Genomic DNA, 144,179 nt, shown 5'->3' with positions numbered 1-144,179 from the left:
TCAGCAGTCATAGCTATTGTTCTTTTAGACTTGTTAGGGCAATTGATGGCATAATGCCCTGCACTACCACAATACAGGCATAAATTGTGAGTGCGTCGCCACTGTTTTTCTTCATTGGATAATGACCCTCTTATTAGATCTACCTGCATAGCCTCAGGTTCAGATTCTGTAGGTGTTTGTGGGGTCGGAGTAGAAATTCTTGAATAGAAAGTAGGAGTAGCACTTGGTTTAAAAGAGCCCTGTCTTTCCAATCTTCTTTCTGAAAGTCTCCGATCAATACGGATAGCCAACCGCACAAATGCATCAAACTCAACAGGAAGATCAACACGAGCTAACTCATCTTTTATAGCTTCTGAGAGACCCCTTCTGAAGTGGAACCTCTGGGCTGATTGGTTCCAAGTAGTATCAGCAACCCACTGTCTGAATTCAGCAGCATATTCAGCCACAGAGCGCCTCCCTTGATGTAAATGAAGGAGAGTGGCTTCTGCTGTAGCACAGCGATTGGGGTCATCAAAAACTAGGCACATGGCCTCAAGAAAGTCTTTTAAATTTCCCAAGACTGGACTGTCCTGTTCCAGAAAAGGGGAGCCCCAAGCCAGGGCTTCATCTTTGAATAGGGAGAAAATAAATCCCACCTTCTCTCTTTCAGATGGAAAACGGTTAGGTAACATCATATAATGCAAACGGCATTGATTTAGGAAACCCCTAAATTTTTTGCGGTCTCCTCCAAATTTTTCTGGTAGAGGCAAGCGGGCATCTTGTGCAGGTGTAACAGTAGTAGCAGCAGCAGCCGCAACATCATGTGCCCTGTAGCTGGTAAGCTCACCATGCATTGATCGAACTTCATTTTGCAGTTCAGCTACCTGATCCTGCAGCACTTGAATGGTCTGTGCATTAAAAGCAACCTGCTGGGCCAATGCAGAATCTGATCCGACGGTCTCCATGAATGGGCCAGATTATTCTGTAATGATATTGATGTTACAAAGTTTTGGAGTCCAGTAGCCAGATCAGCAATGTTTTCTGCCAGAGGTAGCCACTCGTTACCCAGGTGGTTGAGCCCCTGAGCCTTGAGTGGCCTTCTGGTCTTAAGCAGAGATGGGAGACTGGAACAGAGAGATGATAATCGTAGTGAGGCAAGCCGAGGTCAGTGGGAAGGAGAAGCAGCAAAGTCAAAACGGTCCAAAATCAGCAACAGGTAGGAGAAACAGGAACAAGCTTGATTAGAGAGTACAGGAACCACAATAATCTGGCAAAGGTACAGAGACAGGAAGTGGCTTTTATAGGCCAAGAACCAGACACATGACCAGACACAGCTGAAGAGACTTGTCACTGATACCAATGCTTATAGAGTCAAGGTTACCAGATCTCAGATACATTTGCAAAAGGCAGGGTGGTGTAGTGGTAAGGAAGAGGTTTAGCAGCATGTAAACCAGCGTTCGAAACCCAGCAGAGTCAGTTCCTCACAGTTAGTGACAATAGGCTGAGCTACATTCTGGCATACTACACTGGAAGGGTGTTGGCACAACTTGTGGAATGGGACATGGAATCCCGTGGTCCTGTATTTTACAGACATACATACAGGAGTCAGATAAATCTGAGTGGGGGAGGTAGAGACCATGTCACTGCTTTCATATGTTAGTAGCCTGTCTAGCCTACATGTCTATTAAGCAAATAAGTCCACTGCGACATAGTAATACAGTATGGTAGAAGTAAATAATAATATTACATTATTTAATTAGGAGGGATACATGCATGGATACCTGAGGTTCAGTCTGCTCAGGATTAGTGACCTTAATTATGCTGCACATCAGGATTCAGAATGGGGGAAATTAAATTGTTAAGAGTAGGCCTTAGTAGCACCTGCACAATTTTTTGTTTTACCCTCTTCCACCAGGTATATATGTAGAACAGGGAAGAGTGAATGTTGCTCAATTGGTCCAAGCTTTTATAGTGCTTGTTAGCACAGAGGAAGTTTGATAGGTATTTGACATGGCTGAATTAATGTAGTCTGAACTCTCTATAAGAACTTGTTGTGAGAAGAGCTGACAGATGGGTCACCCTAGCTGAAAAACGTTTGGTCTTGTATACGCAAGCAAAGAGAAATGGGTAAAAAATAAATACATATTGAATGAGGTTAATTTCAATAAGCCTTTTTCTCAGTTCCCATTCTGGCAAAATATATCAATACAGTAGTTTATTTATCTTCATTAACTTTTGTTTGCCAAGTCTTCTGTTTTTTGGCATCCCCATTTGGGAGATCCAGCTATCTGTTTTATGTGTAGGAACTGAGAATGTGGTTTGGTACACACTACTAGCAGAAGATTACACTTAGTAGTAAGAGTAAGGTGACATTGATGTAGCAGAGTTCTGGAGTCCTAATCTCGAATTCCTTTCCTAGGTCCCCGTCAATTGTGGACCTTCCAGGTGTATTTCAACATTACCTGACTGTCTTGTGTAAACACAGGATTTAAGAAAAGCAAGGCTAGGTACATAGTGATATACAGGCCTGCGACTTCACCAATACATGTTAGTATGTCTTTAGAATGACTCCTTTGTAGTTGATCAGTTGGTCTTATTTTGTTGTTCTGTTTCTGTGCATGACCCGTCTGTTAAAGCAAATCTGTCACTTTGCTAGTTTTGTTTTTAAATAAAAAAATTGTATCTCTATTTCTCCATATTTATTTTTTGAAATTCACCATAGTTTTATTTTATTTTTTTTATCACAGTTCCATTTCAGTTAAAGGGACACTGTAGGCACCCAGACCACTTCAGCTCATTGAAGTGGTCTGGGTGCAAACTCCCATCACCTTTAACCCTGCAGTCGTAATTATTGCAGTTTTTCTAAACTGCAATAATTACTTCTGAGGGATAACTCCTCTGAGGGTTAACTCCTCCTCTAGTGGCTGTCTACCGGAATTGAAACAGACTTTTGGTTCGTTATCTGATGCTGGACGTCTTCACGCTCTGCATGAGGACCCCCAGCGTCAGATTTTCCCCAAAGGAAAGCATTGTCACGCGTGCTCTATATAGGTCTCCCCCATCGGTGGACAAGGAGCGTGGGCAAAGCTTGACAGAGGGGGAAGCTATAGTGCCAGGAAAACGAGTGTTTTCCTGGCACTATAGTTTCCCTTTAAGCAAATTTATCCATAATCCAGCATTCAAAAGCATCCCACTGATGGGTAAACTGCAGACTTTATGGATAGAGAAGAACCAAATGGCAGCACCCAGGCCTTGAGGCGCAAGAAAGAAAAGATAATAAATATAAAAGGCAAGTAGCAAGGAAGAGACTATAATCATTCCAAATACAAGGGGCATAAGGGAACGAAAAATGAATAAATAAATAAATAAAAACATAACTGTGCCATTTTAAGTTCATCTTGCCCTAGCAAATTGTCCTAGCAAATCTATTTCAGTCATGTTCTAATGTATAAAGTCCAGAGTACTGCACACAAGTGAAATGTACTTTGTAGCTCTGTGCAGGGTGGTCTGCCACCCATACATGATTAAGGTCTAAAGCCCGTATCGTTTTGATCTTCAATAAATATCTTTACCTTCACCCTACTTTGTGACGCCAGTGGATCTATAACTTTATGTTCTAATGTATATCCATGTGAAGTGTGTCCTGTCAAAGTACAGTATACATGTGTATGACCAAGCATGGCTAATTCCAACTTATTTTGTAATGTTACAGTGTCTATGTGACTTAGTCCTCTGTCTTAGCTGCTTCACTATATTATCCAATTCACTGTTCTAGTCCTTCTGAATCTTTTTTATTGTACACAGGGAAAGGTTTCCCATAAGGCCACCGATGCAGTGGCCTTGGGGCGCACGGCTGAAGGGAAGACCAAAGATCTCCTTCACCGGCCAGCCCATTCTCATGCTGAGGGAGCCGATCACTGCAGCAGTGTGTGTAGCGGCCAACCGACGTGAGAATGAGACAACTGAACAGTTTTTTCTCCTTCACAACGGGCTGCTGAGCCGCTGCACCAAATCGGAGGAGAGCAGGCGGGGCAATGACATCACTGTCAATACCCCAGCACAACCTCCTAATCACATGGGTCAGGCGTGTGTGTGTGTCTGCATGGATCAGCGTGTGTGTGTGTCTGCATGGATCAGCGTGTGTGTGTCTGCATGAGTCAGCGTGTGTGTGTGTCTGCATGAGTCAGCGTGTGTGTGTCTGCATGAGTCAGCGTGTGTGTGTCTGCATGAGTCAGCGTGTGTGTCTGCATGAGTCAGCGTGTGTGTGTCTGCATGAGTCAGCGTGTGTGTGTCTGCATGAGTCAGCATGTGTGTCTTATTTAAAATAAATACATTAATTAATTAATACGTTTAAATTGAGCCCATCATGCATATAATTATATATATATATATATATATATATATATATATATATATATATATATATAAAGAATATAACATTACTATAACACACATGCATTAATATACAAAAATTGTCAATTTAAGAAAATAGTGAAGGTTCTAAATTCTGTATTTGCAATAATAATTTGATAGGAGCAGGATTCCATAAGCCGCAAGCCAGAGTCAAAGACTAATTTGCGCATATGACTTATTGCGGTTTCTCAAATTAAAAGCTTTCAAATTAAAAGCAACAGAAGAAGACAGAAATCGTTTGAGAGCGAGAGAGAGAGGGATGCTGTGTAAAAAGCTTTGTTTTTATTGCTCTCGAAGGAGTCTTTGCTTTGGCCAAGCAAAACTCATACTGGCCAGTGCTAAGATGAAAAAAAACGACTTTGTGTCCACTCTTAACTATAGCAGACCACCCACTAACTGGTGGATGGAAAGCACATGTAATCAGATAACTGCTAATCAGGCTTGTGGTTGGGTTTTCTGTTAACTGCCGAGTTTTCCGCCTGACATGAGCAACTTGGCTTTCCTTTGTAAAACAGCCTCACAGCTCTGCTGGTGGTTTGGATCATGTGCTAAGCTGTAAAAATAGTTTTCATTTTGGAAACAAGAAAAGCTAGAGAAAGAAATACAGAGATGGAGCATAATCGCATTGAGAATAATGAAATCTCTTTACTCTCTTCTTTACCTTCACTGACAAAATCTTTTCATAAAAAAGTAAAACGCATAACACATTTGAGAAATATATTACATAGCTAGTATGTAAACACATATAAAAAAGCCATTTCATGTAAAGACTAACGCAGGACTCAACCAACAACAGGACACAATTCCTAGTTGCCATGGTGACTTGGGTATTTGTTAGCCCATTCCCTCCAAGGCGGGCGGGAAGCTGGAATGTAAACGGGCAGCAAGAGAGCTATAATATTCAAGCTCTACTTGCACTGCTCCCTTGTGTGCCCTACTGTGATGCCAGTAGCTGGAATATGGTGTCACTCAGGCCCTGGCATCACTAAGCGACGTAGGCCGACTCATCAAGTGGTTCTTAGTCTGACCAGTAGACCTGTTCACAGATCATCATACACTAGAACAGCCAACCAGTGGAAATTAAATACTAGCAGGTGGCAGAGATTTCCTCAGTAAAATCAAACTGCCTAAACTCAACTTCTATCAAACCCTCACGCTGCCCAGCACTTATCTCCACTGCTCCTCTCCACTGAGCACAGGACCTTGCCGCACCGATGGAAAGAGCTCCGTTAGCGTATTCCAATGTGGAGGCTGCATAGAAGGAGGAGTATTCGCTGGAGCGCATCTAGTGATTCAACCCGGCCGGATGCTCCTGCATAATGGTTGTCCAAGACGCACGACTGCTGAACCGAGTGCTTGTTAAAGGGAAAGTAGACATCACTTAAAGCAGTAGTACCAAAGAGGTAGCTATGATACCTAACGGGGTGTGCTCCTTATCTCCTATTTAAATCTGCAGTCTGTGTTCCTTGCTTGTATCAGTTACTTCCTTGCTCCTGTTCCGATTATCCAATTTCTGACCTTTGGCTTGAGTCTCATTTACGAATCTGTGCTGCCTGAAATGACCTATTGCCATCTGAATTAACTTCTGCCTCATCCTTACCTGTACCTTCTCAGTTTACACCCTGTTCCAAATTATTATACAAATTATATTTTTCTCATTTACCTAAATAATTGATGTAAATATCAGTCAGCATAATTCTCATGTTCTCAATAGTGATGTCCCGAACAGTTCGCCAGGAACCGTTCGCCAGCGAACATAGCGTGTTCGTGGTCGCGAACACGCGCGCTGTTAGGTCCGCCCCTATTCGTCATCATTGAGTAAACTTTTACCCTGTACCTCACAGTCAGCAGACACATTCCAGTCAATCAGCAGCAGACCCTCCCTCCCAGACCCTCCCACCTCCATGACGAATAGGGGGCGACCGCAAACACGCTATGTTCGCCGGCGAACGGTTCCCGGCGAACTGTTCGGGACATCACTAGTTATCAACTATTAAGAGTACAATTCAAATTTTATTGAACAAACCTCCTAATGATAACAGTATTTTTTTAAACATAAACTTACAATGCACTGTTCCAAATTATTACGCACAGTAGGTTTCAAAACACTTAATAGGTTGTAAAGAACAGAAAATTGTCATTTGTTGTGTTTGCAGCATATTTACTGAAATCAAAAGCTATTTCAATCAAACTTATAACAACATTTTATCTTTTTAAACATTTTAACAGGTCATGTTACATTTTAACATAGGACCCCTTATTTGATAGCAGCTTCACAAGTCTTGCATCCATTGAACTTGTGAGTTTTTGGACAGTTTCTTCTTAAATTTGTTTGCAAGATGTCAGAATAGCCTCCCAGAGCTGCTGTTTGGATGTAAACTGCCTCCCACCCTCATAGATCTTTTGCTTGAGGATGCTCCAAAGGTTCCTATCAGGGTGGCGGTCCGGTGTACGGAACCCAGACACAGTGTCCAGGCGGCGGAGCAGGACCGGGACCCAATATGCCTGATGTTCAGAGTAGGAGTCACAGTGTGGAGGTGGATTAGCAGGGTCTGGTGCAGGGTAACTGCACGCCCCCTGGTGTTGAGCACCAGCGTTTGTGCAGCCACATACCAAGACACCTTAGACACACCCAGGTAATCCCTGAATCCTGGACTGGTAGGGGGTCCTTGAGGACTGGGTTGAGAATCCCTGCTCTAGACCCACATTCATTCACATTTCACAAGAACCAATTGATAAGTAAAATATTGTTCAGAGGCACGTAGAGCTTTGGTTGAAAGCTAGAAGAACATCGATACCCCGCCTAGGCGCTTGGTCCTTTGTAAAATTAAAAAAGCTAATTTGATTAACAACCTGTCCGTCATGATTCATAGCTCAATCCAGTCCTACCAGAAGATTTGGAGCCCTTATATAGACCATAATTATCAATTAGTCCAGTTTTCTCTACAGGCATGTGGGTTCCTTCTTTTAACTCTCCCTTCCCCTGCCTCTTGTATCTCTCCTCTCTTATTCCGTAGGTCTCTCCCCCTTTGGTTGGTTTAAATGTATAAAATTCTACAGCAAGGTATTCGTTTTGTATCTTTGATCTGTAATACTAGTTTGTATGTATGACCTGTCATCTGAATAAAACTGGGAAAAAAAAAAAACCTGACAAGGAAGTATATTACACAGATTAAACGATATGTGTATAAAATGTTAAGCACATAGAATTTGCATGCTCCTGGGTGGAAATTAATTTGATAGTTAAGGAGGTTCCCCTAAGGTACTACTTTGATTAGGCCATTGATTTCCCTTCTATAAACATATTGATTGTTGTAGTCTGCAGGGCAGCACCTTTAATACTCTGCCCATCCAAATAAAAAAGTGATACGTGTAAAAAATGACGGCCATGTCGGCCATGCTGAACTGGATAGCCCAACACATTTCAGGCAGAAACATGCCTGGGATTTACTTGAACGCAACAATTCTATTTTAATGGTATTCATCTAAAGGATTTTCATTTTGTTACATATCCCTCAGGGGGAGCCTGTGGAAGCCCTCGATCTTTGTCATTTCTAATTGCCATGGTGGGAACTCCAGAGGGACACTGTATGAAAATGACTAGGCAAATGCGCTTATTCTAATTACCCTTCGTTTTGTCCTCTGAAAGCTGCTGTGTTTTGTATGTATTATTTTTTTTTTTTAAGAACAAGATGATGGAGAGAATGAGCAGTCCTGCTTTGCTTCCGTATTACGAATTCCACTGGCAGCTAATCTAAATACTTTTGAGTATTGTGTCGTGATGTTGAGAAGGATAAAAACGACCAACACTGCAGCTCCATTAGCTTGTCACTTCAAATTCCTATTTTTGTTCTGTAAAAAGTCACACTTGTCTAAAGAGCCCATTACATCATGGTTGCTACAGTTACAGAATCTTCACAGATGCATCCTGGGTGTTGTTGGCTTACTGAAGTGTACATGTGAATGCTAACGCTTCTCTGTGTGCTTTTATGTGCTCAAAACCCGATCCTGCTTGGGAAGGACTCATTGTTTCGAAGTACAAAATGTCAGTTTTGTCCCTTGCCGTGTAGGTTTGCATCAATGCATGTCTGTACAAATAACAATCTGTTCTAGTTAGGATTATTTACAAAACGGGGAATTGTGGACGACTGACAAAGAATTTTCAGATTTTAGGCCAAAATGAGCAATGCTGAAAAAAACGAGATACGTTGTAGAAATGTTCAAGGTTGCAGGAAATCTTTGTTTTACTGTTTCGTTCAACATAGCATGCATATAAGGTGTAAATAAACTGGCCAGAATTGCAACAGTTTGTAAAGGTCAAATAAGGAAGAGCAATGAAGGAAACAATCCATCCCCCCCGAAAAATGATCTGCCGTTGTAGATGGAACCTCACCATTCAAGTCACTGGGCTACGTGGCATTTCCTTTGGCAGGTAAGGAATATACTAACAGGGTTATTCACTAAAGTGAGAATTTTATGTGAATTTCAAATTTTAAGTTAAAATAGTCACACTAGAAAAATTCTCTAAGCTACCTATAATTTCCAATCAGCTACTCTACCTTCAAAATTTGAAATTCACTTTGGTAAATAACCCTGTAAAAATAGTTGGTCACGGCCATTTGAGGACAAGGAAAAGAGAGCTGGCTTGGGTGCCATCTTTCTCAACATAACCATCTCTTAACTATTAAGATACCGGTGATTCCTATTCCTACGAGCAGTTAGTTCTGCTTAGGGGGTGTAAGGAGCTGCATATATGGTAAGTTGCCCCAGATTGTCCAATTTTGAAAAGAAAAATTGACAGATTCAATGCTCTACTTATCTTGAGAGCTGTTGCCCATAAATTCAATTCCGCTAGGGTACCTTGCGTATAGAATCTGAGGTTTGTAAGACCCTGTAAAGTGTAGACTTATTAGGGATATACCGACATTTTGGCTGCCGAAATTTTTGGCTGAAAATGGGCTTTATCCGTTTTGGCCAAAAACGAGTCAAATTTGCCGAAATTAAAAATAAAAAAAAATATTATTTTTTATATTTTTGTAGTGCATAGTTTAATAGACATGCATTTCGGTGCATCCCTAAGAATTATTATTTACATTAGGCAATCCACATAATGCAGAGCGACAAGGCATCCATTCATTCTGAGCACTAGTTTTATCCCCAACTAGAATTTTTCAGATTCTTCTCTATCAGTCTAAAGTTAGCAATTCTCTTGTTAGATCCCAGAATAGAAAATAACCCGGACAGGTACCTTACAGGAATGCTATTGACAAAGATGTATGATGTAATACAAAAACTATGCAATCATGAAAACAAGAAAAGAGACTAGACTGAAACTATATAAAAAAAAAAAATGGGATTTGCTAATAGAATGGAAATGTAGAAAAGGAGGGACCCATCATAACAATATGATAACGGATGTATAGGGAGTTTCCTCAGTTGCCAAATCTGAAGATGTCTGGACCTGTAGGTGAGATTAACTATAATGCTTTCCATTGCATAAATAATTACATTTTTCAAAAAGTTATTATGAGGTGAAGGAAGTTTTTTTTTTTCCGCTAAACATTTAGCAATCAGCATGAGCATGCCAGTGCAAATAAGGTAAATTAATCTCAGAGGATGCTTCAACAACTTGTATATTGAATAGTTAGATTAAGCAGGACCTCTTTCAGTGGTTTCCTGTCCATATGAAGACGGTTCAAAAGGAGTTTAAAATATGTATTGTCATTAATTCCTTTGTGGGCACATATACCACATTTGGTGATAAAGAGCTGCACTGCCATCTTTTGGGGATTTTGCACTGGGGGTCCGGTGGCGCAGGTAAAGGTCAGTTTACATACCTAAACTTGTCCCTCACGTGTACCACCATCTTGATCCAGCATGGTCCTCATTGGCGCAAACGTCACTGCTGTATTATTGCGCATGCGAGGCTGTAGCATTCAGGTCTGCAAGATCCTCCATAGACAGAGCCAATTCCCTGCAGCCATCATGAATTACGGCTGCAGGGATTGACTCTTAGGCTCTGCCTTGTGTCAAAGAAAGTCAGGCGGAGGAGAAATACAGTATATTTATTCAGTGGGACCTCGGTTTACAAACTACTCTGTTATAACAATTTTCGGTTTACAAATGAAAATCCATAGAAAATACTGCCTCGGTTTACAAAAAAGATTTGCAATACAAAGCAAATTTCCCCAGGATGCATTGCACCTGGGAGGTTTATAGCACTGCCTCCTGCATGCTGGAGCCTGTGGGTCGCATGTGGCGTCGAGTGTGGAGGTGTTGGAGGGGCTTTTGCATTGAGCTTTGGAGCCATTCTGGAAATTGTTTGTAGTTGTTTTGGGACTCTTTGGTGCATTTCTCAAGCTGTGGAACGGTAGGGAGCTGAGCTTCGTCGTTTGCATGCCTTTTATTGTGTGTTCTGCATTGTGGGTTGGTTTCCATACCAGCTCATTTTGACTTTTTTCTGACCTCCAGAACGGATTAATTGGTTTTCAATGCATTCCTATGGGAAACCGTGTTTCTGTTTACAAATTTTTCGCAATAAGAAATGTCCCGGAGAACGCATTAAATTCGTAAACTAAGGTCCCACTATATATAATATATATATATATTGTGATCCTTGTCCGCAGGTAGCACGGTCCTCTTTTGTAAACAACAGGCACATTCCTTTTAATTGCAAATAATCCAGGCACTTTATTTGTAAATCCACACAGTAGACAGCAGTAAATGAAAACATAAAATATAACACAAATCCCTATAAACAAAAACCTAGCTCGTCTGAACACTAACTAACATTAGGTTCCCTATCTCTCAGGGGTTAAACTAGAACAAAATTATTGGTTTCACCAACCTAGTGTCTTTGTCCGCACCAACTCCAGTGCTCCAAGCCAGCCTTGACTGCTTCCCTTTCTGCACTCCCAGTGCTCCAAGCCAGCCTTAACTGCTTCCCTTTCTGCACTCCCAGTGCCTAGTCTCCTTGACTCTCTCTCTGGAGAGAACAGCTTCTCTCCTACCTGCTTCCTGGGAGGAAGCCAGAAATCCCCCTTTTACCTGCCTAGCAGGGAGTGGTTTATTCCCACTGCTACAGCTGATTATCTGCAGCTGAGCAGTGGGTTGGAGACAGTCCAAAAAACCCTGGCCTGGATCTATGTCTCCCCCAAAAAAACACTAAACTGTGGAGTGGAGCATTGGCCCACCCTGCTCTCCAAATACTCCACCCCATGGGCCCATAACTAAACTTAGCTTTGTGTTGTCTACAACACAAACTACACATACTCCCCCTGGGGTTAAATGGCCTCTCTGCCTTCACTTTATCACAATATATATATATACACATAATGAGTTTAGGGCAATTTCTTTGGTTTACAGCAAGATTAGCCATAAGTTTACCGCCTAGGGCTTAATAGGGGCCCTCCATCTTTAACCCCTTAAGGATGGTGGGCGTTCTATGCCGTCCTTTTTAGGGTGGCTCTAAACGATGGTGGGCGCCATAGAACATCCCCACCATCCTTCTTACTTACCTTGATCAGCGTTGCTCCCGGTCTGGGGGGACTGCCTGACAGCCCAGACAGTCCCCTCTCAGCAAATTAGGCCCCCGCGGGCTATGTGATCGCTCTGAAAGAGCGGACACATGGCCGCAATAGGCGTCCATAGTGCTGCCTGTAGGGGGACTGCCTAAACTGTCAGGCAGTCTCCCTGCTTCTGTAAAATAAAATAAAATATATATGTATATACAGTAAAGTTAAAAAAAGTATTTGATCCCCTGCTGATTTTGAACGTTTGCCCACTGACAAAGAAATAATCAGTCTATAATTTTAATGGTAGGTGTATTTTTTTATTTCTTTTATTAATTCTTTATTTTGGCTGTGCACAGATAAACGATACATGCTTGCAATGCCTCAAGAGCAGATGCAAGTGAGATAAGGTTCAACATTTTGAAGCATTTAAAGGAGTTTGCACATTTTTAAAACAAATTAAAACTTATAATAATACTGTTGTGACATACATGCGTAAACAGTTGCGAGGTGAACTAAGGAAACATATGTTGGTTAACCGTCATATGGTATGCTTAATATTGTAGTATGCTCAAGCTAGGTATGTCTGTGATTTAACAGCTTTTCGTGTAGGAGGGTACAGGGAGGGTACCTGTCAGTAGGATTAAGCAAAAATCAGAAGACTAGACATGGGTGAAGTTTCCTATCTCAACAGTGGTGTGTATCTAGTGTAGTCCGTTAGTGTAATTAGTTACCCACAGGCAATCCCCCAATGGTAACTCCTGATGGCAGTCCCAGTGTATCTTATAGGTAGGCTCAGTCACCAAAAAGAAGTTAGGAGCTGGGAGCCATGTGGTAGCAGGACAGGTACCTCGAGTCGCCAGCCTACTTCCTGTCAGGGTACCTGGAGTCTCTACCTTTGAGAGAGGTAGAGACTTAGAAGGTTATCCGTCCGGACGCCATGTCTCCTCGGTCTCCCGCGGTTCACTCGGTCTTGCTAACGCCGGCCGCGAGGGAGTCACTTCCTTTTATAACAGAAGGACCGGAGGTAGACGTCATGACGCTAACCCGAAACATCCTGCCACTCAAATCGCGGGAGACGAATCAGGACTCGCCGGAGGCGTGTCCCCTCTCCCTAGCCAGGATACTTAACGGGGGTTCTCTCATTCACTCATTGCCCTGTCGTGGTTCTAGTCCGCCTAGTCACACAGTGCTTTGTGATTCACTTGTCTTTTGGTTCTGACCCGGCTTTGTTGTTTACTCTCCTGCCTTTCTGTTATCCTTGACCCGGCTTGTCTCTCGCTTACCTGTCCTCTGTTATCCTCGACCTCGGCTTGTCTCTGACCATTCTATTGTAGTTCTACGTTAGTCCGGCCATTCTAAGGACCGGTATACGTATCAGCTACTCTTTGTACTCTGCGTGTTGGATCCCTGACCCGATCCTGACATTACGACAGGGCCATGGATCCTGCAGGTACAAATTGTCAGCTTGGTTCTCCTGATCCTAGGTTTGACGCCATGGATCATAGGATGGATCAGATGGCTCTAGCACTACAGGCGCTGCTGTCTCGCCCTATTAATCCACCTGAGGAGAGGCGTAACACTTCTGCTTCTTCTGTGGGTTCGGGGTTAGAGGTAGCTACTGTAGGTGCTTCTTCCCAAGTTACTCCACCTGTACGTTATGCTGGTTCTCCTGAGAGGTGTCGTGGCTTTTTGAACCAGATCAGTATTCATTTCGAGCTACAGCCCCGTTCATACCCTACTGATAGGGCAAAGGTGGGATTTATTATTACCTTACTCATTGAGAAAGCTCTGAGATGGGCGAATCCATTGTGGGAGAATGATAATCCATTAGTCTATAACTATAATTCCTTTGTAGCTGCTTTTAAAAGAACTTTTGACCCTCCTGGCAGGAAGGCCAATGCAGCCAAATTACTTTTGCGCCTTAGACAAGACAACCAAACACTTGTGGATTATGCACTAGAGTTCAGGTCTTTGGCGGCAGACGTAAAATGGAATGAACAGGCCTATATAGACGTATTCTTAAATGGATTATCTGATGTAATACTTGATGAGGTAGCGACAAGAGAACTTCCCGAGAATCTGGAGGACTTAATTTCCTTTATCTCTCGTATTGACGAACGTCTAAGGGAGAGACAGAATACTCGAGATAGAACCGCTAAATCTTTCTCTAGACTAGTACCATCATTTCAAGTTTCTGAAACCAAAGATCCACAGGTTTCAGAACCTATGCAGTTAGGCCTTACTCGTCTCTCAGAGGAGGAAAGACAGTACAGGAGAAGAGAGGGACTGTGTATGTATTGTGGGTTCAGAGGTCATGTACGTTTGAGCTGTCCCAGCCGTCCGGGAAACGCTCGCACCTAAGTTTCTCTAGAGGACAGACCTTGGGTGTTTCGATTTTGTCCTCTACTCATAACTACAAAGAACATAGACTCCTATTACCGGTCTCTTTAACTTGGGAGAAGGGAACTTTAGAAACTATGGCATTGATAGACTCCGGCGCTGCTGAGAGTTTTATCGACCAAAAGTTTCTCACCAAACACACTATCCCATCCCAGTTAAGGAAGACACCCTTGGCTGTTGAGGCCATTGATGGTAGACCTTTAGTTGAGCCTGTGATTTCCCGGGAGACCACACCTCTTTACTTAACTACTGGTATTCTACACAAGGAGGAAATATCCCTACTACTCATTTCATCCCCTTCTGTTCCCATAGTCCTGGGATACTCCTGGCTTAAGAAACATAACCCCGTTATAGATTGGAGATCAGGGGAAATAGTTTCATGGGGCCAGAATTGTCAAGAGAATTGTTTAAAGAAAGTGTCACCGCTTTGTAGTGTCAACTCAATTAATGACGCTACTGACTCTACCAAAGTACAGATACCGTCCTTGTATCAAGATTTAAAGGCAGTATTTGACAAAAGAAAGGCTGATACCTTACCACCACATAGGCCTTTTGATTGCAAAATTAATTTACTTTCTGGTACCATGCCCCCCAGGGGTCATGTATACCCTTTGTCCACGAATGAAAACTTAGTTCTAGAAGAGTATATTCGTGAAAACCTAGACAAGGGGTTCATTAGAAGATCCTCCTCTCCTGCTGGGGCTGGATTCTTTTTTGTTAAAAAGAAGGATGGTTCTTTAAGACCTTGCATTGACTACCGAGGTCTTAACAAGATAACCATCAGAAATGTTTATCCGATTCCCTTGATCACCGAGCTTTTTGACCGATTAAAAAGTTCTAAAATTTTCACCAAGTTAGACCTTAGAGGTGCTTATAATTTGGTGAGAATCCACGACGGTGACGAGTGGAAAACTGCATTCAATACTCGATATGGGCACTATGAGTATACTGTAATGCCTTTTGGTCTCTGCAATGCTCCGGCAGTATTTCAGGACCTTATTAATGAGGTTCTTAGGGAGTTTCAAGATGACTGTGTAATTGTATACCTTGATGATATTCTTATACATTCCAGGGATATTGAGACTCACCACAGACAAGTCAGGAGGGTTTTACACAAACTTCTTCAGCATGGCTTGTACTGCAAACTAGAGAAATGCAGCTTTGACCAATCCCAAACTACGTTTCTTGGTTATGTGATTTCTGGGGAGGGGTTTGAAATGGATCCGGAGAAGCTCCAATCCATATTAGAGTGGCCTTTACCTCAGGGTCTCAAGGCTATCCAGAGATTCATTGGTTTCTCTAATTACTACAGACGTTTCATTAAGGGATACTCCTCTATCATTGCTCCCATCACCAACATGACCAAACAAGGGGCTGAGACTAAGAATTGGTCTACTGAAGCTCTTCGGGCTTTTGAGACACTCAAAGAGCTGTTTGCTTCCGCACCAATTTTAGTTCACCCTGATACTACTCTACCTTTCCTACTCGAAGTAGACGCTTCTGAGACAGGTATAGGTGCTGTTCTGTCCCAAAGGTTGGGTGTAGATAAACCATTACATCCTTGTGGATACTTTTCCAAAAAATTGTCCGGTACTGAAAGCAGATATGACATTGGTGACAGGGAACTACTAGCGGTTATAATGGCCTTGAAGGAGTGGAGACATTTATTGGAGGGTACTTTGCATCCTGTTACTATTTTGACAGATCATAAAAACGTATCCTATATTGGGGAGGCTAAACGACTATCATCTAGACAGGTTCGTTGGTCCATATTTCTCACTCACTTCAACTACGTGCTCACATATAGGCCAGGTTCTAAGAATTCTAAAGCCGACGCCTTATCTCGCCAATATGAACCTGCTGCCGTATCTGAGCCGGTTTTGTCCTCTATAGTACCCAAGTGTAACATTATCGCTAACACTACTCTCAAAGTTCATTCCCCGCTACTTGATCAGATAAGGAACTTGCAGCATCTGGCACCTAGACTGACTCCGGCTTCCAGACTTTTCGTTCCCCCTGAACTTCAATTGGAGCTCTTACAGTGTCTTCACGAGAGTAAGGTGGCTGGTCATCCGGGTGTCCGCAAGACGTATTCTTTGATCTCCAAGGATTTCTGGTGGCCGTCGTTACGGAAGGATATTAAGGATTTTATCGGGGTTTGTGTGGTCTGTACCAAAACCAAACTACCGCATACGCTTCCTTGTGGTCTTCTACAACCGCTGGAAATTCCTGACAAACCTTGGTCCTGTGTGGCAATGGACTTTATTGTGGATCTGCCGGTTTCTAAAAAGCACACTGTTATCCTCACCGTAGTCGATAGGTTTACCAAGATGGCACATTTCGTACCTTTGCCTAAACTCCCGACTTCTCCTGAATTGGCGGAGGTCTTTGCTAAAGAGATTTTTCGTTTGCATGGGATTCCTTCGGAGATTACTTCTGATAGAGGCTCCCAATTTGTTTCACGTTTTTGGAGGTCGTTCTGTTCTCAATTAGGCATCAAATTGAATTTTTCGTCCGCCTATCATCCTCAGTCTAACGGAGCTGCTGAACGAACTAACCAGAAGATTGAGCAATACTTACGTTGTTTTGTTTCCGAACACCAGGACGATTGGGTCGGTTTGATTCCTTGGGCAGAGTTTGCGCACAACAATCTCGTTTGTGACCCCACGCATTCAAGTCCCTTCTTCATGAACTATGGCTTTCATCCATCCATTCTTCCCCCGGTTTCTCCTTCCCAAGGAGTGCCGTCGGTTGATGTCCATGTGGCCAATTTGAGGAAGTTGTGGGATCAGACTCGACAGATTCTTCTACACAATTCTGTACTGGTAAAGAAACATGCTGACAAACGTAGAAGGGCGGCTCCGAATTTTGTTCCGGGCGATAGAGTGTGGTTGAGCACTAGGAATATTCGTCTTAAAGTTCCTTCCATGAAATTCGCTCCTCGTTATATTGGTCCCTACAGGATCTTGACTCGAATTAACCCAGTGGCATATCGTCTAGCTCTTCCAGCTACTTTACGCATCCCGAACTCCTTTCACGTGTCATTGTTGAAACCTCTAATCTGTAACAGATTCTCCTCCACAATCGCCCCTCCGCGCCCTGTTCAGGTGGAGGGTCAGGAGGAATATGAGGTTAACTCCATTATTGATTCTCGTGTCTCCCGGGGACGAGTACAATATTTAGTTGACTGGAAGGGATATGGTCCTGAGGAGAGGAGTTGGGTACCACAAGAGGATGTTCATGCTCCTCGTCTTCGCAGGGCATTTCACTCCCGCTTTCCATCTCGCCCCGGCTCCTTCCGCCCGGTGGGCGTATCTGAGGGGGGGGGTACTGTCAGGGTACCTGGAGTCTCTACCTTTGAGAGAGGTAGAGACTTAGAAGGTTATCCGTCCGGACGCCATGTCTCCTCGGTCTCCCGCGGTTCACTCGGTCTTGCTAACGCCGGCCGCGAGGGAGTCACTTCCTTTTATAACAGAAGGACCGGAGGTAGACGTCATGACGCTAACCCGAAACATCCTGCCACTCAAATCGCGGGAGACGAATCAGGACTCGCCGGAGGCGTGTCCCCTCTCCCTAGCCAGGATACTTAACGGGGGTTCTCTCATTCACTCATTGCCCTGTCGTGGTTCTAGTCCGCCTAGTCACACAGTGCTTTGTGATTCACTTGTCTTTTGGTTCTGACCCGGCTTTGTTGTTTACTCTCCTGCCTTTCTGTTATCCTTGACCCGGCTTGTCTCTCGCTTACCTGTCCTCTGTTATCCTCGACCTCGGCTTGTCTCTGACCATTCTATTGTAGTTCTACGTTAGTCCGGCCATTCTAAGGACCGGTATACGTATCAGCTACTCTTTGTACTCTGCGTGTTGGATCCCTGACCCGATCCTGACACTTCCCACTTTGTAGCTTGGGTGTCGAGTTGAGTAGCTCAGATCAAGCATTAGTGAGATGTAAAGTGCCTTTTTTGGCATGTTGGTGGAGGCGCTCCTCATAGATGCGTCCTGCCGCCATGCTGGTTAGGCCCCGCCCCCCGGTAAGTGTATTTTAACAGTGAGAGACAGAATAGCAAAAAAAAAAATCCAGAAAAATGCATGTCAAAATTATAAATTGATTTGCATGTCAATGAGTGAAATAAGTATTTGACCCTTTCGACTTGTACTTGGTGGCAAAACCCTTGTTGGCAATCACAGAGGTCAGATGTTTCTTGTAGTTGGCCATCAGGTTTGCAAAAATGTCAGAAGGGATTTTGTCCCACTCCTCTTTGCAGATCCTCTCCAAGTCATTAAGGTTTCGAGGCTGACGTTTGGCAACTCGAATCTTCAGCCTCCTCCACAGATTTTCTGGGGGATTAAGGTCTGTAAACTGGCTAGGCTAGGCTTGGACATTAATGTGCTTCTTCTTGAGCCACTCTTTTGTTGCCTTGGCTGTGTGTTGGGTCATTGAATGATCCATTTCCAATGCCCTAGCTGAGTGAAGGAGCTTCTCAGTCATGATTTGACAGTGCATGGCACTGTCCATTGTCACTTTGATGCGGTGCAGTTGTCCTGTCCCCTTAGCAGAAAAACACCCCCAAAGCATAATGTTTTCACCTCCATGGTTTTTCTTTTCAGTGTCTGATTTTTATTGAGTTTTTGTCAAATTCTTATCGAACAAAGTATAAAATAAATATGAGCAAAGGGGTACAGAAAGAAGAAAAGGAAGGGGGGTGAGCAATAAATATCAGCTTAAGTGCTACGCAGAGCACTGGATTAGTACATCATATCTCATAACTGTTATTGAGCTATAGTAATAACATTGACAGAGTTATGCAGGATACATTGACAGAGTTATGCATGATACATTTTGAGGAGTATATGTCCTTGTGAGTTTATAGTAACCGTTGGCCTGGATTCGTCAAGAACGTGTGGGTTATGTGTGTATGGCCTTCAAGTTCAGTCGGGCAACGTCCAACTGGCCCACTCTTTCGCATGCAATTCCTCCCTGCCCCTAATTCTATTCGCCATGTGCTCGTACTTGTATGTGGAGTCCACCCTGTTCCAAATTTCTAGTATAGTTGGTGCATTTGTTGCCTTCCAGTGGCTCACTATACTAATTTTAGCTGCCATTAATAAGTGTATGGCCACTACTCTTTGGTTGGACGAGAAAATGGCCGGGGAGAGGTGTATTAGAAAGCATTCTGCTGTAAACGGGATGGGAGTAAGTGTGAGCCTCTGGAGAATTTTCTCTACCTGCCGCCAGTACGGTACCAAGATGGAGCATCCCCAAAAGATGTGCTTAAATGATCCCACATGTGTTCCACACCTCCAACACAGAGGGGAGACTGATTGGTACATGTGAGCCAGTCTCGCTGGGACCAGGTACCACCTCATCAAAATCTTGCAGTATGCCTCCCAATGTGACAGGCTTTGTGATGATGCTCTAGTGAGTTGTATGGCTTGAAGCCAAGTAGGTAGAGGTATGGAAGTGTTCAATTCTTTTTCCCATTGATCTATATAGCCGTAGCGTGATAGTGGGTCTGCCTCATTGATGGAGTTGTAGCACAGGGAGAGTGATTTGGCTTTTGTGCCTTTGCCAAGGCTGTGAAGTCCAAATTTGGTTAACTGGGATTCTTCACAGTATTGTATATTATATGTTTGTAAGATGTGCTTCACTCGGATGTATGCGAATATGTCTCTAGAGGGTAGGTTAAATTCTGCTTGCAATTCAGGGAATTGTTTAAGGTTTTGTGCAGCATATAATTGGTGAACCCGTTCTATCCCCTTGGATACCCAGGTTTTGACAGGAATGTTTTCTGATATGGAGTTGAGAACTTCAAAAGAGACGGTTTGCTGTTCCAGTAAGTGGGCCAGCCCATCGTGCCCAACCCCGTAACATTAGTTTTGTGCTAGGCAGGTAGCCCATCTGTTTTGGGTCCCCCTCTGTGCCCATCCAAATCATCTGATCTATTGAGGCTGGGTGAATGCAAGCATCCTCCAATGGTTTCCATATTGGGGGAGTACCACCAGTCAGAACTCCCAGGCCCTGCGCTAAAATTGTTTCCCTTTAATAAGCCTTTATATTAGGGATCCCCAAGCCTCCTTTCATCGGTCTTTGCCAAGTTAGGCGTCTTGCAATTCTTGTTTTTTTTTTTATTCCATATATAGTTGTTAAATACGTTTTGGAATCTCTTTATAAGTTTGTCTGGTAGTGCCACCGGTATTGTGCAGAATAGGTACAGCACATAGGGCAATGCCATCATCTTGGTGGTGTGGATCCTGTCCATCCATGACACCTCCAGACCCTACCATGAGTCTAATTGGGCTTGCAGTTTGTGGATTACTGGCTTGTGATTTTCTTGTACAAGTTGGGCGTCGGATTTAGTTAGGTTGATGCCCAGGTATTTGATGTAAGTGGATCTCCAATCAAATGGGTGCGTCAGTGCTAGTGTTTGTATTGCAGAGGCGGGAAGACCTATGGGCAATGCCTGGGTTTTTGTCAGGTTATTTTTATAGTAGGACATTTACCATATTGTTGTAGTTTGGAATCTAATTCAATGATTGCTTCTGTGGACAGGTGTCTTTTATACAAGTAACAAATGGAGATTAGGAGCACTCCCTTTAAGAGAGTGCTCCTAATCTCAGCTCGTTAAAGGATCACTATAGGGTCAGGAACACAAACATGTATTCCTGACCCTATAATGTTAACACCACCATCTAGCCCCCCTGGGCCCCTCATGCCTCCATAAATATAGCAAAATCTTACTGTATTCAAGCAAGAAGCTGTAACTCTGCATGCTGTTTGCTTAAAAAAAAAAAAAAGCAGTCTGCTGACATCATCAGAAGTGGTGGCCTGATCCAATCACAGTGCTTCCCCATAGGATTGGCTGAGACTGACAAAGAGGCAGATCAGGGGCAGAGCCAGCATGATTCAAACACAGCCCTGGCCAATCAGCATCTCCTCATAGAGATTAATTGAATCAATGAATCTCTATGAGGAAAGTTCAGTGTCTGCATGCAGAGGGAGGAGACACTGAATGTTTGGATGCATTTTAGGCAGCCATGAACCAGGAAGGATCTCTAACAGCCATCTGAGGAGTGGCCAGTGAAGTTATCACTAGGCTGTTATGTAAACAATTAATTTTCTCTGAAAAGACAGTGTTTACAGCAAAAAGCCTGAAGGGAATGATTCTACTCACCAGAACAAATTCAATAAGCTGTAATTGTTCTGGTGACTATAGTGTCCCTTTAACTTTATAAAAGACACCTGGGAGCCAGAAATCTTGCAGATTGATCGGGGATCAAATACTAATTTCACTCATTGACATGCAAATCAATTTATAACTTTTTTGACATGCGTTTTTCTGGATTTTTTTGTTTTGTTATTCTTTCTCTCACTGTTAAAATACACCTACCATTAAAATTATAGACTGATCATTTCTTTGTCAGTGGACAAAACGTTCAAAATCAGCAGGGGATCAACTACTTTTTTCCCTCACTGTATATGATATATATATATATATATATATATATATATATATATATAATATTATACTAAGTGTATTTTTACAATAATATATACATATATTAATATAAAAATACACTTAGAATTTAATTACACACCTATATATTATTATAAAATATAAACAAGTAAATAATTTTTTTTTTCAATTCTATATATATGTAATTTTATTCTAACTGTATTTTGATTATATATATATATATATCAAAATACACTTGGAATAAAATTATATATATCTATGTATATATAAATAAAAATACGAAATATACACTGCTCAAAAAAATAAAGGGAACACTTAAACAACACAATGTAACTCCAAGTCAATCACACTTCTGTGAAATCAAACTGTCCACTTAGGATTAAAATGAAATATGGGCGTATAAGTAATCTCTCAGGCTTGACGGATAACTGCAAACTTCTTTTGGACCTTATTAGAAAAGGAGAGACACACAAACCATAGTGCACCAGTCAAATATAAAGTTATGTGGTTTTATTAGATTGCACTCACACAAAATCGGTTGAAATCCAGCATATCAGTCACTCAGGGAGTCACAGTGTCGACATCCTTCTTCCCAAAGTATGATGTAAAAAGAGAGCCGGATAAAAAACCATAAAAACAATAAAATTACACGAAATAAAAAATAAACAATAAAGTTCAATAAAGTGCTGTTGTGGTCCCTCCGCCCTACGCGTTTTGTCCGAAACCGAACTTCCTCAGGGGCAAAAAATGAAGGTCTATAGTTGCAGTGTTCTCCGTCCGTCTTTTAAACCAGATATTGTAGTTCCCGCTTTCTGGGTAGCCAATCACCTCCAATCACGTTGCGTCATGTCATTTGCGTTCCATTAGTGAGTTTCAAGCCTCTTTCTCGTGTCCGTTATGTATGCAAGCACTTCCGGTATTGCGTGGAACGCAAAAATGCGTTCCACGATCGAAAAACCAGGAAGTGTCCAAAATTGTAAACGGAGCAAAGAAATAAAGTAAAATAAGAAAAGAGGCAGTGAGTTCTTAATAGAAGATAGATTTTTTCAAATATAAAATTCATTAAAAGTGATCAATCACAAAGATAAAGTGCAGATTCGCCTTATTAACATTCAAAACATATATTAAGAATCCGTTATAAATAATTGACAGTAAAGTACATATATGTAATTCATAGATGGTACATAGTAGAAAAGGGGACAAGATTGGATGACATAAGGGGGTATTTCCACTTATATCTATTAATATACATTTAAATAAATAAATAGGTGAAATATATATTCATAAAAAAGTGAAATATATATTCATAAAAAGCATATCATGTCAAAATCGACATTCAATCCTTTCGGGCTAAGGGTCTTTAAGTTAAAAATCCAATAGCCTTCCCTTTGCCTTAATTTCTTAATTAAATCTCCTCCCCTGTCATCCAAAATCACCTTTTCCAAACCCGTGCATAAAAAAGTTTCTAATTTAAAATCAGGACAATTGTTACAGTGGACCGGTACTGAATGGGTGATCAAATTTTTCTTAATATTATTACAATGTTCCATGAATCTAACCTTCAGGGCCCTGCTTGTTCTCCCTACATATTGCATACCACATCAACATGTTAAAAGATAAATTACATTTGTGGTATTACAATCAATATGTCCTTTTATTTGAAAAGATTCTCCTGTTATATGACTACTAAAAGATAATGTTTTTCGGGGGAGAAATTTACACCCTTTACATCTCCCGCATTTATAGAAGCCTTTAGAGATTATTTTATCAATTTATTTAGCTCTAAAAGTGCTAGGTGCTAGTGTGTTTTTGAAATTTTTTCCTTTTTTAAAAATTATTTTGGGTATTGGTGGAATTTGTTTCTTTAGGAGATCGTCTTCTAAAAGGAGAGGCCAGTGTCTCTGTAAAATCTTTTTAATTTTAAAAGCTTGGGCATTATATTGAGTGACAAATGACAAAGTAAAATCATTATTAGAATCCTTATTTTTAACTTTATTAGAAGATCATTTCTGACTGTATTTTTGCATCTCAATATTTCTTCATCCAAAAATTCAGAGGAATATCCCTTTTCCATAAATTTCTTTTTTAGTAATCTGGATTGATTTAAAAAACACCTTTCTTCTGTACAATTTCTTTTGATTCTAGTGAATTGGCTCCTTGGGACTCCTCTGAGCCAATTTGGGTGATGTGCACTTTTAGTGTTTATAAAAGAATTTGAGTCAGTGGGTTTAAAAAAAAGTTTTTGTTTTAATAGTCGAATCTTCTATGTATAGGGTAAGATCTAAAAAGTTGATGCTCAGGGAATCTACGTGAGGAGTAAAAACTAATGATAGGCTATTGACATTAATATAATTAAAAAACTCTTGCAATAAAATGGGTGGCCCTTTCCATATAATTAAAATGTCATCAATATACCTCCGCCATAGTACCAAATTCGCGCCAAAGGGGTTGTTGTTCCAAATATTGGAAGTTTCCCAACAATCCATAAAAATATTAGCGTAACTTGGCGCGAATTTGGTACCCATCGCTGTACCTTTAGTCTGTAAATAAAAATTCCCATTAAAACCAAAAAAGTTATGTGTCAGGATAAATTTAATACCATCTAGAATAAAACTTTTTAAAAGGGGAGATAAATCAGTGTCTAAGTCCAGTGCTCGTCTTACGGCCTCTAGTCCTCTATTGTGATCGATAATTGTGTATAGTGAAGTCACATCCAGAGTGGCCCACAGATAATTTTCTTTCCATTCAACATGTTCCAAAATTTGAAATTAGTTATTAGTCATTAGTTTTTACTCCTCACGTAGATTCCCTGAGCATCAACTTTTTAGATCTTACCCTATACATAGAAGATTCGACTATTAAAACAAAAACTTTTTTTAAACCCACTGACTCAAATTCTTTTATAAACACTAAAAGTGCACATCACCCAAATTGGCTCAGAGGAGTCCCAAGGAGCCAATTCACTAGAATCAAAAGAAATTGTACAGAAGAAAGGTGTTTTTTAAATCAATCCAGATTACTAAAAAATAAATTTATGGAAAAGGGATATTCCTCTGAATTTTTGGATGAAGAAATATTGAGATGCAAAAATACAGTCAGAAATGATCTTCTAATAGATAAAGTTAAAAATAAGGATTCTAATAATGATTTTACTTTGTCATTTGTCACTCAATATAATGCCCAAGCTTTTAAAATTAAAAAGATTTTACAGAGACACTGGCTTCTCCTTTTAGAAGACGATCTCCTAAAGAAACAAATTCCACCAATACCCAAAATAATTTTTAAAAAAGGAAAAAATTTCAAAAACACACTAGCACCTAGCACTTTTAGAGCTAAAGAAATTGATAAAATAATCTCTAAAGGCTTCTATAAATGCGGGAGATGTAAAGGGTGTAAATTTCTCCCCCGAAAAACATTATCTTTTAGTAGTCATATAACAGGAGAATCTTTTCAAATAAAAGGACATATTGATTGTAATACCACAAATGTAATTTATCTTTTAACATGTGGATGTGGTATGCAATATGTAGGGAGAACAAGCAGGGCCCTGAAGGTTAGATTCATGGAACATTGTAATAATATTAAGAAAAAATTGATCACCCATTCAGTACCGGTCCACTGTAACAATTGTCCTGATTTTAAATTAGAAACTTTTTTATGCACGGGTTTGGAAAAGGTGATTTTGGATGACAGGGGAGGAGATTTAATTAAGAAATTAAGGCAAAGGGAAGGCTATTGGATTTTTAACTTAAAGACCCTTAGCCCGAAAGGATTGAATGTCGATTTTGACATGATATGCTTTTTATGAATATATATTTCACTTTTTTATGAATATATATTTCACCTATTTATTTATTTAAATGTATATTAATAGATATAAGTGGAAATACCCCCTTATGTCATCCAATCTTGTCCCCTTTTCTACTATGTACCATCTATGAATTACATATATGTACTTTACTGTCAATTATTTATAACGGATTCTTAATATATGTTTTGAATGTTAATAAGGCGAATCTGCACTTTATCTTTGTGATTGATCACTTTTAATGAATTTTATATTTGAAAAAATCTATCTTCTATTAAGAACTCACTGCCTCTTTTCTTATTTTACTTTATTTCTTTGCTCCGTTTACAATTTTGGACACTTCCTGGTTTTTCGATCGTGGAACGCATTTTTGCGTTCCACGCAATACCGGAAGTGCTTGCATACATAACGGACACGAGAAAGAGGCTTGAAACTCACTAATGGAACGCAAATGACATGACGCAACGTGATTGGAGGTGATTGGCTACCCAGAAAGTGGGAACTACAATATCTGGTTTAAAAGACGGACGGAGAACACTGCAACTATAGACCTTCATTTTTTGCCCCTGAGGAAGTTCGGTTTCGGACAAAACGCGTAGGGCGGAGGGACCACAACAGCACTTTATTGAACTTTATTGTTTATTTTTTATTTCGTGTAATTTTATTGTTTTTATGGTTTTTTATCCGGCTCTCTTTTTACATCATACTTTGGGAAGAAGGATGTCGACACTGTGACTCCCTGAGTGACTGATATGCTGGATTTCAACCGATTTTGTGTGAGTGCAATCTAATAAAACCACATAACTTTATATTTGACTGGTGCACTATGGTTTGTGTGTCTCTCCTTTTCTAATAAGGTCCAAAAGAAGTTTGCAGTTATCCGTCAAGCCTGAGAGATTACTTATACGCCCATATTTCATTTTAATCCTGTGAGTGCAATCTTATCAAGCGCATTTATGGTGTTTTAATTTTACTACACTATATTTCTCTATGTTCATTCCTTCCTGTAGATTGTATTTTGTATATTTGTATTAAGAAGATTGAAGGTTCTTCTTACAATCTAACATTTGGTAAATTTATTTTATATATTTTTTACCTACTGGGGAGCACGTGTGTTGTGTGTATACATATATTCTGTCCACTTAGGAAGCAACACTGAGTGACAATCAATTCCACATGCTGTTGTGCAAATGGGATAGACAACAGGTGGAAATTATAGGCAATTAGCAAGACACCCCCAATAAAGGAGTGGTTCTGCATGTAGTGACCACAGACCACTTCTCAGTTCCTATGCTTCCTGGCTGATGTTTTGGTCACTTTTGAATGCTGGCGGTGCTTTCACTCTAGTGGTAGCATGAGACGGAGTCTACAACCCACACAAGTGGCTCAGGTAGTGCAGTTCATCCAGGTTGGCACATCAATGCGAGCTGTGGCAAGAAGGTTTGCTGTGTCTGTCAGCGTAGGGTCCAGAGCATGGAGGCGCTACCAGGAGACAGGCCAGTACATCAGGAGATGTGGAGGAGGCCGTAGGAGGGCAGCAACCCAGCAGCAGGACCGCTACCTCCACCTTTGTGCAAGGAGGAACAGGAGGAGCACTGCCAGAGCCCTGCAAAATGACCTACAGCATGCCACAAATGTGCATGTGTCTGCTCAAACGGTCAGAAACAGACTCCATGAGGGTGGTATGAGGGCCCGACATCCATAGGTGGGGGTTGTGCTTACAGCCCAACACCGTGCAGGAAGTTTGGCATTTGCCAGAGGACACCAAGATTGGCAAATTCGACACTGGCACCCTGTGCTATTCACAGATGAAAGGAGGTTCACACTGAGCACATGTGACAGACGTGACAGAGTCTGGAGACACCGTGGAGAACGTTCTGCTGCCTGCAACATACTCCAGCATGACCGGTTTGGCAGTGGGTCAGTAATGGTGTGGGGTGGCATTTCTTTGGGGGGCCACACAGCCCTCCATGTGCTCACTAGAGGTACAGAAACATAAATATATAACCCCTACTAAAGTAATAGATCAGAAAATGACCTTACTAGCGCACTTAGAGTAAAATAAAACACAATTTATTGTGAAAATTCAATGTAAAAGAAATCACTGATACATAAAGTGATTCTTTTACATCAGAAATCAGTGATTTCTTTTACATTGAATTTTCACAATAAATTGTGTTTTATTTTACTCTAAGTGCGCTAGTAAGGTCATTTTCTGATCTATTACTTTAGTAGGGGTTATATATTTATGTTTCTGTACTATATTTTATAGGTAGTTAGGTACCCTATTTAGCTAACCCCTTGCACATTCATTTAATCAGCGCTCCACTTATTATATATTTTGCTCACTAGAGGTAGCCAGACTGCCATTAGGTGCCGAGATGAGATCCTCAGACCCCTTTTGAGACCATATGCTGGTGCGGTTGGCCCTGGGTTCCTCCTAATGCAAGACAATGCTAGACCTGTGGCTGGAGTGTGTCAGCAGTTCCTGCAAGACGAAGGCATTGATGCTATGGACTGACCTGCCCATTCCCCAGACCTGAATCGAATTGAGCACATCTCGGACATCATGTCTCGCTCCATCCACCAACGTCACGTTGCACCACAGACTGTCCAGGAGTTGGCAGATGCTTTAGTCTAGGTCTGGGAGTAGATCCCTCAGAAGACCATCCGCCACCTCATCAGGAGCATGCACAGGCGTTGTAGGGAGGTCATACAGGCACGTGGAGGCCACATACATACTACTGAGCCTCATTTTGACTTGTTTTAAGGACATTACATCAAAGTTGGATCAGCCTGTAGTGTGTGTTTCCACTTTAATTTTGAGTGTGACTCCAAATCCATACCTCCATGGGTTGAACAATTTGATTTCCATTTTAAAATGTTTGTGTGATTTTGTTGTCAGCACATTCAACTATGTAAAGAACAAAGTATTTCAGAAGAACATTTAATTCATTCAGATCTAGGATGTGTTCTTTTTGTGTTCCCTTTTTTAGCAGTGTATATTCATATACATAATTACATAAATAATTGCATAAATATATTTAAATTCTATGTGCATATTTATGTAATATTTTACATAATTAAGTCATTTTATTGATTGCAATTGACCTGCCTGACAACAAAGGCCGAAAGTTCAGAGAATTTAATTTGCTAGCACTATATTTAACCCTGTAACTTTCCAAGACACCCTAAAACCTGTACATTAGATATACGGTTTTACTCGGGAGACTTTGCTGAACACAAATATTAGTGTTTCAAAACAGTAAAACATATCACAGAGATGATATTGACAGTAAAAGTGAAGTTTTTTAAATTTCCACACACAAACTGCACTTTAACGGATGATACCATTGTTGTGATAAGTTTTACTGTTTTGAAACACTAATATTTGTGCACAGCAAAGTCTCCCGAGTATAACAGAAAACTATAGGTTTTGTAGTGTTTTTGAAAGTTACAGAGTCAAATATAAGGCTTGATTTTCCGTGTTTTCATATTGAAATTTGCCAGATTGGTTATGTTGCCTTTGAGAGTATAGCATAGCCCAGGAATGAGAATTACCCACATGATTGCATACCATTTACAAAAGATGACAACCCAAGGTATTGCAAATGGGGCCACTTAATCACAAACAAGTTAGCGTTCATAATAGTTTTTTGAATTTTTAACACACAGACAAATATAAAGGCTAACTTTGGCCACTAACTTTGGCTGCTAAAAAAGTAGCCAATATTGAGTACCCTGGGTTGTCTACTTTTGCAAATGGTATGCCATCATGGGTGTAATTCTCAATCTGTACATGGGGGGTACTGTTGTACTCATGAGACTTTGCAGTATACAAATATGTGCATTTCATTGCAGTAAAAGCTAACAGTATTATGACATTCACAGTTAAAATGCCACGCAAGCACAGTGTCCACCTTAATAGCGAGAAACTGGAAGACCCCTGCTCTCCCCTCAACCCAAGAAATTACAACCATGATTTCGACAACTGTAGACTACGAACTCCTAATGTGGAACCAAATGAGGATAGGGAAACTGAGCCCGTTCATAGACGAGATGTGGCGTACCTACCTACTAAAACAGCCTACACAAACTCCCAAAGCCTTACGCGAAGGAAGGCTAACATAAGTCAGACTCTAAAGTTAACAGCCACGAGGACTCTATCCATCCCAGACACAACATACCAACACATCACGAGACTATACACTATACCCTAGACAAGTTGCCAGCCCCCCAGTTGACCCCTGCCGGGACTGACTACACCAGGAGCCACTTCAGCTGCCCCCCCCCTTTTTTTATTCTTTTTCAACCTACCTTCCCACCCTCTCCTCTACCCCTCTCCCCATCCATTAAACCTTAGCGACAAAACCTGAAACGTACCATGACAACACGCTCTAAACATCTGCACAATCTCATGAACCAGAACGTTACGACGAAGCTACCTTACACAGGCACCTACGATTGCTCAGACCACATAGACAGAGGAAAATCACAAACCCCATTGGGCATGGGACAGTAGACCATACTAAAAACCCTAATCTGACAGACCCTTTAGACAGTACCACAGACAGAAGGTCAAGAGCAAATTAACACATCTCATGAGCAGCTAACGGACACTTGATCACCAACCTCCCAAAGTTACTATACCACATATCAATGGTTAACCTGACGTACGAGCCTACCACGCACGACCCAAGCGGTCTATACTAATAACAAGTTCCGTCATGTAATGTAATATTATCCCCATAGTACGAACTGTATATTGTGTAATTTGAAAAGTGTGTCATACTGTACAAAATCCTTTTGACTCCGCACCCCTCTTCTCTATCCCTATATTATCTGAAAATAATAAAATCTAAGTTTAAAAAAAAAAATGCCACGCAGAACTAAAAAAATAATTTAAAAAGATCTTAATTTCTCACACTTTTTTTTTATAATTTATTCATAATGAATTATGTTTCATATATTAATAGTTCAAGTGAAATTAAAGCCCTGTTTCTCTTGAACAAAGTGATATATAATAAGTGTGGGTGCACTTAATATGAAAAAGGTGAATTACGGTTGAACAGACATAGCGCAAATTCCAGTTTTTGTTTACGTTTTGTTTTGATTACTACGTGTACAACTGGCTCAGTCCTTAAGGGGTTAAAAGAAACACCTAAATAAAAATAAAAAAAATAAAAAAAACAGCACTCTCTGCCCATTCCGTCATGCTGCATCACCCGTTTCCTGTCTGAGGTACAATTGTTTGTCATATAGAAGCATTGTTGGTCCTTGGGCCCTTTTATGGTAAGGGTCACAACCAGCCAAACAGTTTCTTCTGACAGAGAAGCACTGACTATCAGAAGCAGTAAGTTCTACACAAGCAGTGCCGGCGCCACCGTTAGGCAAACTAGGCATTCGCCTAGAGTGCTGGCTTGCTAGGAGCGCCCACCGGGATATTTCATGTTGGCTGCCCCTGTCTTGGGCCGCAGCGCTTTGCGAGCGGCTCTTGAGCGTCCCCCCCCCCCCCCAGCGCCGGGCTAACCCTCCAGGCGCCTGAAAGTAGGGGGCGCCCATAGGAGCCCTGTCACAGGGGGCCCAGGAAGTGGCCACCTGGCCACCCCTGAAGCTGTCCTTCAGTATGGCAGAGCAGGCACCTGCTTACCTTGATGGCAGGTGCCTGCTCTGACGAGAAATGCCAGAGGAGAGGGAGACAGGCGGCTGTATTGTGGGCGGCGAAGGAGGTTGTTCTTGCAGCTTCTCACTCCTCCCTCCCTCTGTGATGCCGGGAGCCGGAATATGATGTCATTCTGGCCCGGCATGCTAAACAGCACAATGGAGGAGTGAGAAGCTGCCCCACACTGGGCCCCAGAGAGGTAGGGAGGCTGAATTTGCCCCAAAAATACAATTGTGTCAGTCTGTGTGTCAGTGAGTGCATCTGTCTGTCTGTCTGTGAGTATGTGTATACGAGCTCTCCGGTTTCTTTTGATTCTTGTGTATTTTGATCTTGGCATGTTCTTTGAGTATTCGGACTTCTGTGTCCCTTCACTTTTGGCTTGTCTACGGTTTACTTACATTCCGTTTCCCTGACCTCGGCCTGTCCTGTATTATTCTATACCAACATTAAATCTGGCAATTCTAAGGTCCAGTTACATGTTTTAGGGTTTCTTTGTTTATTTAGGTTTGTTACTTAACCCCTTAAGGATACAGCTTCAAAAGCTTGTCTTACCCTTAAGGACACAAATATTTCTTGCTGTTTGTGTTCAACCGCAATTTGCATCTTTCTCATTTATTGCACCAACACATATTATATACTGTTTTTTTAGAGGACAAAAATGGCTTTAATTCTATATCACATATACATATATAAATTCTCATTAATTATAAAAAAAAAATGGCAAAAAAACCCAACAGATTTTATTTACAGTTCATGCAATAATAACGTGTGCATAATATGTCCAGCTTAGAAAAAGTAATTCAAAATAAATTAATGTATGTGTCTTGATTTATAGAGTACATATTATGTATAGGATTTAAACTTATTTTGAAAGTTACAGGTCACAAAATACAAGGACTACAATAAAATTTCAATTTGAAACAATTTTAGAAGTTGGTATGTTTTTCCACAGAAAAGTATATATTTATATAAAGTAGACATCACGGGCTATTTACCTAAGGTTATTTTGACACTTTTAATGTAGCCATTTCATCATGAATTTCTTATAAATATTGGAGTAAAATTTAGTTTTTTCTCTATTTTGGCATATACACATATTACAAGGTTTTTGTAATGTGTATTTCGTAAAACTAGTGTGTGCTATCCCTATACAGAACCCCATATTGTGTTCAGCTACATCTGCTGCGTATAACGATACCCACATTGTATGCCTTTGGCACTATTCTGTGAAACTACAATGCCATATAAGAGACAGGGCTATTTCAGTTTCTATAGTTAGAATTTTCATAGATGAATTTGATGGGGAAATGTCTCATTTGGGGTATTATAGCAGTTTGACTGTTCAAATAATGCCACAAAGGGCTTCCATTTGAGAAAGTAGACACTCCAGGGTATCTTATATGGGGAATATTGTGCCTTAATTTGTCACTATTTTTTCACCAATTTATGTCAATGTCTGTGGTGAGAAAAAAAATTGCATTTCTTACATACATGTTGCATTTTTGCTGGGTATTTCTTACACTTGACATGTACCACGTTCATAAAATACCTCAAATTATGCTCAGTTACATCTTCTGAGTAAAACAGTATGCCCAATGTATGAAGTTGACAATATTTTGTGACGTTATAGTGCTGTAAAAGAGACGTGACAAGTTCAGGTTTTTAAGTGTGAATTTTCATAGATGGTGTTGATGGGTCTGTGTTCCATTTTGGAGCACTTTAGCAGGCAACATATTTCAACTACACTATAAAGGCATACCATTTCTTAAAGAAAACATCCCGGGGTATTTCAAGTGAGTTTGCACGGTATATTTTGCAAACCTTATGTGTGCTACGGTTGTATAACACTTTATAGGTTGCTCAGCTATGCCATCTGAGTACAGGAATATACCCGTATGTGCCTTTGCCAGGTATATGTGGATGTTGAAGGGGAACATTTAAGACACAGCAAACTGAATTTTTACGCTGTGTCCATGTTGCATTTTGGAGTAGTTTAGCTAGTTGATTTTTCAAACTACCCCACAAACGCATAACATTTTTAAAAGAATACACCCTGGGGTATTTCAAAAGGCATATTTTGTACCTTAGCGTGAAATCATTTTTTCGCCAATTTGTTCCAGGTGTAGTAGTAAGGAGCATTTTTAAAAAAAAATTATTTTGTTACTTTTAAAACTTTTATTTTACTCATTACATTTTTTTAAAACATGTTTATGCTTTCTATAAACTTTTGTTTTTTATTGTTAACCCCTAACTAACCTAACAGTAATTTCATCAATTTCCCACTCACTCCCACTCACCCAGCTAGCTAAATATAACATTTTAAAATATTTAAAATAACTAAATAAATTGAACCTCTGAGGGTTAAAAAATAAAAGTAACCTCCAGGGGTAAAAAAAAAAAAAAAATTGATCATAGTATAATACTGCAGGCAATGATCAACTGGCAGAGAAGGGGTTAATTGTTATTAGGACTGGGTAAACTGGGGTGAGATTTGTTTTACTTTTTTAAAAAAGTTATTAAAACTTTTTTTTTTACTTTAAGACTTTTTTTTAAAAAAAAACTTTTTTTTTACTGTTAACCCCTTGCTAGCCCAACATCAAATTCCCCAACTCCGCACTAACTTCCCCCCACCCCAGCTAGCTAAATATGTAATTTTAAAATATTTAAATGAATTAACTACATTGAACCCCTGAGGGTTAAAAAAAATTAAAAAGTTAACCCTCAGGGGTTAAAATAAATAAATAAATAAATCAGATCACAGTAAAATGTAGTCCCTGCCAATCGATCACTGTAGTCTGTGATCAATTGGCAGCGAAGAGGTTAATTTTAATAAAGCAGGGGAAAGAGTTGTGTGATTTAACTTTATTTATTTTTTACAGAGGAAGCAGATTAGCACTGATCCATCTCCCTGCACTTCACACTGAATGCGGAATAGCAGGGAGCCAGATCAGGAGTCCCTGCAGCACATCACTGTTGCAGGGAGAGCGCGATTGGGTGCTCCCGGTCTGCCTCATATACCAAGGCAGACCGGAGGAGTGTTAACCCCACGATTGCCGCTATCTGGGGTTAACTTTATTAAATGATGCAAATTTTCCATCATGCGTCTTTAACGCAAGGACAAGCGTGACGGAAAATTTCTGTCTTGCTTCGGGAGGGGTTAAGTGGTGAGTGTTGGGCGTTAGACTATCCTGACACAGTAGAAAGCTGACAAGTGAAATGCATTTTCCATGAACCTCTGCTGTGCCCACAAATCCCTGAAGTGTACAGGTTGAAGGGGCTTTAATCTTCCCACAAGCAATACCAATAAATATCATTACATTTACAGGAATTTCTCCCTTTCAGACATTAAGTGACAAACTCTCAAACTATGCCATGTCTACTAATGTAAAATACTTGTGATAGATCGATCTCTGGGGATACTTTGATTCCAAGAAAAGAGAACAGATGACAAGAAAACAAACTACAAGTATTTGAGCAGACACATTTAAGTAGTGGTGTTAAAAGATATCTTACAAATAACATAGTTACATAGCTGAAAAGAGACTTGTGTCCAACAAGTTCAGCCTTCCTCACATTTGTTTTTGCTGTTGATCCAAAAGAAGGCAAAACAAACAGTTTGAAGCACTTCCAATTTTGCAACAAACTAGGAAAAAAATTCCTTCTTGACCCCAGAATGGCAGTCAGATTTATCCTTGGATCAAGCAGCTATTACCCTACATTGAAAGATTATATCCTTGAATATTCTGTTTTTGCAAGTATGCATCTAGTTGCTGTTTGAACATCTGTATGGACTCTGATAAAACCACTTCTTCAGGCAGAGAATTCCACATCCATACTATCACAAAATAGTAGCACTTTAAAATATACAAATTATCATTCCCACAATAACACGACCTTAAACACGAGTCCAGATGGTGTTATGGACATGAAAAAAGTCCTAAAAGTCCTACTAACATTTTATCACAATATTTTTGCTTTTACGCCTACATCTGCCACAGTCATTAGCCTCTGAGTTTAACCATTTAACAGGTATTCCCTGGTTAAATGACAGTTTTCAGCACTGAAAGGGTTAATTTCAAACATACAAAAAAAAAAAAAAAAAAACAATTTCGGCGTTCCTGCATGTTTTGTAGGTGTGGTTACATAATTAAGGAGCCAAACTATACTAACTTAGTCAGGGTTTGCTTCTATTTATGCCTTGCTGTGGTACTTAATAGTTCCCAATAGCGCGTTATATCTTCCTATTGATCTTTTTGGTTCTGATATAGCCTATTACGGACTACTCTTCTTTCTGTAATCCCTGACTCAGCTTTTGTCCCTTGATATTTCAGATTTTTGTTTTCCCTGTACCTGGCTAGTCTCATACTATTCTCGGTTTACTTACATGAAGTCGAGCCATTATATTTATGGATACACTCTGTGTGTTGGGTCTCACGATCTTGATACTACAACAGGGCCTTATGGATCCTGCAGGAGTAAATTTCCAATGGACTTCCTAAGATACTAGGTTCAAAGACATGGATCATTGCAGTTTTCCCATGCAATGCAGATATAGCTGAATTGCTCAAGCAACCTTGCAAAATGAGGGACAAACCTCTTCAGCCACAAATACGTTGCTTGTGCTAGAAATGTCCTATAATACTTCTAATACTTCAGTTCACTTGTGGCAAAAGTGTGCTGAAGTAGTCATGAATCCATAGTATCCAGTAGGGACCTCAAAGCAAATTTAGAGGATGTGATCTTTCACTTGATTTGACAAAGGTTTAAGACACAGGCAGAATACCAGGGACAGACCTAGAAGGACTTCTATCAGATAAGCACCTTCATTTAATTCATCTGATTCTATGTTCTTGGCTCTTCCTTAACCCATTAGACGATTTATTACTTGGGAACAGTTGGACTATATTTTGACTATATTATGAGAAAAGGTGCATCTCTCTTTAACTTGTCCCAATAGGCTGGAAAACTTCGGCACCTAAGTTCCTCTGGAGGACAGGCCTTTGGTGTATATATAATGTCCTACTTGTTAACTAATAAAGAACACAGGCTTCAACTTACTATCACCTTGACATGGTTAGATAATGAATCATGCACTAAGGTATTGATAGATTCTGGGGCAGCTGAGCATTGTATTGATCTATCCTTTGCCAATACCCATTCCATTCAATTACACGTCAGACCTACACCCTTGGCCATAAATGGTAGACCACTTCAGGTACCGTGATAACCAACAAAACCACACAATCACACATAATGATGACAGTTTTCATCAAGAATTGATCTTACAATTAAGTTCTTCTCTAGCCTTTCCAGTTGTGTTGGGGTTCTCCTGGTTTAGTAAAAAAAATGCACAATCCTTGATAGATTGTTAAAAAGGAGATGTTAAATATTGGAGTAAAGACTGTCATCAGCATTTGAAAAACCAACCATGCCTTGACACTCCTAATCTTCAAAAGAATGTTGTGTATGGTCCACCAACAGACTGAGGGGTTTTAGACCTCAAAACACGGGAGATATGAGAGATGCAGTATCAGTTAAAACATAACTTCAACATAATTACAGATTCCCATGATTGAGTATAAGGGGAACCTTTGAACTCAGAGTGCAAATGAATTAGACTAACAGGACTCAACCTGCTGGGAGGTGGTATAAGACCCAACTTTTACAAAGGTGGTTACAGTAGTGAAACCCAACCTACTAAAAGATGGTTGCAAATGGACAAAATTTACCCTATATCTAAAAAAGGTGGTCAAACAAATTCTTACAATAAAAAGTCTCCAACAAATTCACTCTGGGAACTTTCAATGTGCTATTACTATATAACCATAATAATCACTAGAAGATGTATCTTCCCTATAATTGTCAGGGTACCTGAGGTCTCTACCTCTGAGAGAGGTAGAGACTTAGAAGTCTATCCGTCCGGACGGCATGTCTCCTCGGTCCCTCGCGGTTCACTCGGTCTTGCTAACGCCGGCCGCGAGGGAGTCACTTCCTTTTATAACAGGAGGACCGGAGGTAGACGTCATGACGCCAACCCGGAACGTCCTGTCACTCAAATCTCGGGAGACGAATCAGGACTCGCCGGAGGCGTGTCTTCTCTCTCTAGCCAGGATACTTAACAGTGGCTCTCTCATTCACTCATTGCCCTGTCGTGGTTCTAGTCCGCCTAGTCACACAGTGCTTTGTTATTCTCTTGTCTTTTGGTTCCGACCCGGCTTTGGTATTTACTCTCCTGTCTTTCTGTTATCCTTGACCCGGCTTGTCTCTCGCTTACCTGTCTTCTCGTTCCCTCGACCTCGGCTTGTCTCTGACCATTCTATCGTAGTTATACGTTAAGTCCGGCCATTCTAAGGACCGGTATACGTATCAGCTACTCTTTGTACTCTGCGTGTTGGATCCCTGACCCGATCCTGACATTACGACAGGGCCATGGATCCTGCAGGTACAAATTGTCAGCTTGGTTCTCCTGATCCTAGGTTTGACGCCATGGATCATAGGATGGATCAGATGGCTCTAGCACTACAGGCGCTGCTGTCTCGTCCTATTAATCCACCTGAGGAGATGCGTAATATGTCTGCTTCTTCTGTGGGTTCAGGGCTAGAGGTAGCTACTGTAGGTGCTTCTTCCCGAGTTACCCCACCTGTACGTTATGCTGGTTCCCCTGAGAGGTGTCGTGGCTTTTTGAACCAGATCAGTATTCATTTCGAGCTACAGCCCCGTTCATACCCTACGGATAGGGCAAAAGTGGGATTTATTATTACCTTACTCATTGAGAAAGCTCTGAGATGGGCTAATCCGTTGTGGGAGAATGATAATCCATTAGTCTATAACTATAATTCCTTTGTAGCTGCTTTTAAAAGAACTTTTGATCCTCCTGGCAGGAGGGTCAATGCAGCCAGATTACTGTTGCGCCTTAGACAAGACAACCAAACACTTGTGGATTACGCACTAGAGTTCAGGTCTTTGGCGGCAGAGGTAAAATGGAATGAACAGGCCTATATAGACGTATTCTTAAATGGTTTATCTGATGTAATACTTGATGAGGTAGCGACAAGAGAGCTTCCCGAGAATCTGGAGGACTTAATTTCTTTTATCTCTCGTATTGACGAACGTCTAAGGGAGAGACAGAATACTCGAGATAGAACCGGTAAATCTTCCTTTAGACTAGCACCATCATTTCAAAGTTCTGAAACCAAAAATCCACAGGTTTCAGAATCTATGCAGCTAGGCCTTACTCGTCTCTCAGAGGAGGAGAGACAGAACAGGAGAAGGGAGGGACTGTGTATGTATTGTGGGTCCAGAGGTCATGTACGTTTGAGCTGTCCCAGTCGTCCGGGAAACGCTCGCACCTAAGTTTCTCTAGAGGGCAGACCTTGGGTGTTTCGATTTTGTCCTCTACTCATAACTACAAAGAACATAGACTCCTATTACCGGTCTCTTTAACTTGGGAGAAGGGAACTTTAGAGACTATGGCATTGATAGACTCCGGCGCTGCTGAGAGTTTTATCGACCAAAAGTTTCTCAACAAACACACTATCCCTTCCCAGTTAAGGAAGACACCCTTAGCTGTTGAAGCCATTGATGGTAGACCTTTAGTTGAGCCTGTGATTTTCCGGGAGACCACACCTCTTTACTTAACTACTGGTATTCTACACAAGGAGGAAATATCCCTACTACTCATTTCATCTCCTTCTGTTCCCATAGTCCTGGGATACTCCTGGCTTAAAAGACACAACCCCGTTATAGATTGGAGATCAGGGGAAATAGTTTCGTGGGGTCAGGATTGTCAAGAGAATTGTTTAAAGAAAGTGTCACCTCTTTGTAGTGTCAACTCACTTAATAACGCTACCGACTCTACCAAAGTACAGATACCGTCTTTTTATCAAGATTTAAAGGCAGTATTTGACAAAGGAAAGGCTGATACCTTGCCACCACATAGGCCTTTTGATTGCAAAATTAATTTACTTTCTGGTACCATGCCCCCCAGGGGTCATGTATACCCTTTGTCTACGAATGAAAACTTAGTTCTAGAGGAGTACATTCGTGAAAACCTAGACAAGGGGTTCATTAGAAGATCCTCCTCGCCTGCTGGGGCTGGATTTTTTTTTGTTAAAAAGAAGGATGGTTCTTTAAGACCCTGCATTGACTACCGAGGTCTTAACAAGATAACCATCAGAAATGTATATCCGATCCCCTTGATCACCGAGCTTTTTGATCGATTAAAAAGTTCTAAAATTTTCACTAAGTTAGACCTTAGAGGTGCTTATAATTTGGTGAGAATCCACGACGGTGACGAGTGGAAAACTGCATTCAATACTCGTTATGGGCACTATGAGTATACTGTAATGCCTTTTGGTCTCTGCAATGCCCCGGCGGTATTTCAGGACCTTATTAATGAGGTTCTTAGGGAGTTTCAAGATGACTGTGTGATTGTATACCTTGATGATATACTTATACATTCCAGGGATATTGAAACTCACCACGGACAAGTCAGAAGGGTTTTACATAAACTTCTTCAGCATGGCTTATACTGCAAACTAGAGAAATGCAGCTTTGACCAATCCCAAACTACCTTTCTTGGTTATGTAATTTCTGGGGAGGGGTTTGAAATGGATCCAGAGAAGCTCCAATCCATTTTGGATTGGCCTTTACCTAAGGGACTCAAGGCTATCCAGAGATTTATTGGTTTCTCCAATTACTACAGACGTTTCATTAAGGGTTACTCCTCTATCATTGCTCCCATCACCAATATGACCAAACAAGGGGCTGATACTAAGAATTGGTCTACTGAAGCACTTCTGGCTTTTAGGACACTCAAGGAGCTGTTTGCTTCCGCACCAATTTTAGTTCACCCTGATACTACACTACCTTTCCTACTCGAAGTTGACGCTTCTGAGACTGGTATAGGTGCTGTTCTGTCCCAAAGGTTGGGTGTAGATAAGCCTTTACATCCTTGTGGATACTTTTCCAAAAAATTGTCAGGTACTGAAAGCAGATATGGCATTGGTGACAGGGAACTACTAGCGGTTATAATGGCCTTGAAAGAGTGGAGACATTTATTGGAGGGTACTTTGCATCCTGTTACTATTTTGACAGATCATAAAAACTTATCCTATATTGGAGAGGCTAAACATCTATCATCTAGACAGGCTCGTTGGTCCATATTCCTCACTCACTTCAACTACGTACTCACATATAGGCCAGGTTCCAAGAATTCTAAAGCCGACGCCTTATCTCGCCAATATGAACCTGCTGCCGTATCTGAGCCGGTTTTGTCCTCTATAGTACCCAGGTGTAACATTATCGCTAACACTACTCTCAAAGTCCATTCTCCGCTTCTTGATCAGATAAGGAGCTTGCAGCATCTGGCACCTAGACTGACTCCGGCTTCCAGACTTTTCGTTCCTCCTGAACTCCAATTGGAGCTCTTACAGTGTCTTCACGAGAGTAAGGTGGCTGGCCATCCGGGTGTTCGCAAGACGTATTCTTTGATCTCCAAGGATTTCTGGTGGCCTTCGTTACGGAGGGATATTAAGGATTTTATCGGAGTTTGTGTGGTCTGTACTAAAACTAAACTACCGCATTCACTTCCGTGTGGCCTTTTACAACCTCTGGAAATTCCTGACAAACCTTGGTCCTGTGTGGCAATGGACTTTATTGTGGATTTGCCTGTTTCTAAAAAGCACACGGTTATCCTCACCGTAGTCGATAGATTTACCAAGATGGCACATTTCGTACCTTTGCCTAAACTCCCGACTTCTCCTGAATTGGCGGAAATCTTTGCTAAAGAGATTTTTCGCTTGCATGGGATTCCCTCGGAGATCACTTCTGATAGAGGCTCCCAATTTGTTTCACGTTTTTGGAGGTCGTTCTGTTCTCAATTAGGCATCAAATTGAATTTTTCGTCCGCCTATCATCCTCAGTCTAACGGAGCTGCCGAACGAACCAACCAGAAGATTGAGCAATACTTACGTTGTTTTGTTTCCGAACACCAGGACGATTGGGTCGGTTTGATTCCTTGGGCGGAGTTTGCGCATAACAATCTCGTTTGTGACTCTACGCATTCAAGCCCCTTCTTCATGAACTATGGCTTTCATCCATCTATTCTTCCCTCGGTTTCTCCTTCCCAAGGAGTGCCGTCGGTTGATGTCCATGTGGCCAATTTGAGGAAGTTGTGGGATCAGACTCGACAGATTCTTCTACACAATTCTGTACTGGTTAAGAAACATGCTGACAAACGTAGAAGGGCGGCTCCGAATTTTGTTCCAGGCGATAGAGTTTGGTTGAGTACTAGGAATATTCGTCTTAAAGTTCCTTCCATGAAATTCGCTCCTCGTTATATTGGTCCCTACAGGATCTTGACTCGAATTAACCCAGTGGCGTATCGTCTAGCCCTCCCTGCTACTTTACGCATCCCGAACTCCTTTCACGTGTCATTGCTGAAACCTCTAATCTGTAACAGATTCTCCTCCACAATCGCCCCTCCGCGCCCTGTTCAGGTGGAGGGTCAGGAGGAGTATGAGGTTAACTCCATTGTTGATTCTCGTGTCTCCCGGGGGAGAGTACAATATTTAGTTGACTGGAAGGGATATGGTCCTGAGGAGAGGAGTTGGGTACCACAAGAGGATGTTCATGCTCCTCGCCTTCGCAGGGCATTTCACTCCCGCTTTCCATCTCGCCCCGGCTCCTTCCGCCCGGTGGGCGTATCTGAGAGGGGGGGTACTGTCAGGGTACCTGAGGTCTCTACCTCTGAGAGAGGTAGAGACTTAGAAGTCTATCCGTCCGGACGGCATGTCTCCTCGGTCCCTCGCGGTTCACTCGGTCTTGCTAACGCCGGCCGCGAGGGAGTCACTTCCTTTTATAACAGGAGGACCGGAGGTAGACGTCATGACGCCAACCCGGAACGTCCTGTCACTCAAATCTCGGGAGACGAATCAGGACTCGCCGGAGGCGTGTCTTCTCTCTCTAGCCAGGATACTTAACAGTGGCTCTCTCATTCACTCATTGCCCTGTCGTGGTTCTAGTCCGCCTAGTCACACAGTGCTTTGTTATTCTCTTGTCTTTTGGTTCCGACCCGGCTTTGGTATTTACTCTCCTGTCTTTCTGTTATCCTTGACCCGGCTTGTCTCTCGCTTACCTGTCTTCTCGTTCCCTCGACCTCGGCTTGTCTCTGACCATTCTATCGTAGTTATACGTTAAGTCCGGCCATTCTAAGGACCGGTATACGTATCAGCTACTCTTTGTACTCTGCGTGTTGGATCCCTGACCCGATCCTGACAATAATGCCCAAACTGTGTGCCTCAAAAAGATCCAGTTTAGGATTAGTTTTAAGTACTATGGTTCCTGTCCATCAGGAGTCACTGACGTTTTTAAATTAACTGCAAACTGGAGAAAAGGCTGGAGAAAAGTGGTAAGTGGTGTCCCTCAGGGTTCTGTTTTGGGACCACTTCTGTTTAACATATTTATAAATGATCTTGAAATAGGCATTGAAAGCCATGTATCAGTGTTTGCAGATGACACAAAACTTTGTAAAGTAATAAAATGTGAGCAGGATATTGCTTTGCTGCAGAGGGATTTGGATAGATTGGGGGACTGGGCACTAAAATGGCAGATGAAATTTAACGTAGAGAAATGCAAAGTTATGCACTTTGGGGTTAAGAATGCACAAGCAACTTACACACTAAATGGTAGTGAATTAGGGATAACCACACACGAGAAGGATTTGGGAATTGTTATAGACAATAAATTAGGCAGCAATATGCAATGTCAATCTGCAGTTGCTAAAGCCAGTAAGGTTTTGTCATGTATAAATAGGGGCATAAATTCTCGGGATGAAAATATAATTTTGCCTCTTTATAAGTCGCTGGTAAGACCACACCTTGAATATGCTGTGCAATTTTGGGCGCCTGTTCTAAAGAAAGATATCATGGCACTAGAAAAAGTCCAGAGACGAGTTACAAAATTGATAAAAGGAATGGAGCATTTTAGTTATGAAGAAAGGTTCAAAAAAATTAAATCTGTTTAGTTTGGGAAAACGGCGCCTGAGAGGGGATATGATAACTTTATACAAATATAGTCGGGGCCAGTACAAACCATTATCTGGAAATCTATTCATAAACAGGACTATACATAGGACACGAGGTCTAACATTTAGGCTGGAAGAAAGGAGATTTCATCTAAGGCAAAGAAAAGGTTTTTATACAGTAAGAGCAATAAGGATATGGAATTCTCTGCCTGAAGAGGTGGTTTTGTCAGAGTCACTACAGATTTTTAAACTGCAATTGGATAAATACTTACAAAAACATACAGGGATATAATTTCTAATTAGTGGGGTAATAGCTGCTTGATCCAAGGAGACATCTGACTGCTATTTTGGGGTCAAGAAGGAATCTTTTCCTAGTTTGTGGTAAAATTGGAAGCGCTTCAGACTAGGTTTTTTGCCTTCTTTTGGATCATCAGCAACAACATATGTGAGGAAGGCTGAACTTGATGGACGCAAGTCTCTTTTCAGCTATGTAACTATGTAAACACCATTAACATGATATAATATAGTGCATGTAGTTAAATCCATCAATCACTAGGGGTCACTAGTGATCCACCCAAAGTAAAAAGAAAAGAGTTGACTCTTGGATGGATTCTTACAGTAATAGTGAAAAATAGTTAAATAAGTAAATAACAGGGATAGGTAAAAATCAAATGAAAGGTTAAACAAAAGGGGGCAATCTGGCTGTTCCCTAATCTAGTCTAATCTAGTATATAGTGTAACTATTTCATACATATTTGCCAGGCACCTGCTATCCTCCAGTTACTGAATTATAATTGACAGAGGAATAATAGTAAGTCAAATAGCACTCACACCCACAGATTAATTGTAATAGTAATGGTAAATGAAAAATATAGAAAATAAATGAAAATAAAAAGACAAAAACAATATAAAACAAAAATGGAACAGTCTAATGAAAGGTAACCAAAAATAATATAAATATATATATATATATATGTGTGTGTAGAAACAATCGCACTCCTGGGACTTGGTTGAAGTAGTCAAATTTAGCTTTTATTTATTCCATATAAAATATCAATGTTTCAGCTCCAACATGGAGCTTTTCATCAGGACAGGATTGTTATAGGGACAGGACCCATCTGTTATAGGTTGGGTTTTTGTCCATCTGTAATAACCTCACAGTAGGCTGGGTCTCACCATTGTAACCACTTTGGTAAAGGTTGGATCTTTTGATCATTAACCACCTCCCAGCAGGTTGAGCCCTATTAGTCCACGTAATTTGCACTCGGAGTTCAAAGGTTCCCCTTATACTCAATCAGGGTGTGACAGAGCTCCTGCACTCCGACCGAGTACTTCCGCCAAGTCCGCTTCCTTGCTTCCACAGGGGACCCTGGAACACATCAGACCCAGTCGCCGAAGCTTGACTGGTGTCTCTCCGGAGCTCTTCCACCTGACCAGGCTGCAGCTTTCTCTTTCCAGATCAGTTGCACCACTTCTGCTGACTGAGTGGCTCAGAAGAAAGTCAATTGATTCCTAAGACACTCGCCTCTAGAATTCCTCCACAGAAAACGGGTGTTAGCTCTATCCCTCACTCTGGGTTCCTGAAGAAGTGGGGTCCCAGAGATATCTCCAAAATAGCTTGGAAGCCATCCCACCACTGCCACCAGATGCGACGGAGCTTCCATACTCTGACTCAGTACCTCCACCCAGTCCACTCCTAGCCGCTTACAGGGACCCTGGAACACTTCAGCCCCAGTTGCCGAAGCTTGACTGGGGTCTCCCAGGAGCTCTTCTCCCCGACCAGGCTGCAGCTCTCTCCTTCCAGACAAATATCATCTCCTCTGCTTTTTCCTCTTCAGCTCCTTTCCCAGGAAGGTAGCTACACCTCTGCCTATATTGTGATCAGTTACTGACTTAACATAGGCACTTGTGTGCTTTTATGCTTAGCTCTTCTTGACTTGCCCTGGGCTACACTGACCAAGCAGCCAGCCAACAGATCAGAAGATTCTGTTACTGGGATCCCTGAACAAATTCACACAGGAACATACTATTTTAACTCAGGACTAGCCTGTATGTGCATACTATAACATTTTCTGTGACAACTCAATATAATATATAACATGCAGAGACTTAGAAGAACATATTTATGAAGGAGTGGGGAAGACAATAATTAAAGGGACACTATAGGCACCCAGGCCACTTCAGCTCACTGTCCCAGGGTGCATTGCCCCAGGTACCTTAACCCTGCAAAGGTAATTATGCAGTTTTTAATAAGCAGAAATGTTGCATGGCAAACTCCACCTCTAGTGGCTCTCGCCTAACAGCCACTAAAGGTACTTTTGGTCGCCTGACTGACGCTGGACATCCTCAGGCTATGCATGAGAACACCCAGTGTCATGTAAAATCCCACAGGAAAGAATGATACATGCTTTCCTATGGAGAAGTACTAATGTGAGTACTGCCATCGATGCGCATTTGCAGACATCAATCAGTTAAGTGACAAAGGGGGCTGCACTCTGCCGCTGTGGACGGAGACCAACTGCCTCTACCTCCACTTGCTGGGTTTCCATCTGCTGCTGGGGAAGAAGGCAGATTTCGTATTTCTCAGCCGGGCTGCTCAGGTGTCTTACGCAACCTTCTCCTTAGTGCTCTCATGGGAGCAAAGTTGGGGCATCATGGACTCTCTCAATGCAAGTGTAGTGGATGGTGATCTATGTGGGACGGGCGACGCGGTCGATCTCCCAGCCTCGGCGTCCTGATTGGCCTTGCAGATGCCCCTCCTGCCCCCCCCCGGATCGGTTGGAGTCATCCCAATCCACCACAGCGATACCGCTCGTCTGGCTGCACACTTATGGACCCCGGTGTTTGGGCATAGGCACGAGTGGCCTTAGAGGAAACTGTGGTTCTGACCAAAACAAAACCTAGAAATTTGAACTATATATGTTTGTTCAACCATGTGCGTTAGTGTAATAAAGTCTCAATATTTTTACTTAGGAATCCTATAGTGCCAGGAAAACAAAGCCATTTTCCTGGCACTATAGTTCCCTACAGTGTCCCCCTCTCTCGCGCTTCCCCACCTGCGGCGCCGCCGAGGGGGTTAAAACTCCTTCCGTCACTTACCTAAATCTAGTGCCGATGTCCCAGCGCTGATATGTCCTCTTTGAGACTGTATGGGAGAACATGAAAGAAAACTACCCCTGATGGCATACCATTTTTAAAAGTAGGCAACCCAGGGTATTCCAAATGACATAATCTAAGTTGTTTGGTCTTGCCACTTTATCACAAATACTGGCCCCATTTAGTGGTCATATTTTCTTTAGTGTTTTTTTTTTACACACATGAATTCCATTTTCACAGGAAATTCCACAAACCTGATACGAGTTGGTGCAATAAAGCCTCTGTATTTTTATTACACATGGCCTCACGAAAATAACACCATGTACCATATTTCTTTCCCCAGATTTTTTTCGGTAAGTCACAGGGCTTTGAGAGAACATGACACCCTAAGAAGAAAAAATGCCCCAAAGAAGACACCCCATTTTAACAAGTATTCTAAATGTATCTTGAGTTGTTTGGTGTAGCCACTTTTTAATGGTTGGGCTTAACATAAACAAGGACAGACCAAGATCAGTGAAATCCAGAAGTCAGAGTAATCAGTATAACAAGCCAATAGGTCGGTACAGGTGTAATCAGCTCAAGCTGAGGTCAGAAATCCAGAAAAATTAAAAAACCTGACAAAGTAAGTGAATAGTTCAGTTTTCTATGGTAGTCTCTCAAACAGTCTGTTATGCAGCAGGCAGGTAGAGAGAGTTCTTCTACACTTTTTTTTTTTATCAGCAAACATGACAATTTCTTTGGGTGAGTTTTTACAGGGTGTGAGGGGAATTCGGGAAGAATTATTTGGACATCGGATTCCAAAGAGGGAGGATTGGAGGACTGGGTAACTAAAATATCAGACAAACGTTTAAGTTTCAACATAAAAATCAAGAAATGGGTATTGCTTCCCAATGGCTGCTATTTTATACAGCACGGAATTCAAAATTGCAACCTGGTTTAAATTGATTGCAATTTTCTTGTACCAGGACCTATTTTTTCATTTCACCAGATAAGGATGTACACGTTGATCAGCCAACTCTACTTCCCCCATATACTTGCTATAGAGTCAGGAATACTGAGAGACCCAACAAACAGTGTTTAAATATATAACCAAGTATAAACTATACCGGACTTTAGAGCAGCCAGTCTTAATGTGTAAAACGAGAGAGAGTAGTCAGAGACAAGCCACAATCATGGAATAGCTGCGTACACTAGTCAAGTCAAGGAGTATAGATGGGAGAATAGTCAGTAAAAGCTAAGATTAAAAACCAGAAATACAAAACCAGAGTTACAATGTAACTCTATAGTCACATTCCCAAAAAGGTCACATTTGCCAGGTTGTGAAGTCATCGGCGTAATGATGTTGGCACGCACACACGTGTCATAAAAGGGGGCGGAGTCACATCGCCTGCCGTTTAAACTACAGGAGAGAGGAGGATCCCTATGGGGAAGGTCCCCAACCACATGCAGGCATCCCCAGGCTGTGCTTCCCTATGATAAACACAAGGAACCCGAACAACATACGAGGTGATTGCGCACACAGTGGTATATTTATCTCACAATATACAATGTTAAAGAGACCCACGCAATACAAATTGATAAAGGATCCTATAATACAAAAGGTAAAAAGTAGGGATGCACCGAAATGGGCCGAAACCGAAAATTCAGGATGCCCATGGACGAATACCGAAAATGACTTATCCCCCCCCCCCCCCCCCCCAAATTTAAAATAGGTTTTTTCTATAATTTTATTATTAGACTTTTCAATTCATTTATATATATTTTATATTTTACAAATATGTAAACTTTATGTTAAAAAAAAGTCCCCTCAAGGCACCATTAGAGACTACAATGGAGTCTAATGGGCCCTGGAGAGGATTTTCTCTAAAATACTGGCCCCTATTCACAATATAGTGATATAACAAAGGTCTGTGATACCCAGTTCAAGCTGTCTCTTCTCACCTTAATTACTGTTGCTGGCTGGCTGCTGTGACTGGCAGGCTGCTTTGGCCAGCTGGCTGATTGGCAGGCAGGCTGGCTACTGTGGCTAGTCGGCTGGCTGCTGCTGGCAACTGTGGCTGGCTGGCCTTTTTTCTCCACCAGCAGACATCTATTTCTACCACCAGTCCCTTTGTGTGTCTCTTTTCCCCCCTCCCTTCTGTGTGTCTCACCCCCAGACCTTCTGTGTGTCTTTTTCTCCCCCAGCCAATTTGTGCATCTGTTTCTCCACCAACTCCTTTGTTTTTCTCTTTTTCCCCTTTCCCAGCCCCTCTGTGTCTCTCTGCTCCTAAGTGCTTCTATGTTCTGCTTTGTTCCACCAACCCTTCTGTGTGTCTATGTGCCCCCAAGCCCATCTGTGTGTGTGTCTCTGTCTCCCCTTAGCCCCTCTTTGTGTCTCTTTAGCCCCCTTCCCTCCTGTGTCCTATTTAGCCCCTCTCCCCTCCTGTGTCCTCTTTAGCCCCTCTCCCCTCCTGTGTCCTCTTTAGCTCCTCTCCCCTCCTGTCTCCTCTTTAGCTCCTCTCCCCTCCTGTCTCCTCTTTAGCTCCTCTCCCCTCCTGTCCTCTTATATAGCCCCCCTTCCCTTCTGTGCCCTCTTTAGCCCCTCTCATCTTCTGTCCCCTCTGTAGTCCCTCTCCCCTTCTGTGCCCTCTCTAGCCCATCTCTCTTCATGTTCCCTTATGTAGCCCCCTCCTCTCCTGAGCACTCTTTACCCCCCTCCCCTCCTGGGTTCTTATGTAGCCCACCTTCCCTCCTGTGCCCTCCTTAGCCCCCTCCAGCCACCATCCCTCCGGTGCCCTCTTTAGCCCCTCTTCCCCCCTGTCCCCTTATGTAACCCCCCTTTTGTGCCCGCTTAGCCCTCTACTCTCCTGTGCCCTTATGTAACCCCCCTTTTGTGCCCGCTTAGCCCTCTACTCTCCTGTGCCATCTTTAGCCCCTTCCCTTCCTGTGCCCTTATGTAGTCCCCCTCCCACCCTTACCTGTGTGTGCTCACCTTCCAGCTTTACCTTCCATCCCAGCCTTCCAGGAGCTCTGATGGCCTTAAGGCAGGGGGTGGAGCTTAAACCAAAGGGAGGGGCTTAGCAAGAGGGGCAAAGCCTACCGCAACAATGCGCCTCTACTCAGAGAGTGCCTGGGCGCAGTGCACCTTTCCAGGATCGAGTTTGCATGGCAGAGTTGAATAAGGGGTGAGTTGACTACCCGGCACAGCTGTGGATAAAGCTTGAAGCTTCCTCAACCAAAACCTCTGAGAATGTATGGAGAATTAGCTGGGGAGCATTTAATGTGCATCCGTGCTGTGTAGAAATGTACAGTTTATACTGTTATTATCTTGGCAGGCCAGCTGCAAGGCAAGCATCCTGGCTTCCACTCCACTGGTCTGCATAAAACGGCTACTCTCTGCCTGGCTCAGAGAGACACATTCTACTGCTCCCCTGCCTTTATTTCCCTGTACTTAATTTTGTTACTTTTCTCACGTGTGCTTGATTAAGACAAGTGTCCGGGGCAGGGACCTCTGCCTGGGAATCCAATCCACTGTTTTCTACTATAATGGTGAGAAACAGCACAGCCCCGAGCAAGATGGGGTGAGTTGAGGTAACTGGACTCCAGTACTCCAGAGGTTGAGAGTATTGAGTGCTATAGAATGACAAAAAGACCGCATGCAACGCCTTCTTCTGCGTTCCGTTTCCACCACATAGGAAATATCACAGCAACAGTTACTCAGAGTTGTGTTAACTCTTCAAGGCTTTCATTAGATTTATGCACTTTCCCTTTTTTTGTTTACCTGTTTAATGTACCGCACGCAGGGGAATGGAGGGGAGGTGTAATTTTTGGCAGATTTTACCCGTTTTCAGCCAAAATTTTGGTGCATCCCTAGTAAAAAAAAGACATCTAGTGTAGCATACAGGTGATACTCGAAAAATTAGTATATCGTGCAAAAGTTAATTTATTTCAGTAATGCAACGTAAAAGGGGAAACTAATATATGAGATAGACGCATTACAGACAGTTCAAGCTGTGATTTGTCATAAGGGCAATGATTATGACTTACAGCTCATGAAAACCCCAAATCCACAATCTCAGTAAATGAGAATATTGTGAAAAGGTGCAATATTCTAGGCTCACAGTGTCCCACTCTAATCAGCTAAGTAGGCCATAACACCTGCAAAGGGTTTCTGAGCCTTTAAATGGTCTCTCAGTCTGGTTCAGTAGTAATCACAATCATGGGGAAGACTGCTGACCTGACAGTTGTGCAGAAAACCATCATTGACACCCTCCATAAGGAGGGAAAGCCTCAAAAGGTAATTGTGAAGGAAGTTGGATGTTTCCAAAGTGCTGTATCAAAGCACATTAATAGAAAGTTATGTGGAAGGGAAAAGTGTGGAAGAAAAAGGTGAACAAGCAGTAGGGGTGATCGCAGCCTGGAGAGGATTGTCAGGAAAAGGCCATTCAAATGTGTTGGGGACTTTCACAAGGAGTGGACTGAGGCTGGAGTCAGTGCATCAAGAGCCACCACACAGACAGATCCTGGACATGGGCTTCAGATGTCGGATTCCTCTTGTCAAGCTGCTCCTGAACAACAAACAACGTCTGAAGCGTCTTACCTGGGCTAAAGAAAAACAGACCTACTCAGTGGTCCAAAGTCCTCTTTTCTGATGAGAGCAACTTTTGCATCTCATTTGGAAACCAAGGACCCAGAGTCTGGAGGAAGAATGGAGAGGCACACACTGCAAGATGCTTAAAGTCCAGTGTGAAGTTTCCACAGTCTGTGTTGATTTGAGGAGCCATGTCATCTGCTGGTGTTGGTCCACTGTGCTTCATTAAGTCCAGGGTCAACGCAGCTATCTACCAGGAGATTTTGGAGCACTTCATGCTTCCTTCCGCAGACGAGCTTTATGGGGATGCTGACTTCATTTTCCAGCAGGACTTGGCCCCTGCCCACACTGCCAAAAGCACCAAAGCCTGGTTCAGTGACCGTGGAATTACTGTGCTTGATTGGCCAGCAAACTCGCCTGACCTGAACCCCATACAGAATCTATGGGGCATTGCCAAGAGAAAGATGAGAGACATGAGACCGAACAATACAGAAGAGCTGAAGGCCGCTATTTAAGAATCCTGGTCTTCCATAACACCTCAGCAGTGCCACAGGCTGATAGCTTCCATGCCACGCCGCATTGAGGCAGTAATAGCTGCAAAAGGGGCCCCAACCAAGTACTGAGTCCATATGCATGCTTATGCTTTTCAGAGGTCCAATATTATTCTATGTACACTCCTTGTTTTATTGATTGCATGTAATATTCTAATTAACTGAGATTTTGGATTTGGGGTTTTCATGAGCTGTAAGCTATAATCATCGCACTTATGACAAATCACGGCTTCAACTACCTTGCTTTGCATGTAATGCGTCTATCTCATAAAGTAGTTTCCCCTTTTACGTTGCATTACTGAAATAAATGAACTTTTGCACGATATTCTAATTTTTCGAGTATCACCAGTATAAAGTGCAATGTTGATGTAGTGAGAATAATTGTGTGGGAAAACTCACACTTTTCAGAGCTGATTGGTAGTCGGCTCTGAGCTACTTAGGCACATCAACAATTATCCAATAATGCAGGATAGCTGGAATCAACAGCAGGAACCAAGGACCCACCGTGGAATAAATATCTTTACTACCTTCAATAGAGGTAGCCATTTTATTGACATGTTTCCTGGCTATCATCTTGAATGTTTTTTGTTTTTTTTAATTTTGGTTATGTTATAAATGTATAGTTGATAATAAACTTGGGTGATGATTTCTAGCTGCACTGGGTTTTATATGTATTATTTTAGCGTCAGTTTCCCTTAAAGTTTTATTTTAGTGTTTAATCTAGTCTACATGGCGCTTGAATTTTTCCAGCAGCTCAGTTTGTCCTGATAGACACGGGCACTGTATTTTCGTAGTACATTGTAGACAGCATGTATACATCTTTCCTATATGTGAATTGAAGGGCCAGCTTCACATCCTGGTGTAGAGCTGAATAGGAGCCTCTACTGTTTCTGCCGCTTGTCAGAATTTGGCGAAAACCTCAGTTTTACACACTGTGACACATGCTAGGGCTTTAAAACAAAATAAATCAATACTGGTATGCTTAATGTTTGTCTTATATTTAATTTGTAATTACTGGTATAATGCAATAGTGTACATTAAAATAGCTTGTTTTGTCAATGTATGTTATATGTATTTTTTAACAATTAAATTAATAAAAAGGATATATATATAAAAAAAAAAAAAAATACTGGTAAAATAATTATCAAACCCTGATAACCCTTATTTAACAAAGGAAGGATCAGATCCCACACAATCTTGCTATTTGTGCGCACAGAATCAGGGTATCCTGGTGGGTGGAGAGGACTATCCTTCCCTTGATAAATCCAAAACGCCTGTGTATAGCCAGTAGTGGATTCACATAATTTACAAAATTTGATGCCATATCGTGACTGCTTCGATGGGATATTTTGTTTGAAAAGCAGTCTACCTTTAAATTTCACAAGTGATTCGTCAATACAAATGGTATGGTCTGGTATACACATTTTTGGAAAAATGTATCAGGCAGGAGTTGAATAAGGTACAGAATTTTCTGAAGCCTGTCAAACAATCACTGTGTTTACTCGTAGCGATCCCTCATCATAACTCCTGGGAAAAGAGGGGTAGCCAGGATGGGGTGCTTGTGCCAGTAGGACCCGTTACTTGACTTTTTCACAATACCCTATACTAGGGTTGAAGTCCAAAATAAAAAAATAAAAAAATTCTGCTACATCAGTTAAGTACCACATGGTTTTTCTACTGTAATGTGACCATGGATTCACAGAAAGATACTGGCTGGCAAACAAGTGGGTTTGCTCACCCATCAGCTTAAATATGTTATCCAACTTAACAAGGCTAAAATTCAAAAGATCACAAACATCTACCGTTATAGTGATACCAGGTGTAGCCATGAACAGGGGTATTTCTGGGGCAGTAAAGTTTGGGGATACCCAGTTTTGCTCTGGCACTGCCTTCTTTTAGATAGTTGTGGGGCACCACTCACTGGAGGGTTAAATGTCACTTAAGGGTTTAATGTCGCAGCGTCACTTTCTGTGACAGAGCCTGCCAGAACGGCATATGTCTCCTCTGCTGTAAAAAAAACATGCCATTTTAGAGGGATTACTTTAAACTATGTGATTAAGGGGGTAATTTCATTATCAGGGTTAATGCTGTGATCAGCACTGAAAGGGTTAAAAAAAAAAGGTTTGTTTTTGTAAACACATTTTTTGACATTTGACATCGATTTCTCTGTCTCTCTTGCCTCAGATTAAAAAGAGGGATAGAGACAGTGTCACATTGTAACAGTGATCACGGTATCAGGCTATGCAGCCATAATGGAGTTTAAGCCTTCCACCTACAGTAAACCTAATGGCGTTTGGAGTATCACTTGACTTCAAATCAGGTTCACTATAAAGGCATATCCTGGACCCTTTTCCATCCTTTCTAAATAATGTATATCCATTTAAATTAATAGCCCAATTAAGTGATTCGTCTCAGTAATCCCAATTATGTAATACTTCTGCTTGTATGCCAATAAATATATCAAGCTCCCTCATTTTCTTACACAAGCTTCTTGCATTACCAGACATTTAAAGTTACCATTTGTTCATTGAACTTTATTTGAACATGTATTTAATACCTTCTTACTGTGTCTGCTAATCTTTCCACTTCCCCCATCTCAACCTTCCTGGACTTCAGCTGTTTTCCATCTCCTTTCTATACTATCTACCACAATTAAACCCCCCGGGCAAATAAAGGGTTAAATCAAACTTTATTCGCTTACCTGATTTTCAGCGCTGGATTACTCTCCGCCTTCTCCAATGTCACGTCCGTCCGGAGACAACCACCAGAGACAGTCTTAACCCCGCAATGCAGACATTGCAGTTTCTCTGCTGTTAAATGTCCCTTTAATGAGTTATGTTTTCCAACAATTTGTCTGCACACACCAAGCAGAGGCATGTTCCAATGGTTCCTACCAGACTTGGGTGGCTACATACACGTTAATACAATATATAGAACTGAAAGCTGTCCAGGCATTCAAAGGGTTAAATCCAAAGGCAGACTTCTATTGAAACAGAGGCAACGTTTTGGCCCCAGTGAGAGCCTTTCTGAAGTCACAAGGGTCTCTGTCTGTGAGGAGGGCCTCTCTGAACCATAGGGAGGCTCAAAAGCATGTTGAAGTTTAGTTAGGAGTTTTCTCTACCTCTGTTGCATTATGGGGAGGGAGGTGGGGATAGGATCTTACATCATAGCCCTGCCACTCCACACACTGACCCTGCTAGGGAGCTGCTAAGGCTGTGCCCAGACCATGAGGATCCAGAAACATGTCAGCCAGCATGCATCACACTGCAGGGATATCAGGCAAGAATAAAGATGGAGGGAGAGACACAAGTGTGGGTTAAAGGGAGAAACAAGCTGAAGATAAAGAACTGAGCTACTTTACCAGGGGTAGGCAACCTTTGGCTCTCCAGTGTGGACTACATCTACCATAATGCTCTTACAGCTATAATGCTGGCAAAGCATCATGGGAGGTGTAGTCCAAAACATCTGATACTAGACCACTATTTTACACACATACACTGATGCTTTGTATTTACACAAAACACACATCTACAAATACATTCAGGAACTGGCCAGTGGCTTGCATGTTGGTGGCCAATATAGCTGAATTGGAAAATCCAGATTATTTTTCAACTCAATTATTTTGCTAAATTTGTCAGCTCTCCATTATGTGTTGCTGTAGAGTTTGTTCACTATATAGTTATTTTAAATGGACACTCTAGGCACCAAAACAACCTAATATAAATTAAGTTGTTATGGTGCCAAGAGGCAACTTTGTGGGAACAGTGCCTCCTTGAACCATAACAACTTAATTTAGATTACGTTGTTTTGGTGCGTTGAGTGTCCCATTAACGACACATGATGGAAATATTTCGTCATGATTCCCTTTTATTCCAGAAGTTGTGTCCTTAAGGGGTTAATAAATTCAATTATAGTCATAGCTGTGGCTATTTTAACTTGGATTAATTTGCAGTTTGTTTCAATTTAGTACATTTAACTGTATAGTAAATAAACCCTTGTGTATTTAATGGACATGAAAGGGGCATCTGTTCCCCCAGGGGCAAAGACTGTTGTAGTCAATTCATTATTGCAAGGGAGAATTTTAGTCTACACTTATATTGGGTCCAGCTCCCACGGCAGCACGGCTCTCCATCATTGAATAATTTCTGGGAACCACATGGGAGCTCAGGGGCAAATTGACCCTTGGGCTCATCAGTCATGGACACAGAGGGGCACTGCTGAACAATCATGCTCTGGCTGAGATCTCCCCAGCCAGAAAAACATAATTCCTCACGTATTCCTAAAATAAAACATTTTCCAGCGATAGGCTGAGGCTCCTGCAATACAAGCCATCGCACTGTAAGTGACCCTCCACATCCTGCTGCTCTTGCCAGGTCTCCTCTATGCTCTGACTGTGCGGAGCTCTGTGTGAGAGGAAGAGCGGAGTCTGGGGAATGGGAAGTGACATCACTTCCTGCTCTCTCCTGTCCTGCAGAATCTGCATAGTGCTCGTGGCCTGCGATCTCGATGGAGATAAGGAGCAGCCTGGCAGAGACCGCACTCAGCAGGTATGTATGCTTCTGGTAAATATTTTATTCAGCCCTAATGCCTTTATGCACCCACCTGACCCACTACAGTCACTATACCCCCAGCACCCACCACATCTTCTATCTCTTCCTGCACCCACCACATCCTCTATCTCTTCCTGTTCTCCTACCACAGCCCCTATGCTTTCCTGCCCTCTACTCTCTCAGACCCCCCCCCCACCACCACCACAACCGCGCTAACAAAACACATAAAAAAAAACAAAGGCTTTTCCCAAATGGATATTATCGTATTAGATAATGACAGGGGCGGCAAAATGCCGCCCCTGTCAGTGTCGCCTGGAGCCATGGCATGGTTGGCCCTGGCCTGCAGTAAACATGTCCCAAACTGGCAGTCCGTTCAGCCCCAGATACTGCAGCCCATCTGGAAGCATCCCTGCAGTCCTTGAAAACATGATAATTGCAGGATACCAGCCCATGCACAAACCTACACAGTGCTGACCGGGCAAAGGCCCTGTACTATTATTGCCTGCTGCTTCTCTCCTGCTGACAACAGACATCTCAATGCACCTACTGTTATTGTGGTGGAATCTCGGTAAAAATAAATTTAGTAGGCCGAGATTACCACGTGGCATGTGTACGTGCATATACTGGTGTATCGGTCGGTTGGTTGCACGTGGCAAAGATACAATCAGTAGTGTACGGAGCATGTGCGAGAATACCGGATGTAGTATTCCCCTCCTCCATTGTGCTGGGCAAGCCATGCGGTCAAACAGGAAGTTAGTTCTTATTCGATTGATTGGGTAAGAGAATGTGTGGGTGGAGCTACTTATGGGTGGTGTTACATGCTTATATAATGAGCCTACACTATTGTCCGGGGCTCAAAACTTGTATTTTGGTGACATTAGTCCCTCTGAGTCCCGATCGGTGAACCGAATAAAGAATCTCTTCATTCCTGAAGAAACCTGTGTCCATCTCTCTGTGCTTGGCTTCCGTCAGTTTCTCCGGTATCATTTGGTGCATTGGCCGGGAAGCTCATCGTTCAACGGTAGCTGAGAAGCAGAGGCGTGAGACGGTCTATCTTTGCCCACGTTCTCTACGGCTGCACCCCTGAACTTCTGCGTGGACCTCCCTTCGTCTCGGCGCCACTGGTTTGTTGTTCAGGAGATCATCGGCCTCTACGTAGTAAGTGCTGGGGTGTCCCCGTCGATGAGTGTGAACTCAGGTTCAGGAACGAGGAGGTAAGACGACCGCTGTTTTAGACGGCGAACCGCCTAGGGGTATTGGATACCGATTGTGCGGTAGGCCCATAAGGGGTTATTTGGAATCTGCCCCCTCCAGTGGAGGGAAGGAACGAAGGCGCACCGCTCAATTAAATGCCCTTTAGTAAGCCCGTTTAATTTTGGTTTGGAGCCAGGCGGGGTTCTGGTGTAAATAGCCCTAGCCGGACACCGGTGTCTTGTCTAGACTAGCGTTCTAGGGTGTATATTTCGTTCGCTAGGTCGGAGGGACCGGGAGACTAAGCGGCGCCTGTGTAAATTCGGTTCGCTAGATCTCAACCTATCTTGGCTAAGTGGGAAGGCGTGTAAATTTGGAACCCACTAGACTATTGATAGAGTAGATAGACTAAGAGGGTACTGTTGTAATTTCCGCCCTCTAGTTCGCTATATGTGGTGCTTGGGCAGTGTGGCTAACCAAAACGTATGTAGATAGTTTTAGGTAGTCCATCAAGGTACTGGCCAATAGATTAGTTGGGAATTGTATATGTGTTAAAGATTGTTGTAGTAGCGTGTATATCTTGCTAGATAGCGTGAGCTCTGCCGTCTAGGAGAGTGTGAATAGTGTGTAATTGTATTATAGCGCACGGTACCATAACCATGTATAATTACTGACACTGTAAATAAGTACTAATAATTGTCGTCTATGTTGCATGTTTAACACCAAAACCACTACTAATTGTACTGTGACTTTAAATTGTACTTTAACCTATGATAACCGTACTGTAACTACTGTTTGTAAAGACGATGTTACTGGGGTATGTTATAGACGGGTAATTCAAATATAGGAAATTATAGCGTGGGTGACCGTATAGTTTTGCCAAAGGGCACAGTATTAGTTACTTAGTGTAACAGCTGTGTGTGTACGGGAATTCCCTGAGTGTTTTGTTGTGTGCGTTTCACTTAGTAACTGTACCACGTGGTGCTGTTGCCGAGGGAACGGGTGTGACCGTTGGTAGAGTGTTTGTATAGTTTCTGTTGGAAACGACGCTCCATTGTTAAGTATGGGCGCATCGGATTCGACGATTTTGGATCCCTTAGGATGCATGATAAAGAATTTTAAAAAGGGATATAAAGCATGTGATTTTGGGGTAAAGATGTCTCCAGCACGCCTGATTACTTTGTGTAGTAGGGGATGGCCTACTTTGGCTGTATCAGGTAGGCCTGAACTTTACGGCCAGTTTCCATATATTGATTGTTGGAGGCAGGCCGTAAATGACTCGCCAAAATGGATCCGAGTATGCCACGAGGAACAATGTCGCCTCATGGTGGCCAGGACTCGCTTGTCCACTAAGGCCGTAATAACGCCCATTTTGGACACGCCCCCTGAGTCTGAGATTCCTATGCCGCCCCCTTACTCCTCCTCCACAGGAAGAGGAAGAGGAGGTGCTACTGGAAACGCTCCTCCCCTTTCCCCGTTGTCCCCACCTACTTCCTCCTCTAGCTCAGAGCCCAACCCTCTTGTTTCAAAACCTCCCCTTCCGATACCTGCTTCCGTTAACTCCACATACCCAGATTTGGCGCCATATCTAGCTTCCGGTCAGGCTCCCCCTAGCCCGGCCCGGAATATTTTACTCACCAACCTTCCCCATAGTAAAGCTTCCCCATACCCTTGCCTTACTACCCCTCGACCGGAACCCCTAACTGACGCATCTCTACGAAGCCCCATATTAACCCGACAACTGACCGGTACTCTCCAATCCCAACATTATCAAATGCCACTTCGATTGACTCCTGGCCCGACACACATTAACGATGACGGCCAGATACAATACGCTGATCCAGTCTACGTTTATGTTCCTTTTACGACTACTGATCTCTTTAATTGGAAGACCCATAACGCCTCTTACACCGAAAAGCCTCAAGCAATGACGGATCTGTTTACTTCAATAGTCCAGACACACAATCCTACTTGGGCTGATTGCCAGCAATTATTAATGACATTGTTTAATAACGAGGAAAGGACTAGGATAAATCAAGCGGCAATTAAAGCGCTGGAAGAAGAGGCCCGTACACAAAATCAGGCCAACCCAGCAGCATGGGCCACAGCACATTATCCAAATGCCGATCCAAATTGGAATGTCAATGGCGCAGACTTGGTTCATTTAAAAGCTTATAGGGACGCTATAATTGCTGGCATGAAAGCTGGAGGAAAGAAGGCGATTAACATGTCTAAGACGGCTGAGGTATTGCAGAAATGTGATGAATCACCCAGTGTCTTTTATGACCGATTATTGGAGGCATACCGCTTGTATACCCCCTTTAATCCGGAGGCCCCTGAGAATTCCTAGATGGTTAACTCTGCCTTTGTCAGCCAAGCCTACGGGGATATAAAGCGCAAGCTACAAAAATTAGAAGGGTTCGTAGGGATGTCCATAACCCAACTAATGGAGGTAGCGAATAAGGTGTATATGAACAGGGAAACAGAGACGAAGAAAGAGGAAGAGCGCAAGATGCGTAGAAAGGCAGATATGCTAGCGGTAGCGATCGCAGGCGTAGATAGAAGGGAGAAAGAGGTGTATAGGGGAGCAGATAAAGGCGATAGTAAGTGGAATAGGGAACCCCTGAGTAGGAATCAGTGTGCGTACTGTAGGGAAGAAGGGCATTGGAGAAGTGAGTGTCCACAAAGGGAACAGTGTGAGAGAGACAGACCTAGGGCAGGATATGGTAATTATAGAGGCAGAGCGAGAGGTAGAGGAGGTCCTGGAGGGAATAATGGTAGCAATAGAGGAAGTGTTAGAGAAGACAGGTATTATCCAGCAGCGCAGAGATCCCGCGATAGAGAAGATAGGGACTTTGTAGGATTGGCTGACACGGTCATGGAGGACTATTGATACCGACCGGGCTCTATCCCCCTTGGCCGAGCGGAGCCTATGGTCGATGTATCAATAGGGGGAAAAAGGAGTGCATTCATGATCGATACTGGTGCTGAACATTCGGTGGTGACTGACCTAGTTGCTCCTCCATCTGGAAGAACTATCACTGTAATAGGAGCAACTGGAAGGAGTGCTGCTAAACCGGTTCTTAAAAGTCGACTCTGTACATTGGGAGGCCACGTAGTAAAACATCAATTCCTTTATATGCCTGAATGTCCAGTCCAACTGCTAGGACGTGACTTGTTGTCAAAATTACAAGCGCAGATAACGTCAAGACTTACTGGATTTCAAGTCCATCCCAGGAGAGTGTGTACTATTGTAATATGTGGATGATTTGTTGATAGCGGCAGTTACAAGAGAAATATGTCAGCAAGCAACACATGATCTACTACACATTCTCTGGAAGGCAGGATACAAGGTGTCCAGGAAGAAAGCTCAGTTGTGTCAGCCAACTGTCAAGTATCTGGGATTCCATATCTCTGAAGGTCAAAGAATAATGGGGCCAGAGAGAAAAGAAGCTGTATGCCAAATACCAATACCCAAGAATAGAAGACAAGTGCGGGAATTCTTGGGGGCAGCAGGCTTCTGTAGGATATGGATTCCCAGTTATGCGATATTGGCGAAACCTCTTCATGCAGCTATAAAAGGTACAGAACACGATCCCTTCCTGTGGACACCTGAACAGCAAAAGGCATTTGAAGATGTGAAGAAGGCTTTGATGAGTGCCCCAGCATTAGGTCTACCTGATCATACACATCCATTCTATTTATATGTACACGAGCACAGACGAATGGCTGTGGGAGTATTGACACAGTACTTGGGATCATGGCAAAGACCTGTTGCATATATGTCAAAACAACTGGATGCAGTGGCCAGTGGTCTTCCACCTTGTCTAAGAGCCGTAGCTGCCGCCGTCCTGCTGGTAGCTGAAGCCGATAAACTCACTCTGGGTCAAGAACTCTATGTGCGAGTCCCGCACGCAGTACAGACGTTGCTAGACTATAAAGGCAATCATTGGTTTAGTAACAGCCGCATGACTAAGTATCAAGCTATGTTGTGTGAAAACCCAAGAGTGCATTTAGAGACTGTTAACACCTTAAATCCAGCTACCCTTTTGCCACAACCTACTGAAAGTCAACATGATTGCCTGGAGGTGATGGATGAAGTATTTTCAAGTAGACCAGATCTTCGTGACTTTCCCATCCAGAACCCTGATGTCCAGTACTATACGGACGGCAGTAGTTATGTGAAAGAAGGGATTCGCTATGCAGGATATCCAGTAACAACCATAGACAAGGTGATAGAAGCTCGGCATTGTCAAAAGGAACATCGGCACAGAAGGCAGAACTAATTGCACTAACACGAGTGTTACAATTGGCTGAAGGTTTAAGAGATCTACACGGACTCCAAGTATGCATTTTTAACCACTCATGCCCACGGAGCTTTGTATAAAGAAAGAGGACTATTGAATTCAGAGGGTAAAGAAATTAAGTACGCAGCTGAAATATTACAACTACTGGAAGCCGTGTGGGAACCGAAAGAAGTTGGTATTATACATTGTCGGGCGCATCTGAAAGGAGATGGTGATGTAACCAAAGGAAATCGGATGGCAGATAATGCAGCTAAGCGTGCCGCTGAATCAGGAAGACAGGAATATGTGGAACATATAGCTGCTCTTATACCGACTCCACTGACTCAATGGACTCCAGTTTATACAGCTCAAGAAGAAGAGTGGTTAAAGACTGAAGCTGGGAAGTACCTGGAGAACAAATGGTATCAGTTAGAAGATGGAAGAATAGTTATTCCAGCTTCACTAGCTGTAGAAATTGTCCAGAACTATCACAACGGGACACATTCTGGAAGAGATAGTATGGAAGAATCTCTCAGAAAACATTTCTACATACCAAGATTGTCCAACTTGACTCAAGCCATTGTACGAAGATGTGTAATATGTGCTAAGAACAAGGCAAGGACCAGTGAAACCACCGGGAGTCCAGTATATGGGGGGACTCCCTATGTCCGATCTTCAAATAGATTATACAGTATGTCACGTCTAAACATTTGTTATGAAGGAACACAACTGCAGATTTCGTATAGTTTGAATATTTATTAAAGAAAGTAAAAGGTAAAGACTTTAATTCCAATTTACAGGTACTGTAGCTTTAAGTAGTAAACGATAACTGAAGTCCACAATTACAGGCACTGTAGCTTTAAGTAGTAAACGATAATAAATTGCAGACACTGAATCAATAAGGAGTCTCTTAGTAGAGTTAACGGTTTAGGTGATAAGTAATTACAATAGCTGTTCCATACTTTAACTGAAGCAAGACAGATGCAGATAACTGATATGAAGTATGAGTTGAAGTTAGCTGTAACGGAATTGTTTTTACCGAAGGACTTTTGGAGACAGGTAATAACAGCTTTTAGATGAAACTCTTATCACATTGGTTTTACTTAGCTTCCGGCACATAGAACACTGGTTTCCCGAGATCTCCTCAGAGGCGTATGAAGAGTGTTTAATCTTTAGTCGTGGATGAGGAGAGGTGAAGGGAACTTTGCAGAGTCTTTCAGTCCGGTCTGGTAGCAGAGGCTTTCACAACGAAGTTGTAGCCGGGTTGTGAGTAAGGAACGTAGTTCAATAATCCAGCCTTGATCAGCTGGTGCAGTCAGATTAAATAGGCAGACCGTGTCATACAGGGGTGTGGCTAGGCTCCATGGAACCAGAAAGTAAGAGGATACCATAGTTAAGGCATGACAGTACCCCCTCTCTAATGAGCAACCTCTGGGTGCTATTGAGTTGGCTTAGAAGGGTTATGCTTGTGAAATTTGGAAATCAATTTATTAGCATGAACAACAGAGGAGTTTTCCCATGTATCTTCATCAACACCATATCCTTTCCATCTGATGAGGTATTGTAAGGAGCCACGATGGATCCTTGAATCCAGTATACTTTGAATTTCGTATTCTTCTTCACCCTGGACCAATATGGGATCAGGAGAAGTAGTGACATTTCTTTGGAAAGGGTCAGGATGATAAGGCTTTAGCAATGACACATGTTTGGATCTTTGGCATACAGAACAGGAATTGACATAAGATTCAATAGTTTGGTCTTGACGAGGCCACCAATAGTATCTTTTAGACAATTCAAGGGTCTTTTTCATACCTGGATGACCTGCCAGAGGAGAATCATGAATAATTTCAAGTACTTTAATTCTGAAAGAGGGAGGTACATAAATCCGGTCTTTAAAATAGTAGAGACCGTTTTTCTTGGATAATTTACTTGATTTAGGAAGTTCAAGAGCGTCTTCACTGAGACCTTTAACGTCGTCGATAAGAGAAGATAGGATTCCAATGACTGTAGGAGGAGGAGACTCCAGTTCGGTGTCAGAACAACATGAGGTTTTAGCTGGTTCTTTCGTAGACTGGAGAATTGGAATACGTTGCAAGCATGTTTTCTTGCAATAATCAGAATCAAATGCAAGAGAGAAGGGAAACCATGAGATTTGAGGGTTGTGGTTCCTTAACCAGTTGATACCTAATATAATAGGAAATAATGGTGATGAGATGACATCAAATATAAGACTTTCTGTATGAGTATGATTGATGGTTACTTTTAGAGGGATGGATTCATGAAGTATTGGTCCCGATGAGATGAGGGACCCGTCAATCACTTTAACAGGTACAGAAGTTCTTTTACGAACACAAGGAATTTTATTCTTTGTTACAAAGGCTGAGTCGATGAATACTCCATTTGCACCGGAATCGATAACAGCCTTGGTTATAATTATTTTATTGTCCCACTGTAATACAAGAACGATAGGGGACATTTGAGTATTTGCTGTAGAGGGAAGTACACTTAGGATGGAAGAGGCATGAGACTGCCTTCTGCCTTTTATCCGTTTCAATAAAGGACAATCAGAGACTAAATGAACTTGAGAGGCACAATACATGCATAGGTTTAATTGACGTCTTCGATTTTTCTCTTCAGGAGTGAGGGGACTTCTTATTATCCCTATTTCCATAGGTTCACTTGGTATGGAAGTCTTATCTGGAGCTTTTGAGGGAGTGAAAGGTTTGCGGTCTTTTGAATGTGAAAGGGCTTTTTCGGCATTTCTTTCTCTTAATCTTCTGTCAATGCTGATTGATAGGCGAATTAGAGCGTTCAAATTAGTAGGGAGTTCTGTTCTAGATAATTCATCTTTTACAGCTTCCGATAAACCAATTCGAAATTGGTTGCGCAATGTGATGTCATTCCATTGCGTTTCTATAGCCCATCTTTTGAATTCAGCAATGTAATCTTCAACTGGTCTATTTCTTTGCTGTAGTGTTCTGATTGTTAAATCAGCTGTAGCTTGTTTGTTAGGATCTTCATAGAGAAGAGACATGGCTTCAAAAAATTCATCCAGTGAATCTAAAATGGGGTCATCGTTTTCCAGAAAGGAATGAGCCCATGACATAGGTTCACCTCTTAGAAAGGAAATAACCGAACAAACTTTAGTTCTTTCTGTAGGATAGGATCTAGGTTTCAAAGCAATTAAAAGTTTGCAAGAGTTGAGGAACTCCCTGTATCTGGAACGATCTCCATAGAACTTTTCAGGGTTACACACAGCAGGATCACTAGCCGAGTGCAGAGTAGTATGAGGAGTATGAGTTTGTAAATCTCTGATATAAGTGAGAAGTCTTTCATTAGTAACTTGCAGGTCTTGCACACTTTGGGCTAGTGCATTAACTCTTTGATTCAGCGTAGCTATAGTAGAATCGAAATCTGCTGGATCCATTACAAGGGCTGGATTATTCTGTCACGTCTAAACATTTGTTATGAAGGAACACAACTGCAGATTTCGTATAGTTTGAATATTTATTAAAGAAAGTAAAAGGTAAAGACTTTAATTCCAATTTACAGGTACTGTAGCTTTAAGTAGTAAACGATAACTGAAGTCCACAATTACAGGCACTGTAGCTTTAAGTAGTAAACGATAATAAATTGCAGACACTGAATCAATAAGGAGTCTCTTAGTAGAGTTAACGGTTTAGGTGATAAGTAATTACAATAGCTGTTCCATACTTTAACTGAAGCAAGACAGATGCAGATAACTGATATGAAGTATGAGTTGAAGTTAGCTGTAACGGAATTGTTTTTACCGAAGGACTTTTGGAGACAGGTAATAACAGCTTTTAGATGAAACTCTTATCACATTGGTTTTACTTAGCTTCCGGCACATAGAACACTGGTTTCCCGAGATCTCCTCAGAGGCGTATGAAGAGTGTTTAATCTTTAGTCGTGGATGAGGAGAGGTGAAGGGAACTTTGCAGAGTCTTTCAGTCCGGTCTGGTAGCAGAGGCTTTCACAACGAAGTTGTAGCCGGGTTGTGAGTAAGGAACGTAGTTCAATAATCCAGCCTTGATCAGCTGGTGCAGTCAGATTAAATAGGCAGACCGTGTCATACAGGGGTGTGGCTAGGCTCCATGGAACCAGGAAGTAAGAGGATACCATAGTTAAGGCATGACACAGTAATGCCTAAATCCGGTGGACATCGCTACCTACTAGTAGTTGTGTGTACCTATTCAGGCTGGGTAGAAGCATGTCCTACTCGTACAGAGAAAGCAGGAGAAGTTGTACGATTCCTGTTACGAGAAATAATACCCCGATATGGACTACCATGCTCTATAGGATCGGATAATGGTCCAGCCTTTGTTCATCAGTGCCTACAACAACTGACTCATATACTTGGTATTAAGTGGAAGCTTCATACGGCATATAGACCTCAGAGCTCTGGTAAAGTAGAAAGAATGAATAGAACTATTAAGAACCAGTTGGCAAAGATGTGTCAAGAGACTCAGCTTAAGTGGAATGTTCTTTTGCCTATAGCTCTGTTACGTATTCGTAGTACACCTACCAGAAGGATGGTGTCAGGATCGGGACAGGGATCCAACACGCAGAGTACAAAGAGTGGAAAGGTACGTATACCGGGCCTTAGAATGGCCGGACTAACGTACCGAGAGTAATAGAGAATAGTCAGAGACAAGCCGAGGTCGAGGGAACGGGAAGACAGATAAGCGAGAGACAAGCCGGGTCAAGGGAGAACAGAGAAGCAGGGTAGTACAACAAGCCGAGTCAAAACCAAATAGAGTAAACTAGAATACCAGAGCACTGAGTGACTAGACAAGCTAGAACCACGACAGGGCAATGAGCTGAAGAGAGAAGTAAGCTTAAATACCCTGGCTCTGGATGGTAATCACGCCTCTGACAAGTACCGATTGGATATCGGACACTTGAGTGACAGGTTGCTCGTGATAGCGTCATGACGTCACGTATTGAGCGTCCCGCTAGAAAAGGACGTGGATTCCTCGCGGCCGGTGTTTAAGTGACTGGATGAACCGCGAGGAACGAAGGAAACAGCTCGCCTGGACGGGCAAACCACCAAATCTCTACCTCCCTTAGAGGTAGAGGCCTCAGGTACCCTGACAGTACCCCCCCTCTCAGATACGCCCACCGGGCGGAAGGAACCGGGGCGAGATGGGAAGCGGAGGTGAAATGCTCTGCGAAGGCGAGACGCATGAACGTCCTCCTGAGGTACCCAACTCCTCTCCTCAGGACCATATCCCCTCCAGTTGACCAGATATTGCAATTTTCCCCTTGAAATTCTGGAATCAATGATGGAGCTGACCTCGTACTCCTCCCGACCCTCCACCTGAACAGGACGAGGGGAGGAAACCTTAGAGGAGAATTTGTTGCAAATAAGAGGTTTCAACAAGGAGACATGAAAAGAGTTAGGAATGCGTAAGGCAGGTGGCAGAGCAAGGCGATACGCAACCGGGTTGATACGAGTGAGAATCCTGTAAGGACCTATGTAGCGAGGAGCAAACTTCATAGATGGGACTTTTAGGCGAATATTCTTAGTACTCAACCATACCCTATCCCCAGGAACAAAAACAGGAGCCGCTCTTCTATGCTTGTCAGCGTGTTTCTTGAACAACGAAGAACTATGTAATAGAATTTGCCGAGTCTGATCCCATAATCTCTTCAGGTTGGCGACATGATCATCAACCGACGGTATCCCCTGAGAAGAGGAAACCGAAGGAAAAATCGAAGGATGAAAGCCATAGTTCATGAAGAAAGGGCTAGAGCGAGTTGAATCACAAACAAGGTTATTGTGTGCGAACTCCGCCCAAGGAATCAGACCGACCCAATCGTCCTGGTGTTCGGAAACAAAGCAACGTAGATACTGTTCGATCTTTTGATTAGTACGTTCAGCAGCTCCGTTAGACTGAGGGTGATAGGCAGAGGAGAAGTTCAATTTGATACCCATTTGAGAACAAAAGGATCTCCAGAAACGTGAGACAAATTGAGAACCTCTATCAGAAACAATCTCCGAAGGAATCCCATGTAGGCGAAAAACCTCTCTCGCAAAAATCTCCGCCAATTCAGGAGAAGTCGGAAGTTTAGGTAATGGTACGAAATGAGCCATCTTAGTAAATCTATCCACCACCGTGAGAATAACAGTTTGTCTCTTGGAAGCAGGTAAATCAACGATAAAGTCTATGGACAAACAGGACCAAGGTTTCTCAGGAACGTCCAAGGGGTGTAACAGGCCACATGGAGAAGCATGAGGTAGTTTAGTCTTGGCACAAGTCTCACAAGCTGCGACGAACTCCTCAATATCTTTTCGAAGTGAAGGCCACCAGAAATCCTTGGATATCAGAGAGTATGTCTTGCGAATACCAGGATGACCAGCTATCTTACTTTCGTGAAAACATTGTAAGAGCTCCAGTTGAAGTTCAGGAGGAACAAAGTTTCTTCCCTCAGGAGTGTTTCCGGGAGCTAGATGTTGTGACTTCAAGATCTGGTCAAGTAGCGGAGAATGAATTTTAAGACTGGTATTGGCAATAATATTGCATTTGGGTACAATGGAGGACACAAGTGGTTCAACTGAAGCAGAAGGCTCAAATTGGCGAGATAGCGCATCGGCTTTAGAATTCTTTGAGCCAGGTCTGTAAGTCAGAACGTAATTGAAATGGGTAAGAAACAATGACCAACGAGCCTGCCTGGAGGACAAACGCTTGGCCTCTCCGATATAAGACAAATTTTTGTGGTCTGTTAGAATGGTAACAGGATGTAAAGTACCTTCCAATAAATGTCTCCACTCTTTCAAAGCTTTGATAACCGCTAGTAATTCTCTGTCACCAATGTCATATCTGCTCTCAGTACCGGACAATTTTTTAGAGAAAAATCCACATGGATGTAATGGTTTATCAACACCCAACCTTTGAGATAGGACAGCACCTAAACCAGTCTCTGATGCGTCTACCTCAAGCAGAAAAGGCAGGGAAGTGTCGGGGTGAACTAAAATTGGAGCGGAAGCGAAAAGCTCCTTGAGAGTTTTGAACGCAAGAAGAGCTTCAGTAGTCCAATTCTTAGTATCAGCCCCCTGTTTGGTCATATTAGTGATAGGTGCGATAATTGAAGAATAGCCCTTAATAAAGCGCCTATAATAATTGGAAAAACCAATAAATCTCTGTACGGCTTTAAGACCTTTGGGTAAAGGCCACTCTAGAATGGACTGGAGTTTATCCGGATCCATCTTAAATCCCTCCCCAGAGATCACATAGCCGAGAAAGGTTACCTGGGTTTGATCAAAGCTACATTTCTCCAACTTGCAGTACAAACCATGCTGAAGAAGCTTGTGCAAAACCCTCCTGACTTGCTTGTGATGAGTCTCAATCTCACTAGAATGTATAAGTATATCATCTAGGTATACAATGACGCACTCTTGCTGAAATTCCCTAAGAACCTCATTTATCAGATCTTGGAATACCGCTGGTGCATTGCATAACCCAAAAGGCATAACCGTATATTCATAGTGACCATAGCGAGTATTGAATGCCGTCATCCACTCATGTCCCTGCTGGATTCTCACCAAGTTATATGCCCCTCTGAGGTCTAACTTGGTGAAAATTGTAGAGCCCTTCAAACGATCGAAGAGTTCGGTGATCAAGGGAATCGGGTAGGCATTTTTAATGGTTATCTTATTCAAGCCTCGATAATCAATACAAGGTCTCAAAGAACCATCTTTCTTTTTAACAAAAAAAAATCCAGCCCCGGCAGGGGAGGAGGACCTCCTGATGAATCCCTTGTCTAAATTCTCGTGAATATACTCCTCTAGAACTGAGTTCTCTTTCGTAGATAATGGGTATACATGACCTCTGGGAGGCATGGTACCAGGGAGTAGGTTAATTTTGCAATCAAAGGACCTGTGTGGGGGTAAGGTATCGGCTTTCTTTTTGTCAAATACTGCCTTTAAATCTAGATACTGAGACGGAATTTGTGTCTCTGTAGGATTGTCAGAGGTAGTCGATGTGTTAGTTAATCCGAGAGGTAAGACCTTCCGCAAGCATTTTTCTTGACAATTCTTTCCCCACGAAACTATCTCCCCTGACTCCCAATTAATAATAGGGTTGTGTCTCCTCAACCAGGAGTACCCCAGGACTATGGGAATAGACGGAGAAGAAATGAGCATTAAGGATATATCCTCTTTATGTAGGATGCCAACAGTTAAGTTAATCGGTATGGTCTCATGGAAAATAACAGGCTCAAGTAACGGTCTACCATCGATGGCCTCAACAGCCAGTGGTGTCTCTTTTAACTGGGATGGGATAGCATGCTTGGCAACAAAACCCTGATCTATAAAGCTCTCAGCAGCTCCAGAATCGATTAGTGCCATAGTCTTTACTACTCCCTTCTCCCACCTCAAAGAAACGGGTAACAGAAGCCTGAACTCTTTGTAGTTGTGAATAGAGGACAAAGTAGAAACACCCAAGGCCTGTCCTCTAGAGAAACTTAGGTGCGAGCGTTTCCCGAACGATTAGGACAATTTAGGCGTAAATGTCCTCTGACTCCACAATACATACATAAACCCTCCCTTCTTCTGTACTGTCTCTCTCTCTCTGTGAGATGAGTACTGCCTATCTGCATAGGTTCAGAAATACGTAAGTCCTCGAACTCAGAATTTTGAAAGGTAGGCGCTAGTTTAAAGGAGGGTCTACGGGTCCTATCTCGAGTGTTCTGCCTCTCTCTTATGCGTTCATCAATACGAGATATAAAAGAAATTAAATCCTCCAAATTCTCAGGGAGTTCTCTAGTAGCGACCTCGTCAAGAATTACATCTGATAACCCATTCAGAAACACATCTATATAAGCCTGTTCGTTCCACTTAACTTCTGCCGCCAAGGACCTGAACTCTAGTGCATAGTCCACAAGTGTTTGATTGTCCTGTCTAAGGCGCAACAGTAATCTAGCTGCATTGACCTTTCTACCAGGAGGGTCAAAAGTTCTTCTAAACGCAGCTACAAAGGCATTATAATTATAGACTAGTGGATTATCATTCTCCCATAAAGGATTGGCCCATCTCAGAGCTTTCTCAATGAGTAAAGTAATAACAAATCCAACCTTCGCTCTATCTGTAGGATAAGAGCGGGGTTGTAATTCGAAATGGATGCTAATCTGGTTCAGAAAACCACGGCACTTCTCCGGTGACCCGCCATAACGTACTGGTGGGGTAATACGGGAAGAAGCACCTACAGTGGCTACCTCTAGACCTGAGACTGCAGGAGAAATAGAAGGAGTACGTGTCTCCTCAGGTGGGTTACTAGCACGAGACAAAAGTGCCTGTAGTGCTAGAGCCATCTGATCCATCCGATGCTCCATGGCGTCAAACCTGGGATCAGAAGAACCAAGCTGACTGTTTGTACCTGCAGGATCCATTGGCCCTGTCGTAATGTCAGGATCGGGACAGGGATCCAACACGCAGAGTACAAAGAGTGGAAAGGTACGTATACCGGGCCTTAGAATGGCCGGACTAACGTACCGAGAGTAATAGAGAATAGTCAGAGACAAGCCGAGGTCGAGGGAACGGGAAGACAGATAAGCGAGAGACAAGCCGGGTCAAGGGAGAACAGAGAAGCAGGGTAGTACAACAAGCCGAGTCAAAACCAAATAGAGTAAACTAGAATACCAGAGCACTGAGTGACTAGACAAGCTAGAACCACGACAGGGCAATGAGCTGAAGAGAGAAGTAAGCTTAAATACCCTGGCTCTGGATGGTAATCACGCCTCTGACAAGTACCGATTGGATATCGGACACTTGAGTGACAGGTTGCTCGTGATAGCGTCATGACGTCACGTATTGAGCGTCCCGCTAGAAAAGGACGTGGATTCCTCGCGGCCGGTGTTTAAGTGACTGGATGAACCGCGAGGAACGAAGGAAACAGCTCGCCTGGACGGGCAAACCACCAAATCTCTACCTCCCTTAGAGGTAGAGGCCTCAGGTACCCTGACAGATGGGTCTCTCACCTTTTGAAATTATGTATGGGCGTCCACCTCCCGTACTTAAGGGGGGATTTGAGTCAGTTGGGAGAAGGAATTACCCGGCAGCAGGTTGTAGAGTTGGGTAAAACTATGGAGGAGGTACAGAAATGGGTACAAGATAGATTACCTGTGAATATTTATCCCCCTGTTCATAGCTATCATCCAGGAGATCAAGTGTGGATTAAAGAGTGGAACAGTATACCGTTAGGGCCTAAGTGGAGGGGTCCTTATGTTGTTCTTTTGTCTACCCCTACAGCAATAAAGGTGGCTGAAGTGACTCCGTGGATTCATCACTCCAGGGTTAAACCAGCAGCAGTAGATTCTTGGCAAGCTACACCAGATCCAGAGAATCCCTGCAAGATCCGGTTAAAGCGCACGACTCAGTCGGAGTGACGAGGAGATATTGGGATTACAATTGTATTGAAAGAGATCAGTAAGTGAGTGTTTTGACGGCCATAATAAAGCCTGACCACTTACCCACGTGTCATAGCCAGGGTGTCTCGAAGGGACCTCTGTGAAGAGAAGAGCAGAACTCCATTCCTTGCAGCCCTTAGATCCTGGAAGCTGAGGTGCCATCGCACGGACGAAGACTGAGGATGAAGACGTCGAAAGAAGTGTTTTTGATAATGTGTATTTTTGTGTTTTTAAATATTCAGGAAGGTAGAGGTACCGACACACCTAGCTGTGAGGTTTGCATTAAGACTACTATAACAGGTAATCATATTTCCCAGACCCTAATTTGGCATTCACAATATGAGTGTAAAGGATATGTGTCTAGGTGTAGATACTTAGGTATAGAATATAGTGTATGCCATTTAGGAGTAGGAGACCCTAAGTGCTTCAATCCAGAGTATCAACCCCGTACGATTTGGTTGACCCTCCGGAATGGAGATCCACAGGGGACCCTAATAAATAAAACAGTATTAGAAACCGTACATTCTTCGGGTGTTCTGCTGTTTGATGCATGTAAAGCGATATCAAGTGGTAGAAAGCCGTGGAATGTATGTGGGGATCTTAAATGGGAGAGAACGTATGGGTCTAACGATAAGTATATTTGTCCCAGTAGTAAAAATAAGTACGTAAGTCCAAAATGCCCAGATAGGGATTATAATTATTGCCCATATTGGTCTTGTGTGGGGTGGGCAACTTGGGGACAGACAGTAGATAAGGATATGATTGTTACTAAGTTGCCTACCAAACCGTATTGTAAGTCTATGGAGTGTAACCCAGTCCATATACTTATTAATAATCCTGAACAATTCTTGGATAGGTTTGATAACTTATTTGGGTTCCAGATATATGGGACGGGTTTAGATCCTGGGACAATATTATTTAAAGGGATAGAGACCGATACCGTAGCATCCCAAACTCATCAGGTTTTCCATTCTTTTTATGAAGAGATGAGTGTAGAAAATAAGATCCCCCATAATGCTAAACACCTGTTTATAGATTTAGCTGAAAGTATTGCTGGTAGTCTTAATGTGACCAACTGCTATGTATGTGGAGGTTCTAACATGGGAGACCAATGGCCCTGGGAAGCAAAGGAGGTAATGTCCGGTTCTGAGACAGTTGAACAAATAATATCTTCACAAGCCGATTATCAAATGATTGTTAGAGGTAAATCTGAGTGGCGATTAAAGACCTCCATCATAGGTTATGTTTGCATAGCAAGAAAAGGAATAATGTTTAACACATCTGTAGGAGAACTAACTTGTCTAGGGCAAAAAGCTTATGATGATAATACAAAGAATACAACCTGGTGGTCGGCTTCAAATGTCTCAGAACCACCTAACCCGTTTGCAAATTATGCCAATTTAAAGGACGTGTGGTTTGATCTATCTATCACATCTAGTTGGAAAGCCCCAGCAAATTTGTACTGGATCTGTGGTAAGAAGGCCTATTCGGAGTTACCACAGGACTGGGAAGGGGCATGTGTGTTAGGTATGCTCAAACCATCCTTCTTCTTGTTGCCTATTGAAACAGGAGAGACTTTGGGAGTTAAAGTATATGATGTGAATCATAGGAAGAAAAGGGGACCCCTAGAGATAGGTACCTGGGAAGATAATGAATGGCCTCCCCAGCGTATTATAGATTATTATGGGCCAGCCACTTGGGCAGAAGATGGTACTTTCGGATATAGAACCCCAATATATATGCTCAACCGCATTATAAGGTTACAGGCGGTGGTTGAGATAATTACCAATGAGACATCACAAGCGCTCAATCTCCTAGCGAAGCATAATACTAGGATGAGGACAGCCGTTTACCAAAATAGATTAGCTTTGGATTATCTATTGGCAGTAGAGGGAGGTGTATGTGGGAAGTTTAACCTAAGCAATTGCTGTCTTCAAATAGATGATGAAGGGCAAGCAATAGCTGAGCTTACTAGCCATATGGTTAAACTAGCGCATGTGCCTACTCAGGTATGGAAAGGGTATAATCCAAGTAGTTGGTTTGGTAATTGGTATGAGCAGTTTGGAGGACTTAAGGCATTGGTTGGTGGAGTCATGCTAATCTTAATGCTGTGTCTTCTCCTACCATGTCTTGTTCCTTTGGTAGTTAGGTCTGTGCAGGGCATTATAGAAAATATAGCAGAAAGAAAGGCTGCTGCACAGATAATGGCCATATATAGATATGAGGCTCTAAATCAGGGAGAACTAGGGCAGGAAGAAGAATGTTGAGGGATTCACGTCATTAGTCGCAAAGTCTGGTCTGGTTCATGGCAACCTGAGGTATATGCAAACTAAGGTTAAGTGATGCCTCCGTAATTGTGAAAATATCAGAGGCATCCAAGGGGGGAATGTGGTGGAATCTCTGTAAAAATAGGCCGAGATTACCACGTGGCATGTGTACGTGCATATACTGGTGTATCGGTCGGTTGGTTGCACGTGGCAAAGATACAATCAGTAGTGTACGGAGCATGTGCGAGAATACCGGATGTAGTATTCCCCTCCTCCATTGTGCTGGGCAAGCCATGCGGTCAAACGGGAAGTTAGTTCTTATTCGATTGATTGGGTAAGAGAATGTGTGGGTGGAGCTACTTATGGGTGGAGTTACATGCTTATATAAGGAGCCTACACTATTGTCCGGGGCTCAGAACTTGTTGTATTTTGGTGACATTAGTCCCTCTGAGTCCTGATCGGTGAACCGAATAAAGAATCTCTTCCTTCCTGAAGAAACCTGTGTCCATCTCTCTGTGCTTGGCTTCCGTCAGTTTCTCCGGTATCATTATTTTACTCTGCAGAATAATGGTGTGAGACTGTAGCCCCTCATTCCTCTTGCCAGCCCTACCATGCTAGTGGCCCTTTGCCCTTCTTCCTATGATTTCAAAGCACGTTCAGGGTTACGTTCATCATACTATTTTCATCACTAAGTAATCAAGTCAAACTGTTTGACAGGGTGTGAACATATGTGGACATACCTTCAATAAATGTTCCCAATTCTAGCTATGTATTCACTTATCATTTACAAACTATCCAAACATGTGTTAGGACTTGTGTATCTATTAATGTATAGTTTGGAAGAGATTAATTTCAAATTAAACCACCTTCGGCCGAGTTGAGTACAACTGAAATGGATTTTTCAGCCAATTTTTTTTCTGGTTCAGTAACCTCATGAAGGTTATTCTTCACAATTTGAATTAATTTACAGCAGGGCCCAAAAGGTGGATCCCCAGATATTGTAGAAGTACATTTCCTATAATGCTTTGCCTGCCTTTAGATTGACAAAGTATCATGGAAAGTGTAGACTTAAAATATCTGGGATCTACCTTTTGGGCACCCCTGATTTACAGTATATGACATACTCAGGTTTGGTAAATTCTGCCTCTTAACCCATTCACTTCAGATTTTTTGTATACATGGTTGCCGGGGTATGCAGCAAATCGTATATTGTTTTATTATATTTTGGTGTGGGTGTACAGTATGTTTGTCTCTGACATTGTTTACCTGGGAACGTGAGTCTTTGTGTGTCACTGATTAATTGTGTGTGTCTGTTTATCTGGCAGTGGTATTAGTGAATGTGTCTGGAATATCTATGTCTCTGTTTGTGTGCATATGTGTATATATGTGTGTGTCCAAAGAGGTAACTTTGCAATCAGGATGATATGGTATTGGCAATCCCATGCCAATATCAAAACGTATATTAGAATTGTACAATACAAATATATTTATTTCCTGACTGTTTTCTTATCTGTAATTTAATTATTTGTTAAAGGAAATTTTTTTCTTTGTAAAATCTTTTGGGGAAATTTATTTTCATTATTATGCCTAAGCATGCTGAAACAACACAATTAATTTAAACATGGCTTTCCGGGACACCCAAAAAGGTTTGATAACTTACGCAGGGTCTGCAGGGTCCAAGTCACCGGAGACTGGTGCCTGTAGGCCCCTTTGGTGTGTTTCTTTAAATATCCCATATCAAAATGGAATGCTTCACCCATTTAACGAATGGATGTTATCTTTATGTCATTATGCGTGAAGTCCTGAAGAGGTAAAGTATTCACAGCGTGTAATTACCAGTAGCTCAATTTCTCTGTGTTAAATATGACGTATATTTTCTGGGATTCGTATTTATTCAAGTGTGTTCTTATTTTTATTTTTTTACCAGTCTTTAAAACAGATCAGCATTTCTAAAGCAATGTTCGGAAATCAGAAATCGTCATCTATTTATGTTGTTGCCAATATGTTGTTGTAAAATGCTTTTTAACATTATGCAAATCTACATTATTGATACATGTCATTGTTTTTTTTGATTACTTATTCATTATCATAATGTGTTAAAAGAACACTATAGTGTTCGGAATACGGGTTTGTATTACTAGGACTATCAAGCCCTAATCCATAGTTAGATTAGAGGATGCAATAAGGTTGTAACGGATCACCTGGCACCCCGACTGGGTACCTCCGTTGAAGGATGCTCCTAGCGCTTCCTGAGGGCTCCAAGCACTCCACCAGAGACCATAACCAACACAGACTCCACGAACCGATGCAGCTTGGCTGGTGTCTCGCCGTCTCCTACTCACCCTGGACCTACGACAAGACTCCAGGTTCCAGTAGGTGTGCCTCTCTTTCTCCAGAGAGTGAAGCAGGAACAAGTTCTTAGAAGAGCTTAGTGATTATCCAAGGGAGCATGAAGAGCATCGCAATCCTTTGTAGCTGTTTCCTCCAATAAGACACAGGACTCTAAATTGAGGGTGAAGTAGAACTTGTTTAATGAGCACAAAGGCATTTCTTATATACAGTTTTCCCCACAAGCGCCTTGTGGAGCACAGGACACAAAGTCACAACAACCAATCATCACAGTATTGTACAGTTAGACACTCCCAGCTAATGTACACAAACCCTCCCCTCTGCCTGTGATACAATTACCAAACACAATGGACGAACTAAATTACCACAGGCAGAAAATATCCAGTTTTACCCAAAGTCCAGAAACACCCCAAAACAACAACACATCCCCATCCTACATCTCTGGGTAGCCCTGATCTGGGTGAACAACATATCCAAGAATCACCCAGATCAGAGCAGAACTCACAAATACAGTTGGATCGCCATGTGGTTAAAGTTGTCTCTTTTGACCGACCGCAAGCATGACTTTCATGCCCAAAATAGTTCCACAGATTTTGGCTGTGCAGCCGGTCTATTTTCAATGTTAAAAGTGCACTATAGTAGGGTGAGGTCAGAAAATAGCAAGGGCTGATCGAAGATTGGGGTGGAACAAAGCAGCCAGTTTAAACTGGTCTAGCAGTGTCCTGGGACAATGCCCTGCTGGAGAAACAATACGACAGGAAAAAGAGGGAGGGGAAGAGGCCCATTTTCCCATGAATTTAAAGGAGCAGAAAAAGTGTTTTCAAATCCAGTAAGCCCCAGGGAAATACACCCCAGGGGCCATAGTCGCAGGGAAGGAGGCTGGCAAGCAGGCCCCTCCAAAAACTCATGGCAAACTCCCTTAAAAAGGGGAGTTTGTCACAAAGGTGCAATAAAAATAATATAAAAAGGTTTTACTTGGGAGCGGAGCTTGCACAAGGGACTGATTAGACGCCATAAGTTGTCCAGCATCCCAGTCAGGTTCTCTGCCATGATATCCACCAGGTGGCTTCAGTTTCTGTTACCATTATTCTGCTTCCTGACTCATTGTCTGGCTTAAGCAGTGCTGATCAACCTGTAGCCCTTTTCCAATTTGGGTCAGCTGCATCTAATTAGCAGGCTGTAAAAGCCAGCCCTGCCTGAAACCTAGCATCCGGTCATTTTGCCTGTTTGGTGCTTCCTGACGGATCTTTGCTTCGCTACTGACTGATTTCCTGGACTCTGACCTCTGCCTGCTTTACCGACTATGATACAGCGCTGCCAGCCCTGACTTCTGCTTCTTGTCTAACCCTGCCTTTGGATTTCCACTTAATCTGTACTGCACTTCTGGTTTTTGCCTCCTCCCTGTGCCATCACCTGCAGCTGGGCTCCAACTCCTGTTAAACTGTTGCATAAGTCCCCAGGTGACTGTTACAGGCGGCTACCAAGCACACAGCGGACGTAGCGAAGCCTACCTATCACAGCCGCATCATCAGAACGCTTTTCGAACATGGGTCGCAGATTACAGAAATTGGAAGGTTAGGACTAGACATGCCAAGCGTTCGGTCTCTTCCACACGGGATGTTATTTTGCGATGCTCCTCTTCCTCTGTCAGAAACCTTATGGACTCTATTATCTTTTTTATCAAGACCTCTCAAAGGCCACTTTGCGCTGATCTGTGGGCCCCATAACCTCTCATCTGCGAACCACTGGTATGTCTTGCCGATGTGGATCCTCTGGCACACTTCTTGTGACCCAGAATGTCACTACCCATGTCATCAGATCTAAGGAAGAGGCTTGAGGCCTTATGGCACCTACCACTGGCCAACCTGCCGAAACTCCAATGGCGACTTGAGATCTGACTGCCGTTGAGCCCTTTACTCCAAGGGCCAGCACATCAACCTCCCGCATCAAATGACTCAACTGGCTGGCAGCTTTCAGCATGACCTACCTCTGAATGACACGACCATTAGTTTCTGTTTTGTTCACACGTTTTTGGTTTCTTTTGTATTATTTGGTAACCTACTAAATGCCTCTATATGAATAGAAAGGACTGCCTGCCTCCAAATCTGGAGATCCCGAAGTACCACTCTGACCACTGATTAAGACACCGCATACACCTTAAGGCAGTGCTTTCCAAGCTATGTGTTGCGATACTGTGTCGCCTGGAGTGGGCAGGTGTGTCACTCAAGCAGAGCAGGTAACCCTGCAGCTGGAATGGTGTTTAGGTCTGTCTGGGCGATTGGGCCACACAGGCAGACCCAGTAATGGAGACACAATAAAACTCAGAATGTGATCAGGAATGCAGCCATTCGCCAATGGTCGCTGTGCTGACGTTACTCACACAGTGCTGAACTCTATCTTCTATCCCTGGTAAACCTACACTGACTGAATCTGTTCCCATTGCATCCGGCAGTACGCCAGCACAACGTCCATGCAATCCGCCCCCTGCTTGTACATGGGGAGATGAGAGGGAGGGCTCAAGTAAGGAAGTGGGGCTGGAAGGCAGATCGGTGTCAGTATCTACCCTAGAAGCAGGGCCGGCGCAACAGTTAGGCGAACTAGGCGTTCACCTAGGGCGCGGGCCTGCTGGGGGTGCCCACTGGGATGTTTCCTGGTGGGATGCCTGCCCATGTCTGGGGCCGCAGGGATGGGCGAGCTGGCCTCTCACTCCTCCGTCGCGCTCCCTCTGTGATCCCGGGAGCCGGAATATGATGTCATTCCGGCCCGGCATACTAAACAGCAGACTGGAGGAATGAGGAGCTGACCCACACTGGACCCCAGGGAGGTAAGTGTTTGACTGTTTGACTGTCAGTGAGTGTGTGTGCATCAGTAAATTTGTCTGTAGATCAGTGTGAGATTGTCGGTAGGTCAGTGTGAGCTTATCACTGTGAGCTTGGATGTGTGTCAGTATAAGCTTGCCTATAGTGAGCCTGTCTGTAGATCAGTGTAAACTTGTCTGTAGTAAGCTTGAGTGTGTCAGTGTGAGCTTGAGTGTTACTGCACATAAGTGAAATTGGCTGTAGTGAAATTGTGTGTAGTCAGCTTGTGCGTGTCACAGAGCTTGTGAGTCTGAGCTTGCTTGTGTATGTTTGTTTGTGCCAGTGAGACTGCAGTGCCCCTGCTCCCCCTCCAGCCCATACTGTCTGTAAGTGATAAAGTGTGTGTGTGTGTGTGACTCTCTGCCTGTAACTGTGAGTGTGTGACTGTCTGCCTTTAACTGTGTGCATGTGCCTATATTTGAGAGTATATGTGTATTACTGGGTGCATGTGACTGTGGAACTGTGTTTATTTGACACTGCAAAAATACACATCTGCATTCACACATATACTTACATGCATTTTCATAATTTAATCTGAGTGAAGTAACCATCACAATATCACACACAATCAAAACAGTGAGTAGCTCAGTGTGAGCATAATGCTTTAATTGTTACATTTATTATTATTATTTTGTTATTACAATGTATGTATGTGTCCATATCTCTTGTAAAGGGTTAGTAATAGTTTGTAGTGTAAGGGTGTGAAGGCACAAACAAGTTCTAAATGTTCAGTTTTTCAGGTTTTTTACAAAAAAATGTATTAAGGAATAAACATGTTCAGTTAATGGCTGATTTGTGTAGAAATTTTGTTTTTTTTTCAAAACTTTTACTGTACAGAATATCGGTACCAGTTATTGCCAATCGTCCAAAAAGACAGCTGATCATCAGTATCGCCTCTGGAAAAATTATATTGGTCTATTCCTCAAGGATAACTCGCGGGAAAATTTTAGTGCATAGTGTGGAGAAAATAGCAATTCACGTGAGATGGCCAAGTCTGGTAGAATTTGGATGGTAAAGACTTGTGAAAGAGATAGAAAAGTCATTGTATATGTAGACTCTGCAAGAGGTATATTTAACAGCTAATGTGATAATGTGTACTGTATGGTACAAGTTTTTATCAAAATACCTTTCTTCAACCAAACGTTTGTCAGGTGTAACATTGTAGCTATAGTACATCCAGCGGTTCAACATAACTGTAGGAAATATTACATTAAGTATATTCTAAAGTATTGGTTATTGTAACTTCCAAGGTGACATTCTAGGTTCTGCATTAGAAGGCTACAGGATACCTTGAAAATTGGGCTTTCTGTGGGTAAATGGAAGATGCCACATCGCTGGTGGCCACACCTGAAAAAAATCTGTTCTAGAGTTAGTGAACACGTTAAAGAAAACAATATTTTATATCTTGTTTTCATATATTTAATTTTATTTGCGATATAGATAAAGGACAAGGCATACGTGGTGTTAGGGGTGTCTAACATTCACCAAGTTTATTATTGAGGGTAGATAAACAACATCTACTTAATATTGCTGAGAAGAGAATCTGTCGTGTTCTGCTGGAGGACAATCTTCTTTTTCTTGTTGGCAAAATGGCTACTGCGAATGGCTCTACAGACCAAGTTTACGATGGAAATCCATGCCCACTCTGGAAGAGTATTTCCCAAGAAAATCTGGAGGAAAAAATACATGAATTGTATAAAATTCTGCAAAATTACTCTCATATATAATTAGGTGGAAGCTAAACACTATGGACTGGCCAGAGGAAACAGGCTACCCCAATTCATCCTGGTAGAGTAAAAGGGTATGTGTAACAGCTAATATAAAACTTCGCAAGAAACATAATTATGGCTGAAAATCATGGTTTAAAACTTCTGTATGTTAAAGGACAACCAAAGTGTTAGGAATACAAACTTAAAGTGCCTCGCGCGCATTCAAACGTCCCCATAAAAAGCATGATAATCAACTCGGACAAGGCAGCAGATACACAATGTAAACGGCAATGTTTTGCAATTCAGTTATAAGAACAGGTTATTGCACCCAGGCCACTCCATTGAGAGGAAGTGGACTAGATGGCTATAGTGTCCCTTTAACATGAATTAATTGGATTCATGGCAATTAAATGGAAAAAATATATAATTTTCTCTTTTACTGTTTGGAACTCCAGAGCCCATGACTCCAATTCATAATAAACATTAATTTTCACAGCCCCCATGCACCCATTCACTTTCTACAACCGTGTCCCCATGCCGATTTAAAACATCTATACAAGAAAATAACTTATCTGTATATTGAAATTCACATACTACATAATTAATTGGTTATATCCTATCAACCAACTTTGCACACCCTGAAGTGGACATATAGCGTAGACAGGAGATATGTTTATCAGTTCATTCTCTCATTACATTACACTCTTCAACCACAATATTAAAACCACATGCCTAATATTATGTAGGTCCCTCTTGTGCTGCTAAAACAGCCTGGATATGTCGAGGCATGGACTCGTGTCCTATGGTATCTGGCACCAAGACACTAGCAGCAGATCCTTTAAGTCCTGCAAGTCCTGAAAGGTGTGGTGTCCATGTATCAGATTTGTTGATCTAGCACATCCTACAAATGCTCAATCTGATTGAGATCTCGGGAATTTGGAGGCAAAGGCAACATCTTGGACTCTTTGTCATCAAGATACGTGTCAAAGTAACATACATATGAATGCCAAGACTCAAGGTTTTGCAGCAGAACATTGTCCACAGCATTTTACTGCCTCAGCCAATTATTCCCCAGTTAAACAGAAACACAACCAGCCATCCACCCAATTTAAAAGTAAACTCGATTCATCAAACCAGACTACTTTCTTCCATTGCTCCATCATCCAGTTCTGAAGCTTCCGTCCCCATTGAAGGTGCTTTGGAGGTGTACAGGGGTCATCACGGGCACTCTGACCGGTCTGTATGTTCTGACACCTTTCTATCATGTCTAACATTAAGTTTTTCAGCAATGTGAGCTACAGTAGCTTTTCTGTATGATTGGACCAGATAGGCTGGACTTTGCTCCCTGCGTGCCTATGACCCTGATGCCAGTTCACTGGTTGTCCTTCCTTGTAATTCTTTTGGTAGGTACTAATCACCTGACAAGACTTGCCGTTTTGGAGATGCTCTGACCCAGTCATTTACTCATTACTATTTGGCCCTTGTCAAAGTCACTCGGATCTCTTTGCTTCCAACACATGGAATTCAAGAAACACTTATACAAGGGGTGCCACAAAACACACACAGTGATATAGTTACCACTTTTATGAAACATTACCTCAAAAAAGGGAAGAAAGGGAGAAGGGAGCTCATAGGGTAACACTTTCATATTAATAAAAATAACAAATGGAACACACAAAAAACGTGGCACAAAATCAATTTTAACTGTGCAAAAGCACCTTTCAGCCTGAACTAGACTTGTTCCCATCAGCTAAATCCGCAGGGAGTCGGGGATTCCAAATGACAGTCCAACTAAACGTCCATGAAGTCCACAAGTTTTCCCAAATGGCTGTCCAATATAACGGTGGATTGTTTCTGAGATCCTTTGCTCTATGCATGTCTGGGTCGACTTCTTCAGGAGTCGAATACACCCCCAAATCTTCGGCGATATATATATATATTCTTTTATGTTGGGTGCTTATGGGATTTTGGAGTGATCCTTATGGTAGTGGCTGCCCTTACCTGAATACACCCTATGGATCCCTATAAATTTATTTTTTACATGAAATTCAAGAGCTGACTGTTCACTTCCTGCCTAATATATAGAGAATAGGGATATAATTAGCAATAGGCTTGCACAGCATCATGGTTGTAGTTCTACCACATCTAGGTATCTACCTTTTACCCAGCCCTTATCTAAACTGTTGTTGTGAATGCCTCCATCAGTCACCACTATTGTTTATTTTACTTCCACTTCTCCTTACCTGGAGTGAGTGAGAATAAGATCCTGTTGTCCTTCGGCATAGTCCTATGGTCCTAACAGCTTGATAGGCTATGTCTTTTGCTAGTGGAACCAGTATGGACGTTCTCTTAAAAAATGTACACATTGGGCTTATCATGTTTGTAGCCACAAAAACTGGGGTCAGGCTCTGTATAAAAATTCCTTTGGAAGAGTATTCATGGTATAAAGCTTCAGTTAAATTGTCCAGGTAAGTCTGAAAGCAAGGAAGCCATTTGTGGTTAATTAAGAGATAAAATTACTGATACAATCAGGACTATTTACACCATGTTGTTTATTTGTATTACAATGTTCCTGCAAAAACAGATATATTTATCCACATTTGCTTGTGAAGATGTGTTAATGTGCTCCACACACTACTGTAGTTTTGTTATAAAATGTAACAACCGAAAAAATGGGGCTGTCAGATTAAACAGATGTCCGCAGATCTAGCAACCATCGGGAAAAAAGTTTAAAACTTTGCTTATACTAAGGGTCATAATAACCCTCATTGGATTTTTTTAAACATACCCTATGCCTCAAACTTGCCATGTCCTGGCCGGTGCATGTTCACTAAGCAGCCAGCTGTCAGCGGTTGCTTTCTGTCATAAAAGACTAGTGACTGATTAATGTAATTTATCAAGGGGGGGGGGGGGGGGGGGAGGAGAAGGGGGTTTGACAACCTCTGCACCCACAGTGGGGTCTATTAATAAGATAATAAACATGGAAAACTTGGTGCCCCCTCAGCCCCCAACTATGGTAAGTGGATGGGTTTGATTTTCAAAATTGGAATGTTCTACCTGTCCAGCTCCCAGCCATGAGCGGTGGGTTGGGTCTTTAGGTCCAATAAACCTAATAACTGTAACAAAAAAAAAACTTTTCATTAGACGGCTTCTTTTTTCTTAAAACGTATTATTTATTTATTTTGCCCTTAAAAATTCCTAAAGTCCCGCTACTGTTAAAATAAAATAATACAAAAAATAAACGCCTGATGCAAAAAAACAACTAATCCATGTTGGCCTATCGAGAGTTTGCTCATGCTATGAAATCTCAGTCAGAGTGCTTGGATTGGTTGGCTTGTAGGTTTTCTGACAGGCAAATCTCACTTCCAAGTGATTTGTCACTTCTAAGTGATCTGTCATTGTTCTTTAATATGAAGCCTTCACCTGTGCCAGATCCCCCTGTATCTTAAAGTGACTGAGCAGCAATAGTTACCCAATTACTAGTTTATAAATTGCAGTGAACAGTCAAAGGTTGCTTGCTGTTTAATAGCTTTGCCGCCCCCTATGGCATGGTGGGTTGGGCATGAAAGAGTATCCCTTGTGCCAAAAGCAAATTCCTTATTCCGTCACCCTTGTTTAACCCAAGGGCCCTTGCTAATTGCCTAACCACTGTTATTGTCACTTTATAGTTAATCCTGCTCTGGTGCTTGCAAAGCGCATTAATTGTTGGTTTCATTTCAAACACCCAACCCATTTATCGGGAACAGCTGCTTAAATAATTCCTTTTTTAAATTAAATTAAAAAAATAAACAACCAAAAACAGCTGATATTTATCAACAGTTTTTGTTCAAAATTAAATCGAGGCCTGCTTTGGTTATTGTTGCAGCACAAAAAGTCTCTTAGGTCTCTTAAATGTGGGTTGTCTTGAGTATGTTCCTTGTACATGTGGTCTTGTCCTTTACTTTTAACTTTTAGCTATGAACCTACCTGTATAGATAGAAACAAAGAAGAAATGAGGAGTAGGGTCATTTATAAAATTAAATTCCCATGTAAGAGGAGGACTCCACTGATGGAGAGAGAGCAGCTTTGGATTGAGGACCAGTCACATTTTGGGGTGGTATGGTAGAGGTGTGTCTGATAGAACCTTCCGCATCAGCCCCCTTATTACAGTTTCATTATTTTTCTAATCTAAGTCTATTTGTCTTATCAGATTTTCTCTATAGTCTCTATGTTTATTGAAGTAGGCTGTACCTGCTTATGTAGTTTATAAAATAAAAATGAATAGGGAAATAATAGATACACAAAGTTACCTTGGAAGCAGCATATATGGTTAATTGAGGGCATACTATGCGGGCGCTAGCAGAGGCCACATTGATAATTGCTCCTTTCTTTCGCTGTACCATACCCGGCAGCACTATGTGCAGCATCATAGTGGTTGCAGCAATGTTGACATTGATGATCTCCCATATTTTATCCTCTGGAACATCTGTTACATACTGGGGGTACTCATAGCACACCCCAGCGTTGTTCACCAAGATACCGACATCAACATCTTTCAAGGCCTCCTTAATGGCAGGAAACACTTCACGGCCCTTGTTGAAATCGGCCTCTATGAAGCTGGTTTTAACTCCATAGGTTGTAGAAATGGACTCCGATACCATTTGTAATTTATCTCTATTGCGGCTGATCAGGATAATATTTATGCCAAAGCTTGCCAGCTCTTCCGCGTATGCTTTCCCAATACCATCCGTGGCCCCTGAGGGAAAAATAAGCAAAAAGAAAAAAAGGTTTAGGAGTGAGTAGAACACATTAATGTTTTAAATTCTAATAAGGCAATGTTTGTAACCAAGTATAGATTTAGAGTGTGGGAATTATGTTGATCCTTACTAATCATACCATATTTGAACTAAAATGAAACACCAAATAACATGTTCTTATTGAGTACTCAAACGAGAGAGAGATACTTTGTAAATGTTAACCAATTTGCTATATACAATTCTTTGCTTGCTGCAAACTTACCAGTCACAACAGCCCACCCTCCATATTGTCTGGCCAGGAAAGTTTTACTGAACATACGAATGCTGATGTGAAATGTGATTGCACGGTAACAGCCGCACAGCAAATAAAGGCCTTTCTGAGCCGCGTACAAGGCTCCCACTACAGCAAGAAGTTCCAAGTGATTATAATAAGCATGTAAAATCTCCTCATACAGTGGTGATAAGGCCATCTTCATAACAGCCACAAGCTCCATGATTCTGCTGTGGTTTGTTTCTGAAATTACAGCAATACATATATGTGAGTTGATGGAAAAAAAACTGAAAAATGTATATGTTTTCATTTTTCATCTTAAAGGGACACTAGTCACCAAACCACTTTGATTTTTTTTATGTATAGATCATGCCTCTGAAGTCTCGCTGCTCATTTCTCTGCCATTTAGGTGTTAAATCACTTTTGTTTCTGTTTATGCAGCCCTAGCCACAATGCCCCTGACTGTGACTGACACAGCCTGCATGAAAAAAATGTTTTTCTTTTAAATCAAATGTCAACACTATAAAAGGCCTAGGAGAAGCCGGATGAACCAAAACAGGGGCAGATGCCAAGCATTTTTTTAAAAGAGTAAAGAACCAGTCAGACCAGTCAAGGTGATTTGCTCCATTTTTGTTCATGGTAGTGATAGGAGCAATGATTTGAGAAAGTTTTTGATCAATTGTCTATAGTAATTTGTGAAGTCAATGAATCTTTAACCCCTTAAGGACACATGATATGTGTGACATGTCACGATTCCCTTTTATTCCAGAAGTTTGGTCCTTAAGGGGTTAAATTGCTTTCCATCCAATAAGTATTGGCCACTCAAGGGTAGATGATAGTTTACTAGTGTGACAGAGTTCCTGTACTCCAACTAAGTTCCTCTGCCCAGTCCACTTCCTGGCTGCTTGGGGGGGACCTGGAAGACGGCCCCAGTCGCGAAATGTTACCACCAAATACAATAATGAGATAAATAATTTCAGAGGGTATTACTTTCTGAAGGTAGCATAGTACCTGGTAGTAGTTGATTGCACAATCACATGGTCTATGAGAAGGGAGGCGTTACTACACTATCTTATCAAACACGTTATTAAAATCTGCATATTGAGATGGAACAATAATATATAGGGAAGGAGCAATAGGAACCTTAAGTGAAAAATATGTTTAAAAGGTTGATACATTTAATGTTACATAAAGGACTTCAAGAGACTATCTGTCTTCATCTCCAATCAAGTGTAGGGTTATGTTTAATTTAACCATGAAAAACCAAGAACCAGATAACAAGATGGAGAGGAAATAATTTGGAATGCCTTCCAATAGTATAATCGCCTGGAATTGGTAGGTGACCAATGGAACTGTGTTAAAGGCCTACCATGTACGGCCTTAACGGCCAAGGTGGTTCTTTCACTTCTAGAGGAAGAGAAACAGATGTAGAAAAATTCTGGTCAATGAAGTTGCCAGCAGATCCAGAATCAATGAGGGGCTATAGTGTGGTGACAAAAGAAATCCCTATAAAAAGTCACCGGTAGGAAGAATCTATATGGAGCTGGTTTATGGGACAAAGACATTACACTCCAGACCGGTTCCCTGAACAAACTTCGATATTGGATTTTTCTGGACAGGTATGACAGTTGTTACACAAGTGTCCTTTTTTGCCATAATACAAGCATGAATCCACCTTTTTTCTATAGATTTTTTCTTCCTCAGATAACTTGGTAGTGCCTAATTTCAAGGGTTCAGGATCAGGTGCAAGTATGGCAAAGTAGAAGAATCAGGGGCTAGATGTGCCAGTGCCATTCTTTTTCTATCTAGAGTGAGGTGTTTGTCTGACTCTGATGTCAATATCAGACATGTATTGAATTAGATCCTCAAGGGTTTCAGGAAGATCCCTAGTGGCTACTTTATCTTGCAAAAATTCAGTAAGTCCTTCAAAGAAGACTGCAGTCAGGCCACTATTGTTCCAGGTAACTTCTGAAGCTAGAGTACGAAACTTAATAGCATTTTCAGCTACAGATCTAGAACCTTGTTTTATTCTTAATAAATTAGTGGCGGCAAGTCTCTTTCTACTCGGAGGATTTAAAACCTTTTTGAAAGTCTCCATGAAATGTACATAATCAAATACAAGTTCATCATTACGTTCCCATAGAAGATTTATCCATGACAATGATTTGCCCTCTAATAGGTTCATAATCAATGCTATTTTAGACCTGTCAGTAGGAAATTAATTGGGAGCCATCTCAAATTGTATTACCACCTGATTCAGAAAACCGCTGTGCAAAAAGGGATCCCCAGAATGACGAGGAGGAAGATTTAAATGTACAGAAGGAGCATGGTGAAATGTATATAGAATTGACGCAACAGCCTGTGCCCCAACCTCATTAACGTCCTGCTGGAGGCAAGCTGTTCTCGTTAGGATAGTTTACAAAGCTATTGCAAACTGATTAATCCTGTGATCTAAACCTCCCACTCTAACCATATTCGATGCTATTTGTTGCCCCAAGTTTGCAGGGTCCATGGCCGCTGAAGAGCCGCCAAAACCGACGAAACGCGCGTCGGGGCTCACTAATTCTTGGATCAGCCACTAACATATCGCTCTCATCAATTCACCTCACTCACCATTTCCAGAAGGGTGACAATAAGAATCTTGGGTTATTTACCTAGTCTCTCTGAGAAAAGCAAGTGTTAAACTGTACTCCAGACACAGAGTCAGCACTGTTACCGTGTTTCTCCGAAAATAAGGCCGGGTCTTATATTAATTTTAGTCACAAAAAACACACTAGGGCTTATTTTCAGGGTAGGGCTTATTTATTTACGGTACCGGTATGTACATTGAACCCCCCCTTTAATTAATCCACCCCCTCTAATTAATCCACCCCCTCTAATTAATCCACCCCTCCTTTAATAAATCCACCCCCCTCTAATTAATCCACCCCCTCTAATTAATCCACCCCCTCTAATTAATCCACCCCCTCTAATTAATCCACCCCCTCTAATTAATCCACCCCCTCTAATGCACCCCCTCTAATTAATCCACCCCCTCTAATTAATCCACCCCCCTTTAATGAATCTACCCCCCTCTAATTAATCCAGCCCCCCCTTTAATTAATTCACCGCCCCCTTTAATTCACCCCCCCTTTAATTAATTCACCACCCCCTTTAATTAATTCAGTCCCAGACATAAAATATCTACTCACATTTCAAAGATGCCTTCCTTGCCCGCCGAGTCCGACCACTGGGTGCCTCACCGCCCAGAAATGGATCCTTCTGCTGAAGATCCGTGAAGGCAGACTGATGGCGCTGCGCGCGTCGTCATCACGTTGCGCAATGCCGCGGCCCGCAACGCTCCTACCCCTCCTCGTCATAGAAGAAGGAAGTCCCGCCGGGCCACAAAGGTGCAATGCCTAGGTCTTATTTTCGGGGTAGGGCTTATATTGCAGCCCACCCCGAAAATTCAGCTAGGGTGTATTTTCGGGGAAACACGGTAGTTCAATCTACAGGAATTAGCAGGTGTTAAGTGTACAGCCAGCATAGATTGCATGACTTGTGTGCCCTTGAAGGCACAGCGTAGGGAAGGTTCCCTCTCATACTGACAAAGAGAGGACTTACTAGTTTCCTGCCGTTTGGGCAGAATCAATTTTTGCACTACCATACCAAGACAGGGAGTTTTGGCTCACTTTGGTGAGTCCGGGTGCCCTCGAAGGCACAGTCTAGACATCTCTATATTTGCTAATCTGTTAACGACATAGATTGTCAAGGTTATGTCTGCAGCTGTTAAATCCAGCATTCATTAGTTTCCTGTGTTTCCGGCAGGACTAATAGCAATCTACTGCACCTCTCAATCCAGACCGTTTGGCGCTATATCTAGATACTTAGTCTCTCAATTAATGCTATAATCATTGGTCCAACACTGTGTACATTGCATAAAATTAGTTATTTTAAGCCTTTATCAGCATAGAACAATAGGTCTATATTGAATAATTGCAAGAGACCAATACCTTAGTTGTCTCTGTCATCAAGGACCACCTAGCTGATTAAAGTTTGACTATTACTAATACTCAGCACAGTGACCAACCCTCCCAGTATCCAATATATGGGCTGGAAGAGACAGACATAAAGACTTTCATTCGACAAGTCTCCGACAGTAACAATTAGATTGGGTGTGCTAAGCTATTTGCACGGCAAGAGTCATAAATATAAATTAGTCTCTACCAGGTAATAGCAACAGTTTCTGCCAAACTATTGCATTTTTCAGAAAGCTGTATCCATTTCCCATTGGAACTAATCAAAACTAACACTCAATCTGTCAGTCACATTTTTCGTCCCAGTCTCGTAAATCTGGGCTTTACGAGACCAATATCTAGATATATATTCACTTGTCCCAGTCAGCAACGATCACACTGGGTTTGATAAGTAACGTGTGCAATAAGTGATATTTACCCAGTTGTCCTATGTCAGCATAGCAATTGTCTTTCATTAGCAAGCTAAAAAGTGAAACATTGTTCCTTTCCTGCTAGCAATAGCAATTATTTTACCTTAGGAGTCTTATTGCTACATAATTATATGTCAAGACACGGAGGCTCATATTGCTTAACCCTTTCTTTACTGTCCACCAATAGCAGCAAAGAATACAAACAGTAAGAAAAATGGTAACCATAGTGATAGACCACTCCCATACCAAGTCCCAGTATAATAGTCAGCACCTCCCCACACATTTCCTCTTTCTTTGCTGCTACCAAACAGATAAGTACATGACTAATTTCTTCCATATTATCATTGACTTAGTAAGTGTTCTTGCATAGCAAGACCACTTAATGTTATCTCACATATATATTATTAAGTGTTCTTGCATAGCAAGACCACTTACTGTTATCTCACATATGTATTATTATTCTTATTATAGCCAAATTTACCACCTTAACTCCTTCCACAGTTTTTACACTACATAGACAGTAATATACCGAAACGTGCGGATTGTTCCCGATCGGATTGCTATTACTTTGTGGAACGTTTCGCCGAATGGTTCTCGAAATATCGTCGTTCTTGTGGTGAAATTGGTCCCATAGAAATGAATGGCAAAATGTTCAAAACTAGAGTGGGAGCTGGCAAAAAATCCTGAAAAATCAGGACATGATTTCTAAACTGCCACCACTCCCTCATTTTCAAGCCCACCTACACAAATCTTATATCAAAACGTTCAGCTATCCCTGCTGCCACTAAAAATGTCCACAGCTAAGCCATAGTCCTTATAGTTTTCACAATATGACCATTTGTTTGCAACTCACGCAGTCCATTGACATTCATTGAAACTCCACTCTGCAAACTCACATTTGAAGGGCAATTTTTAAACTGCAACTGTGCCTTTATTGTTAATATCTCAGCGACATACTATGCATCAAAATGTAGGTCTGGGTCTTGTGATTCTCACAATATAAAGCTCTTCGCTGTAGGATGTATAGTTATTAAAATATGACCGTTTGAAGATGGCAACCGCTATAATACTCTGACCTGTGCCAGGCTGGAGCAGCAAGTGATGTCATAGACAGGGCCTTTTGTACACCTGCTAATGTTTTTATAAATGTATGTTTTAACCCCTTCAGGACCGGCCTGTCTTTGCGATGTTTGTACGTTAAGGACCAGAGCAGTTTTAACACTTTTGTGGTGTTTGTGTTTAGCTGTAATTTTCCGCTCTCTCATTTACGGTTCCCATACAAGTTATATATTGTTTTTTTCAGGACAAAAGGGGCTTTCTTTACATACCATTATTTGTATTATGTCCAATATTGTATTTAAAAAAAATAATAAAATATGGTGAAAAATTAAAAAAAAAACATGTTTTTGGACTTTTACTTGAAAAATCTTTTACTTATCTACAAAAGCTAATGAAAAAAACTGGTAAATAGATTCAAAATTTTGTCCCGAGTTTAAAAACACCCAGTGTTTACATGCTTTATTGCTTTTTTTTGCAAGTTATAGGCCTATAAATACAAGTAGGAAATTGCTGTTTCAATATATATATATTTTAAATGTATCAATAGTGACCTTGTAACACCGTTATCTGTCATAAATCCCCGAAACACACCTAACACGTACATATTTTTTTAAAGTAGACAACCCAGGGTATTCAAAATTGGGTATGGCCAGTTTTTTTTAGTAGCCACTTAGTCACAAACACTGGCCAAAGTTAGCATTTATATTTGTTTGTGTGTTAAAAATGCAAGAAACGGGGGCGGAGCCTGAACGCCGAGGTGATCAGTCGCAAGACAGAGCAGCTCCGTACCCTAAACGACGACAAAGCGAAATTAAATAGCCCCCCTTCCACCCTGACCAACAGAAACTACCCCGAGACCTTATGGGGAAGAAGGGGAAGAAAACAACCCCACACAAGCCCACCCCAGGGCTCACGATAGGGGAGATGTGGAAGCAAACACGTGGCGACAGCGAATCTAACATGGAGGCGCTGCACGGAGGGTGCTCGGACTTCTCCGAGGAACTCTCTGATGATGTAGGTGAAGATTATATGCCTACCCCACGCCGCAAACCGGGAGGGATGCGGCGTGGAGCCGATACAGACTCAGAACCCGTAACCACAGCGGTCCTTAAAACCCTATTGGCGGACCTACAGAGGCACATCCATGACGATGTCACGGCGCTCCGCGCGGACATACAAGGCCTGACAGGCCGCATCACTGCTCTAGAAGGAACCTCACAAGCCCAGGCCCAAGACTTATCCGGCTTTCAAAAATCCATACTCGACCTACAAAGGCAGAACCAGCAACATGAACGCCGCCTCGCGGCACAGGAAGACTCTAGGCGGCAAAATAATATTAAGATTAGGGGGGTCCCTGAGGAAATCCCGGATACAGATTTGCCGAAAGTAATGGGGCGCCTACTGCCAGCAATTCTGATACACAGGCAAGCCGAAATGCCAACCCCAGAAGGTGTTTTCAGAGTCCCCAAACTGGCCAACGCTCCAGCAACAGCCACGAGGGATATAATCCTCATTCTCCACAGCAGCAAAGAAAAAGCGGCGATCCTCTCTGCCCTAAGGGGAAGAACCCCCCTTCGCTTTGAAAACATGGATCTGCAGTTCTACTCAGACCTGTCCGGAGGCACCCTAGCATGGCGCAGGTCGCTTAAGCCTTTCACCGCAGCGCTACGGCGCCAAAGCATTGAATACCGATGGCGATCCTCCAGGGCACTGACGGTGGCACAAGGGACGACCACGCACATCATCCAGGACATACAAGAAGCCCAGGCCCTGATGCGGACTCTGGGTCTACATCAGGATCCGACCACCCAGGGCGGTCCAGCTAATAACACCCCGGCTGCCCATGCCTGGACACCGGACAAGTCCGTGACATTCATTCCCAGGGGCTCCACGCCGATCTCCTATGCGGCAGTTACCTCCTAAGGACGAGACCTCACTAACCCCAAGGTGAATCTGATATCTTACAAGGCACTGGGAGGACATCTACACACAGTAGCCACAACCGCATACGATACCACATTTTTACCCGCCCAAAAGCCGAGACAACTCCAACCGCCACATCAGACCCCAAACCACGGCCGGCTGCAAGGCCCTTATACAGTCTGTCGAAGTTAACCCTGAATACCGAACACTGCCAGTCTGTGTTCACAGAGGCCTTTAAATCACTGTACCTCCAGCAGGAGCCGGATGATCGGGACATTTGGCACTACATCTGAGATAAGCACCCAACATCTCCCACTGTTTTTCTCTGTGCCTGCTTTTCTTTTTGCCACACAGCTTGAAGTGAAATACAGTCTTTAAACTAACCCAGCGAGCGACATACCGTAAATAATATATTCACTGTTTTTTGTTTTTTTAAAATGAGGCAAACGCATCTTAAAACCTAATTTTTGTATTTTTCCCTAGCACGCTAGCTATAATTTGTTTACTATACGTTTACTGTACTGTTATTATACTCATTTCGTCCAGCAAGCCAATTTAGGTAACCTGGAGCCAGCCGGTCTTACTCACTAGAATATATACACTAACATAAGCTGAGATGTAAACAGACAGACAAACACTACTCAGAACAGAAATAGGTGGTTAAATGCCGTAAATGGCTCACTCACTGTTTTTCTTTTTTTTTTTTTTTTTTTGTATAAATGGCATGAAAAATGAGACAAACGCATCTTAACTACTAATGTTTTGTATTTTTCCCTAGAACGCTAGCTATAATTTGTTTACTATACGTTTACTGTATTGTTATTATACTCATTTCGTCCAGCAAGCCAATTTAGGTAACCTGGTGCCAGCCGGTCTTACTCACTAGAATATATACACTAGCATAAGCTGAGATGTAAACAGACAGACAAACACTACTCAGAACAGAAATAGGTGGTTAAGGACATAAGCCGAATGCCACCACTGAGACTACACATGTTAGTAATACTTACCCAGTGGGCGACATGCCGTAAATGGCTCATTCACTGTTTTGTTTTTCTTTTTTGTATAAATGGCATGAAAAATGAGACAAGCGCATCTTAACTACTAAGGTTTTGTAATTTTCCCTAGCATGCAAGCTATAATTTGTTCACTATACGTTCACTGTATTGTTATCATACTCATTCTGACCAGCAAGCCAACTTAGGAAACCTGGAGCCAGCCGGTCTCACTCACTAGAATATTTACACTAACAGAAGCTGAGATGTAAACAGACAGACAAACACTACTCAGAACAGAACTAGGTGGTTAAGGACGTAAGCCGAATGCTACCATTGTGACTACACGTTAGTAATACTAACCCAGCGGGCGACATGCCGTAAATAGATTATTCACTATTTGTTGTTTTTTTTATTTTTTTTTTCCTGCATAAATGGCGTGAAAAATGAAGCGAACGCATCTTAAATACTAATGTTTTGTTCCGTTTTTTTCCCCTAGCATGCAAGCTATAATTTGTTTATTATACGTTCACTGTGATGTTAACATACCCATTTAAAAATGTATGCATACTCAATCAGCCACAAATGTTATATTATGTATATGAATAACAAGCCTGCGAATGTCGTTGGGGCGAAACAGGCACTGTTGTACCTACCTGCATACCAAAAAATAAAGAATTTATAAAAAAAAAAAAAAAAATGCAAGAAACGCTAACTTTGGCCGGTGTTCAGGGCCGTCTTTACCGCGGGGCAAACGGGGCAGCTGCCCCGGGCCCAGTTACTCCTGGGGGCCCGAAGCAGCTGCACCGGGGGCCCCACTTGCCTCAAACATTTCTCCCACCGGCCAGGGCAGCCACACACTAAGGAGGCCCACCGGGTGGCCCATGCACTAAGGGCCACCCGGTGGGCTTCTGTCAGCAGGAGCCCGGTCTTGCGCTCTGGCGCTTTAAGAGCGCGACCGGGCCCTCTTGCTTTTCAGCAGCCGGCTGGGAGGAAGTGACGGCTGCGCGTCACTTCCTCCCATAAAGAGAGGAGCCGCGCGGGAGGAGGAAGAGGCAGAGCAGAGGGGGTCTGGGCCGAGCTAGCCAGACCCCAACTCCCAGCAGCTTCAGCCACCCTCTAAGGTAGAAAACTGGGGGGTGGGTTTTATAATGTAAATTTTGAGTGTGTGTGTATGTGTGCGTGTCAGTGTGCCTGTCAGTATGTCTGTCAGTATGTGTGTCAGTATGTCTGTCAGTATGTCTGTCAGTAAGTGTGTGTCAGTGTGTGTGTCAGTGTGTGTGTCAGTGTGCCTGTCAGTGTGCCTGTCAGTATGTCTGTCAGTAAGTCTGTGTCAGTGTGTCTGTCAGTGTGTCTGTCAGTAAGTGTGTGTCAGTGTGTGTGTCAGTGTGTGTGTCAGTGTGCCTGTCAGTGTGCCTGTCAGTGTGCCTGTCAGTGTGCCTGTCAGTATGTCTGTCAGTAAGTCTGTGTCAGTGTGTCTGTCAGTGTGTCTGTCAGTGTGTGTGTCAGTGTGTGTGTCAGTGTATGTGTCAGTATGTCTGTCAGTGTATGTCAGTATGTGTGTCAGTATGCCTGTCAGTGTGTCTGTCAGTATGTCTGTCAGTGTGTGTCAGTATGCCTGTCAGTATGTCTGTCAGTGTGTGTCCGTATGCCTGTCAGTGTATGTGTCAGTATGTCTGTCAGTGTGTGTCCGTATGCCTGTCAGTGTGTGTGTCGTATGTCTGTCAGTGTATGTGTCAGTGTGTGTCAGTATTCCTGTCAGTGTATGTGTCAGTGTGTCAGTATTCCTGTCAGTGTATGTGTCAGTATGTCTGTCAGTGTATGTGTCAGTGTCAGTATTTGTGTCAGTATGCCTGTCAGAATGTGTCAGTATGTCTGTCAGTGTGTGTGTCAGTATGTGGGTCTGTATGCCTGTCAGTGTGTGTGTCAGTATGTCTGTCAGTTTATGTGTCTGTGTAAGTATGTCTGTCTCTATGTGTCTGTATATCTGTGTGTGTATCTATATGTTGTCATTGTGTGTGTATCTGTATGAAGTCTGTGTGTGTATCTGTGTATCTGCCAGTGTGTCAGGTGTGTATATGTGTGTCTGTGTAACTGCATGTGTGTCAGTGTTTGAATCTTTGTGTATGTCAGGATGTGTATCGGTGTGTCTGTATGTGTGTCAGTGTGTATCTGTATGTTGTCTTTGTGTATTTCGCTGGTATGTGTGTCTGTGTATCGGAATTTGTGTCAGGTTGTGTATCTATGTGTCAGTGTGTCTATATCTACTTGTGTGTTTGTGTGTGTATATGTGCATACATCTCAAGATTCACACGCTAACACTACACACAAATACACCCCTGCATTCAAGCTTCAGCACTACATACAAATACACGTCTGTGTTAAACACCAACATTATATGTATACACACCCCTGCATTCAAAAACCAACACTAGATATAAATACATGCTTACATTTAAACGCCAACACCACATACAAAAACCTGTTTACATTGAAACATACAAAAACTGCTTAGTGTTAAATACAAACCTGCAAACATGGGTAAATGGTAGAGCCCCAGCTGTCAAGGCATTGCTGGAGTTGTACGACAGATGGGGATCTACCTTTTAAACATCCTTGCAATAGGGAGGCCCAAAAAAATATTCTTGCACCTCTCTACTTTAGGTTGCCACTGTATTAAGGGTGATAACATGAGTGCACGACAGGGGAGGGTGTACAGGGTCCAGGGGGCCCAAGCAAATGCTTTGCCCAGGGTCCAATCAATATTAAAGACGGCCCTGCCGGTGTTTGTGACTAAGTGGCTACTAAAAAAGGCTGAACATACCTCATTTGCAATACCTTGGGTTGTCTTCTTTTGCAAATGGTATGCCATCATGGGGCTAATTCTCATTCCTTGGCTACCATACGCTCTCAAAGGCAACCTAACCAATCCGACAAATTTCAATAAAAAAAAAGTAAAATCAAGCCTTATATTTGACCCTGTAACTTTCACAAACACTATAAAACCTCTACATGTGAGGTACTGTTATACTCAGGAGACTTCGCTGAACACAAATATTAGTGTATCAGAACAGTAAAATGTATCACAGCAATAATATCCTCAGTGAAAGTGCTGTTTGTGTGTGAAAAATGCAAAAATCTTCACTTTCACTGACAATATCATCGCTGTGATATGTTTTACTGTTTTGAAACACTAATATTTGTGTTCAGCGAAGTCTCCCGAGTAAAACAGTACCCCCATGTACAGGTTTTAGGGTGTCATAGAAAGTTACAGGGTTAAACACAGTGCTAGCAAATTAAATTATCTGGACTTTCGGCCTGGGTTGGCAGGCAGGTCCCTCAAATTGCAATCATTAAAATTACTTAATTAGGTAAAAATATTACATAAATACACATGTAGAATTTTAATATATATACATATTTATATATTTGACGTCTACGTGTATATTTATGAAATTATTTATGTAATTATGTATATGGACATATGTATATTTCGTATTGTTTTTATTTATTTATTTATACATAGATATATATATCATTACATTCTAAGTATATTTTGATATAAATATATATATATATATATATCAAAATACTGTTAGAATAAAATTGCATATATAAATATTTTTTTATAATTATTAAAAATTATTTTTATTTTGTTATTTATTTTTATTAACATATTATTAGTATTTTATAATAATATATATATACCATATATATAGCAATTATATATATTGTATATATTCGTGTGTAATTTAAATATAAGTGTATTTTTATATTAATATACGTATATATAAATATAAAAATACACTTAATATGACATATATATGATACATATACATATATTATATATAGATATAATACATGTATATATATCATATATATATATATATACACATATTATTATTTTTTTTTTACACTGATTTTACACTGTTTTTTTTTAACTTTATTTTTTAGATTTTTCACTTGCAGGGAGACTGCCTGTCAGCACAGACAGTCCCCCTGCAGGCAGATACACAGACACCTATTGCGGTCATGTGATCGAGTGATCACATGGCCGTGGGGTCCTGATCTGCCCAGGGGGGACTGCCCGGGCAGACAGGCAACCCCCCTGGACCGGGTGGAGCACTGATCGCCGCCGTGGGACCGACGGCGATCAGGTAAGTAGCCCCAGACCGTTATGACGGTTCAGGACCGTCAGCGGTCCAAACGCACGTTTTACCGCTGACGGTCCTGAACCGTCAGCGGTCCTGAAAGGGTTAATGTAACTGTGAAGCACTTTGGGCAACAACGATGCAATTAAATGTGCTATATAAATAAATAATATCAGTTACTATGTCCACTCCAGTTGTAGACTACTGGTGGAGGCAAGAACACTTCACACAATTTCCCCAGAAATTGTAGCTTTTCTAGTTATTCTTATTCTTATTATAGCCAAATTTGCCACCCAACTCCTCCCACAGTTTTTACACTACATGGACAGAAATATATTGTACCCGATTTGGATTGCCATTACTTTGTGGAACGTTTTGCCAAATGGTTCACGGAATATCGTCGTTCTTGTGGTGAAATTGGTCCCATAGCAATGAATGGCAAAATGTTCAAAACTAGAGTGGGAGCTGGCAAAAGCTGAAAAATCAGGACATGATTTCTAAACTGCCACTACTCCCTCATTTTCAAGCCCACCTACACAAATGTATATCAAAACATTCAGCTATCCCTGCTGTCACTAAAAATGTCCATGGCTAAGCCATAGTCCTGATAGTTTTCACAATATGACCATTTGTTTGCAACTCACGCCGTTCATTGACATTCATTGAAACTCCACCGTTGCCAGCTCAAATTTGAAGGGCAATTTCTAAACTGCGACTGTGCCTTCATTCCGCCGGCGGCTGGGTACAGGAAACAGAGGTTCCTGTCCCGCGTTCCGTGCCGCCCGGCCACGCTACATTGAGAGACCGGCAGGAAGGAGCGCTCTGCGCCTCCCTCCTGCCGGTCACTCAAACCCGGCACAGGGATCCAGCGCCCCCTGCTAAGGTGCGCCCTAGGCAGCTGCCTAGGTCGCCTTACAGGTGGTGCCGGCCCTGGATCAGCCATCTCTTCAGCTCACCAGGGTTTCGATGGCTGTCCTGCGGGCCAACACCCCTTGGTGTGCCGCTTACTTCGGGGTTCACGCCTGTTGCGTCCCCCCAGACCTCGATATACATGGGACGATTTACTTTTGTCACTGTTTACTTCCTGGCCTCCTAATGCAGACCTCACCCTGCGACAACTGTTGGCCAAATTGGTTTCCCTGTTCAGCCTCATTTCGTGCAAACGGGTCTTGGATGTATGGGCCCTGGACTACGTTGCTAGGTCCTTCACCTCGGATGGAGTGACATTTAACATCTCCAGATGCACTAAGATGGCTATACGTTCGGTCTCATATGCGAGATTTTCAGACTACACCGGTGCTATGTTCTTTGACCGGTTTGAGGGAGTATGAACTTCGGACGAGTGCCCATCGTTTGTCCGCGTCCCCTCAGCTCTTTCTCTCGATTCGTCAACCCTTCGCCCCGGTGTCCAGCACTACCTTGGCTCGTTGGGTGAAATGGGTGATGTCACTGGCCAGTGTGGATACATCTATCTTTAGCGCTCACCCTGCACTAGGGGCTTAAGCCACGTCTATGGTGTATTCGAGAGCACGCCTGTTAGACCTGATGAGGATGGCAGACTGGTCTTGCAAATCCACCTTCAGAGAATTTTACTTTCGGCCTTCAACACATGTTTTCTCTTCGGTTATTGATCAGCTTTAAACTTGCAATATGAGCCTCCGTGTCTTGACATAAAATTACATGATTTTGCTATTTCTTTTTTTTGGGGGGGGGGGTTTAAATTCTTTATTTTGTCGTGCACGAATAATACAAAGAAGCAAGCAATGCCACAACAGCTATTGACAGTTTTGAAGTCAATATTTAAAGACAATTGTTTGGCGTTTCTGAACATTGCACTTTTTGTTATAAAGTACAGGGAGTGCAGAATTATTAGGCAAATGAGTATTTTGACCACATCATCCTCTTTATGCATGTTGTCTTACTCCAAGCTGTATAGGCTCGAAAGCCTACTACCAATTAAGCATATTAGGTGATGTGCATCTCTGTAATGAGAAGGGGTGTGGTCTAATGACATCAACACCCTATATCAGGTGTGCATAATTATTAGGCAACTTCCTTTCCTTTGGCAAAATGGGTCAAAAGAAGGACTTGACAGGCTCAGAAAAGTCAAAAATAGTGAGATATCTTGCAGAGGGATGCAGCACTCTTAAAATTGTAAAGCTTCTGAAGCGTGATCATCGAACAATCAAGCGTTTCATTCAAAATAGTCAACAGGGTCGCAAGAAGCGTGTGGAAAAACCAAGGCGCAAAATAACTGCACATGAACTGAGAAAAGTCAAGCGTGCAGCTGCCAAGATGCCACTTGCCACCAGTTTGGCCATATTTCAGAGCTGCAACATCACTGGAGTGCCCAAAAGCACAAGGTGTGCAATACTCAGAGACATGGCCAAGGTAAGAAAGGCTGAAAGACGACCACCACTGAACAAGACACACAAGCTGAAACGTCAAGACTGGGCCAAGAAATATCTCAAGACTGATTTTTCTAAGGTTTTATGGACTGATGAAATGAGAGTGAGTCTTGATGGGCCAGATGGATGGGCCCGTGGCTGGATTGGTAAAGGGCAGAGAGCTCCAGTCCGACTCAGACGCCAGCAAGGTGGAGGTGGAATACTGGTTTGGGCTGGTATCATCAAAGATGAGCTTGTGGGGCCTTTTCGGGTTGAGGATGGAGTCAAGCTCAACTCCCAGTCCTACTGCCAGTTTCTGGAAGACACCTTCTTCAAGCAGTGGTACAGGAAGAAGTCTGCATCCTTCAAGAAAAACATGATTTTCATGCAGGACAATGCTCCATCACACGCGTCCAAGTACTCCACAGCGTGGCTGGCAAGAAAGGGTATAAAAGAAGAAAATCTAATGACATGGCCTCCTTGTTCACCTGATCTGAACCCCATTGAGAACCTGTGGTCCATCATCAAATGTGAGATTTACAAGGAGGGAAAACAGTACACCTCTCTGAACAGTGTCTGGGAGGCTGTGGTTGCTGCTGCACGCAATGTTGATGGTGAACAGATCAAAACACTGACAGAATCCATGGATGGCAGGCTTTTGAGTGTCCTTGCAAAGAAAGGTGGCTATATTGGTCACTGATTTGTTTTTGTTTTGTTTTTGAATGTCAGAAATGTATATTTGTGAATGTTGAGATGTTATATTGGTTTCACTGGTAAAAATAAATAATTGAAATGGGTATATATTTGTTTTTTGTTAAGTTGCCTAATAATTATGCACAGTAATAGTCACCTGTACACACAGATATCCCCCTAAAATAGCTATAACTAAAAACAAACTAAAAACTACTTCCAAAACTATTCAGCTTTGATATTAATGAGTTTTTTGGGTTCATTGAGAACATGGTTGTTGTTCAATAATAAAATTAATCCTCAAAAATACAACTTGCCTAATAATTCTGCACTCCCTGTAGTTTCAACAATGGTTAAACCAACACGTCTGTTGTAAGGTAAGGCAGGCGAAGCCCTGATGCAGGTTAACAGGCTGACATATGGAGGTGCTAGTGCTAACAGTATAATTAGCTAAGGCACATCGTTTGTTTGCGTGAGTTAGTAATAAAAAGGGAATCACTAGGCAAAACATTGCTAACAAATAACTGGAGCAGGCTGGATCTTCCATGCTTATTAACTACTAAAATAAAAATAAAAATACATCCTGCTAGCAAAATATAACTGGCTAGTACTGCACACTGTTAAGTTAGTGGAACACGCTTATGCTGGGTATGTCAGTGGATGGGTAATTATGCTAGGCGTTAAAACTGGGTACTCTGGATGCAGAAAAAGCCTTCGACAGGGTCGGGTGGGGGTTCCTGAGGAGAACTCTTTCTCAATTTGGTTTTGAGGGGTGGTTTATGGATGCAGTTGGGGCTATATATTCAAACCCGTCGGCCCGCATAGTAACCCGTGATATCTGTTCAGAATGGTTCAGTATAAATAATGGGACAAGGCAGGGGTGTCCTCTTTCCCCCCTTCTATATGTATTATCGATAGAGCCTTTAGCGAATAATATTAGACAAAATAAGGAGATTAGAGGAATGGGTCCAAGCAATGATGAATGGAAAATATGTCTGTACGCAGATGATATCCTAATTTCTATAACAGAGCCTCACGTTTCGCTCCCATACCTAATGCAAGAATTTGACAATTATAGTACTGTTTCAAATTATAGTCTGAATATGAATAAAACAATAGCTCTGTCTACTAATATACAAAGGGATAATTTAACAATGTTAAAGAAAGAGTTTGATTTTAAATGGACAAAAAAAGAGTTTCCTTATCTTGGGGTGATTATATCTTCAGATACAAAAAGGACTATGGAAACTAATTTTTTGAAATTGTTAAAAGAAACTAACGCTCTACTAAAAGAATGGAGAGTACATGAAATCTCCTGGTGGGGAAGGATCAACACTATTAAAGCCTATATAATCCCGAAATGGGCTTACCTCTTTGGGATGCTCCCACTTTCGATATCTATTCATTGGTTAACCATGTTACAAAATAGTTTTACATCTTATATATGGAGAGGAAAGAGACCGAGAATTAATACGTATACCCTTTCCAAGAAAACACAACAGGGGGGATTAGGATATCCCTTAATTTCCCAAATTTATCAGGCTAATATGCTGATACACGCCAGCAATTTACAATTAAGTGAGTCTAAAAATCAAGCCTGGTATAAGATCGAAACAGCCAGAACTGGACTGGATAACCTTGAATTTCTCCTATGGAGAGAAGCCAGCCAGAATAATCAAATAGCTGAGATCCCCTCTCATTACCCTTTACCCTTAATTCAAACATTAAAAGAATGGAATACTATAAAGAGAAAACTAAAAATTAATAAAAAAATATACGAAAATCTAGATTTAAGCTCTATGGAAATGTTTATGGAGATTAAGTTAGTAAATTGGTACAAAGATCCTAATTTCAAGATAAAAGATCTTTATAGTGATCAACAACTTAAAAGCTTTGAAGAACTCAAAGCTCTGTTGGATCTACCCTCCAGAGAAATATTTAATTACCTCCGCTTAAAGAGCTATTTTAAAGACAATCTATTAGTCCTTAATGGTCAAGCGGGAAAACTGTTTAGAAAAATCTTCTCCAATTTAAGGGCTAAAAAGGTGTTTTCTTTGGCGACTGAATTAATTAAACTAAAAGGTATCCCAGTTATCCCTAATGCCTTAACTAAATGGGAAAATTACTTGGCAATCTATATTCCGCTTGATAGTTGGTGCAAATCCTTTTTGATGACTAAAAAAGTTATACATTGCTTGAATATTCTAGAGACTTTTACTAAAATTATGTACAGATGGTACTTGGTACCGACTAGACTAGCAAAAATATCGGTTTCCAACCCACCAAATTGCTGGCGGTGTTTTCAACAAGATGGCTCTATGCTTCATATTTGGTGGGCATGTCCTAGAATTAAGCCTTTGTGGAGTATCTCATTTAACTTAATATACAGGATTGGGGGGCTTAGATTAGAGCACAAACCAGAAATTGCTCTCCTTCACATTATGGGGGAAAAATTACATGGTGTTCATGAAATCGTAACTCTACACTGCTTACTAGCTACTAAAATTCTTATTGCGAGATCTTGGAAAAGCATCTTGACCCCTAATAGAGACCAAGTTTTAGCTCAATTGTTATACCAATTGGAGATGGAAAAAGGGATCATATTTATGAATGACTACCCTAATGTAGATACTCTGATGTTATACGCTAAGCTTATTGATAGGATTAAGGGGCTGGCATGAAATGTGAACATTCGCTCCCTGACCATATACCTATTTGATATTGATAGTAGATTAATTATTGATCTTTATTCTTCACTCTTCTCCGAATGTGGAATTTTAGACTCGATGACCTATCTCCGTTATTTCTGTCCGGTTATATATATATATGTTTGTATTTGTGTCTTCTTAATGAGTATTGATACTTTAGATATGGGATGACTTGATATACTGACATTCTAAGTCTAACTTTTTAGGTATAGTAATAGTTATCCAACATATGTATATGACCCAACCAAAATACTCTGTGCTTTGTACGTTTATCCGAAAGAGGATGTCCGTGTGGTAATTCCTCCTTCGGTGCTGTAGTGTATTTTTTATGTCATATTTGTCCTGTCTTTTGTATTAAAAAACCTTAATAAAAACTATTAAAAAAAAAAAAAAAAAAACTGGGTACTCTGCCTGACAATTTAGTTGTGAGAGACATGGGTAAATCACACATGTTTGGTAAGGAGATATACATTGTTAGCCAGGTTTCTAGACCAGCCTGGCCATATTTTAGCGTTGGTACATATAAAACAAAATCATATAGGTTAGGCAAAATAGAGACGATGACGCTAAATCAAAGGCTGCATAGGTAGTAAAGTGTGTTATGGTTAGTTACGTGGGTAGGTGCGGTTGCGTTTCTGAGTGTCCAGCTAAGTAAGTCCTGTATGGGAAAACAGACTGAATGTTGGTGCCGGAATGGCCACTGATCTCAGCCGATGCCTCTGGTATGTGCCTGTGGGTAGGTTGTGCAGTGGCACGGCTCGGCATCTTCCCGGTTGTTGCACCGCCATATGCTCGGACCATGAGGGTCTGCTTCTGGACTGATGTGGTATACCACGTAGCCCCCTTCTCCAGTGTGCGCTGGGAAGACTGTGTTATAGCTGCTTGTCCACCGTTCGTTGGGAGGTGGGTGCTTGGTCTGTACGGATCGCTCTGGTCATTGTGCCCGACTGGTCGCTCTTGCCGCAGAGGTGGGTATATAGGCGGCTGTTTGACGGGGGTGAGGTACGTCCTCCCTCCAGCCCCGGGCATGATGATTTTGCTATTTCATGACGAAAAGTCATGATTTTATGAAAGACACGGAGGCGAGTATTGTCCCACCCTTTTATTTTTCTATCATTGTGTTTCCCCCCCCCACCCCCCGTTGTGTTCTATCTCAGGTTGGTAAGTATTGCACTGCGTTCAACATGGTATTGCCTTTTTATGTGCATCCGTACTGTTAATGTTATGTTGGCCTAATGGTGGTCTTGTCTGACATTAGGGGCACTATGTGGTTTCAGTATATCAATATATTATGGCTTGGCATGAGCAATTGGTTTTAGTACCGATTTAATGGTTAGGCTCCTGTTTGTTTATGTTTTACAGGTTGATTCTGCGCTGTTGGTGCTGTATAAAGATCCTCACTTCTTCCCAAGACTTCACCACGTTGGCTGGAGATCTATGGATGGTGCTGTGACGGACTCCCTGTTGTTGACGCTTAGTCATTTGTTGATGGTTTAGTCCCAGTTCACAGATGGTTCCTGATAAGTATACGGCTCGATTTCGGGATGGTTCGGTCTGCTGAGTTCTGGACTGTTCATCGGTTCCTGTTTGCTGGTTTGGTTTCACATCTCCAAAGAAAGAGAAAGTGTGTGGGGAGGTGCTGACTATTATCCTGGGACTTGGTATGGGAGTGGTCTATCACTATGTTACCATTTTTTCTTACTGTTTGTATTCTTTGCTGCTATTGGTGGACAGTAAACAAAGGGTTAAGCAATACTCGCCTCCGTGTCTCTCATAAAATCATGACTTTTCGTCATGAAATAGCAAAATCATGTAATTGCCGAATAGAGCATTTTATTGTGTACTCTCTAAGGCATCCCTTATTCAGGGATAGTTTATATTTCATTCTGTTACCACCAAATACAATAATGATAAAGAAATAAATATATAATGCTAAGGACTGAATGTCCCAGAAGGGCTCTGGGCGCTTGAACTTGGCATATAATAATAATAATAATATCCTAGGTGTCAGTATTCATTGCCGAAAACTTGCAACGGCGAACACCTCAAGGAACACCTGTATAAGGGAGTGTATATACAGATTTCCTTTATTTATTTTTTCACAGTTATTCTCTTTTTTTATTCAGAATCAATAAAAGTTAATTTTTAATCGTTATCTGCACCTTTGGTCTGAGCAAATCCTCCTTTTTTGTGTCAGGAGTTAGTACCCTAACTTGCAAACAGTGAAGAAAGTTACCCTTTACAGAAGTACAAGATGTATTTCCGGACCTTAGAGTGCCCGGACTTCACGTATAACGTAGAGCAAGCATGTCAGAATCATAACCCATAACGAATATTCTACCTTTTCACATCTATGCTCAACAACTCGTGGATCTCAAACAAACATACCCGTTCAACTTCCAAACTACCAGTATTCACTATCTGGGTACCCACCTACCTGCTGTGCTTTCCCAAACCTACCGGCTTAACTGTATTCCACTTCTTCAAAAGGCTTTACAGGACCTTAAATTGTGGACTGGTTAGGGAGACTGGCATTCATTAAAACGTATTTGCTTTTGCTTTTTTTTTTTTTTTTTTTTTTGTCAATCTCTGTTTATTGAAATTTTTCTTTTTTTCATATCAACGCATTTTGGGTTACAGAATAGAAAGGAAGGGTGGGGGATACATAGATATACGAGATAAGCTTTCACATTAGTCAAAGTTGTGGTATGTGTCTTTGCGCCAAGTCCGTGTGCATTAATATGTAGTCATGGGAGTATGGTTGGCTTAGGGAGATCAGCCATGCGGTCTAGTGCGTCAATTCCAAGGTTATGGAGTCAGGCCGTCTTCTATATGTGCCCCTAACCAAGGGGGTGGCGGGGGGGTGTGGAGTGTAATCCATGGCGTGTGCATTATGTCCGTACAGTCACATTAGGCTGCGTCTTATTTTGGTATTTCCAGGGTGCGTCTGTGGTGGGTGTATAGTCGCTGTCATGTCGACCTAGGAGCCTTGTAGTCATGTTTATAGGAATAACATAGTAATAGGGTTTAACAGAACTAAACAGCTGTGTATGAGCCTCATGGCATCGGGGTATCCCCCGGGGTATTCAGGTTTCGGATCTTAGAGTCGGGTGGTCCATGGTCGTTGAGGGTACCGCTGTTCTGGTTCCGGAGTGTCCTTCCGGGTGGGTCTGCTGGGCCTGGATACCCAGGGCTTTGAAGAATTGAGGCGCCTCGGCCAGCGAAGAAAGTTTATGGACAGTCCCTGTATGAGTGACCACTAAGAACCTGGGGGATCTCCAGTGGTATTCCAACCCTGCTGCCCTTAGCTGGCTGGTGACTGATTGTAGGGATCGACGCCATTGTAGTGTGGACCTCGTAAGGTCCTGGAAAAATGAGAGGTTGGTCCCTTCAAAGGGTAGTGGTGTCTTGCCATGCATCGCTGTCATCAGGAGCCTTTTATCCTGTGAGGTGGAGCAGCGGACGATCACATCCCTCACCATGGTAGAGGTAGCGCCACCTGCAGCTGGTAGGCGGTATATCCCGTCTATAGAGAATTTCTTGGCTTGGGGCTGGGGTAGTATGGAGGCCACCAGGCGCCTCATATAATGAGGTAGTTCGTCCGGCGTGATTGTGTTAGGGATCCCTCTAATTTTCAGGTGGTTTCGCCGAGACCTGTCATCTAGGGCTGTGTAATGCAGCGAGAGTGCTTGTTGATGCGTTTGCATGGCCAAGACTGTGGCTTGGAGGTCTGAGAGTCCCTGCTTAAGTGTGCCTATATCCTCTTCCGAGGCCTTCACCCTAGTGTCCACCGCCTGTATGTCTGCCTTAATACTTGCCACGTCTGCTGCCAGGAGGGACTTGATTTCCTGCACCAGGTTGTGGAAATCCCGCTGGGTAACCGGCGCCGAGCCATCCACCTTCTCAGCTGTGCCCTGTACCTGCTCTGGTAGTGGGTCTGGGCGAGCAGACTCTGCAGGAGAGATTGCTGGTCTGTGGTCTGCTTTGTCCGCCATCTTAGCTGCCTGGTTTCGTTGCAGTAAGGCCCCTATGTCTCTGGAACCTGGTTGTGGCTCCAGGGGGGCCTTCTGTGATCGTCTGCCCATCTGTGTGAAGGGTAGTTGGGAGGTGTCAGCGAAATCTTCAGCCTCCGGGTCACCGTGGGGCTGCCAGCAATCCAGCAGGTCAGACCAGTTCGGGCTCCGGGAGTGCGTGTAGGCCCCGGGTTTGCGTTTCAGCCGCTTGCCTCTCGCCGGCTGGATGAAAGGCATAGATCGGCTCCGGTTTTCACACTCCCTTGCTTTTGCTTTTATGCTTATTCCAATCTCTCCCCATTTGCATCTCCAAATCTGAGTTCAAAACCTAACAAACACATATCAATAAATGTATCTGGTCCAACAAATGGGCCAGGATTAAAAGAACAACTCTCTATATCCCAAATAGATTGGGAGGATTGGGTTTACCTAATTTCACACAATACTTTCATGCAGCCCAGATGACACAGGTTCAACACTTACATGACCCCTATGGGATCAAAATATGGGTAGACTTGGAACATGTCATCTTCAGAATGGATTCCGCCTTACTATATATCTGGCTGCCAAAGGAGGCCAGACCTCCAATGCCAAACACCACACCGTCTTACTTACCTCCATCAAAATTTGGGATAAAATAACATCTAAGTGCTCCTTGATATCCAGCAACACTTTGCCCCAGGATTGTCCACCCATTATCTTGCCATTATGAGGACAATGACTTGGTACTATCCACCATTTTTTTTAAATCCAACAACTGATACCATTCTTGGAACTTCCACAATACAACCCACTAAACACTTTTAATAATTTTTGTTTTCTCCAGATTCAAAGCTGCTCACACCTTCTTTGAAAAATCTTGTATACAACGACCAATTCAAAAGCGACAGATTTCTATAGTGTATTCTTTAATGGACAAATCCTTTAATGAAGGATTGTTATCATACATGCGTCTTGGGAGAGGGACCTGGGGCCTGCGGAAGATCAAACAGTTTGGGGGCAGGGTCTTCTTTAATAGTGATTCGACCACGTGCGAGCCTTTTTCTTGGGTCCCCTGGACCCTGCCCCCCACTACCCCCCACACCAAAAAAAAAACAACATTTAGTTATACAGAATGAAACTCAGATACAAACACTAACACACGCAGACACACAGTGGCACACAATGACACACATGCAGATACACAAACACACAGGTACACATGTAGACATATACTCCTCAGTACACACAGATATATACATACAGACAAACAAATAGATACACAGACAGAAACACACACAGACAAACAGATACTCACACACACACATGCAGATACATAGACACACAGACACAGATCTACACAAACAAATAGATACACATACAGATGCATGCAGATACACAGACATACTTAATACGCACAAATAGATGCACAGATACACATACAGACACAGATATACATACAAACACACCTAAACATACAGACACAAAGATACACATATAGATAAACATATACAAAGATATGCATACAGATACACAGAAAGACACACATACGGGCACATGCAGATAAACAGAAAAATACTGGCACACATGCAGACATACAGATAGACGTACAGACACACATTTCCGTACAGACACACATTTACATACAGACACACAGATACACATACAGGCACAAAGATACACATTCAGACACACATGTAGACATACAGACACACATTCACATATAAAAACATACACAATCTGACAAACATGCAAAAAGTAAAAAAAAATGTAAACCCCCTCTTGTTTCCTACCTTTTAGGTGCAGGAGGGTGGCCTCCCTGGGGTCCAGTGCCTGGCTGATGATATTAGGAGTCAGAAGCTCTCATTCTGCTCTCCTCCTTTCCTTATCTCTCACTCGGTGCATGGTGTTAGCTTCCTCCTTGCGCTGACTTCATCACAAGGGCCGCAGCGCTGACCGGGCCCCTAAAGATACAATGCCAGCGGGTGTCCCTAAGCACATAGGCCACCTGATAGCCCGCCTCAGTGTTCGAGCCAGCTGTCCCGCCATAACATCTTTTGGGATCTGCGATGCCATGATTTATATTTGTGTAAATCACAAAGAAGAGGCATACAAAACTTTTTTGCAATGGTATCTCACCCCGCTCAGGCTGGAACAAGTGGGGAAGTCCGATTCCGACTCATGCTGGTGGGAATGCACACAAATAGCACAGCTATGGCTCCAAGATTCACATTTGGTTTCCAAATGCTGCACTCAGACATACCACTGGACCCTTGGATCTGGCTCCTTTCTAAACCACATAAAGACACACCTAGAGCACAAAACAAATCAATAGCCAAAATAGCACTAACCATGTGTTACAAAATCACTACAGACAAGCGATATGTTGTTTCCTTGCTATGTTTTGGCTTCGGTACTCTACTTTTGTGCCCAACTCACGAACGGATTAATTGCACCTATTCGTTAAACGAACAACGGACCACCCGGTCCCTGGCGTGTGCCGCCACTTAACCCCGGTCACCTTTCTAACAACCGAATGGCCGACCACCCTGCGAGTGGAGTTGCGGTCTGCGGTTAACCGCAACCTAATTGTCGGCCTCAGGGCATTACCGTTTGTGCCTCAGCTCCCGATACTCAAACTACCGAAAGGGGCACGAACGGGGACCACCTACAGCCTGGCGTGTGGCCTCAATTAGAATGTTGGGTTTTGCGGTTAACCGCAGGTTAAGTACCCCCTTCACGGCGGTCTACGTTCGTCTCCCGAACAACTGAAACATCCAGTAATAGAGCGGGGATTCGCTCACAATTCTAGCCATTACTCGTTCCACGAGTTTGAGGTCGAGGTCCCGCTGCCTATTGACTCACTTAAAAACATGGCCGCCATCTCAAGCTCGGGACCAAATATACGAACGGACTTTGTAACGAGGAAACAAGCGTATAGTTCGTGGATTTTGGGCGCTCTTCAGTTAACTATTTCGCCCAGACCGGGGCTACAGAATGAATGGTGGAAGACACGAATTGTATCTGAAAATGTTGAAGTTATGTATTTTTAACCTGTTTTTTTTATGTGGCAATAAAACGTAGTATTTTGGGCGCTTGGAGATAATTGTATTGTCATAACCGTTGGATTCATTATCTCCAAGCTGGGCGGTAACAAATTCAAACGATACACTTTATTCTTATTGGTTGTTCACTTGTATTGTCCCTGTATCCCATCAGGTCCAGGGGGGGCTGTCCCTGGACCTGAGATTTTGCATAAATACCGATACCTATGTGCCATTAAAGCCAGTTCTTGCTTGACCTGCAAATCGCAGCCTCGACTCGTTTTGTGGGGAAAAGGTTATCCTAGCTGTACTATAGCTAGTGGGATTGTTCTACATTTACAGGATTCTTATGGTCGACTAGCTGAAGTGGCTTCTCTCTCTCTCTGCATTTGGGATCCAAGCGGTCCAGCTTCCAGCTAGCCTGGGGGTAACCGTAACACCATGTGACAAGTAATTGCAGAGCGATGGGGAAGGACTAATATTACCACTTTGGAGATAGTGAAAGACAAGGTGGAGGACGGAATGTAAATGGATAAACTATCCACCTTGATTCACGATACCACCAAACACTTCAACAAAATTTGGGACTCCTGACTTACTGAATTTCCAATTTCTAGTTAGAGGGTTCTGTTCCGGCAATGGTGGGGATGATTTCACCCTCCCACTCTCCAATTTCCCTTTTCATCCACGAGTGGACTACAGCTTTTTCTGCCCCTTTCTCACACCTTCCCAACTTTACCTCACCTTTCTCTTCATAACTTTTTTACTCACGCTCATCCAAGGTTTTCTATTTAAATCCCCCACCAATACAGGTTTCCTTTATTGTGTTACTGGCATTTTACCTCTAGTGACTAATTCATTAGCTATGCTCACAGATTTGTTATCATCACAATCCACTATTATTCTAGTAGGCCTTGCTCACAAAAACACAGTGCAGTCTTTCATGACCCCCATCTACGTGATGTACTGGAGACCGTGATTTGGTAATACCAAATTCTTTGTTTACCGATATGTCCACTCTCAACCACCACGCTTCTATTGTCACTTCACAACATCCCAAACAGGGGTCGTCCCGGAAGCAATTTACAAGGCTATCTTCAATTAAATGCCATAACACACCTACTATATCTCAGAAAAGTGAGTACACTCCTCACATTTTTGGAAATATTTTATTATATCTTTTCATGTGACAACACTGAAGAAATGACATTCTGCTACAATGTAAAGTAGTACGTATACAGCCTGTATGACAGTGGAAATTTGCTGTCCCCTCAAAATAACTAAGCTCATAGCCATTAATGTCTAAACTGTTGGCAACAAAAGTGAGTACACCCCTAAGTGACTCGCTAGTGTTACAAGGTCTCAGGTGTGAATGGGGAGCAGGTGTGTTAAATTTGTTATCAGTCTCTCATACTGGTCACTGAAAGTTCAACATGGCACCTCATAGCAAAGAACTCTCTGCGGATCTGAAAAAAACAAATTGATGCTCTACATAAAGATGGCCTAGGCTATACGAAGATTGCCAAGACCCTGAAACTGAGCTGCAGCACAGTGGGCAAGACCATACAGTGTTTTCACAGGACAGGTTGCACTCAGAACAGGCTTTGCCAGGGTTGACCAAAGAAGGTGAGTGCACTTGCTCAGCGTCATATCCAGAGGTTGTCTTTGGGAAATAGACGTATGAGTGCTGCCAGCATTGCTGCAGAGGTTGAAGGGGTGGGGGTCAGCCTGTCAGTGCTCAGACCATATGCCGCACACTGAATCAAATTAGTCTGCATGGCTGTCATCCCAGAAGGAAGCTTCTTCTATAGATGATGCACAAGAAAGCCCGCAAACAGTTTGCTGAAGACAAGCTTTACTGGAACCATATCCTGTGGTCCGATGAGACCAAGCTAAACTTATTTGGTTTAGATGGTGTCAAGCGTGTGTGGCGGCAACCAAGTGAGGAGTACAAAGACAAGTGTGTCTTGCCTACAGTCGAGCATGGTAGTGGGAGTGTCATGGTCTGGGCCTTCATGAGTGCTGCCGGCACTGGGGAGCTACAGTTCATTGAGGGGACCATGAATGCCAACATGTACTGTGACATACTGAAGCAGAGCATGATCCCCCTCCCTTCGGATACTGGGCCACGTGGCAATATTCCAACATGATAACGACCCCAAACACACCTCCAAGACAACCACTGCCTTGCTAAAGAAGCTGAAGGTAAAGGTGATGGACTGGCCAAGTGTCAGGATCGGGTCAGGGATCCAACACGCAGAGTACAAAGAGTAGCTGATACGTATACCGGTCCTTAGAATGGCCGGACTTAACGTATAACTACGATAGAATGGTCAGAGACAAGCCGAGGTCGAGGGAACGAGAAGACAGGTAAGCGAGAGACAAGCCGGGTCAAGGATAACAGAAAGACAGGAGAGTAAATACCAAAGCCGGGTCGGAACCAAAAGACAAGAGAATAACAAAGCACTGTGTGACTAGGCGGACTAGAACCACGACAGGGCAATGAGTGAATGAGAGAGCCACTGTTAAGTATCCTGGCTAGGGAGAGAAGACACGCCTCCGGCGAGTCCTGATTCGTCTCCCGAGATTTGAGTGACAGGACGTTCCGGGTTGGCGTCATGACGTCTACCTCCGGTCCTCCTGTTATAAAAGGAAGTGACTCCCTCGCGGCCGGCGTTAGCAAGACCGAGTGAACCGCGAGAGGCCGAGGAGACATGCCGTCCGGACGGATAAACCTCTAAGTCTCTACCTCTCTCAGAGGTAGAGACCTCAGGTACCCTGACAGTACCCCCCCTCTCAGATACGCCCACCGGGCGGAAGGAGCCGGGGCGAGATGGAAAGCGGGAGTGAAATGCCCTGCGAAGGCGAGGAGCATGAACATCCTCTTGTGGTACCCAACTCCTCTCCTCAGGACCATATCCCTTCCAGTCAACTAAATATTGTACTCTCCCCCGGGAGACACGAGAATCAATAATGGAGTTAACCTCATACTCCTCCTGACCCTCCACCTGAACAGGGCGCGGAGGGGCGATTGTGGAGGAGAATCTGTTACAGATTAGAGGTTTCAGCAATGACACGTGAAAGGAGTTCGGGATGCGTAAAGTAGCAGGGAGGGCTAGACGATACGCCACTGGGTTAATTCGAGTCAAGATCCTGTAGGGACCAATATAACGAGGAGCGAATTTCATGGAAGGAACTTTAAGACGAATATTCCTAGTACTCAACCAAACTCTATCGCCTGGAACAAAATTCGGAGCCGCCCTTCTACGTTTGTCAGCATGTTTCTTAACCAGTACAGAATTGTGTAGAAGAATCTGTCGAGTCTGATCCCACAACTTCCTCAAATTGGCCACATGGACATCAACCGACGGCACTCCTTGGGAAGGAGAAACCGAGGGAAGAATAGATGGATGAAAGCCATAGTTCATGAAGAAGGGGCTTGAATGCGTAGAGTCACAAACGAGATTGTTGTGCGCAAACTCCGCCCAAGGAATCAAACCGACCCAATCGTCCTGGTGTTCGGAAACAAAACAACGTAAGTATTGCTCAATCTTCTGGTTGGTTCGTTCGGCAGCTCCGTTAGACTGAGGATGATAGGCGGACGAAAAATTCAATTTGATGCCTAATTGAGAACAGAACGACCTCCAAAAACGTGAAACAAATTGGGAGCCTCTATCAGAAGTGATCTCCGAGGGAATCCCATGCAAGCTAAAAATCTCTTTAGCAAAGATTTCCGCCAATTCAGGAGAAGTCGGGAGTTTAGGCAAAGGTACGAAATGTGCCATCTTGGTAAATCTATCGACTACGGTGAGGATAACCGTGTGCTTTTTAGAAACAGGCAAATCCACAATAAAGTCCATTGCCACACAGGACCAAGGTTTGTCAGGAATTTCCAGAGGTTGTAGAAGGCCACACGGAAGTGAATGCGGTAGTTTAGTTTTAGTACAGACCACACAAACTCCGATAAAATCCTTAATATCCCTCCGTAACGAAGGCCACCAGAAATCCTTGGAGATCAAAGAATACGTCTTGCGAACACCCGGATGGCCAGCCACCTTACTCTCGTGAAGACACTGTAAGAGCTCCAATTGGAGTTCAGGAGGAACGAACAGTCTGGAAGCCGGAGTCAGTCTAGGTGCCAGATGCTGCAAGCTCCTTATCTGATCAAGAAGCGGAGAATGGACTTTGAGAGTAGTGTTAGCGATAATGTTACACCTGGGTACTATAGAGGACAAAACCGGCTCAGATACGGCAGCAGGTTCATATTGGCGAGATAAGGCGTCGGCTTTAGAATTCTTGGAACCTGGCCTATATGTGAGTACGTAGTTGAAGTGAGTGAGGAATATGGACCAACGAGCCTGTCTAGATGACAGATGTTTAGCCTCTCCAATATAGGATAAGTTTTTATGATCTGTCAAAATAGTAACAGGATGCAAAGTACCCTCCAATAAATGTCTCCACTCTTTCAAGGCCATTATAACCGCTAGTAGTTCCCTGTCACCAATGCCATATCTGCTCTCAGTACCTGACAATTTTTTGGAAAAGTATCCACAAGGATGTAAAGGCTTATCTACACCCAACCTTTGGGACAGAACAGCACCTATACCAGTCTCAGAAGCGTCAACTTCGAGTAGGAAAGGTAGTGTAGTATCAGGGTGAACTAAAATTGGTGCGGAAGCAAACAGCTCCTTGAGTGTCCTAAAAGCCAGAAGTGCTTCAGTAGACCAATTCTTAGTATCAGCCCCTTGTTTGGTCATATTGGTGATGGGAGCAATGATAGAGGAGTAACCCTTAATGAAACGTCTGTAGTAATTGGAGAAACCAATAAATCTCTGGATAGCCTTGAGTCCCTTAGGTAAAGGCCAATCTAATATGGATTGGAGCTTCTCAGGATCCATTTCAAACCCCTCCCCCGAAATTACATAACCAAGAAAGGTAGTTTGGGATTGGTCAAAGCTGCATTTCTCTAGTTTGCAGTATAAGCCATGCTGAAGAAGTTTATGTAAAACCCTTCTGACTTGTCCGTGGTGAGTTTCAATATCCCTGGAATGTATAAGTATATCATCAAGGTATACAATCACACAGTCATCCTGAAACTCCCTAAGAACCTCATTAATAAGGTCCTGAAATACCGCCGGGGCATTGCAGAGACCAAAAGGCATTACAGTATACTCATAGTGCCCATAACGAGTATTGAATGCAGTTTTCCACTCGTCACCGTCGTGGATTCTCACCAAATTATAAGCACCTCTAAGGTCTAACTTAGTGAAAATTTTAGAACTTTTTAATCGATCAAAAAGCTCGGTGATCAAGGGGATCGGATATACATTTCTGATGGTTATCTTGTTAAGACCTCGGTAGTCAATGCAGGGTCTTAAAGAACCATCCTTCTTTTTAACAAAAAAAAATCCAGCCCCAGCAGGCGAGGAGGATCTTCTAATGAACCCCTTGTCTAGGTTTTCACGAATGTACTCCTCTAGAACTAAGTTTTCATTCGTAGACAAAGGGTATACATGACCCCTGGGGGGCATGGTACCAGAAAGTAAATTAATTTTGCAATCAAAAGGCCTATGTGGTGGCAAGGTATCAGCCTTTCCTTTGTCAAATACTGCCTTTAAATCTTGATAAAAAGACGGTATCTGTACTTTGGTAGAGTCGGTAGCGTTATTAAGTGAGTTGACACTACAAAGAGGTGACACTTTCTTTAAACAATTCTCTTGACAATCCTGACCCCACGAAACTATTTCCCCTGATCTCCAATCTAAAACGGGGTTGTGTCTTTTAAGCCAGGAGTATCCCAGGACTATGGGAACAGAAGGAGAAGAAATGAGTAGTAGGGATATTTCCTCCTTGTGTAGAATACCAGTAGTTAAGTAAAGAGGTGTGGTCTCCCGGAAAATCACAGGCTCAACTAAAGGTCTACCATCAATGGCTTCAACAGCTAAGGGTGTCCTCCTTAACTGGGAAGGGATAGTGTGTTTGTTGAGAAACTTTTGGTCGATAAAACTCTCAGCAGCGCCGGAGTCTATCAATGCCATAGTCTCTAAAGTTCCCTTCTCCCAAGTTAAAGAGACCGGTAATAGGAGTCTATGTTCTTTGTAGTTATGAGTAAAGGACAAAATCGAAACACCCAAGGTCTGTCCTCTAGAGAAACTTAGGTGCGAGCGTTTCCCGGACGACTGGGACAGCTCAAACCTACATGACCTCTGGACCCACAATACATACACAGTCCCTCCCTTCTCCTGTACTGTCTCTCCTCCTCTGAGAGACGAGTAAGGCCTAGCTGCATAGATTCTGAAACCTGTGGATTTTTGGTTTAAGAACTTTGAAATGATGGTGCTTGTCTAAAGGAAGATTTACTGGTTCCATCTCGAGTATTCTGTCTCTCCCTTAGACGTTCGTCAATACGAGAGATAAAGGAAATTAAGTCCTCCAGATTCTCGGGAAGCTCTCTTGTCGCTACCTCATCAAGTATTACATCAGATAAACCATTTAAGAATACGTCTATATAGGCCTGTTCATTCCATTTTACCTCTGCCGCCAAAGACCTGAACTCTAGTGCGTAATCCACAAGTGTTTGGTTGTCTTGTCTAAGGCGCAACAGTAATCTGGCTGCATTGACCCTCCTGCCAGGAGGATCAAAAGTTCTTTTAAAAGCAGCTACAAAGGAATTATAGTTATAGACTAATGGATTATCATTCTCCCACAACGGATTAGCCCATCTCAGAGCTTTCTCAATGAGTAAGGTAATAATAAATCCCACTTTTGCCCTATCCGTAGGGTATGAACGGGGCTGTAGCTCGAAATGAATACTGATCTGGTTCAAAAAGCCACGACACCTCTCAGGAGAACCAGCATAACGTACAGGTGGGGTAACTCGGGAAGAAGCACCTACAGTAGCTACCTCTAGCCCTGAACCCACAGAAGAAGTAGACATATTACGCATCTCCTCAGGTGGATTAATAGGACGAGACAGCAGCGCCTGTAGTGCTAGAGCCATCTGATCCATCCTATGATCCATGGCGTCAAACCTAGGATCAGGAGAACCAAGCTGACAATTTGTACCTGCAGGATCCATGGCCCTGTCGTAATGTCAGGATCGGGTCAGGGATCCAACACGCAGAGTACAAAGAGTAGCTGATACGTATACCGGTCCTTAGAATGGCCGGACTTAACGTATAACTACGATAGAATGGTCAGAGACAAGCCGAGGTCGAGGGAACGAGAAGACAGGTAAGCGAGAGACAAGCCGGGTCAAGGATAACAGAAAGACAGGAGAGTAAATACCAAAGCCGGGTCGGAACCAAAAGACAAGAGAATAACAAAGCACTGTGTGACTAGGCGGACTAGAACCACGACAGGGCAATGAGTGAATGAGAGAGCCACTGTTAAGTATCCTGGCTAGGGAGAGAAGACACGCCTCCGGCGAGTCCTGATTCGTCTCCCGAGATTTGAGTGACAGGACGTTCCGGGTTGGCGTCATGACGTCTACCTCCGGTCCTCCTGTTATAAAAGGAAGTGACTCCCTCGCGGCCGGCGTTAGCAAGACCGAGTGAACCGCGAGAGGCCGAGGAGACATGCCGTCCGGACGGATAAACCTCTAAGTCTCTACCTCTCTCAGAGGTAGAGACCTCAGGTACCCTGACACCAAGCATGTCTCCAGACCTAAACAATATTGAGCATCTTTGGGACATCCTCAAACTGCAGGTGGGGGAGCGCAAGGTCTCTAACATCCACCAGCTCTGTTATGTCATCATGGAGGAGTGGAAGAGGAATCCAGTGGAAACCTGTGAAGCTCTGGTGAACTCCATGCCCATGAGGGTTAAGGCAGTGCTGGAAAGTAATGGTGGCCACACAAAATATTTACACTTTGGACCCAATTAGGACATTTCCACTTATGGGGTGTACTCACTTTTGTTGTGAACGGTTTAGACATTAATGGCTGTGTGTTGAGTTATTTTGAGGAGACAGCAAATTTACACTGTTATACAGGCTGTACCCTTACTACTTTACATTGTAGCAGAGCGTTATTTCTTCAGTGTTGTCACATGCAAATATATAATAAAATGTTTACAAAAATGTGAGGGGTGTACTCACATTTGTGAGATACTGTAGGTTATATATATCATGTTGTTATTCTCGTTATACCTGTTTTTTTACTGTTCCCTTTCTTTTTTATTAATATTGTTCAACTTGAACATGGCTGTGAAGTACTCAAGTATCTACTATTGTAATGATAGCCAATGTGAACTGCACAGAACAAACCAGAACCTATTGCTATGTATACCCTGCCACTCGATTTGTTGAGTTGTAACATTGTACTACTATATTGAAATTTTTGTTATTACTACAAAAAACATTCAGTTTTAAATAAACACTTAATTTCTCTCCGATCTTTAGTAAGGATAGTAGGACTGCTTTCAGTGTCTGTTCAAGCTATTTTTCTAGCACCCCTCCTTTATCAAGCTCTTCAATATCGCAAAGTGAAATATTTGAGAAAGAGACTTAGTTACTCAGACGAAATTTCATTCAAACCAGAGATCCAAGAATACTTTTTTTGGTGGTTACATCACGGGTTCAATCATGGAATGGGAAAACGATATTCATTTTGTTTTATGATATTACCATTAAATTAGATGCCAGTCTTATGGGCTGGGGAGCTCACTGTGTCATGGAGTCCACAAGAGTAAATTGATCTCCAACCGAATCCTTTCTGCTCATAAATTACTTGGAATTATTAACAGGTTTTTTTTGCTCTAAAACTTTTTGTGAAACACAAAACCAGTTGTTGTGTCCTTCTCAAAATGGACAATATAACAGCAGTTCAGTACATCAACAAACGTGGAGGTACAAACTTAATTAACCCCTTCAGGACGGAGTCAATAGTGCACGTTCTGATCAAAACAAAACGTAAACAAAAACTATAATTTGCGCTACATGTCTGTTCAACCGTAGTTCCCCTCTTTCAAAATATATGCACCCACACTTATTATATATCATTTTGTTCAGGAGAAACAGGGCTTTAATTTACCATTAACTATTCATATATGGAACATAATTCATTATGAATAAAATTAAAAAAAAATGTGAGAAAATAAGATTTTTTTAAAATTTGTATTTCCGTCTGACATTTTAGCTGTAAATGTCATAATACTGTTAGGTTTTACTGCACAAAAATGCACATATTTGTAATCAGCGATGTCTCACGAGTACAACAGTACCCCCCATTAACAGGTTTTATGGTGTTTTGGAAAGTTACAGGGTCAAATATAGAACGTTCCATTTTCAAATAGAAATTTGCCAGATTGGTAATGTTACCTTTGAGACGGTGTGGTAGCCCAGCAATGAGAATTACCCCCATAATGGCATACCATTTTAAAAAGTATGTTTAGTCTTTTTTAGTAGCCACTTAGTCACAAACACTGGCCAAAGTTAGCGTTCATATTTGTTTTTGTATTAAAAAAGCAAAAAAACGAATATTTGGCCAGTGTTTGTGACTAAGTGGCTACTAAGAAAGACTGGACATACCCCATTTGCAATACCTTGGGTTGTCTACTTTTGCAAATGGTATGCCATCATGGGGGTAATTCTTATTCCTGGGCTACCATACGCTCTCAAAGGTAACATAACCAATCTGGCAAATTTCAATGTCAAAAAAATGAAATGCAAGCCTTATATGTGACTCTCTAACTTTCCAAAAGACCATGAAACCTGTACATGGGGGGTACTGTTATTCTCGGGAGACTTCACTAAACACAAATATTAGTGTTTTAAAACAGTAAAACATATTACAACAATAATATAGTCCATAAAAGTGGACTTTTTTTACTTAAAATATCATCGTTGTAATACAATTTACCAATTTGAAACACTAATATTTGAGTTCAGCGAAGTCTCCCGAGTAAAACAGTACCCCCTATGTACAGGTTTTATGTTGTATTGGAGAGTTACAGGGTCAAATATAGTGCTTGCGAATTAAATTCTCTGCACTTTCTCCCTGTGTTGTCATGCATGTCAATCAAATTTTAATTAATCAAATCACCTAATTATGTTAAAGGATTACTTAAATATACACGTAGAATTTTAATACATATGCATTTATAGGTATTTAAATTCTACGTGTATACTAATGTAATATTTTATGTAATTATATGTATTTATCTATTTATATATATTTGCGGTTATTTGCATTTTATATATAGATATATATATATATATAGAATGTCATTCTAAGTGTATTTTGTTACCAATATATATATATATATTAATAACAAAATACAGTTAGAATAAAATTACATATGTATATATAATATATATTAAATTTTGTTTCAATATTTTCTTTATTAATTTTATTATTTTATTTATTTATTATTGTAATTATACGTATTTATATATATAATATATGTGTATATATCTATTATATATATAATATATGTATATTATATATATGTAACATCATTCTAAGTGTATTTTAATACTAATATATGTACTTATATTAGTATTAAAATACACTATGTATGACGTTAAATATATATAATATACATATATATTATATATATAATATATATACATATATTATATATATATAAATACTTTTATTTTATTTTTAAACATGTTTAATAATTTTTTTTTATACTTCCCACCAGCAGGGGGACTGTCTGATATTTTAGACAGTCCCCCTGCTGGCAGATCCACAGCCAGCTATAAGGGGCCATGTGATCGCTCTTTGAGAGCGATCACATGGCCCCCGGGGGCCTGATTTGCCGTGGGAGGGCTGCCTGGGCTGTGAGGCAGTCCTCCCGAAGCGGAGCGCCGGGAAGGTAAGTATCCTGGGTGCTCCAGGGCTTAAAGCCGTTACGGCGTGCTATGCCGTCACAACGGCTTTAAAGCCCACTTAAACCGTGACGGCATAGCACGTCGTAACGGCGGGAAGGGGTTAAATACCCTAGCGGACCTTGCCAAATTTTTGGCATTTCTGTCATTGAAAGAGACATAATATTGGGGGCGGGGCCTGACCGCTGAACTGTGAGGAAGCATGCGTCACCGGCTCCTGCAATTCAGGGCAACCAAAGCTAATTTGGGGCACCAAAACGGCGTCACAATGATCCCTCATGGCCACCAAGCGACAGGCGATACTGGGGCGCACAAGTGGACACCACATAAGCGAAGATACCCCTCAGGCGCACCCAGAATCCAGACGAGGCCTACCAGCATGGTGGGCGCGGGGAAGACGGCCCCTTTCCTGCTGCCTGTACCAGCCAGGTGCCGGCCTCCGAGCCCTCGTTTCCCCCCCCCCCGGTCCACCCTCTCACGATCCCCACGAAAGGAGATGAGCGGTTGAAACAACCACGAGACATAGCAGATGCAGAAAAGGCGGACAAAATGGCGGACAGCAACCACGCCTCAGCCTTCCACAAGGCCAGACGAGACACGGAGCTCCGGCTCACCCGCATATTCAACTCCTTCTGGGAGCAGTTGGAGAAACTGGCGTGGCCCTCGGAGTCGGGGATCAAGTCGGACGGCAAGCATAGAGAACCAACACGTAAGACCCCAGTGGGAATCCCGGCATATACCGCCGGCTCCCTACCCAGACCCCACAGGCTCCCGAGAAAGACCGCCCTGCTAGCGGAGACCCGTAGCCTCACTAAGGGCAACCACAGCCGGACCCGGGTAAAACATACCGGGGGCGCAGCAGTAAGCTGGTGGCGCCGAAACCAGAATCCCCGCCCGGCCAAGATGCAGAGAGGTATGAAGCACCCCATTTACGCCAGCAAACAACTGACCACAAAGCAAACCATAGGGGCCGCAATAGCACGACGCCACGAACACAGACCCAGCCTGCCGACACAGAGATGGATAGAGCCCAACACCGGAGCTGCTTCCTACCTGCCACGACAGATGCTAGCCCAGGCTCAGATGCCTCACCCAAGCACTGCCGGACCGGGTGCAACACGGACCGCAACAGAGCTGCAGCAGACTGTGCAGGGGGAGCCCATACAAGGCATCGGATGAACCACTGGGACTAAAAGACTAACTATGGACTCTTCACCAGCCCTATCTTCCTGTTTATTTTTGCTTTAAAAATTTGTTTATTTAATGTTCAGGTTTGCTTCTCACAACTCCCATCACTCGCAGCCAACATGGCGGTCTGCATATTAAGCTACGATGCTAATGTAGTTAGGGAGCTTTACATTAACCTTAGCTGGAACCACTGTCTCAGCCACAACCATGCCACTAATCTCTCCAGAATAATAACCCTCTATTGAAATAGCATGGTATAAAGGCGATGCAACTAAACGTGTTAATCATCTATGTTTTCTCTTCACATTAGTTATTTTAACTAAATCTTACTTTGCTGGAATAAATGTTTAGCTAAGCTTATAGATACAAAAATTGTGCAAAATCTTGCCTATTTCTAGAGGCTTATAACAACATTAACCTAACAAGTATACTCACTGAGATTTATAAATGTTGAATACTAGACATATGGCTTGCTCTGTTAATCTGTTAATTTGCGATGTTTACTCCTTTTATTAATCTTTTAACTGCACTCTTGTAAGTGAACAAAACATTAGCCAGATCTTAGATAATCTAGTACTCACTCTACAGTTAAGCGAAGTAATTTCTCATATATATTTCACTAACGCTATGATGTATCTGCTGATTGTTAGCAACTAAAAAACTTAAAAATGTGCCTGAGTAATAAATGTCACAACATGTACTGCAAATTGAAATTACTCATACCTTGACACGCTGTTGTGGCGAATCAAGGCTGTTTGTCAATTCCTGTGCACAATAAAAATAAAGAATTTAAAAAAAAAAAGAAAGAGACATAATATTGAAGGCAATATACCTACCGGGTTTCTGAAATACGATAGCAGACTGGAACTCTCGATTCCTAGTCAACTTCAGTGATTGGCAATTAGATCCCTCAATTTTTCATCAACTTCTTTCACTTTGGAGAACTTGATTTTTTTGTGTCATGCTTCAGTCGTCAACTTAAAACATTCTGTTTGCGTCCAGGCCCAGAAGCATTGGGTATAGATGCATTCCTTCAAACATGGCCATGGGAACCAATTATGAGTTTCCCCTCTTCATCGTGATATCACCAGTTCTACTTCAATGATTCAGAGATTATCTCTGGTCTATATCTTCAGAGATAATTCCTTTGTGGCCAGCTCAACCCTGGTTCTCTCAATTCCTGACCTAATAGATTATCTGAGAATTCTGCCAACATCCCGTTTGATTGTTTTAGACCCCTATGGCACCCCTCATCCGCTTGTGCTATCCAATCAATTGACTCTGGTTGCATAGATGGTTTTGATTCTGGTTCAGAATTAGGAATGGGCCCTAGGTACCAGAGCTAATTATGGATCAGCCTGGAAACTTTGGATTCATTGGTGCATGGAACGGGATCTGGGTTCCATACATATATCTACCTCGACCATACTAAATTTTTTGGCACATGCTTTTAACTCATCTAAAGCATTTGCACTATAAATGCACACCGCTCTGCCATTTCCTCAAGTCATTCCCCTGTTGACTCTTTTAAGGTAGTTAAACATCATTTAATCTGTAAACTCATGAGGGGAATTAGATTTCAAAGACCTCCTCATACCAAATATACTGATACTTGGGACGTTAACTTGGTTCTCCAAATGTTTAAGTCTTGGCATGATAATAAATTGCTATCTTTAAAATTGCTATCTTGTACGTTAACTGCTTTACCTTATCTTGTTTCTTTCAAAAGGGTGATGTAAAAGCTTTAGACTTAACGATCATACATTCCTAATGGGGTTCAATTCTCCATCTCCAGGCGTGCGAAAACTGATCTTAAAACTGTTTTCTACCCTTCATGTCCTGATCATTACAATCTTTGTGTGGTTCGCTGATAACAAACATATGAATCACAAATTGAAATCATCTTTACAATTGTTTTATTTTTTATTATTCTTTATTTTTGTTGTACAGGTTTGCAACGCCACAACAGTGGGTGCAAGCATTTCGGAAACAATCATCATCCAAGCCAGGAAAAGAGTACAATTTTCTATGTTAGAAAAAAACAAATTAAAATAAAATAACAATGAAGGTTCTTCAATAAAGGTCTGTCTTTAATGTGTAAACATACAGCAAGATTCTCAGCCATGCAGTCAGCCTATTCCCTACATGGATGCAATACAGTCCTAGCCAATGCCAATAATCTACAGGCACAGTACAGAGTGAGTCAGATAAAGTTTCCCTGTGTGCTAAACTGCTTCCCTCTCTGGCCTGCATCCCACCTCATCCTCCCCATGCTTTACTTGCTCAGTGCCAAAGCTGGTCTGGCCACCACCTTCCTCATGGTTTAACGGTGAGGCCTCTGAAGTCTCAGGTTCGCTGGGTGATGTGCGGTGCATCAGAGAAGCGGAGGTGGTTTTGCAATTTTAGGCATTGGTAGGGATCTCTTGCCACACAACTTCCTCCACAGGGCCTCAAATAGTGCTTCCGGGCAATGTAGAATGGTGGATGGTTCTCTGATGAAGTCCGGGGCAGACTTGGCATCAGCCATATTGTATGTGCCTCATTCGGTATTACTGCAAACTTCAGCAGTTCTGCCGGAGCAGGGGAGCTGTCAGGGTGAAAACCAAATTACCCCCATCGGGGATGGGGATGAGGTAACAGGGGGTTAGCTCAATTTCCTTGGACCCCTGCCTGCATCGGCCCAGGATTTCAGCTGCCTCTGACCGCCCCTTTCTTTACCGTCCACCAATAGCAGCAAAGAATACAAACAGTAAGAAAAAACGGTAACCATAGTGATAGACCACTCCCATACCAAGTCCCAGTATAATAGTCAGCACCTCCCCACACAATTCCTCTTTCTTTTCTGCTACCAAACAGATAAGTACATGACTAATTTTCTTCCTTATTATCATTGCCTTATGGTTATGTATACGGTTTTAGTTGCATTATTGACATCATCTCAGTTGGTTTCTTGTACCATTAATTTGTCTTATTGCTTGTAGTTTCATTATTTACTTATTTGTTTTTCCATATTGTTATGTTTCTAAATCTACTTCTATCATATTGTGGATTTTATTGTGTATGTTATCCTTGAGCCCAGGGTTCAAGACCCCCTTTTGGCATTATTTCCTGAATCACCTATCACTTGAACTCCCTCCGTGTTCCCTTATATTTCTTAGGCTGTTTGTGCCTCCATTACTCTTTCTCCTGTCTCTTTGGCGCCCTTTGCGCCTGTCTTTCTTCAGTCCGTTCGGCAGTTCCTTCATGTATGTATCATGCCGTTCGGCTATTCTCACGAATACCTTACTATTCGTTAGTTTTCCTCATTCACTACCTGGTTCACCTATTGCCGAGTTCGACTTTTCATGCGAACGGCCGGCTAATTCGTTTTCCTTTCTATGGTTTTCATCTATTTTATCAACACGAATTCGCTTTTTTCTGCCGAACGTTCGGCTCTTTATTCAAGGATTTGTTAGAATTTTGCAGCGAATCTCGCGAGATTGCCGGCGGCCATTTTCTAACATCCTGTCTCACAATCTCTTTGCTATTCCTCGTGTCCTTTTCATGTCTGCCGGTCTGGACCCTGGTGAGCTCCCTAACTGTACCCTACTAAAAGGTATAGCTAGCCTGGGGTGATTAACTCCTGCTAGTTGATGCTATCTCTGTCAGTTTAAACTTAACATTCTTTTCAGCAGCATATATTAATATTTTATATCACTTATTTATATTTGTGTCATTGGGATAATTCTCACAGCTATTTTATTATGCCCAAGTCTAAAGGGTCTACCACCCCACTTTCCCCTGGGGAAAATGGATGTACCCCATGTGCTGGATAACCCCAACTCTGCCAACTCTGGCCCCCCTTCCTCTGCAGGTGACCCTATGTCAGTACCTGATGATGCCCAAGCCCTGGCACTGCAACGCTGCGTTACGGACGCCATTATGGCCGCCATGGGATCTATGTTCTCGGCCCTTTCCCAGACTATTTATCAGGCCTTACTGGCACGCCCTGTGCCCGCAGAGGGATCGGCCACGCCGACGCGCTTAGCACGTTCTGCTTTAAACCCTACAGGGGACATTCCTAGAAAGGCCAAATCCAGACACTTAAGCCCCCCTGCCTCCAGAACCAATACGACTGGTGTGAATATATCCACCCATGACAGCGTGCCTATGTCACACAAGAGAGCCTTTCCGCGCCAGGCAGAACGGGCGCGGCACTGGAAATGTGCCAGAGCACATGCAGAGAGCGACTCCGACTCAGAAATCGGGTCTTGTGAGGAGGCTGAACCTGAGTCCGTCGATGACTCCAATGATGAGACTGGCGGGCAGGACACTGACCCTTTTGCCCCTGCCCTATCAGGGTTGGTAATGAGTGGCTCTCGCAGTGACTCCTCCACTGCCGCGGGTTCCACCCTCATGGATCCGTCTGGGGAACCTATGTTTGACCCGGATGCTCTCCATCACCCGAGGTCGGCAGAATGGCTCCCAGCCGCCCATGTAGCAAAGTACCTTGAGAACTGGGTACGGCGCCCCCTTAGCAAGGCGGCGCGCAACAAACTCAGGGCAGAATGTCCTAGACCCCTGATTCCCAGTAAAGTCTGTGAGACCCCCATTGTTGACCACAAAATGACACAGTTTCTTTCCAAGATGGGTTGGAACCCCCGAAAGGGATTGGATTCCGCGCTAAAGTCCTGCCAGGACAAACACATGGCCATTTTTGGTCCTTTGGCTAAATTATTTGACCTGGCTGAACTAGCCAGAGCTGAAAACAGGCAGGTTGACCCGGAAGAACTCCGTGGCTGGGTGCAGAGGGCGATCTGCATAGCAGGCAGTGTGAACGCCTCCCTGTCTATAGAGCGGCGTAAAGCCATCCTCTTTAAAATTAAGCCCAAATTGGCTAGCCTCGCTCTCACTGAGGCGGGCAAAGATGCCCAGGGCATTTGGAGAATTTGGAGAATCATTTATTAAGGATCTGGGGCGCTTTGTGGGTGCTTTCACAGCCCTGGACAAGACCCAATCCTCCATGAAGAGGGTATTTCAGGGACGGGTCTCTACAAGGGCCGGCAGATTCAGGGGCCGTCTGTCCGGCCGGTCAAACTACCATCCAGAGACCACCTTACCAGGAGACCATACACCAGTCCCCTTTCTTCCCCTCTCGTGGAAGACCATGGCGCTCCAGAGGCTTCAGAGGGAACCCCGGTTCCAGACACCCTTACGGTAAGCTTACACCTACCTCATGCTTTTTCCAATATCTGTGTAGGGGGCAGACTCTGTCATTTTTTCCATGCCTGGTTAGACTTCACCTCAGATGCCTGGGTTCTGTCCACAGTGAGGGGGTTTCACATAGAATTGATTCCTCCCCCTCACCCTATTGTACTTTCAAGGGCAGACCGCGCCTTAATAGATGAGGAGCTATCGGCCCGCCTCTCGAAGGGAGCGATAGAAATCCTGCCTATCCACACAGGTGTTCCACAGGTGTTCTCAGCAACATCTTCCTTGTGGAAAAGATCGGCGTCCAGATGCGCCCAGTTATCAACCTTCGGGCCCTGAACACCCTAGTGCGCTACCGCCACTTCAAGATGGAGGGCATTCATCTTTACTCCTACGAGGAGACTGGATGGCGAAATTAGACCTCAAAGATGCTTACTTAACGGTCCCAGTGACCGAGACTTCCAGGGACTTACTACGCTTCCTCTGGCAAGGCGACACTTGGCAATTCACATGCCTCCCCTTCGGGCTCTTGTCAGCTCCGTGGTGCTTCACCAAATTGATGCACCCTGCCATGGCTTGGCTGCGCAGCCGAGGAGTACGACTGCTAGTCTATTTGGACGACATCCTCCTCATGGCACAGGACCGTGGGGTCCTCATGAAACACCTACAGTGGACGATGGATCTACTCTCTCGCCAGGGTTTCCTCCTCAATTGTGAAAAATCCTGCCTATCCCCTTCCCGACACATGGAGTTCCTCGGTTCACAACTGGAATTCACGGTGGATTCGGATGCAAGTCTCCACGGTTGGGGTGCCCACTGCAACGGTGTGACTCCCGCGGGACGCTGGTCAGAGGCCAAATCCCGGCTCCACATCAATGCCCTGGAACTCCTGGCCGGCTCCTTCGCAATCCGGAGCTTCGCGAACGGGACCACCAGTGCGTGCATCAGACTGCGCATGGACAACATCTCAGCAGTTCGCTATGTCAATCACATGGGCGGCACGCACTCAGCTATGCTGGCCTGCTTGGCGAAGGACTTCTGGGCCTATTGTTTGGACAGTGATCTGATGGTCCAGGAAATTGGATGTAGGGGCGTTCTCCGCTATCTCGTCCTTCTGGGGACCTTTTGCCATCGACCTCTTTGCTTCCAGGCTCAACACCCAGCTGCCCCGGCTCTACAGCTGGCGCCCAGACCAGGCCGCGGAAGCAGTGGATGCCTTCCTGCAAGACTGGTCCGGCTCACCCCTTTACGCCTTCCCTCCATTTGCCATGATCCCTCGGGTTCTACTCCAAGTACGATGCCAGATGGCCGACTTGGTCTTGCTGAGCCCATTCTGGGGTACCCGGTCATGGTTCCCACAACTCCTGGAACTGGCGATAGACACACCCTGACTTCTGCCATCCTACCAGGACCTTCTGCTGGACCCATTGGGCCAACAACACCCCCTCCTACTGGACGGATCGTTGCGGCTACTCGCTTGGAGGATTTCAGGGGCCCCTGGGAAATCCAAGGTGTTTCGGACGCAACTCGATGCCTCCTGGCAGATGCATGGGCTCCCGGCACTAGACGATCATATGGGACCGCTTGGAGAGCTTGGACTGGCTGGTGCCTTGCTCGGGACTTGGATCCTGTTTCGGCTCCTGTGATGGCGATACTCCAGTTCCTCACTTCATTATTCGAAGCAGGTCGGCATATCACACGATTAATCTGTATAGATCAGCCATCTCTTCTGCTCACCAAGGTTTTGACGGCTGTCCTGCAGGCCAACACCCCTTGGTGTGCCGCTTACTTAGGGGTTCATGCCTGTCGCGTCCCCCAGGCCCCGATACACGGCTACATGGGACGTCTCCTGTGTCCTGTCACTGTTTACTTTCTGGCCTCCTAATTCAGACCTCACCCTGCGACAGCTGTCGGCCAAATTGGTTTCCCTGTTCTGCCTCATTTCGTGCAAACGGGTCTCGGATCTATGGGCCCTGGACTACGATGCTAGGTCTTTCACCCCGGACGGAGTGACGTTTAACATCTCCAGACGGACTAAGACAGCCATACGTTCAGTCTCGTATCCAAACTTTCCATCTACCCCAATATTATGCCCAGTGACTTGTTTGAGAGAATATGAACTTCGGAAGAAGGCCCATCGGTCGGCATTGTCCCCTCAGCTCTTTCTCTCGATACGTCAACCCTTCGCCCCGGTATCAAGCACTACCTTGGCTCGTTGGGTGAAATGGGTGATGTTCCTGGCTGGTGTGGATATATCCATCTTTAGCGCTCACTCCATGAGAGGGGCATCTGCCACATCTATGGCATCTTCGGGGGCGCGCCTGGAAGACCTGATGAGGATGGCGGACTGGTCCAGAGAATCCACCTTCAGGGAATTTTACTTTCGGCCTCCGCCACATGTTTTCTCTTCAGTTATTGCTCAGCTTTAAACTTGCAATATGAGCCTCCGTGTCTTGACATAAAATTACATGATTTTGCTATTTCATGACGAAAAGTCATGATTTTATGAAAGACACGGAAGCGAGTATTGTCCCACCCTATAAATTATTTTTACTATCTTCGTATTTCCCCCCCTGTTGTTTTCATATCCCAGGTCGGTAAGTATTGCATTGTGCTCCACATTATATGACCTGCTATGTGCATCTGAACTTTTTACGTTATGTATGCCTGGGGTTTCTTAGTCCGGCATTAAGGACACTATGTTGTTTTTTGATTTCCAATATATTGTGTCTTGGCATGCGCAATTGGTTTAAGTACCGATTTAACATTTGGGCTCCTGTTCTTATGTTTTCACAGGTTGATCCTGCGCTGTTGGTGCTGTATAGAGATCCTCACTTCTTCCCAAGACTTCACCACGTTAGCTGGAGATCTATGGATGGTGCTGTGATGGACTCCCTATCGTTGACACTTCGTCACTTGTTGTTGGTTTAGTTCCAGTTCCCAGATGGTTCCTGACAGTATCCGGCTGGACTTCGGGACGTTTTGCCCTTCTATGTTCTGGACTGTTCCTCGGTTCCTGTTGGCTGGTTCGGTGTTGCATCTCCAAAGAAAGAGGAATTGTGTGGGGAGGTGCTGACTATTATACTGGGACTTGGTATGGAAGTGGTCTATCACTATGGTTACCGTTTTTTCTTACTGTTTGTGTTCTTTGCTGCTATTGGTGGACAGTAAAGAAAGGGTTAAGCAATACTCGCCTTTCATAAAATCATGACTTTTCGTCATAAAATAGCAAAATCATGTGATTATCATGTATATATAGATTAAGCTAAATGTTGTGCTTACTCCACTAGGGGACCTTTGTCCACCAAGACATATTATGCAAGGGGTTTATTACTAGATATTCTAAAAACTACATCATCAGAATCTACCTTTATATAATTTTATTTTAGACTTCATTCTTATTTTTCTCTGGTTGTTTTGTAAATATATTCATAATATGAGCCTCCTGTCTGCGATAAAATTCAAGATTTTCCTTGCTCAGGGGGGCAACAAAAAAAGAGTTTTATTAAACACAGGAGGTGAGTGTTATCCCACCTATTAACCCACCTTATTGATTCTTTCTTCAAATTTTAAAAGAACAAAATGACACCCTCATTGGTCTTTTTGTTTTTCAGTCAGAGTCCAAGTTTCTTCATCCCTGTTCTCCACCGTTATTGGATTAATTTTAAAATCATCCTTCCACGTTACGTTACATCTATCATCGTCGCAGCACGAAAGAGGAGTAACTGCTACAGACTACCTGTTACATAGTCTATTCTTGATGATGATTGGTCAAGTGGTTTACCTATTCATGCTTAATTGTGATTTTTCTTTTACCCCTTTAGTTTTACCTGTCTGTTATTAATAATTTATAAAAGTATAAGGATAATACTCACCTCCTGTCTTTAATAAAACTCAGATTTTCTGTCGCCCCCTTGGCTAGGAAAATCTTAAATTTTATTGGAAGTTTTGATTTGATATTTAGTGGGTTAGTAAGTGAGTGTGCTGGATCTTGCATGTGATGTTAATTGGCAGCAGCAGCCATGTGTAGGGTGAGTACAGCCCTCTTGGTTTCACATGTACCTATATTTGGGAGTCCAGGGCAACTCCCTTAGTTATGCAGCCCCCCGTATCACAGGTGCCTCATTCCTGGGACCTTATTTAACCTTGCACTGCAGAGAACATGGGAAGGATTTCCCAAGCAAGTGGGTTAATCTTATGAGCAGGCATTAGGTTGCTAGAATAGGACCTGACAAAAATGGGGTTCACTGACGTTGTGGCAGGCTTATGCAATGTATGATCATATACTGTAACTAATATTGTGACTTTAAAAACCGATTACATTTTGGGAGCTGTGAGGTTGGTATTTAGTGGGTGAGAGCACTGGGTCTTGCATGTTTATAAATACCTATATCTTAGTACAAAAAGATATGAAAACTGTAATAAATCAACATGTTAAAATATTAAAATTATTGATAATAAGAAAACTTGCATGAAACAGCAAAACTATCAGGGCTATTTAAAAACATAGCGTGAATTGAACATGAAATTCATATTTTGTGCCCAAAAAGGGAATAAAGTCATTTATGTTTCCAGTCTGACTATTTGGACCCAGTGGCGTACACACAACCCATGGGGCCCCGGTGCGAAAACTGATCTGTGGGCCCCCCCCTTACTCTGCGAGGGCTGGGGCCGCAACACATGGCGGGCGGGCACCTGGTCGCAGGGCTGCGACCCGTGCGACCGCGGTATGTACGCCAGTGCATGCATAAACACATACACTTAAAGGACCACTACAGACACCCAGATCAAATCAGCTCAATGAAGTGGTCTGGGTGCCAGGTCTCTCTAGTTTTAATCCTGCAGCTGAAAACAGCAGTTTCAGAGAAACTGCTATGTTTCACTGAGGGTTAATCCATCTCTAGTGGCTGTCTCATTGACAGCCGCTAGAGGATTTTCTGCAATTCTCACTGTGAAAATCACAGTGAGAAGACGCTGAACGTCCATAGGAAAGCATTGAGTAATGCTTTCCTATATGGGCGGTTTGAATGCGCGCGTGGCTCTTGCCACGCATGTGCATTCGGAGCTGAGAGGCGGATCGGGACGGAGAGATCCCCAGCGCCAAGGGAGCCCGGCGCTGGAGAAAGGTAAGTGCTTTAGACACACACACACACACTCTCATGAACAGACGCACACATTTACTGACAGACACACACTCAGTGACAGACGCACACAAACATACTCAGTAACAGACACACACACTAACACTAACACACTCTAAAACTAACACACTCACTAACACAATCACTCACACTAACACACTCACTAACACACACTCACTCACTAACACACACTCACTCTCACTCACTAACACACTCACTCACTCACACACAAACTAACACACAGTAACACTAACACACTCACTAACACACACTAACACACTCACTAACACTAACACACTCACTAACACACTCACTAACACAATCACTAACACAATCACTAACACAATCACTCACACTAACACACTCACACTAACACACTCACACTAACACACTCACACTAACACTAACACACTACCACTAACACACTCACTAACACACTCTCTCACTAACACACACACACACTAACACAAACTAACACTAACACACTCACTAACACACTCACTAACACTAACACACTCACTAACACTAACACACTCACATTAACACACTCACATTAACACACTCACTAACACTCTCACTAACACACTCACTAACACACTCACTAACACACTCACACTAACACACTCACTAACACTAACACACACACTCACTAACACACTCACTAACACTAACACACTCACTCACTAACACACTCACTAACACTAACACACTCACTAACACTAACACACTCACTAACACTAACACACACACTCACTAACACACTCACTAACACTAACACACTCACTCACTAACACACTCACTAACACTAACACACTCACTAACACTAACACACACACTCACTAACACACTCACTAACACTAACACACTCACTAACACTAACACACACACTCACTAACACACTCACTAACACTAACACACTCACTAACACTAACACACTCACTAACACACACTCACACACACTCACTAAACACACACGTTTTTTCTGGGTTTTTTTTTTTAATTTAATCCCCCCAGCCTCCTTACCTGTGTGAGAGCTGGGGGGATTCCCTGGGGTCCAGTGGTGTTGCTGGTCACCCGGCTGGCGGGCGCGCGAGGGAGCACTGTCCCCTGGGTGCTCCCTCTTCAGCTCCCTCGCGCGCCGCGTACTGATGCCGGAGCCGGAAGATGACGTCATCTTCCGGCTCCGGTATCAGTGCGGTGCGCGAGGGAGCTGAAGAGGGAGCACCCAGGGGACAGTGCTCCCTCGCGCGCCCGCCAGCCGGGTGACAGCAGGGCCAGCCTCGGGGGGCCCGGAGGTGGCCGGCTCCTGGGCCCCCCAGCAGAAGAGGCTGGCCCTGTGGGTACATACCGGGTCGCAGGGGCGGCCGGGCCCCCTGGTGGGCCGGGCCCGGTCGCAGCCGCGACCCCTGCGACCCCGGTATGTACGCCACTGTTTGGACCTAAACTTTGAATTTTGATTTGAATTTCCCATTTACACTTGAATTTAGTTAATAACCCTATGTGTAGGTTGTGGATACATTTTGATGACTTTCATAATAAATATTGCACTGCTAAAATCTTATTGTATACACAAATAATGTAATAATATAAATATAATCATTGTTTAAGTAACATCCCTGCTACCTAAATTCGTATACTTTTAAATATGTAGCATTTATATCACGGTTACAGCGAGAAACTCAACTTACATTGTCGGTGAACTATATGGAATATCCCATATAACCAACTCCTTTCTCTGCTTCAGCTGCTCTCACCAACCACATACTGCTCAACATTTCAGATGGACAAAGAGGGACACTTTAATTTTAGGGGTGTGAGTGGGGGTGTGGCCTGAGAAATTATAGATGACTTACTAATAACAGGTTATGTAACTACAATGTAATTTAGAACAATAACAATTTACTGTTGTGCTCAAAAGTTTACCCTGGCATATATTGTGAAACTATGGGATTGGCTTTGAATATATGACATAACATACAAATATATTTTTTTATTGAAGGATAGTGATCATACGAAGCCATTTATTATTACATAGTTGTTTGGCTCCTTTTTTTTTTTTTTCGCAGTGCATAGGATAAGTACAATCAGGCTCGAGGTACCCCAACGGCAATCCTCTTTGTTCAAGCTTTACATTTGGGGTGTGAGATTGGACATGCACATTTTAAAAAAAAAAAATTTTTTTCATTCTTTATTTTTGTAGTGCATAAAGATATAACAACGCGTATGTGGTGCCCCAACGGCAATCCACGTACGTTGAAACGACAGTTATAACAATGGGGTACATGGTAATACTTGCACAATTTATAGTGATGAGTGAGGTCGGTTCTATTGCGAGTAGCTAGTATGTAGAGTGAATACGTGAAGCAAGCGATAATTAAGTTAAAGTCATGCATATAGGTTGAACAATCAGTAGCTCCCTGAGGCGGGTACAAAATTACACCCGGCAGGTATTGAGTAATATAGGAGTAAACTGGGTTAGCTTTTCGTGCTTGTAATATGCACAAGGCGTTATGTAAGACTCTTGCATGCCTGGTTTTCTGTGACTATAGTGTCACTTGCATAGGACCTGTTGGGCTAGTGATAAGAATGTTATGCTGTACCTACATAGGCTGTAGGGCTCTGAAGGGCTAAAAACATTGCTAAGTCATGTTTATAATTACGGTAGCTGTAAATTACAATGGAACAATTCTAATATCGATTGTAGCATGTGATAAAACTTATACAATTTAAGCAGACGTTGAGGTCTCTGTGCATTGTGCAGGTTAAAGTAAGGCCGAGCTAGTAAGTTGTGTTAGGCATTGTTTACCAGTCTGGGGCTGGGCTATATGGTTCAGTAGTGAGTATCTGTCCGTCTAGTTCTGGCCAGACGGGTTTAGGGCCTCATCTTGTTGTATGCTGCATCTGAGTTACCTCGAGGTGCGGGAGGGAGCTATGTTGCCAGGGGACTGACAGTGGGGTCCGGGTCGGGTTCCGGTTCCGTTTATTTTGGTGGGGGGCCGTGGTGGCGGTATTGTAGTCTGGGTGTGAGCCCTCAGTCATCCCATTGATCCCCCACATGGTTTTATAGAGGAGCATTAAACTTGGAAGAAGAAAAAAAAAAAAAGGAAATTGTAATTCAACTGTACAATAGAAGATATTGTCCCGGTAAGGGGCCTGTCAGGTTCAAGTTGTGGCCGCTGCATAGGTCTAACCAGATCCCAAGTTATCCGTTTGCTTTGATGTTATTTTATGGTGGGATATTGGGAATACCCACAGAGTGTTCACAGCAGCTAAAATTACTGAAACCAAAAAATCCCTTACTAAGCGCCATACATTTCCACACCTTTTTGTTGTTTATATTTTTATTTGTACCTATTCCCTATTTGGTGTGAGGGCAGCTGAAAATATGTCTATCTTTGAAAAAAGAAAGAACTATTGCACTAATATCGATGCCATGTTTGACACTTCTTCCATGAACCTACATCCAGATAATAGACCCAATAATTATGATCTACAAGAATGTCAAATTAGATTGACGAGATCAATGAGCAAAGAGGTCCGTATAATATGGGAGGTAGCGACACTTGAAAAATATATAAGGGAGAAAATTACCCCAAGAGGTTTAAGATATAATAAATATCCCACTTTTGATAAAGGGGAAGAGGACTTCATGGAAGAGTGCATGAGATGTTGGAATCCTTCTCATTTATAACCATGGAAAAAATAATTAAAAGAAGGAAAATTACATTACAATCACTAGACAAGGACATTAATGATATCCAAAATGAATTATTGAACCATACATCCGCAGAGGAGTATGAGACAATAACCAAAAACATACAAAAACAAATAGAGAAAGTTGAAACTGAAACTATAGAGATAAAAAGAAAGAAATATAAAAGAGACAGATACGACTATGACAATCACCAAGTGAGAAGATACAACACCAAATACAATCGTTCAGATACACAATATCCAGCATATTTTAGACAGAACCAAACTGTTAGGAACACGCAACCAAAAAGTTCTGCAGATATAGTCAGAAAGGACAACCCCCCCAAAAAAAGACAGAACACCATCCAACAAAAGGCAAATACCCCAAAGAGAAAGATATCTCTCTAAGAGTAGAATGTCACCTGCTAGGTTTTCAAGAAATGAATATAGACCTGTCAGACAAACTCAAATAAATAGAGAGGAGGAGAATAAGAGGGGAGGAAAAAGAAGTGAAAGGTCACCCATAATTACTAGAAACAGAAAAGAACCCCACAACAACTACACCTCAACACACAACAGGTTTAACATTTTGACAGACACCCAAAGATGAGATGATGATTTTTTTCAGGAGGGCCGATAGAAAGGCAAATACAAAACCAATCAATGCACCCACGATACTACTCCACCACAAAGGTCCCCATACAAACGTCAACGGAACTTAAGAGGAGGGGAAGTAGAGGAGGAAAGAAATTGAATCGAATGAAAAATATATCTCAGACAAAATCAATGATCTTTAACCTGACTAAAAATAACCTTACAGCAGCCCAACAGAAGGTACTAAATAAAGGATTGAAATTTGTTCCAACGAAACCACTAGATAAATTTGAGCTATTCATAGACCTAAACAAATTTAAAAGGCATCTATGTTTAAAAAAATGTTTTATGCGAGTAGACAGACATCTAGAGCAAGAGATCACTCCAAAATATATCCACGCTAATCTTAAAGAGAAATCAACATTCTTCCCACAGATATTTTATATCTAAAGAAATAACTACATTTGAACAATCTGTCATGAAAGACGTAAATAACATTAATGCAAATATGCATATAAGTTTCAGCGCTTAGTGAATAATCCCCTTAAAATTAAAAAAAGGTGCATTTATATGACAAAATAGAAAAGTCATATAACAAAGTATCCCAAAAATATGGAAAAAGTAATATGTATACAGTTCTGTAACAAAGTCCTGAAAAAAGGAAGTCCAGATAACGTAGTGAATGTAGGAGCTCAGAGAAATGCAGAAATACCTTTAAAAAAGAAACAAAGAGAGATACATAGCGTAATTCTGTATCACAATTTATTATCTAAAAGACAGGAATAAGTAAAGTCCCCCCCCCCCCCCCCAACTTAAAACTCTTACACTGTAATAAATCTTTTACTCATCGTATACATTGTTGCAGAACAGAGTCTGTAGCAGCCACTTATGGGTCCTCCAGTGACAGCTCCTCTCCTGTGCACTCGGGAAGGCTGTCTGTTGATCTTTGTGTGGAGAAAGCTGGCTGCAAAGCTGCAGAGCTGCAAGTCCGACTTCTGCTGAGCACTCTTACTTAAAACAGATGTTGGTAGAAAAAAGAATAGCACCCTATCAACGCGTTTCGCCCTTCTGCCGAGGGCTTTTTCAAGATAGGTGCTTAAAATCCTGTTCGGCAGTTTTATAGCTTGCGGGGCAAAAATAATTCAAATTTCTTAAAGGTACATACCCTTTTTAAAAACCATACGAATAAAAAATGTAACAAACTCATGGAAACAGGTGCAAATAGAATCATGCACCTAAACTATGTTATGGATTAGATGTAGTATAAATAATTTAGATCTCTTAAAGGTGTATACCCTATTTTTTAAAACATATAAAAAAAAATATATATATATAAAAATGTGACAAGCTCATGGAGACAGGTACAAATTAAATTATACATCTATACTGTAGTATAAGATGGATGTTGTATAGATTTAAAACATAAAACATGAAATGATTCTAATGATAGCTAGGACCATTGGCTTCATAATTAAAGGTGCAGTGTAAAGCAGTCACAAAGATTGTGATTGCTGCCGACATCCCCCCCCACGGTCACATACAGTCACTTATAGGTGTTATATCATTAATAACACATAGCAAAAATTCAAATAATATAAATTTCAAGACTGACGTGCTCCCTCCTAATAAATAGAAGTGGTAAATTAGTAGCTATACGGTATATAGATATGTTTGAGGTCTTCCCATCAGGACAGAGACCTCCTAACAGCCTATATCTCAAAGCATGATGATCTCTACATAAAAAAGGGAAAATATATCAGTAGTACAAAATCGACATAAGTCTTGAACTTGGAATCTCTGTATGGTACAAAAATATTACCAACGCTCATAGTAGTCATATTTATAAAACATAACAATTCTACACTTCCAAAATACAACTTAGATAGTGACATATATTAATCTAAAAGATGGCTAAACTATTATTTTTGTGTGTGTAATGGTCGAACGCTATTTGTCTGGGGTTCTCAATTGCTAGGGGATATAGATCCCTATTACTCTCTAAATGCTGAAGGGTTAATGCAATTCGCCAAGAATTACATCTATTATGAACTGAAGGAGGTTCTGATTTTATATTATAGTATATTGGCTAATTCTAGCTCCGCATTGAGGCCAAAAGGTATCAGAGTCTTAAGGGTATAGATCCAGAACATTTCACGGTACGTTAAGATTTTACTTAATTCTCCTCCCCTCCATGGTATTTCCACCTTTTCTATTCCACAATATGCGAGGAGGGTTGGATCACCATTGTGATGTGTTCTGAAGTGATTGGAGAGGGAGTGTTTCTTGAAACCCCTTTTGATGTTATAGGCATGTTCCCTGAGTCTAACCTTGAGTGTCCTTTTGGTTTGGCCCACGTACTGGAGGCCACAAGGGCACTCCAATCTGTATATAACTTGTTTGGTGTTACAAGTGATGCAGTTCTTAATGTTGAATACTTCTTTTGTGGCCGTAGACTGAAAGGTGGTCTGGTTTTTCCCTCTGGAGCTCAATTTGCATATATTGCAATTTCCACATCTGTAGAATCCCTTTTGCCCATTTAAAAAATGGTTTGGTCTTGTGGGTTTACTATAGCTATGTACTAGTCTATCCTGCAGTGTGGGAGCCCCCCTGAATATTACCCTCGGTAGTGTAGGTAGAAGCGTGGCTAGAGCCGGATCCTGCTGAAGTAGGTGCCAGTGTTTTAATATACTTTTTTTTCAAATAGTGAGCTTGGGCACTATAATTAAACACTACAGGGCACATGTTTTCCGTATCCTTGTCCCCTTTGGCTTTCTCCTGTTTCAATTGTATAAGGGTAGTACGTTCTATGGTTTTAACTTTCTGGAGAGCTAATTCCAATGTTTCTTCGTTGTAGTCCTTCTCCATAAACTGTTGTTTGACTTTTTGTGATTGTACTTCATATATCTCGGGATCTGTACAGTTTTTTTTGACCCTTAAAAATTGTCCAAATGGGACACTCGACAGCCACGATGGATAATATGGATAATGACAGCTTGAGGTCCAGATGTAACTGTTTACGTCCACACTCTTAAAAAAAGTTTTAGACTTTAGTGTGTTCTGCGCATCAATATAGAGAACCAGATCCAAGAAGTCTATCTCTGTGGTGCTATATTTATGTGTGAACGATAAGTTGTATGTGTTGGTATTGATGTACGTTAAAAAATCAATGAGATCCACCTCCTTCCCTTTCCACACAAAGAAACAATCGTCGATGTACCGTCTATAGAAGACCAGGTTCGCCCCCCACTGGTGTCCTTGCCAGACAAACATATTTTCCCAGTGAGCCATAAAAATGTTCGCATAGCTAGGGGCGAACCTGGTCCCCATAGCGGTACCGTTAGTTTGTAGGTATATGTCACTGCCATACCAAAATAAATTGTTGTTCAATATAAAATCAATGCATTCAACTAAAAATTCTGCTTGTTCCATTAACATCGTAGGTTCTTCATATAGCGTTTTTCTTATTGCCTCTAACCCCAATTGTGTTTAATAACTGTATATAACGATGTAACGTCGCAAGTTACCATAAAATAATCCTGATCCCATTTTAGACCTTCTATATGTCTTAGGAGGTCTCCACTATCTTTTAGATAGGATCTAGCTTTTTAACTAGTGGTTGCAATATTGCATCTATGTACTGGGATAAATTGCAGGTAAGAGATCCTATCCCAGAGATAATGGGTCTACCTGGAGGATTTGAGAGGCTTTTGTGTATCTTTGGTAACTGATAGAATACTGTTTTTTTCGGATGTGTAACCATAACAAACTCCAGTTCTTTCTTGGTTAATATATTTAAAAATTTCCCCCTCTCCAGTATATTGAACAAACGTAGTTTGGTATCCAGTGTGGGGTCTCCCTTGATTGATTTATACGTTAGGGGATCATTGAGAATTCTCCTACACTCAATGTCATAGTCTTTGGTGTTTAAGACTACTATACCCCCTCCCTTGTCTGCCGGTTTAATTGTGATTTCAGTGTTGTCGCTAAGCTCTTTAAGTGCCGTGCGTTCCCATACACTCAGATTTTGTTTGTGTTTGGCTATTCTCTTAGGTAACCTTTCTATATCTGTGGTTACTGCCAGATTGAAAGCTGACATGGGGCCGCTAATTTGATTTGTCGGACAAAAAGTAGAATTATTCCTTAAGGTTGTGTGGTGAAAAGTGCTGCCCTCTGGTTTTTGTGGAGCCACAGGGACCGGGTTGTTCAGAAAAAAATTTTTTAGTGTCAGTTTTCTTATGTATTTTTGTACATCTAAAAATGCTGTGAAGGGATCTGATCTCACTGTAGGAGCATACTTTAGTCCCTTGTTTAGCACCTTAATCTGGTTTTTGGTTAGATTGACCTCAGATAAATTGAAAATTCCTATTTGTTCTACTTTCTCATTCTTTTGTCTCCTACGGTATCTCTCCCCCCCCCCCCCCCCTGCATCCTCTAGAAGAGGTCTCTTTCTGGTGCTGGGTTCTGGGGGCTCCGGTTGATATCGACTGAAGTATTGACTTCGTGGTCCTAAAAAATCATTCGAAGATTGTTGAGCTTCTTTTTCATTTTCTTTTCCAGCTCTGTGGTCAGTCTCCTCTGTATGGAGTGCCTCAAACCGGTTGTATGAACGCCAGTTCTGTTTGTAGTATGCAGCCCTTGGTGTTGTATTATATTGGTTGCCATGTAGTCTCTGGGGATCCCTTCTTTTGTTGTGGGTGACTGTAGTCCACTCACTGTTTACATCCCTCTTGGGTGTATATTGTTTCTGCTTGAGGTCTCCCCTTTCAATGTAGTTGTGACCTGTCCCTCTAACCGGAGCATATGTGCTTTTATAGTCTCTCGGATTCTTAGGTGCAATATACTTTTTGCCTCTAGGTGTAGATTTGTAGGGTCTCTCCTTGTGGACTCTCTTATAGTTTCTGACCTTATTGTCTCTAAAATCTTCTTTTGTCCCTCTCAAATTTACGTTTTTTCAGGGACACTGTTTCTTCAAATGTAGAGCTTAACTTTCCCTTTATTTTTTCCATGAGTTGTATGCATTCTGGCAGTGCCAGGTGAGGAGAAAGAATTTCCTTTATATTGTTTATCTCCTCATCTAGAGCTGCCAGCATACGTTTCCGTTTACAAATGATATGGCTCATAAGCTCAAAAGAGCAATGGTCCAGAATTCTGTCCCAAACAATATTAAATTCTTCATCCTCTTTATCTGTTGCTGATTTTAACATTAAACGCAAACCTCTCGGAATAATTCGTTTATCCCAGTATTGTTCCAGAGAGGCTATTTCCAATTTTAATTTGATTTCCTTAATGATCAGTTTCTCTAGTTGGAATACCTGTTTTCTCCAATGTGTGTCTTTTACCATGACACAATCATTATGGTCGTTTTTTAAGGCAAGATCAATTTTACATTGTTCCCTGAACGTGAACAGGGACATGTTAATATTACTGTCTGCTGCTACTCTTAAATGGGAAAATAGGAATGGACTCAAATATAGTTATAAAGAGAGCGCAAGTTGAAAATAAACGGCCAACGTAACAAGTCAATAGCCAATCAAGATAATATAATAAATGTAGTACCTCAGGTACTCAAACAATAATAGCTGCTAAAACAGAAAAAGAATTTTCCCAATTCTAAAAAACAAATATGCATATAAGTTTCAGCGCTTAGTGAATAATCCCCTTAAAATTAAAAAAGGTGCATTTATATGCCAAAATAGAAAAGTCATATAACAAAGTATCCAAAAAATATGGAAAAAGTAATATGTATACAGTTCTGTAACAAAGTCCTGTTTCCATGAGTTTGTTACATTTTTTATTCGTATGGTTTTTAAAAAGGGTATGTACCTTTAAGAAATTTGAATTATTTTTGCCCCGCAAGCTATAAAACTGCCGAACAGGATTTTAAGCACCTATCTTGAAAAAACCCTCGGCAGAAGGGCGAAACGCGTTGATAGGGTGCTATTCTTTTTTCTACCAACATCTGTTTTAAGTAAGAGTGCTCAGCAGAAGTCGGACTTGCAGCTCTGCAGCTTTGCAGCCAGCTTTCTCCAC

The 144,179-nt window shown here is 42.5% G+C and overlaps 1 protein-coding gene across 1 annotated transcript; it reads right to left on the bottom strand.

Annotated features, from left to right (window-relative positions):
• Positions 1-80,887: 80,887 nt before the first annotated feature.
• On the bottom strand, positions 80,888-135,620 carry LOC134578591 (inactive hydroxysteroid dehydrogenase-like protein 1). The gene is made up of 5 exons (XM_063437559.1): positions 135,551-135,620; positions 86,127-86,378; positions 85,418-85,863; positions 83,372-83,602; positions 80,888-81,089 (listed from the first exon to the last, which is right to left on the bottom strand). Exons 2-5 carry the CDS (start codon positions 86,356-86,358, stop codon positions 80,937-80,939), a joined length of 1,062 nt encoding a protein of 353 aa, XP_063293629.1. The 5' UTR covers positions 86,359-86,378; positions 135,551-135,620; the 3' UTR covers positions 80,888-80,936.
• Positions 135,621-144,179: the final 8,559 nt, after the last annotated feature.

The sequence above is a fragment of the Pelobates fuscus genome, chromosome 12 (genome assembly GCF_036172605.1).
Source record: "Pelobates fuscus isolate aPelFus1 chromosome 12, aPelFus1.pri, whole genome shotgun sequence".
NCBI classification, from domain to species: Eukaryota; Metazoa; Chordata; class Amphibia; order Anura; family Pelobatidae; genus Pelobates; species Pelobates fuscus.
The sequence above is the reverse complement of the archived record's forward strand: the minus strand, read 5'-3'. Positions and strand labels throughout refer to the sequence as shown.

Coding starts and splice junctions, on each gene's coding strand:
- LOC134578591 (XM_063437559.1), bottom strand. CDS start 86,358: ATGGAGCTTGTGGCTGTTATGAAGATGGCCTTATCACCACTGTATGAG. Junction 83,603..85,417: donor CCATATATGCTGCTTCCAAG/GTAACTTTGTGT, acceptor CCTTGCTTTCAG/ACTTACCTGGACAATTTAAC. Junction 81,090..83,371: donor CTTATTCTCACTCACTCCAG/GTAAGGAGAAGT, acceptor TTTTTCCTCCAG/ATTTTCTTGGGAAATACTCT.